The sequence below is a fragment of the Pholcus phalangioides genome, unplaced genomic scaffold (assembly GCF_987345545.1).
Source record: "Pholcus phalangioides strain wild (caught in Gottingen) unplaced genomic scaffold, Ppha-v1.0 ptg000003l_1, whole genome shotgun sequence".
Taxonomy (NCBI): Eukaryota; Metazoa; Arthropoda; class Arachnida; order Araneae; family Pholcidae; genus Pholcus; species Pholcus phalangioides.
This window is the reverse complement of record NW_028301596.1, coordinates 492,370-617,851: the sequence shown is the minus strand read 5'-3', so window position 1 is coordinate 617,851 and position 125,482 is coordinate 492,370. Positions and strand designations below refer to the sequence as shown.

At 37.7% G+C, this 125,482-nt stretch overlaps 4 protein-coding genes across 8 annotated transcripts; 2 read left to right on the top strand and 2 right to left on the bottom strand.

Annotated features, from left to right (window-relative positions):
* Positions 1–14,444: 14,444 nt before the first annotated feature.
* Positions 14,445–30,917, top strand: LOC149087864 (uncharacterized). Its single transcript, XM_089242139.1, has 4 exons — positions 14,445–14,702; positions 21,916–22,388; positions 25,322–25,387; positions 30,481–30,917. The coding sequence occupies exons 1-4, from the start codon at positions 14,588–14,590 to the stop codon at positions 30,664–30,666; spliced, it is 840 nt and encodes a 279-aa protein (XP_089098265.1). The 5' UTR covers positions 14,445–14,587; the 3' UTR covers positions 30,667–30,917.
* Positions 30,918–34,737: 3,820 nt separating this feature from the next.
* On the top strand, positions 34,738–36,924 carry LOC149087863 (uncharacterized). Its single transcript, XM_089242131.1, has 2 exons — positions 34,738–35,016; positions 36,059–36,924. The coding sequence occupies exons 1-2, from the start codon at positions 34,864–34,866 to the stop codon at positions 36,905–36,907; spliced, it is 1,002 nt and encodes a 333-aa protein (XP_089098257.1). The 5' UTR covers positions 34,738–34,863; the 3' UTR covers positions 36,908–36,924.
* A 4,549-nt stretch (positions 36,925–41,473) lies between these two features.
* Positions 41,474–55,757, bottom strand: LOC149087862 (uncharacterized). The gene is made up of 10 exons (XM_089244303.1): positions 55,619–55,757; positions 54,223–54,425; positions 50,996–51,238; positions 49,688–49,942; positions 49,077–49,126; positions 47,725–47,868; positions 47,233–47,346; positions 45,836–45,958; positions 45,626–45,748; positions 41,474–41,732 (listed from the first exon to the last, which is right to left on the bottom strand). Exons 1-10 carry the CDS (start codon positions 55,641–55,643, stop codon positions 41,687–41,689), a joined length of 1,326 nt encoding a protein of 441 aa, XP_089100429.1. The 5' UTR covers positions 55,644–55,757; the 3' UTR covers positions 41,474–41,686.
* Positions 55,758–72,001: 16,244 nt separating this feature from the next.
* On the bottom strand, positions 72,002–93,793 carry LOC149087861 (uncharacterized). Of its 5 annotated transcripts, none has more exons than XM_089242122.1 (12): positions 93,654–93,793; positions 93,450–93,561; positions 82,940–83,115; positions 81,817–81,888; positions 78,903–78,917; positions 78,185–78,416; positions 78,011–78,022; positions 77,116–77,244; positions 76,154–76,213; positions 75,650–75,765; positions 75,286–75,404; positions 72,002–74,911 (listed from the first exon to the last, which is right to left on the bottom strand). In XM_089242122.1, the coding sequence occupies exons 2-12, from the start codon at positions 93,459–93,461 to the stop codon at positions 74,868–74,870; spliced, it is 987 nt and encodes a 328-aa protein (XP_089098248.1). In that variant the 5' UTR covers positions 93,462–93,561; positions 93,654–93,793; the 3' UTR covers positions 72,002–74,867. The 5 variants fall into 5 exon arrangements, with proteins under 5 accessions (XP_089098248.1, XP_089098251.1, XP_089098249.1 ...); XM_089242125.1 differs by having other exon boundaries at positions 72,002–74,906; XM_089242123.1 differs by lacking the exon at positions 78,011–78,022 and having other exon boundaries at positions 72,003–74,911.
* Positions 93,794–125,482: the final 31,689 nt, after the last annotated feature.

Sequence of the window (125,482 nt, the reverse complement as noted above, 5' to 3'; positions counted from 1 at the left end):
GTTTTTTGTAGAAAATTTTGATTTGGGAATCAATTTTATGGGAGTTCTTGGATCCATTCTACAAATTTTCATGCATGTTCAAGTACCCATAGCACCTAGACTTTGACGCCACTATGCAGTCTATAGCACTTTTTTTGCGACAAAAAACGATTACAAAAAAATGGCTTTGACATCTGAAAAAAATAAAAACTGATAAACATGTTGCTGACAATGGATGTTGATGGTTTGTCAGGACTTGACAAATCCCAGGTCGTCATGGCAACTAGGAAATTGGCATCAGCATTCTAAAATTTCTCATGTTTTGTTACTGAATTGGGGGTCTGAGAACGGAAAACTTTTTTTGAAAATTGCGTTAATATATCTATTATATCTACCAAGAGATAATCCTGAACAAGTAGGAAAATAAAACCCCATTATTTTTTACAGTTTTTCTTGAAAAAAAAAATTGTTTGGCTCCTAAGAAATTTGAGTGATGCCTGAATTTTTATTTATTTATTTTTAAATTTGTCAAGCCCTGGTTCATTTTGTGTCATCAAGCGTTCCGTGTCCAATAAAGCTTTTTACTGCAAATGGATGATTTTTTCCTCCTTTCAGAAAATGTGTCATTCACATGCTTCGCAAGAATGAAGAATTTATTGTAAATTCTCAATCTTTAATATAACTATCTTATATTCACATCTTGTAGTTTATTGGTATTTCCACCACCTATCTGCAATTTTTGTAATTTTTTTCCTGTCGAAAACCGTTCAAAGTGTTGAAAATACCAACTCTGTACTTCGATATGATAATTTCTCCATTTTAAATTTTCACGGACTTTCTGCCCATCCTGTACTTGATGCAGTACTTCTGAGCGACGAAACTTCAGAAGTTATCAGTGCAGCTCGGATTTGATTCTATGTTATTATGTGAGAAAGTAAAATAAAATGAATGAATGAATGTTCAGATGATAAATTGGCGAAGCATGCTTTTTTTAAAATTTCATCTTGTTAGTTCTTGTAATTGTCCCGTTGTTTCTATGGATTTATTTAGCAGTTTCTGATACATACAATGTCTGTTTCAAAAGTAATAAGAATGGTTTTTTAAAAATTATATATACTTTTTCATTGAATATATACCACATAATTACAATTTATTGCTTTCATGATAGGTTACTTGTCATTGAATACAGCTAATTCCAATGCTTCTTTAACTCTTTATAGCAGTGGAAGAAGTCTGTTGAAAAGTCTCACCACAGAGAGTAATAGGCCTACAATGTTACGGATCTTCAGTCGGTACACTTCACTCGTAGTTCAAAAAATAGATGGTCGCACAATAACAAGCATTACACAGAAACAAACTCTTAAGTTAGGTTCAAAATATGAACACACATTCCAACATGTGCTAATTGGTTAGAAGTTTTGCAGAGGAATATGTGTGGACAAGGTACGTGTATGGTTTAGTAGTAGTAGAAAAAGTTGTCTATTGATATGTTTGATTTGGCTGTTGAACATGGTTTTCTATGATTCCCACCTTTTAGGCGTGAATACAAATCAATCTCTCTATTAAAAAGTCTTGCCACAGAAAGCAACAGACCTACAATGGTACAAATATTCAATCACAATTTGAAATGTATATATGACAGCACTGAAAAAATCAGACACAACACTAGATATGCATTTGGACTGTTGGGTACACACACTTTGTTCCCGACTCTGCCATGTAGCTGGACTGAAAAAGATCTCGGCAACAGGATAAGCCCAGTGGCAGAGTCCTGGCATGCATTCATTCAGTACAAATATTCAATCATCATATTCACTCACAGTTTGAAAAACAGGTGGCAGTACTAAAAAATTTACATACACCACTAGATGCACACTCAGACTGTTAGGTACACATGCACATTTCTGGCACAACTCTATGTAAATTACCCCCATGCTGATGGACTGTAGTTGTGCTCGGTTGAAAGAAAGAAAAAGCCCGGTTTGGCCCATGTCAGGGCCTGGTACCAACTTGTGGCCTAGCAGTTATGAAACATTGTTCCAGGCCGAGATCTTTTGTGGGTTTCAGGCTAGAATTTATTATGGGCCTCCCTCCAAAATAAATTTATTGTGGAAAATAATAGGATTCATCTCTCAGGATAGGAGCATTCAGTCCTCCCTAAGTAAGGGAGAGTGGGCCATGTGTGTGAGACATTCTCAATGATTGAGTGGGTATGAAACCCATTCATACCCACTGTACTCAATTGTGGGCAATTTTTTTTCTAAAACAAAAGTACTCCCGTGGGAACAAATGGGTTAATCTAAAAAATTACCCTGTAGCTAATGTCGGGAATTGCTGCATCATCATAATGAATGATTCGCATGTTTCCGATTTTAAGGTCGGCCATCACATCTCTTTTCCCACTAATCAATTAAAATGTTTTGTCCCACGAAACCACCCACCCATATGCCTATCCTGTTGAAAAATCCGGTGAACAACTAACTTAAACTAACAGTCAAAAAGTTGTGAGAGTCTGCGGTGAAATCGCAAACATATTAATCCTTCATTATGATGATGCCCCAACTCACACATTAGCTCAGAGGAAATTTTTCAACTTAAAAACCACAGTATTTTTCTTCTAAGCCCCAATTTGTGCTTTTTGGTATCTTTTCATTCCCTGAGTTCAATGCCTACCACAAAAGATCATCGTTTCGGGACGATTTAAAATATCCCTCGGCAACAAAGGATTTTGAACAATACCTCAAAAGAATGCTTGATTCATTGTTAAGAAGAGTTGCATCGATATTGCAATCGCTGTATTTGATGATGGGAACCTGTTTTGGAAGTGAGAAATTGTGGTTTCGTGCTCTTGTGTAATGCATGGTACTGAAAACTATAATCATTGCTTGTATATTTATTTTTTCATGAAATTTTTTTAAATATCGCTATATATTTTTCAACTGACTTTTTTCTTACGTATTGTGTATTTCAATTCTACTGTCAGACCTCGGTATAACATCACCCTGTATAAAACAAATAAAAATGACTTCATTAGTGATTTAATAATAAGTTGGCCTAATCTTCTATTTGTGCTGGCAGGGATGTTCAAAAACTGACATTATATAGGCGGAATAATGTTGCAAAGAGGTCTTACTGTAGTATGAAATAATTTATTGAGAAGATATTGTGTGCAAGGACAAAATTTTAAAGTTGGATGGATTTTTGAATATATCTATGCATGTTACAATAAGGATGTAAAACCTCCAGGCCAAATGTAGCCCAAAAAAAGTAGGCTAAAAACACTGCAAGTCCCGCTCCAATTAGTTCTTGTGAATATAAGATGGTTATATCGCAACAAAAATGAATTTTTTAAAGATTTTTTCAATTGAATTACTGTAAATAGAAATACGGTGGAACCTCTTGATATAACAGACACCCTTGGAACAGAAATTTTTGTCCGTTTAAAAGAGTGTTCGTTAATAGGTAGTAAAACACATTAAAGCCCATTAACCTAATTAAAAAAAGGCATCCATTAACAGCAGGTGTCCGGTAACGGGGAAAGTCCATTGTAGAAGTTTCTCTACTACATTTCAGTTTTAAAATATCATAAACAAAAGTATGTCTTTGTTATGATATGGATTCAGATTGAGTTTTGCCAGTGTGACTTGGCAATGTTTTGAGAATCTGTTTGTGTTCCTTAGAAATGAAATTAGAATAAGTTTTACAAATTTTTGTACCAAATACAAAGAAACCTTTCTTTTGCGGATACCAGTGGGACAAAAAAATTTGTCTGTAATAGATGGGCTTGAAAAGCATACTTTTATTATACATAGGGAAATTATTATTTGGCCACAAAAAACGGTTGGCTGTATCTGAGGGGGATGTCCATAAAGAGGGGTTTTACTGTATATTTCAAATTCATATTTTGGTGATAAAAGGAATGTTTTCACAATTGTGGAAAATTCAATGTCATACTTCAAAGTGTCGTGGCTGCGACTTGTGTTTGTTTAATTTCATACCTGTTACACAACCAAAGCAATAACGTGTCAAGGGAAAAAAAAAACCTTTTCTTTACTCTGTTGTACCATCTTGCCTTGCTATTCAGTTGTGGAGTCACTAGCTGATCTAAATTTTTTTCTCCCGAACTGTTGTGAATTTATATAGTTGTTGAGAAATTATGCCCCTATCCTTGTTGCTTTGGTGTATGCCTGTCTTTCCAGTTATTTTGCATGCTTTTGCATTTAGAAATGATTAATATGTAATAATTAATTTTTTTGCACTTTTTATGCATTTGTAGTATTTTTTAATGATTAATTAGTGTTTTGTATAATCAAAATTAATTGCCAGAAAATATTCTACACTTGGCACTTATGGGCAAGATAAAGGTAGGTTTTGTGCAAGATAATTAGGAAAAGGTTTGTTTAAGCTGGGCTACACTCGTACCTAGTCTGGCCTAATATGTTCCAAGGTTGGTCGTAGACGAGAAGTGTTTCCACTCCACCATTGGCAATGATCATCAAATGTTGGAGGTTGGAAAGTATTCGAAGGCTGGTCGAAGAGAATGACCAGGACCCTCCAGCTTGAGTCAAAGGAGCCGCCTTCCTTCCCAATCTTCCAATCCTTCTGCCAGACATTGGTCGAAGAACACCAACAGTCACAGTACAGAGAGTGTTCTGGAAGCAAATATTTGCCAAGGAACATTAAGCCAGACTAGGCCAATGTGTAGCCAACCTATGCTGCTGATGCTTTGTTGCAGCAGAGAGTGGCAAATATATTTGTGAATGACTATTGGACCAGGCTGGACTCAAGTGGGGCTCTAGCTTAAGGCTGTCGACATAAGGTCTGTGACACTCATAGGAGCGGGTCTCCTTTTTTTCCTACTAAATTGATTTTGTAGTAAATTTATTGATTTCTTGTTGCCCATGTTGAAGTGTGTGACTGATTTTATTGTATGTCAGTTTAGAGGAAGTGACTTCTCTGTGCAGAATGTAAAAAGAAAAAGCCATCCAGAATCGGCTCTTAACTATATATCCTGATAATATTAGCTCTGGTAAACATCGTAAGACTTGAAAGTTTATGTTAGGGGTGTATGATAACGTTGATACTTATATACACACATACAGGGTGATTCAGAACTCATGAGCAAGACTTTGAAAGAGTGATAAAACACATCTAAAGAAGCAGTTTTTATCATACAATGTATGGTCGCAACTCAAGCGGCGGACTGCTAAACGGCGCTGTCATTTAACATAGAAAGCGCTGTTTTTGGCATGTATCAGGGAATGAAAGAATGGCTGGTTTCATAAACCAGAACAATACAGACATGTATTTTATGTAAAGCACTGTGACCAGGAATGCTCTAGAAGCTCAAAGACTGCACTGGAGGTGTTTTCATGAAAAGACACTCACCAGATTGAAAAACTTTTGAGTGATTACACTGGTGTCTGTACAAAACCTGCTTCTTGTGGCATTCTTCAAATCTTGGGACGCCCTGTATCCCTCATGATGTCAATTAGGGATCCCATTTGGCACAGTCACTAGTGCAATAATTCAAAGGTTTTTCCATCTGGCATGCATCTTGTGAAACATTCCGGGTGCAGTCCTTCAATCTTCCAGAGCATTCCCATTCACAGTTCCATACATTTCATGTATGGCCAATCTCTGTCAAGGACATCTCAATGAGTTGGTGTATTGATGTGTGCTCGTTCAGAGTTTTGGACAGTTCTTTTCTAGACTATTCTAGGGAGCCACAGATAAATAATGATGTGTCCAAAAAGGAGCTGCAGTTGGCAAAAGTTAGTAGCAGATTATTAGCTGAGGATGACCTAGATCAGAGCTGCTTTACCTTTTTGAAGAATGCTGGTTGCATAGCAACTAAACTGATCATAACTCGTCTTTTGCCACAATGAATTGAATTAACGAATGTTTCCAAATGTAAGAATAGTATCTCTGTGACGTGAGGCCATCTTGGACAATAACATAACTTTCAATCTACCGCCTGTTGCCAAAATTTTTTAAGAATCATAAAAATGAAAGAAATTTTGAAAACAATGGAATAAATTGATGTCACAATGTAGCATTTAGAAAATCTAATTGTTAATAAGTTTTTGAGTTCTTGTTAGTTCTTGGAGTTTTTGCAGAAATGAGTTTTTGGAGTTTTGCTTGGAGTTTTACCAAAACTGTCCACTGCCGCCGTATAAATGGAAATGAACGGGGGGGGGGGGGGATATAAGTCCCTCTTAGGCTTAACCCAGGCTGAGGGGAGTTGCTCTCATTAACCCTGCACTGGACCAGAGTCCCTCTGGCACCAACGGCAAATCGTAAAGAAGGGCTTATCTTTGTCTCCTAATTAATTTCAGAAGAAAATCAAAGTTTTAATTTCTTGCAGTATATCATCTATTCACGAGAATGGTGGAGTCCAAGCACAAAAGGTTGCACTTAAGACAAAAGAACCCTGAACTCTCAAACAGTGATAAACGTACAGTCAGAATGAAACTTCTCTACAAGAGAAAAATTTTCCTTTCTCCCTTGTATCACAAATCATCAATAAGCAATTCCACAACCTGATGAGCTCATCAATCATGAATTCGCAATAGGATTAGTTTGGGGGTTAAGATTGGTTCGATAAACCAGAATCTTATCAGTTAGTGAAAATGGAAATGCTGATTTAGTATTTTAAAATGCTTTTGCATTCAACAGTGACCAGCTTAGATCTTTGGACAATTGTGATAGTGTAAGTCTGTTGGATTTGAGTTGTGACCGAAAACTTCATTTCATCGGTGAGTGATATTCATTCTATCAAATAATATTAGGTTTTTTTAAACAGAGGACTCCTCGCAATCAAAAGAGGTTCTCCAAAGATGTTTAGAATCATCATTTAATGTAACTCCCATTGACTTATCCCAGTAATTCGTGATATCGGTCAGTAAATGTATCTTTTTTTTTATGTATGTATAATTTCTTTCTGTAAGATATGTATTTTAAGGTTGCAGCGAGACAGGTCAGTTATCGTTGTTTTCCTTACCGATGTACTGGTCTGGGTTCATTTAATAGTGTTTTTAGTTTAGAATGTACAACGCACGTTATATTTTATTTAACCATATTTGTTCACGCAATGAATTTTTTTTAACGCACCCCAAATTTTATTTTTTAACTTATCATAACTTTTAAATGTCACGTAAAAAAATTATAAATTTTTTTTCGGTGTCATAAAGTTTTAAAAAGAGCTTTTTTCGTAATTATTTTTTACAAATCGGTTATCGAATGCATGTGTATATGTGCCTTTGTGCATCGTGAGTTCGTTCGACTGTTACCAAACAGGTTTTGTGTACATACTATATATCTATTCATTGTTCAGCAATCTGTATAAAAAAAAAGAAGAAAACGCTAGTTCAAATATTTGTCTGGACGATAATATTGTTTTTTTTTTAAACCCGAGCTCATCTGTCTGCTAGTGTTGACATAAAAAGAAAACAAAAAGATATGGCGGAATTTAAAAAAAAAGTAGATGAAGGAAGAGAAAACTGTACAAAGAGAGTTTTATGGTGAAATAAAAATACAATTGGTGCGATTTTTCTGTTAGTCACATAATAGCTTTTTTCACTTTATTTGTTCCATGTGTGTATTACTTTGTAGTGTTTCTGTATTTTGACTGGATTATAGAGGCAGGGAGGGAGGGGGAGACGATACACTGGAAGGTTACAGAATGGGAATATGTGAGCAATGCTTATCTGGAGGAAAATAAGAGAAAACATTTGTCTTTCATGCACATTGATTACGTTTATACTATGAGGCTTCCTTTATTATTTACAGTTTCTCATTTTTTCGCTAAGTCCAGATAAGAGGAAAATTTTCATTGACTTCAGACATACTTTCATGCTTTCATCATTTTAAGCATTTGTGTATACTCGGGGCACCCACTTGTCCTATTGTTCCTACTTTTACTTATATATGTAAAATGTCCTACTTTCCAGGTTTTGTCACACTTTCCCACCAAATCCTGGAAAAAAGATTAACATAACTTTTTGTAAATGAGAAGGAATCTTCTAAATATCACCCTAATGCAAATATAAATAGATTGCAATTAATTTTTCTCCCAAAGCGGAAATTGTGTTGTTTTTTGCAGGTTATAAGGGCTGTATGTGAACCGTTGTGTTTGGTTTATTAATTTTCCTTTTCTCAATTTGAGAGTTTGGAAACTCATTTTGTATCAATGTTTCATATAGAATGAGTAGGCCATTCTGTCTGGATGGAACTAAGGTTCTATATTTACTATCTCATGCTTTTTAAAGTAGCTTTTTGACTTCCTGTAACTAACATTCAAAATTGTGTATATTTTTCATATAGGTGAAACAAAACAGTTTGGATAACAAAGCAGTTTAGATACGTAGGCACCTATTCTCAGTTCTGGGACTCTGGTGTTACCTGTTCATATGAGTTGTCAGTTTTTTACACTATAAATTCATTGTAGAGGAGGCCCCACTGAAGATCTCAGTCTAGGAGGCCTGGCTCCAAGATGACGAGCGGAGGGAGTTGCGTGATGAGCACAGAAATGCTCATGGGGAATGGAAAAATTTTATTCCCATATGAAATGTGCCCTCCAACTTTGTTTTCTTCCAGATGGGACATATAGTCCTTTATTTCTCCTGATCTGTTTCTCTGTGCAGAATCTCAATAATATGCTACCTTATGCAATATAGGGAATTTTCTTCTGCGACTCAATTGTCAGACTATAAACATCCATATATATATATTTTGTAAACTTATTAATCATGAAAAGATAATGCCATTCTTAGTTACTTTTTTCCATAACCAACAAATGGGTAAAACTTAAATTTTATCAGAAATGTGCCTTTCAGAAAATAACCATATAGTACAGGATGTATGACATCCAGAAACAACACTGGAACCCCTTCTGCCACCTATTAAATAAACTAAACTGTTATTGTGTTATTACGATTGGAATTGGGCGACTGGTTTTTGCTTAATGTGTCCCACGAAAAAAAAACAATATGCTATGATATTAGTTGATATTTTGTAATCAATAATATTAATTAAATTGATAAGTGTGTTTTAAAGTTTTAACAGTAGATATTTGTGTGCAGTAAAATAACTTCAACATTATTCGTAAAGTGTGACCTCATAGGCTTCTTATGATTATAAATGAAGAACATTTAAAACACACTTAGCATGTGTTACAAATGTTATTTTACTGTACATAAACATCAACTGTTAAAGTTTTGCAGTAAACTTCATAATTAAATTTATATTATTGTTCAAAAAGTATTAATATATTATATTGTTTTTCATTACGCACATTATTCTTTACCAATTTTATTTGAAGGATCATTAACAGTGGTGTTTTTTATTTGATAGGTGGCAGAAGGGGGTTCCAGTTAAATGATGTTTCTAAATACAATACATAAACTGTATAGTTATTTTCTAAAAGGGATAATATGTTGACTGATAAAATTTTCTTTTACCCATTTGTTGGTTGTGGACAAAAGTAACTAAGAAAGACACCATTTTTTCATGGTTAATAAGTTTGCAAAATATGGACGTTTAGAGTCTGGAAATGACTAAGAATGAGAGTACTTCCGTGTACATAGTTTCCGCTGCGCAGAAAAAAAATTCCCTATATTGTATATGAGGCAGTATGATATATTTTTCATTCCGCACAGATAGCGAAATTCTGTGCGCCACATATGATTTCCACATTCTCTAGGTTAGTCATCCAAGTGGTCTGGATTTTTTAAACGCGATCCTATCCCGTTAAAATTCAAAACAAAGAGCAGGTCTGCCAATATCGGCAACAAGAAAGTTTTCTTCTTTGAAAGCTTTCCGGGATCCTTGATTTTCGAGGGTTCCGTGGCGTTTGATCATGCGGAATCCCAAAGAAACTGTCACGGAACATTAGTTGGAAACCCGTGATCTAGAGTAAAGGGACTTTTTTTCGCCATCGGCGTATGACAGATGGAACTTCAGCACACCCCTCAGAAAAAGAATCTAATTTATTGTGGGGGAAAGATAGCAAAGAAATTTACACTGTGGTTGCGCTAGAGTATGTCATCTTGGCCCAAAATAGTTTTTTTGCCCAAATCATTTGTCAGGTCCTCAATATTTTTCTGCCTTGGCTCTACGAGTCAATCTTACTGACACTGAAATGGTGGCAATTGAACTTCGGTTTACGAGCAATTCGCATTACGAGCAAAAAATTTGCGTTTTTTTTTTTCATTTATTTTCGCGTTATTACAACTGAGCTGATGGTTTTTTGCTTTCTCTCACACACGTGTTATTGCATTTTGGGTAATATTTTTCCCTACGGTCTCCGGTAAGCGTTCCTCAGTCGGAAATTTAATACGTGCGAGTATGAATATTTACCATACGAAACTAGATGCAGCATAGCAGCGATGCGTATGTGCAGTTGAAGTTTTTTAAATCCTACTTGGAAAAAAAACTGGATTGCATTTTTGAACGTGATTTTGAGGGGGGGGGGGCTAGCTCATGAACAGCCACTACTCGTCGAAGAGATTTTGTGTTTGGGAAGACTATGGACTAGAGGCTCATGAGGATCGCATTCAAAAACTAGTGGTGAAAAATGTCAAGAAGTGTTGACGGTAGATGAAGTGATGGATCTCTTTTGCACGCACCAGCAAGAGTTTATGCATCTCGTATGAGGAAAAAAGAAGTAAGTTGGAGTACACCTCACATAAAATGAGATTAGAGATATGTGGGAATCTCTGTGCAAAACTCTGTAGAAAAGAACCACTCAAGTAAAGCTGTAGCCATGTGCAAGCAATGAATCTTTCCAGAGAGAGAACACTGCAATTTACCATTTCCCAGAAATCCTAAAAAAAGAGGCAAATGCAAGTGCCATTGGATAAGGTTCTTTTTGAAAGTCATGCAAAACGATTAAGTTTACAAACAATAGTGAGGCTGTAAATCCTCCTATAAACGATATAATCCTTCTCTCTCTCGTCGTTTAGAGTAAGTTAATTTGTAAACATCACATCGTATTGTATGCTAATTTATGGCGTTATTTATAATGGTTATTGTGTTTAATTATTGATTGAAAGCCGTTTTTATTAGTCATTTTTTAGGGGAATGAATAATTGTGGAACGAATTATCCGAGTTTCCATTATTTCCTATGGGGAAGTTTTGGTTCGAATAAACGAGCACGTTGGAGGAACGAATTGAGCTCGTTAACACCGAAGTTCCACTGTATAGTGAAGTAGTGCTGTGAATACATCAGAGGAAGATTTGATGCACAGTCATCAGCTGATAATTAAGACCCTACCGTATTTTAACGTGCATAAGGGAACCCCACTGATTTGAACCCCCTCAAGGAGCAGATATGGTATTTTCCGTTGCCGTCTTTTGCGCTATTTAAGCGAGTTTCCTCTCCTTGGAAAATGAATCCTCTCTTCGTGCGTCAAGTTCAGAGGCCAACTGAGTATGGGCATACAATACGTAATCACCGTTGAATACGATAAATACTTGAACCATGAACAAAAATTAATAAAGTGGAGTTTGAAAAAAAATAAATAAATTAGTTTTCCTGATTAGGGGCCATTCAAGTATTACGCAAGCAGATTTTCAGCCATTTTTGACCTTGAAGTTGCCGGTGATCCCTGGCAAAAGTCCGAAACAAACGACATGATTTGGGATTATCAAGTTTGCGTATTTTTTGCGTGATAATTATGTCCACTTCAGTTGTTATGGTCAGGGCCGCAACTAGATGCTTTGTCACCCGGGGCAAATGTGCATTTTGGCGCTCTTGTAATGTTGAAGGAGAGGTTTGAGAATAAAATTTGCGCCCCGCTGGGGTCCGGGGCACGAGACCCACCTGCTCCCCCCTAGTTGCGGCCCTGCTTGTGGCAACAAATCAAACCACTGTTACGATGCGGTAATCATTTTTTTTCTTCAAAATTTGGCAGATAATGTTTATATAATCATTTTTTATAGTTTTCTCTCTCGTCACATGGATCCAATCCAATACAGCTGCTATATATAGACATATATCACACGTTGGCGATTAAAAAAATGCATTTGATCCCTACCCGGTCATCTTACATCAGCACATCGAGCTTTTGCTAGGCATCTCCGGCCACTTCACTAAATGGCCGGACAAAGTCCGAATCATTTGTGCAATTCGGACTTTGGCCAATTCGCAAAGTGGCCCTCCCCGTCGCGAATTGGCCGCACTTCCGGCTTTGGCAGTAACATATATAGTACAACCTATTTCAGAAGTTTTTTTCTCCTCATCACGGATATGAAAAGAACATTTTTATAGGGTTGCAACAAAGTTTTGTGGTGATGAGGAGAGAGGAAAGAAAACAAATTTGTTTGAATTTGTTCCACTGGCGTTTGGACGCAATATTACGCCCTTGATCGTAAAGTGGTTAAAGCCCCTATTCTACGGGACCGGGGATCAGAAAAGGTCCGTTAGGGGAAGGTTCTTCTGGTTTTCAACACGGTTCGCGAAGTGCATGGGGTTAGGGTTTTTCCCAAACTGCAAACGTAGCGAGTGGACCAATTTCCTGGTTATTCGTTTATAATGAAAATATATTCAACTAGCAAACATCTTTTTTCGATGTGGGAATAATTGGCGAAAAATTTGTATTTTCTCTGAATGCTATACGTATATTGGCAACACTTCGAGTGGCTTACTATTGCACCGATATGGAAATGTTCTGGTAGCGGTCTTTTTCTTTCACTTGAGTGAAGGATGGAAAAAATATATATATATTCCGAATTCTTGAATCATCACAAGCGAACTGATCCTGTAAATTTTTTTAAAACTTGGGAATTAAAAACATCGATAAGTGGAGTGTGCAGCGGCCTACAAAAAAATTTCTAGTTATGGTTAGTTCGACTTATCAAAAATTTTGATTTCAGAGTGAGAAAAATAATTTTTTTTTTTTTTATAAAATAGCAGCACTGTATTTAAAAAATTAATTTGCGCTGTATGAAAAATACACCACAGAGAGCAACAAAGGCCTATAACACTTCACTCATAGTTAGAAAAATTGATGGCAGATGGAAGCACTACACACAACCAGCATTACATAGAAACAAACTTCATGTTAGGTTTCACTACACATACACACACATTCCAACATGTACCAATTCGTTAGAAGTTCCTCAGAGAAATATGGACGAAGTGCATATGCGTGGTTCGGAAGTAGTAGTATGCAAAATACATTTAAATATCGTATTGTTAAAACATGTCACTACTGGAGATGAAGAAATTCGAAAAGACAAGTTGTTCTAATTTAACATGTTTTTAATTATTGAATGAGAAATATTTAGAAATAAACTACACGCACATATGCACTATTATAGAAACGGATGCACATGCATGATACTGGTATAAATGAAATGTATACAGAAGATTTTCTGTCAAAAAAAATTCAATGATTTTTGTATTTCGTGAAAAAGTTATTCAATTTAGATAAATGAATCCGATAAAATATGTTGAATTCTGCTGCTAAATTCTGTTGCTTATAACTCTATTGCAAAATGTTTAATTCTTTGCTGAATTCTATTGCAAAATGGTGAATTCTGTTACTAAATTATATTGCTGAATTCTATTGTACAAACTGCTAAATTTTATCGTTAAATGCTGTATTTAATTGCTATTGCTAAATATTAAATTCTATGGCTAAATGTTAAATTGTGTAGCTAATTTCTATCGTTAAATGCTCTCAACTTTAAAATTCTCTCATTTTGGAAAATTTCTCAGTTTAAAGGAAGAAATCTTCTTGTTTTTTAAGGGCAAACTTTAACACTAAAATACAGAAAAGTTCTGCTACTGAATCAAAACTTGGACTTAAACAGATATTCAAGTTATCAGAGTGTGACTAATCGGGAATTGACTATTTTAAAAAGGTTTGTGCCATAATTGCCAATTTCGCCGTAATTTTTAGACTTTTTGGCGACAATTGGCAAGGTCCTTTTGTATTTATGAAACAAATCTCCCATATTTTTAATCCACGAAATACAATTATCGTCAGTTTGGCTCAAATGCTGCATTTCGCGTGCTCTATTTGTACATGCCTGTACAGAAGCGAATTAAAACTCAAAATAATCTTTATAATACGCATGCGCTCGGAGAATAAACACATATTGCTACTTTATGACTAGCCGCTAGTGATACTACCACCATTGAAACAGTGTATATATATATATCACTAGATGACAGCAGTAACATTCGAATTCAGAAGACCAAGTAGGAAACAAGTCTTTCATGTGTAAAATGATCATCAGAAGTTATTAAGTCTATTATCATAAATGTCAACATCAACAATGGCTGATCATTGAGCTTATATAAGCTCCATTCCATGTATAAGCTCGATGATATGGCTGATTCAAAATTTCTTACATTCCTGTATAGAAGCAAAGTACAGCTAGGAACAATCTTCACAACACGCATGCGCGCTCGAATTGGACACGTCTCGATCTTCAGTGGATAGCCGCTAATGATAACCACTAGAACAGTGTACATTCACGACGCTAGATAGCAATAGCAGCATTCCGATACTGACGAGTATCCGGGAAGGAGCCTCTTCGATGTGTAATGCGATCCTCATCAGAAATTTATCAGTCAATTGAAAATAAATATCAACAATGGCCGAAGCTGACGAAATTACGAGTCGTAAACGGGAATTGAGGAGGCGGAAAATTCTCGAAAATGCCGAGAGTAGACTCAAGAAAATCGCTGGAGCGGGGGGCGACTCTTCGGGTGAGCAACAATGGTTTCTATTAAATGAGACTTTTCACGTTATTATGAGACTTCCCCCCCCCCTTAAAAATAGACTCCCACTTACCTTATTGATCACCAATTTATTATTGTCATGTACTAAATTTATGATTTATTGCATCAATGAATTTGGTATTGAAGGTTATAGGAAAAAAGCTTGTCTATGATAAGTTGAAGTTTCAATGAATGATTCCATTTATATTGTAAAATATTCTAATTAGTAGGAGGAAGTCATTGAAATGTGTGCTAATTATTTTCAATTATCTCTCCGTAGAGTAATCATTAATAATAATATATATATATTTTTAATAATGTGATTATCACTTATTCCCAAGGGATCAGCATGATCCGTCCAGGGAATTTGTTAGTGTTAGTAAACATCCATGCCCGAACTGGGATTCGAACCCAGACCTGCACAGTGAGAGGCTAGCTCCTTAACCACTCGACTGCCAGGTGGCAAATGTGTGAAAATTAATGTGTTACATTTATTGGAGATTGAGCATGTTGTAAAACTTCTTGAATTAACGAGATTTTATTCACAGCTATGTGGACAGAAGCTTTTTCGAAAGAAATATTTGATTTTAATATATCTATTGATTTTTTCACAAAATCCAAATTAAAAATACTCACAGAATAGCCGTGCGAGTTGTGTGTTTTCCTAATTAATATCATTCTCGCCATTCCACATTTGGCGATATGGGGTCATTCAAGTATTACGTAAGCAGATTTTCAGTCGTTTTTGACCCCCTGCTCCCCCTTGTCAGCAAAACACTGAACCCTCCCCCCCATCCCGTCAGCAAAATTTTGTCAGCAGCTTAGAATATTTCATATCTTCAAAAAGGAGTGGTTGATGACGTAAGCAACCTTCAAACTCCCCTCCCCCCTTGTTATCAAAAGTCAGCAAATCTGAAACCCCCTCCTCGATGCTGACGTATTACTTGAATGACCCCTATGCAGTAAAACTCTTCTTTTATGGATACCTACGGGACAAAAAAATTCTTCCATAAATGAGGTTTTACCCTTGTAAATGCATACTTTCAAGTTAATACGAAATTTTCGGTTGTGCCAAAACAGTGATACGTAGTCAATATAATCCTCCCAAGTTTTGAAAAGTAGGTAGCATCCCTTAACCTGCTTTTCTCTACCAGCTTATTGTTTCCATTTTGTTTTGCTTATTCTGTGCCGTTTATGCTCTAGTGCTTAAGCTGCTTTTTCGGTACTGGTTTCTCTCCATTATGGTTGATCGCATTGATGTCATATTTCTACACTGTCTATAATTGAAAGGCAGAGCAGCGTGATCGAGTTCTGTATAAAGATGGCCTATTTCCAACAACTATGAATGTTCCACCTGTCATTCGCCTATGAAGTTGGTGGCGAGAAAAGATGTGATGGCTTCTGTTGGTCCTGTAAGTTAAAGGTTCCCCCATACAATGTGAAGGTCTATCTGTGGTGGCACATGTGATTTGAAGGGAGCTGGCTCACGATTATCAACATTTTGAAAGTTACATATTTGTGGGTGAAGAGCGAAAAACAAATGCTTGGATTGCTGACGAACTGAAAATGTAGTAATGAGTCACCTAGCAACCCTAGCGAATAGCACCAAAATGGGTTTGGCAATAAAAAAAAGTCACCAAATCACGGTATACCGTATATTGGGAATCAACTTCCTTTCATTATCTGAAGGAAATCATTATTTGGCCATAGGAGAGAGAGAGAGGTGACTGCGAGAGGGTTTTACCGTACTTAATAAACACTATTCTTAACAACCCCAATAACTACACGTACAAACAATTTCTCATTAATAGGTGTTGACTATACAGAAACGAAACTAACTAACTACAGTTGAATCCCACTTTAACAAATACTGTTATAGCGAAAATCTTGTTTTAATGAACACTTTTTTTCTAATCCCCCAAATAAGTTGACATTGAAAAAATGCATATACCTGAAATTCCTTTATAACAAAATTTTGTTATAATGCAGTGATTTTTCTGATCTCTTTGAGTTCATTATAATGGGATTCAATTGTATATAAACATGTTAGAACAATAGACAGTGAAACTTCTCAATAGGGGGGGGCACCAATTGGACCAGAGGTTTGTCCCTTTAAAAGAGGTGTTCATTATTGAGAGCGTTCCTGAAATAGAGGTTCTGGGACATGCCAGTAACACATTTGTAATACAGCTCTCACTGTTCTGATTTCTGTATGGGCTTCATGTGTTGAAACAGCCTTGCTAACAACTGGCACTACAGTAGCGGTTGGCTGAACTTGGTTTTCTGTGATTCCCAACTTTGAGCCGTGAATGTGAAGCAATCTTTCCGTTAAAGAGTCTTGTCACAGAAAGCAACAGGCCCACAACAGTACAAATATTCAGTCATAACACTTCACTCATAGTTTGAAAAATAGATGGGAAGCACTATAATAAGCATTACATGTGAAAAATAACTTCGTGATAGGTTCACAACATGCATGTATATTCCAACATGTAGGCCTAATTTGTTAGAATTTCTGTGCAGAGGAATACAGACAAGGTGCATGTGTGGTTTAGTAGTAGCCCTGCTGACAATGGCTTGTTTAATACTCTTACAATTACACAAATCTTGAGCTAGGCAGTAATTCCTGTGGTGAAGTTGGTTTTCCTCGGTTTTACAACTTCAAGGCAGGGAGGCGAGCTGGTCTCCCATTCACAAAAGAAAGTCTCTCCACAGATAGCAGGCAGACTTACAACAAGATACTTTCATAACATGAAAATTAAAGTATTTACCATTTCTGTTTCAAAATATGGAAGATGGTGGTGGCAGCACTAGCAGAACATGAAACACACATATGTTAGGGACACTCATGTATGCATGCACAACACATTTGTGTACATACCAGCTCGTTAGAAATTTGAACGTTCTTATACACGACAGGAATGTGCATTTGAGGTGCATGTGTGGTTATTAGTGCAGTTGAAATTTGTTATAATAACACCCTCTCCAACATTGTCTTATGCAAAACTCATGTTAGGAGGTCTTTATATCAAAGGTATGGAAAAACAATTAACTTAAAAGAACTTCTATTTCGGCTGAAAAAAAAAGAATATATGTAATTCATTTTGTTATAAGCAGTTTCTATGAAAATGCATCAGATTAGAAATTGCAATAATTAATTACATGCACGCATGTATGTACCGAAATCTCCAGTATCAAAGGTCAATGTAAAACAAAAAAACAACAAAAATTGGCAAACAAAAACACTGATTTTGTTCAATTCTTTGTAAAAAAAGAGGGCAGAGCTGAATTCGGACATGGTATTGTTTTCAATTGTCTTTTTAGGTCATTATATTGGATGAAAACTAACAAAGGATTAATGGGAGAAAAATTGGAATTTATTACACCAGTCGTTATAATGGAATGGTCGCAATAACGCATGGTGTTGTTATAATGAGTGTCGGCTCTAGTAGTCGTTAAAATTCAATACATTCATTGAATGTAGTGAGGGATGTTAAAATGTATCCATCTAGCTAGTGATTTTAAGTAGCACTTATTTTTGGGTTAGGGTATTGAAAATATAATATATACAACCTCTGACAATAAAGTTTGGTCAATGAAGTCAGAATGGCCGATATGGCAACACTGGCGAAGCAAAATACTGCACATGCGTAGCGGCAGGTGTTGACCATCTGCCGCCGCCATTGTTTAGTTGAGCGTCGTTTGTGTTCCGTGAAAGACTTGTTTTACAAAGTGCTTGTTCAGTGCATTGGTTCTTAACTGAGAACAGGAAAATAAACGAACAAAAGATCAATTTAAAGTTTTGTTTTAAGCTTGGCAAGAAACTCACGCGATGCTGGTACGTGTTTATGAAGATCAAGCACGGTCCATGAAGTGTGTGTACGAGTGGTTCGCCCGTTTTAGAGAAGGCCGGGAAAGTGTTTCTGAAAGTCTATCCACAAAGAATTTCTACCTGAGGGAACGACGATGAATGCTGCAAGGTACATTGAAATTTTGACCCGTTTCATGAAATGTCTACGCAGAGTACGACCTCAGTACGCACAACAAGGTTCATGGTTTCTTGTTCACGACAATGCTCACCCTCACACAGCCAATATCGTCAAACAGTTCCTGGCAAAAAAGGCGGTGGTGCAAATTGAACATCCACCATACTCGCCAGATCTTAGTCCTCCAGACTTCTTCCTATTCCCACGACTCAAACTCGCTTTGAAAGGAAAGAGATTTGACGATATTCCTGACATCCAACGAAACGTGCCGCGGCTTTTGAGCTCCATCCCAAAAAGAAGACTTCTTGCAAAGTTTCCAGGACATGTATAGGAGATCTCAGTGGTGCATAGTAATGGGAGGTGACTATTTCGAAGAACAGTAAGGTAACTTTCGTTAACATTTCACCTACGTTAATGTTACAGGACTAGTCACTGAACTTTATTGTCAGAAATTGTATTAGGATCATCCTGAAAAATCATGCGAGAACTTATTTTTTGGTTAGGTCTTATTTTGGGGGAAACATGGTAGTTCAGAGTTTCGGACCATCAAAAGAAAATAATTTTAGCTGATGCTGGAAGTGGTTTTTCATGTGTGTGTGCATGATAAAAGTTGAAATGTTTTGGCTGGCAGTCGCTCTGCACTGATTCATATGAATCAGAAGATATTATTGAAGGATGAATAGGTTTTTTTAAATAAAAATTGATCAAAAGGAAATCTCCAGAGGGATTCATTAGCAAGTGTATATTGTGCCTTACTTGTATTTATTTTAGATTTATATACAAGGTGTATAATTAACACCCCTTTCGAAAAATTTGATGTTTCTAAGTGCAATATTCGCTGAAATATTTGAATTGAAAAGTTAGGGGGGGGGGAAACAGCATAAATGAGAGGGGAAAAGCATTTTCCGTTAGTTTATGCTGGTTTTTTCCTTCAACTTTTCTTCAATTTTTGAATTCAAATCTCTCATTTGCACTTAGAATGCACTCTATTGCACTTAGTTCCACTCTTTTGCAACTTGAACAAGGAACTTGTTATTAAAAACATGCCAAGTTACACTTAGAAATGTGGAATTTTCTTTGTTGGCCTCAAAAGAGACAAAGGTTGCCGGCTCACAGTTTGAGAACCCTTGGTGTATTAATTTTGTTGACCCACATCTTCTATTTTAAATACTAGAGCTAATAATTTGACGATATGGTAATATTCTGTTTCCCTTATAGTCATAGAAATGTGAATAACCTCATTTAAATGCATTTGCAAAGATTTTTTTCAAGAAAATTTGTTGAATGGCGTTCTGCTTCTGATGATCTTAGTTGCTATACTATCCCACCTTTCTGGAATCAGCATCACTGTAGAGTTTATGGACCATGCTATTAACCTTGTTTACAGACTGATACAGTTACTTATAATCAGTTTTGAAACTGTTTCCCTAATTATGTCAATCATCTGTATGTTAATTGGAAAATCTATTTTCATTAGAATTTGTTCAGAAGAAATCTGTTGGTTTCCACACAGGTTGAACAACACAATTCATATCAAGTGGTGTTCAATTTCGATGCATTCTGGTCGAACAATGCTAAAACAGGCATTAAATTATAAAAAAATAGAACTCTAAAAATTTTTGAATTAGCATTTTAAATTCTTTCTACACTGACAGTCGTCACATTGCTGAAATTCCTCACTAGTCATTCAAATACTTTTGGCTGATTAATTCAGCTTAGATATAATCTTTTTATAAATTTAGATCTTGTGGTTTTGATGGTTTCCAATCACCAAAACCCGTAATTATTTTTCATACTGACTGGCTAAACAATAAATCTAATGCAAAAGGCAAATACAATTTAGACATACAAAGAGTGCCGCTTTCAAAGGAAAACATGTTTTTATTTAATGTCTTATTACAAGTGCTCATAAAACATGGGGTTATCTATAGGACTGACTCTACGGTTCCTTAATACTTTGCTCAGCGAACAGAATGTTAGCGCATGGCTGTTTCAGCCAAAAGTTAAGGTCTGGAGGAAAAAAAAATTCACCAGCGCTATGAGGCAAAATTCAGATACGTCAGAATATTTTTTAACTTTTATTTTTGAAGAATTACTTTTTAACAAATTGGTCAGCAGCCACTAATAACCTTGGAAAATAAAGATAAAAAAAAATGGCCAGAGGAAAACAACGTCTGAATGCTCGTGGATTTCCTCCAACCAGTCTGTGTTTTCTTATACAAAAGTAATGATAATTTTTGTTCTCTACCTTCAAATTATCCAAAATATTAAAAAAAAAAAAACTTTAAATTAAACTTGACATTTTAACATTAAATTATATAAAAAAACGTTAGGGGAATTTGTAAAAGTTTGAATTAAGCAAGCTCCACTGTATTCGCCACCCCTCTAAACCTGCTGCCAAAATTTTCTGACTTCATGACAGTGCATCTGCCAACGTGGGAAGGAGGTTCTTGAATCCTGGAATAGATGATAAAACTTTTATTTGAACTGTTTTTTGAGGGGGGGGGGAAACCCATATGTATTTCTAAAACGGGGGTGTACAGGTAAAAACATTTTAGACTACGGTGCAGAGTAATGCTGACGCTCGCATGCCAGGAACGTGTACTTATAGGTTAACCATGTGACACATATTTTAAGGGATATTTCTCATAATTTTTGTCGTCTGACATTCTATAATATGTCATGTTTTTTTCTCTATTTTCAGCAAAGCCTAGTTTGATTTTTGAAATCAAGAATTGAGATTATTCACATGACTTATAAATTAATTCCTTTGACATATTTTTGGCTTTGATTGGCAACTTTACTTAGCTTTGGAAATTTTTGTAGCTATAACTGGTAACTTGCATTTGACAAGTTTTTTTTGCAATATTTAGCAATATCCTATATGGATCCCATATTTTTATGAACAAAATATGGTCAGCCTAGGCTTTTATTGTGTTTTGTGTATAGATACTTTTCTACTATGGAACATCTTTAGCAGGCCGGATGAAACTTTTTGATGGGCCATATTTGGCCCTCAGGCTGGAGTTTGTGCACCTTTCTCCTAAAACATTTGGCTTGCACCTAAATTGTTTTTCGATTTATCATGCCCTCCATGGTCTTAAAAAGTAGTAAAGGTTTCTGGAATGGAAAAATGTTACTGCTGACTTTAATTAATTTATCAAACTGTTTTGACTAAACATTATTAATCAATAGGTGTCTTTTTGTACCCCTAGGTAACATTTCAACCAACCTCTCTGATGATGCGGAAAAGAACCATTCTGATGCTGAGATCTCTGCTACCGGTGTCGAGGATCGTGTAACTAGTGCCAAAGTATCGCCGCCACCGCAGAGAGGTACCAGCATGTGTCAGGGTTCCATCTTGCTGAATTCCAATTACTCCTCGGGAGAGTCCTTCGATCAGGATACGGGAGATAGCAGCAGCCCGGCTTCTGTCAATGGCGTCTTCAGTCGTTCTACTTTCGATGACTCATACATATTTCCTAAGAAGGTTTCAGATGCCGAAAACAGGTCATTCGGAAGAGGGAGGGCAGACAGCAGGCGTAATAGCAGCTGCACACAGATCATGATGGAGAGACTACATTATTCTTACTTCAGGTTGAGCGTCCTGAGGCCATGGATTATCATACTTGCAGCTTTACTGACAAAGACATGTTTCGGCATGGGTTATTTAAACTCGCTCTTGAAGGTAAGTTTTTCAAGTTAATAAAGCTTGATGGATATAACATATTTTTATGAATTAGTTTGACTCTGACTAATATGTCCCATACTTACTCAACTATTCATTCCACCTTTACACGAGGAATCAAATACAGTGGTGAAGAAATTGGAAGCAGTAGGCACAGCATCAGATTAAACAAAAAGAAAAAAATTATTGATGGTAGCCCAATGTTTCTATTCGTTCTTGTTGCTCAACTCTATAAAATTCAAAATGCCGAAGACGACCAAGGTAGGGAGTATGGGTATGTTTTGGATTTGTGAAGGGTGAGGAAGAAAATGAAATATTATATCTTGTCAGACATGGAAACCTGAAAAACAAGTCTAAGTCTCATTGAAGGGTGAGGAGAAAAAGATGCAATGTACCGCATAATGACCAAGGTTCTGGTCTGGAGAATTCGATGCAATTGGTACACAATGAGAGAGAGAGACAGATAAATCTACACAGAAATCCTATGTTTAACCAGAAAATTAGTTTAATAAATTTTAAACAACTTACTCAAACAATTAAACAGATCAACATAAAATAACTTCAAGATCTCATACCAGTTCGCATACAAGTCCAATGTATTATCACAGTCCAAGGAGGCAGTAAAAACCTGTTGACTGTGTTTCAACCATACGTTGATGACCTTGAATGGCATGAGCGAGGTAGCTATCCGACAACATGGATCCATGCAACAGGAGGGCGTGGTGAAACAGGAAGCTACTAAGCCTGACTGGAAGAGTTTGGGTGATGATTGGCAACAAACGAGTTGACGTCTGATCAAGGCAGAGTGTGGCGATTTTCATCGGGTGAGAGAGTGGACAACCGATAGTGCAATCAGCAACAGGCAAGGCGACGGCTGAGTATAACCAAGACTCTGTATGACAGTTTACATTGGACAGGAAAGCAGATGACTAGTACCACTGCATGATGATCTTGATGAGTTGAAACCAGCCGGTCGCGAGCACTTCACTATTGAACTTGTTACTATGAAGTCAGCATACTGCTGGAAGGAAGGATGAACGACTCATCAAGAGCCGACTATTTAAGACTTTAGCTTAGATGAGAGACAAAAGAGTGTGACTTGATCGTCAGGATGCCAGGTACGACCCAACTCCAGAGACTGACCATCTCAGAGAAAGTTTATCAGAACATGACCAATAAAGAAATAGTATAAAAAATTTTCATAAACAATGACATTGAATTTTGAAGAAAGCTTTAGTTACATTACCAAAGTGGCAAGAGTAACAAACAAAATAGCGACTTGATCAATATCAGACATTTTTTTTCTTTTCAGTTTATGAATAAAGAAAATATCAGATTTTTATCTAACCGTGCATAAAAGTAAAACCATTCAACAATTTATATATAAAATGACTAGATTAGGACTCTTTCCACCAAGGGTCTATAGGTAATGCTGCAAAGAGTAAAAGAAGGAAAAAAGATGAGTCAAAACATAGAAACGTCTATTTAGGAAAAAAACCGGTTGTAAAAGAGCTTAGTGATGACCCTTTTTCACTATCAAAATGCTTCTCCGTGTAAGGCTTGTGTGGTATTTTCGCTAATTGGCACCCATCCTGTAAACTGGCTAGCATAAAAAAATTTTGTAAATTAAAACAAAGTAATAACATACAAGGTGTTTCCAAAACGAATCATGCTATAATTTTTTGTGCGTGAACCAGTGAATCTATTGAGGCATGGTTTGGTGCATGTGTGGTGGCAATTGTAATGCATATGCTTGAATTTTTCCCTGTCCGCAGAAGTTTCTGGCAGATCGCCGATGAGTGAGGAAGTGTGAGTGGCACTTGATTTTGGTTTTTGACAAAATGGCAGTAAAACTTAAACAACGCTACTGTATTAAATTTTGTGTAAAGTCTGGTGAAACTGAGTGGAAACAATCTGCAAGATTCAACAGTTCTTCAAGATTAAAGCAATTGGCACTACACAGATAAAGTAGTAAGTAGTGCAACCGCTTCAAAGAGGGCAGCACATTGGTGGAGAGACCACAGTTGTGCTGACTGTCGTTTTTGACACCAGTGACGTGATTCATCACAAGTATGCACCACACGGCACAACCATCACGAAAGACCAGTTCCAAGAGGTTCAGAGATGCAAAAAGCAGGACTTGTGGGTAATTGGCAACTCTATCATGATAACGCACCCACCTATTCTTCATATCTGGTCCATTTCCTGGCTAAACACAACAAGACTGTGCTTCTTCAGGTTCCCTGCTCTCTCGACATGGCTCTGTGTGTCTTCTGGCTCTTCCCCCCCCCCCCAAGCTTAAAATGCCCCTGAAAGGGTCCAGATTCCAGTCAGCGAGCTATCTCAACTTCTTAAAACCATAGGCAATACAGAGCTCAGGTAGCTGTGTACAGAAAGAGAGCTTTGCCCGATAACATGTTTACTTCTTCCCCCCCCCTCCTGTCAATCAACTGCCAGTGGGCAGAGTCAGCTTCTGTTCAAAGTTTGATAACAAGGGGAGAGAAAGGATGGTTTTCCTTTCCCTTCGAGTTAATGTACAATTATGCTGACAGCATAAATAACAGAAAACTGTATTTTTTCTCTTCCTTGTTTTGTATTATAATAATAATTATTTTGTGTTGGGGGGGGGGGAGCATTTATCAGCGTATACAATCGAAAAAAATATTCCTTCTTGAAAATAGGTGGTGTTTTCCACTACTGCACTTATGATGCAGATCAGGAAAATTTTGATAATTGCTTAAAGGGTTGAGGAATTAGCTATTGAACAATGATAAGCCCTTAATATTATTATAAAATTATAAAATATTATTGTGTAGCTGCCTTCTCAAAATGCATAATTCGTTGTGGCACTCAAACTGCGAAAATATTGTATACATATTATTCATTTTCTGTGCATCAAAAATTTGTAATATTTGTTCCTTGTTTTCTTTCAGAGCATATTTCTTCCATTCCTTATACTTGAGCTGGCGTTTCAAGTATGGGCCAAGTTAGAATTACAGGTAATATATTTTTCATCGATATCATACGTCATTGTATAATAATAACACATTCCTAATGCCACACATCATATGCAGTGAAACTTTGCTATAATGTTATTTGGTACATATATAAAAAAAACGATGAATCTCTTTACAACAATATTTTTTACAAACCTTGTTTGGAATGACTTTTAATCTGATGTTAAATTGCTCTTGATCAGTGCCATCTTAATGCATTAGCTCACACAGGCCCTCACAAAAGGGAGATATAGTTGAAATTTTTTCAAGAAGTATGCATGTAAAATTGCCTAGTAAAATTGCCTTAGGAAAATCACTGAGCCCCATGTTATTCTTAAGATGGCCCTGCTCTTGATACAACTATATTCTTTACTACTGTAAATCTCTCTGTAATGTCTTGCTCAAAATAGCCTTGAATGTATATTTGAACACCTCACTAGTTTTTTTTTCTCCTGAGGAAATCTTGTGAAATCTGTATTTTGCATCATCTGACCTTTGAAAGATGTAACAAAGTTTCCATTGTTGCTACTTTTTGTGCAAAGCACAAAAGTGTAATGCGTGAACTCCTTTACGGTGGGGAAACATGTATAGAGTCAAATCCCAATCTAATGAATAGAGAAGACTTGACAATGCAGCTTGTTAAATTGAGGAAAATCATTTTAACAGTTTTGATGTTAACACAAATATACTCACAGAGACTTGAAAAAGAAATTGTTAAATTGGTGTTTGCTATATGGGGGGGGGGGGGGGCAACTGTACATTCTAATTAACTAATTAATTATACACATGGTTCGTACTCTTCCAACGAAAAAAAATTCAAGGACTATTCAAGCACTTTTCAAGGTAAAACTTAAAAATTCAAGGACTTTTTTTACAAAAGCATATTTTTAACATGAATAGGCGCATATTTAATTTTGATTAAAACTTTCAGAGATTACATTTCTACCTACTTTATTTCACATCATCTGTAATGAATAAAGGAGGCCACATACACATATATATCATACAAAACATATGACACATTGAATAACACACTTCGTGCCTGTCCATTTCCTCATTGAAACGTAGTTTAGTCTCTAAATATTGCAATTAATTTCCTTTTAAAGACTAAAAAAAAGAACTCTTCTAAAGATAAAAAAAAGATTAAATTATTTCTTTCATTAATTCTGAATTTATTTATTTCATTAATGCTGGAATAATTTCTTTCATTAATTCTGGAATTTTTTCATCAATTCTGGAATAATTTTTCATAACTTTTGGAATAATTGCTTTCATCAATTCTGGATTTGTTTCTTTCGCTAATGCTGAATTCTTTTATTGATTCTAAAATTATTTCATTAATTCTGGAATTATATTTCATTAATTCTGGAATTATATTTCATTAATTTTGGAATTATATTTCATTAATTCTGGAATTATATTTCATTAATTTTGGAATTATATTTCATTAATTCTGTAATTCTTTCTTTCATTAATTCTGTAATCATATCATCGATACTGAAATTATTTCTTTCATTTATTGTTTTAAACTCCTTTAAACAACTATGGATGCCATTAGAAAATAACGGAGATGCGCCGACATCCAACGCGTCACGTGATCTTCCAAGTAATTATGTAGACCACTGACGTCATACCAGCACCTGTACTAGAACGCGGGAGGGGGGGGGGTAACTGCCCCGGGTGGCAATTTTTAGGTGAACACCGTTATAAAATTATCGAATTCCGAATTGGTGGGGGCGGCAAGACAATACAAAAATCCTAGTTATGGCCCTGCGTCATACTCCCTCCAGTAATATAAGCTCAATGGATTTCAGCGCCGATTCACCCATTGAAGTACAGCTTGCATTTGGCGACATTTTTGTCTGGCACACTCAGCAACCAATCTTGATAGAAGGGATTTTTCAGCCACACAAGTAATTAAAAGTACACACACTTGTTACTCATTTTTTGTTTTCTTTCTTTAAAGAACCTTATACAACCTTAGACAGCATGAGCGGAGATACGGGGGGGGGATGTGAAGTTGACTGATCTAATGTATATATGCATATATGAATTGACATCATCATCGTGTCCCCCCCCCCCCCCAGACTTCCAAGTCAATTTCCGCCTATAGTTGACAGTAATCAGAGGAAGCTTCACTCACTTACGGACCGAAAGGCTGAAATTATTTCGGCAAAAATTATGACACTTTTTTATTAAGATATTGATTTCTCAAGTCCTCCAGAAAAAATACCTTGTACAAAAGTTTAATGACTTCCAACGACTCCAAATACGTCTACATACGATCACAGGATACATGCTACCATAAAGCCGGGTTTTCCTAGAAGTGGGTTGTTGCAATACCTTCTAGAACAGAAGGACTTCTACTCTAGAAATAGGTATTGGTTGGTTGTTGGGGGTCAGAGTGTGCCGACTGAGCTGAAGAAAAAAAACAACGATCGGAAGTTCATTTTGAACTCTAGCTTTTATTCCATAAAAGTTGCAAGGAAAAAAAACAAGATCATTTACGATCATAAAAGAAATAAATAAATAAAACGGCCGACAAATAACAACCGGCAATCTCAGGGAGAAAAAAAACAATCCCGACATAGACGCGGAAAAAAAACCAGCCTACAGTACAAAGCCGAGCTCCCGTGAGGGTGAGAGCATGCCGTCAGCGATTTACATATTGCGTCGGGCCGAGCGGTTCCACGTGCACAGAGAATAAAAAGGGAAAAAACATTCCAACATAGGTTTTTGGCGCCGCATGAACCGAACTGTATCATTTCGCGTCGACAGAAACGTTTTACATAATCACACTACGTGTTTGTGTATTCCTACCGTGGCGCATCAGCTCACGGCCCTGCTATCAGCTACTCTGTCATCTGCATGCTCCGGTTTGAAGGGAAGCATCGAGCTCGATGAAGGGAAGTGAAAGAAAACAAAAATGAAGAGAAGATCGGTAAAACGAGTGGCGCACAACGCATTTGACTCCTCCAGAAACAGTCGACCAATCACGCCCGACGTAAAACACTGCCGTGTGAGGCTTGTTGCGCTCTCTAGGAAAACAGTCGAACTTGTTTTCTTATTATTGGTGAGTGGACAGCGTGTCACGCTGGGCGATTCACTTTGCACGCAGCACAAAAAACCTGCTCCTACGAAAACCCGGCTTTATAATAATGGGGAAAAACGTGCTTTAAATCCAATTATCCAGGGTTATTGGCTACTAAGGCTTTTTCCCTGTGCTTTGTACTTTTTTAAGGACGTCACTTACGAAGTAAAAAAAAAAAAGTGGCGAAAACTATTTCGGAAAACACAAATTTTTCAAGGACTCTCACAGAATTCTTAAAAAAAAATTCTTTTTCAAGGACTCTCACAGAATTCTTAAAAAAAAATTCTTTTTCAAGGACTCTCACAGAATTCTTAAAAAAAATTCTTTTTCAAGGACTCTCACAGAATTCTTAAAAAAAAATTCTTTTTCAAGGACTCTTATTTATTTTCAAGGACTTTCAAGGCCTTGAAAATGAACTTTTTTTTTTCAAGGACTTTTCAAGGTTCGTACGAACCATGATACAGTAGAAGACGGATGTAGTAAGTACAGCTTATGACAGGACTTGTTAAATTGAAAAAAATGTTTAGCCGCCAGCCTGATTTCGTAGGATCCAAGCGTGGTATTTTGCTCAGGAAAAACTGTCTTAAATTATGTTTTTTTTACTTTTCCTGTGTTAAAATATGTTGTGTAATGGAATCAAAAAATCTTGTGTCATCCCTTTGACTCCAATTAAAAAAATTACTCCAATTTAACAACCACATTTAAAAAATTTTAGGCACCAACACAGATTCTCTAGATGCCATGGCAACTTAGTGCCTGGGATTTATCCAGTCCTAGCTTATAATAAGAATCTCGCTATTATGAGTGGTTGTCAAAGAGCTAGCTTTGAAGAAACTTGCTGCTTATAATGACAAGTCTGTTATAACGACTATTATTATTTTTGTAATTGTTAGCTGTTGTTATAACCGACTTCTTTGGTAAATTAGCCTGTGGGGGCATTCTCTGCTGGTTCTACCAACACAGATTTAAAAGAGATGTTTGGACTGTGGTGACATTAGATATTTTTTTATGGGGGGGGGGGGGGGTGTTAAAACTCAATTGAATACATTAAGTAATATGGATATGACTCCCCTAACTAATGTGCCACTTAACTTTTGGGCACTGTCAAAACATCTCAAGATTGAGCAAGGGTGCTGCAGTGAGACCCTAGAATAGGCTTATCCTAGCTAATATGGACCGGACCTAGGATAATACGAACCTTATGGAATTTTGGAAGTTCAAGATATTTGTAGGGTACAGTCTTCCAAACTCATTTTTTTCATTGACGCCCCATCTTAAAAAAAAAATAAATTACTAAAGCCTTCGAACTAGTCCAAGCCATAAGATTCCATGTTGTACCAGTAGCTTCTACTGCCCTCTTGGCCCATTCTCCAAAGGGGCAAAGTCTCTACCTTCACAACCTATAAAGCTGTCATTACACACTAGAGCATTATGTGAACTAGTTTGTTATGACACAAAACATTTTACTGCTCTTAATTTTAAAATCATGTTATAAAAAGTGCCTCGGACAGCCCAATACTCAGCTAATCAAAGCTCGGATAATCGGGGCCCTCTACTATGTTTAGAATTCCAATGTCATTCTCAACAGTGCAGTGAAAATAAAAACTTTGGGAATCCCTCGATCAGGCAGGTTGAATTCTTTTGCTGTTACGATAGTGCAAAACAAATAATAAATTTCCGACTGTCTGATTGTGTAATAAACGTGGCAATATTAATTACTGAGCCTTTTTATTGTTTTTATAACAAACAGTTTTTAATTTATTCGCATAAAGAATTCATGCATCGAGAAATAGTGTAAATATTTTATTTCATTATTATCATTGATATTGATCATTTCAGTAAAATTCTGCCGATTTTCAGAATTTGATGGGGGGAAAAATTGACGATCATTTTTTTGTTTCTATTCCTTTAAATCAGAGTCTACTGCAATTGGGTATGAAAGTTTTGTTTGTGTGTGTATCAAGTTCTATTCCATGTTTATGATTTACTTTGTTCATTTCTGCAGGTTATCTCTCGCCAGTCTTCACCTTCGGTCCTGATGGGAGTCCTCATGCTTTCAGGCATTGCCCCTTGTGTAATTAATAAAATGAGTAACACTTTGAAGTTAGTGCAGAATTTACTGCAAGACTTAGCTGTATACGTTTTCACTTTTGTAATTTCTCATTACGTTTGCGAAAATTACATTTCATGAGATGCATGCGAGAAATTGTATCTTGGGAACAGTATGTGTTCACACTATGTCGTCTTTTTTGTTGTTTTTTTTTTGTATAAAATATTTATCGTATTGAATGTAAATTATGTATTTATGTTGTTATTTTTTGTGTTAATGAGGTTGTATTTCATTTATTTGAGCATCGTTCTCCTCCTCCTCTTGTATTGTGATCGCAGAAATAAATGTATATTAAAATTTAAATTAAGACAACGCCTTATGTTGTTACTCAGTATTTGTGATATCACTATCTCTAGTTTTCTTGTACAGGCCTAAGTTTTTAATTACATGATATGAATGTGAATGGTATCACGTCCATCAGGAAAGTCTGGTCTTAATTTTATTGGCACAAGGGGTGAAGGTGAGAAGGGGAAACAAAATACCAGTTGCGAAAAAAAATTTCTGGCCATGAATTTAGGTCTTTTAAATTTAATATAGATTTTGACGAGTTCCAAAACCATAGAGTACCAAAATATGACTGTATAGCAGTTCTCAAAGCATTCACAGTGGCTCTTTGGGGGAGGGGGAGCATCGTCAAACATTGTTAAGAGCTTAGGTGCATAGATGAAATGGCTAGGCCTGAGGTTCTTAACTTTTTTTTAGTAGCGATGCAAAATCAACAATATAATAAATTTTGCATGCTGTGGATTTGTTCGATTTTTGATAATGAAATCAATGGTGCAGTAAGTGCATTTATAACAGGACTTTATTTTATTTGTAACACTCATCTCGGAAGCCCTTGTGACCAAAGTTTGGGTCACGACCCATGGGTTAAGAACCCCTGGACTAGAGAGAGAGGCTAAGGGGTCAAAGTCTAGTCCTCTTAGAGCAAGGGACTCTTGGGCTTATGAAAGAAATAGGATATGAGACATTTAATTTTAGGGTGCCATACTTAAATGGAGGGGTGGGGGGGGGGAATAGAGTGAGGGTAACTGTAGATAAATGAGTCTCAGGTAAACGGATAGTATAAGAGGGGAACCAACGTAAATGATAAAAATTAAAATCTTAACTTTGATGATAAATGCTCAAAGAATTTAATATATTTTGCAGCCAGCAACGAAATTATCCTCAATTTTAATATGGCAATAGATATTGAAGGACCAGACACACCCCGCTTCACATCTCGGAGAGATTTCAAAGCGTTTTCCCGAAGGATGGGTGTATCAAGAAACTATTAAAAGTAAACAAGAGCAATATATAGCAACAAAAAGAAAATTATCAACATATAAAAAAATCGGCCATCAATCTGGATTCTCAAGATCTGTTCAATAATAGAGAATAATAAAAATGAGTTCATTTTCGGAAATTAAGTCTTGAGTCAGTATCGTCGATACAGAATCTTAGTATGATCACCAGGTTAAATCGTTAATTTGCTATTATCAAGGCCCGCCCTTATCAGATGCGGGGGCCCGGTGTGAGAATAATTTCGTTTCTCAGCCCTGATTTTATATATTTTGGGGCTGGGGAGAATTGGGCATCCAAGGATTCATGCATTATCATAGAATATACAGGAATGCTGAGCAATATCTGTCATCAATGAAAATTCAGAATTAAATCCTAGAACTGATAAAAAGTAATGAGAGAGAAAAGAAAATCCAGAATCGATAAAAACTCAGAACTAATGAGGAAAAAAAAATCATAGGATTGATGGAAATTCAGAGTTAATGAGAGAAAAAATCAATATCAAAATATTGATGATAATTCAAAACTAAGGACAGAAAAGAAAACCACAGAATTGATGAGAGAAAAAATTTCGGGATTGATGAAAAAAAATTCAGAATTTATTACAATATTGATTGAAATTCAGAATTGTGATAATTTCAGAATCAAATCAGTTGAATCTCAGACACCTTGTTTACTACGAAAACTAAATGTGCATATTTTCTCCCTACTTTTACCGTAAATGCAGAGCCAACAAACCCCCAAACATCACTTTTAATACAAATATAAAGAAGATATAACAAGAGTGATCAGAAGCGGTTGAGAAAGAGAATAATAATCTAAATCTCTAACACAAATCTATAATCTAAATAATTAGGGGAGACAATTATAGGGAGGTAAGCTCCTATTATTGGAGGTAAGCTCCCCCATTGTCACACACATTCTCAAGTAGAGAGCCATGTGAGACTGGTAACACTAGCATAAAATTGGCAATATGCGGTGCAGAAGCTAGGGATGGATACATTCTCTCGCAGTGGAATCAAGTCCCTGAACGAACTTCTGAAGTTTGATAACAAGATTAATTCTGTTGGATCTCGTGTGAAATCTGAGAATGACGAAATTTAAAGTGAATTTTTTTTTTCCTGTTCTCTATTTTTTTAGTCAGGGAACAAAATTATTTCAAAAAAATAAAATGAATTGGTATTTTTTTTTTTTTGCTGTTAGTTTGACGTTAAAAGCAGTGCCGTCTTAACGCATGGGCCCACCCGGGCCACGACCACCTAGATAACTAGGTCATATAGGAGGTCGTGGCACGGCCGGGGAACTCATAAAAATGAGATCTGAAATTTTTTTTTCTAGAATCTATCAGGAAGGACATCAGAAAAACCACTTGGCCCGGGGGCTCCATGATGCTCTTGAGACGGCCCTGGTTAAGAGATGACTGAAAGAACGTTGTGAGCACATGTTGTTATACAGTATATTGTACATTATGTTTACCCAGAGAAGCGCCGAGATATTTGACATTGACGTTCGCCGCCGCAGTTCGATAGATCAAGTGAGCGCTTCTTTTAACCTTTAATCTATAAGGAAATCGCGTAAAGCAGTTATACAGGCTTCATCCCTCAAAATACAGTAGACGCTCGTTGCAACGACCCCACGTTATAACGAAAATTCCATTACAACGACCGGTAGGAAAAGTCCCAAATGTTTTCATAGAACGACTATCGTATGTATGTTTTACTTTCGATATAACGACCCTTCCAATATAACGCCCATTTTCGACGGGATTGGGGGGGGGGGCGTTATATTGAGTGTCGACTGTATTAACATCCAACAACTCATGTGAGAGATGTTACGGGGGTTAAAAAGTTGGTAGTAATTTAAAGTAACGTCAATAGATAAAGATTCAAGCCAGCATTTCTCAACCTATGGTCCGCGGACCAGCGGTGGTCAACGACGATGGCGTAGGTGGTCCGCAGGTAGACTTAATGATTCAGTTCTAACTGCATGGAAAATTATTTAATTTGCTGTAATTGATATTATAGTAATATCATATGGATTCACAAATAAAAATTGTATCTTCATACTTAGGTTCATTATACATCGTCAAGGAAAATGCGGGAAATTGCGATCCTAAATACGGAGCGCACTAATTAGCAGCCCAAAAATGCAACTTTCCAGAAATTTGCGAATTACTGCAAAAAGGGGGTGAAGGGTGGGAAAAATAAAAAGTTTTCTACAAATTGCAGTAAAATACGGGGACGTCACCAATTGTCCTTTAAAACGTTGCCATACGTCAAACAAAATCCTGAATTGTTAAAATTGCTGAAAAATCGAGGAAAAACAATTTAACATGACAAAATGTGAGATGAATATTTGTATTTATACTTAAAATTATCATAAGTTATAAAAACTAAAAGTTTAACCCAGCTGTCTTTGAAAATAAGGTGAAAAACGGGACAATTTATAAAAAAAAAGTTGGGACAGTCAAAATGACAGGAATGTCCCGTAAAATGGAGGTCATATGGCCACCCTTTATCTACAAGTTTCTGACCCGCGAGCGGCAGAAATACCGCAAATCTGGCCTGCGGACTGAAAAGGTTATGCATTCATTCCTACATTAGAAATGTTTTTTATAGCTTTTTGTTCTCAATTATATTGCCAAATATTGTTCAAGTCAGGGGTGCACTGCCAACACCCACTAGAAAACAAGGCCTGTACACGGTAACCCAAAAGTAGTTGTGACGTAGCATAGTTAGGCCGAAGAATTAAATGGAATGGTTGCCATCAGCCTACGATAAGCCATTAGTTATTCGAAAAAACGCGCCAAGTGATAAAAAGCTATTTTTCTTCAACGTATGTAGGCACGCTGTTTTCTCGCCAACAAAGCACGTTGCTTGGCTTCTACCTTGTATCTTCCACGTTGTTATTGTCAGACATGTGCGAAAACGAAGCTCTTAAAATCGTTCTTTTTTATTCGTTTCTGTGAATTTGAACACCTAAAAAAATTTAACAATCATGCCATATAAATGTTGTGTACCTTATTGTCGGGGAAACTATGTTAAAGGTCCCAAAGTATCAGTATTTTCATTCCCGGAGAATGCCATGTTGAGGAAGCGTTGGCTTTCAGCCATTCCAAGAAAAGACTTCGTTCCGACAGAGAATCACAAGGTAAGTGCATAACTAAAATTATTTTTGAATATTGGAATTACGTAATTGCCAGATTTTAGAAACAAATAATACATATTGCATATTGTAGAATTTTCTTTTTTATTCCCGAAATTTGATACAAGTAACTGAAGCTAAAAATACTGATTTGAATAATCAATTTGCTAATGAACATTTGCTAACGAAAAATTTCTGATTTAAATCAGACCTAATGTTTGAAGCAATTTTGAATATAATTTTTTTTTTAACATGTGTGATGTAATACCAGTAAAGTGAAGATTGGTTCATATTATTTACACATTAATATTTAAACAAATGTGATGGAGTTTTTTTTTTTGGGGGGGGGGCGCGAGATAAACAATTGGTAGAATTTGATGTCGTTGGTATGCCAAATGAGATTTTTAGTATGTTTTAAAGACAGATCTTGAGAGCTTAATAATATTGCCTATAATTTAAAAACTGAGAACTATAACTGTTATGAAAAATATTTGATACCCCCTATTACAAATACCACAACAGACAAAATGTCCAATGAGGTGGCTGACAAAAGCTGCCCTTAAAAAATATGGATGTTAAATATATATCACAAATACAGCAACCCAATAAGAGCAATTAAACACCAATAATTATGATAAAACATAAATATACTGCCCATAAAAAATTATGGTTGTCTCATTTTTTATTACGTATAGTTTCTTGATTAATACCCATATGTTTATCACATTTCTTTTTAATATGTGACAGTTGTATTAGAATTCATTACCCCCGAAGGAAAGTTATTCTATTTATTCACAACACAGAGGAAAACGCCCTGCAAAGTTGAAATTTTCGATTCGACTCGAAATTTAGGAAAAATAAAATATTGAATTTTTTTTTTAAAATTTGGTTTTTTTGGAGCAAACAATTTTTGTCAAAGCTGACTATAGTGCTTCATTATCTTATCATGATCCTCATCAGGCATATTTATCGTATGATTTAATTGATATTTTAATGAATCCTTGTAAATCAGTAGATTGCCAAGTAAAATTCTCTTTTTCTTACACAGGTGTGTGAATTACATTTCAGTGAAAATGACATTAGAAGAGTCGCTCAACATTATGATCCAGCCTCTGGCAAGAAACTGGTCGTCAAGCTCTCACAACCTCGACCTTGTGAAGGAGCCGTACCATCAATATTTCCAGGATGCCCAAAGTATTTGTCATCGAACAAAAGCTGTCGAGAAGATCCTGATGCAAGAAGAACGAGGCTCGAAAATGATCATCTTCAAGAAGGCATAGCTCAAAGTGTCATTTCTGAAAATGACTATAAAAACAAAAACCACTTCAAATCTGTGGAAGACCTTCAAAAGCTATTGGAAAAGGTAAATGTTCCACAGGAATATGATGTTATTTTCAAAAACGATATGGCTTTGTTTGTACATCTGAGTGTATTTCCATGCCCTGCAGTTTCTTATTGTGTGACTATCGACCAAAATTCGAGTGTATCAGTGCATCATAATAACTTGGTACTCAATGATGTGAATGGCAAACAGTTTCCTCGAAAAATGGAAAATATTTTTGAAATAATTTCTCTTTTAAAAGAAGTTACCAAACTCATAGTTTGCCCGAAAGAGAGTTGTAAGTTTGATTCCATAATTAAGTTGGCAAAAAATGTTGTTGAAAATTTGAAGGGGTTGAAAGAAGAAAATGACTATGTTGTTGATTTCTTATTAGAACAGTTGTCATTAATCAATTCATCTTGCTCAACTCAACGACGTTATTCATCTTCATTGTTAATTTTTTGTTCATTGGTTTTTTCAATATCACCACATGCTTATCGCTTCATTAGAAATAGTGGATATTTTGTACTGTTAATACTGTTATTAAGAACCATTTTATTAGCTTTTGAATATTAAAATTCTTGCTTGTGTGTAATGAAAAACATTTGAAGGAAATTTTTAAATTATTGCTTAAATTGTTTGAGAAGACAATGTTTAAGCAGATAGTGTTTTCCCAATTCGTAAAATATATTTGAAAATATTAATTTAAAAAAAACTTCCACTTTCTGTTGATTTTTTTTTTCTCTGTAGGTGTGTGATGTGAAACTTGATTGAGAAAAAAAATATTCATATTTAAGTTATAAATTTATTTTCCTAAAACCCATTTTCAAGGAGGAAAAGGATAATTTCAATGGTTCTGTGAACCTAGACAAGTACAGGGAATTTTTTGTATTTTTGTCTGAACTGAAAAATGGGGAGGGGGGGGGGGGGTGATTAAAATAAAAAAATATAAATATATATAACCTAAATTCATCTAGTAAAACGTTAAGGCAGAAATATTTCATAGCACCAATTTTACTCGCGGAATAATAAATGAGTACGGTACATATATCAAGTCGATTCCACAGTGCGTAGCGCAAGCAGTCGCCTAAGTTTAGTGACGTCACGAGCTCGTGTTGCGGCCTTATTCTCTAGTGGGTGTTGGCACTGCACAACCTTTTTTCAGTCCGCGGGCCAAATTTGCGGTATTTCTGCCTCTCGGGCGCCAGAAACTTGTGTATAAATTGTGGCCATATGACCCGTATTTTACGGGACATTCCCGCAATTTTGGCCTCCCAACTTTTTTTTTTTCATGAGTCATGAATTAATTATATTATGGCAATGATGACTACAATTATCATATAATTAATTCTAGTCAAATATATCCATCTCTCACATATACATTTTTATTTTGTGGCATACATTTTGTCTTAGGGGCCATTCAAGTATTACGTAAGCAGATTTTCAGTCATTTTTGACCCCTCCCTTTGTCAGCAAAACACTGACCCCCCGCCCCCCCCCCCCCCCCGTCAGCAAAATTTCGTCAGCAGCTTAGAATATTTCATATCTTCAAAAAGGGGTGGTTGATGACGTAAGCAACACCCCCTCCTCCCCTTGTCATCAAAAGTCAGCAAATCCGAAACCCCCTCTCCCCCTCGATGCTGACGTAATACTTGAATGACCCCTTACAGTACCCATCAATATCAGCGATTAGCGATTTTTCAGCAATTTTAGCGATATTTCGCACCTTGATACAAATACAAAGCCACAACAGGCAAAATGCCTAATGTGGCTGAGAAATAGATGCCCGTACAAATGTACTTGCCTTTGACAATTGTTTTGGATGTTACTAGCAACTTTACTTGCCCCTGACAAGTTTTTTGGCTGTAACTGGAATCTTTAAATACAAGTACACAAATGCAAGGGCCACAACTAGCAAGTTGCCCAAGATACTCGCCTTTGACAATTTTTTTGACTGTTATTAGCAACTTTACTTACCTTTGACAATTTTTTTTTTTTGGCAACATCCCAAATTTTTATGAAGGTAATATGGTCAGCCCAAGTCTTCATCGTGTTGTCTTTTTTTTTTGATAATTTTCTATCGGAACAACTTCAAATTTTTTTTGGGACTTGCAATACCCCTCATTTTCCAAAGATTGGCGAATTTCCTCAGCATTTTTAGCGACAGTTAGCAATTTCACTTGCGTTTGACAATTTTTTTTCTTCGACTATAATCAGTAACTTTTCTTAACCTCGACAACATTTTTGACGATGCCCCGCATTTTGTTTATGAAAGAAATATGGTCAGTCAAGAGATTTATCGCGATGTGTTTATTGACACTTTTCTACCAGGAACAACTTTCGAGGGCCGAATGAAACCCTTGGCGTGACGCACCGCACTTGGCCCACGGGCCAAAGGTTGTGCACCCCCCCCCCCCCCCCGATATGAGCCATGAGTCAAACAAGCAGAACAAGAGATTAATTTTCCAATCATTCCGTAATTTTAGAGAAACAACTCAAAGAGTCTATTATGTGTGTCTCACGTATATTTTTTATTTACCTCGTACAGAAAATCATATCAATATGCAAAAAACTAATAGCGTTACATTTCGGACATTGAAATTTGATGAACGTACTTATACTGCGCGTTTCGTTCTATTTGATTTTTTTTTTCACTATGATGATAAGAAGATTTTTTTACTTCGAAATGGTTCCCAATGATGGCATCAATCCCATTTCTTCTTCAATTTCTACAGAGAATTAGCTCTTCGTCGAAATTGTTCTTGGGCCTGCAAAAAAAAAAAAATGTCGGTAAGGGGCCGTTCAAGTATTACGTCAGAATCAAGGAGGCTCGTTGCAACGACCCCACGTTATAACGAAAATTCCATTACAACGACCGGTAGGAAAAGTCCCAAATGTTTTCATAGAACGACTATCGTATGTATGTTTTACTTTCGATATAACGACCCTTCCAATATAACGCCCATTTTCGACGGGATTGGGGGGGGGCGTTATATTGAGTGTCGACTGTATTAACATCCAACAACTCATGTGAGAGATGTTACGGGGGTTAAAAAGTTGGTAGTAATTTAAAGTAACGTCAATAGATAAAGATTCAAGCCAGCATTTCTCAACCTATGGTCCGCGGACCAGCGGTGGTCAACGACGATGGCGTAGGTGGTCCGCAGGTAGACTTAATGATTCAGTTCTAACTGCATGGAAAATTATTTAATTTGCTGTAATTGATATTATAGTAATATCATATGGATTCACAAATAAAAATTGTATCCTCATACTTAGGTTCATTATACATCGTCAAGGAAAATGCGGGAAATTGCGATCCTAAATACGGAGCGCACTAATTAGCAGCCCAAAAATGCAACTTTCCAGAAATTTGCGAATTACTGCAAAAAGGGGGTGAAGGGTGGGAAAAATAAAAAGGTTTCTACAAATTGCAGTAAAATACGGGACGTCACCAATTGTCCTTTAAAACGTTGCCATACGTCAAACAAAATCCTGAATTGTTAAAATTGCTGAAAAATCGAGGAAAAACAATTTAACATGACAAAATGTGAGATGAATATTTGTATTTATACTTAAAATTATCATAAGTTATAAAAACTAAAAGTTTAACCCAGCTGTCTTTGAAAATAAGGTGAAAAACGGGACAATTTATAAAAAAAAAGTTGGGACAGTCAAAATGACAGGAATGTCCCGTAAAATGGAGGTCATATGGCCACCCTTTATCTACAAGTTTCTGACCCGCGAGCGGCAGAAATACCGCAAATCTGGCCTGCGGACTGAAAAGGTTATGCATTCATTCCTACATTAGAAATGTTTTTTATAGCTTTTTGTTCTCAATTATATTGCCAAATATTGTTCAAGTCAGGGGTGCACTGCACAACCTTTTTTCAGTCCGCGGGCCAAATTTGCGGTATTTCTGCCTCTCGGGCGCCAGAAACTTGTGTATAAATTGTGGCCATATGACCCGTATTTTACGGGACATTCCCGCAATTTTGGCCTCCCAACTTTTTTTTTTTTCATGAGTCATGAATTAATTATATTATGGCAATGATGACTATAATTATCATATAATTAATTCTAGTCAAATATATCCATCTCTCACATATACATTTTTATTTTGTGGCATACATTTTGTCTTAGGGGCCATTCAAGTATTACGTAAGCAGATTTTCAGTCATTTTTGACCCCTCCCTTTGTCAGCAAAACACTGACCCCCCGCCCCCCCCCCCCGTCAGCAAAATTTCGTCAGCAGCTTAGAATATTTCATATCTTCAAAAAGGGGTGGTTGATGACGTAAGCAACACCCCCTCCTCCCCTTGTCATCAAAAGTCAGCAAATCCGAAACCCCCTCTCCCCCTCGATGCTGACGTAATACTTGAATGACCCCTTACAGTACCCATCAATATCAGCGATTAGCGATTTTTCAGCAATTTTAGCGATATTTCGCACCTTGATACAAATACAAAGCCACAACAGGCAAAATGCCTAATGTGGCTGAGAAATAGATGCCCGTACAAATGTACTTGCCTTTGACAATTGTTTTGGATGTTACTAGCAACTTTACTTGCCCCTGACAAGTTTTTTGGCTGTCATTAGCAACTTTACTTACCTTTGACAATTTTTTTTTTTGGCAACATCCCAAATTTTTATGAAGGTAATATGGTCAGCCCAAGTCTTTATCGTGTTGTCTTTTTTTTTGATAATTTTCTATCGGAACAACTTCACATTTTTTTTTGGGACTTGCAATACCCCTCATTTTCCAAAGATTGGCGAATTTCCTCAGCATTTTTAGCGACAGTTAGCAATTTCACTTGCGTTTGACAATTTTTTTTCTTCGACTATAATCAGTAACTTTTCTTAACCTCGACAACATTTTTGACGATGCCCCGCATTTTGTTTATGAAAGAAATATGGTCAGTCAAGAGATTTATCGCGATGTGTTTATTGACACTTTTCTACCAGGAACAACTTTCGAGGGCCGAATGAAACCCTTGGCGTGACGCACCGCACTTGGCCCACGGGCCAAAGGTTGTGCACCCCCCCCCCCGGTATGAGCCATGAGTCAAACAAGCAGAACAAGAGATTAATTTTCCAATCATTCCGTAATTTTAGAGAAACAACTCAAAGAGTCTATTATGTGTGTCTCACGTATATTTTTTATTTACCTCGTACAGAAAATCATATCAATATGCAAAAAACTAATAGCGTTACATTTCGGACATTGAAATTTGATGAACGTACTTATACTGCGCGTTTCGTTCTATTTGATTTTTTTTTTTTCACTATGATGATAAGAAGATTTTTTTTACTTCGAAATGGTTCCCAATGATGGCATCAATCCCATTTCTTGCTTCAATTTCTACAGAGAATTAGCTCTTCGTCGAAATTGTTCTTGGGCCTGCAAAAAAAAAAAAAATGTCGGTAAGGGGCCGTTCAAGTATTACGTCAGAATCAAGGAGGGGGGAGGGGGTTTCGGATTTGCTGACTTTTGATGACAAGGGGGAGGGGGGAGGTTGGATAATGCTTACGTCATCAACCACGATTTATTAAAATATGAGTTAGGATTCAGAGGGGCAGAGCTGATGACGAAATTTTGCTGACAAGGGGGGGAGGGTCAAAAATGGCTAAAAATTTGCTTACGTAATACTTGAACGGCCCCTAAGTTGTGAGTATAGGGCTAAGATTTCTATGACTTTGCATATATTTCGCTATTTATACGCAATAGGGGCACATTTTTTTTCATGATATTCAGTAATTTTTTAGGGGCATTTTTTTTTTATGAATTAAAGGCATTGTTTTTTTCATGTTTTGGAGCATTATTTTGCATATTTCAGCATAAAAATGAAGTGAAACTTCTGCTGGGACATAGGAGTGAAATTTTGTGAGGGAAAGAAAACGCATCACAGAAAGTGAAAACGCTTCCTTTCTCCTCAAAACCGGTTCCGTAGAATGACTTGATGAAGTTCCGAGAAGGAAATGGATCGTGGTGGCGGGACGTCAATAGAGATTGGACCGTGTAAGAAAATGAAGTTGTTGTTTTGGTTAGGACGCTTTGTATCTGGTAAAGACAGTTTATTACGTTCCCCCTCTTAGTGACGCCGCTGGAATCGTAGAACGTCCGATTTAGAGATTGTTAGATGGGCGATGCACACAGTTTGGAAGAAAAGAAAATTGGGTTAAGGTGGAATGTACGTTCCCACACACACTCTTCCTGCAGCCTAGGGGTTAAACAACCTGGAAGTTTCACTTCTATCGCGCGAGGTTCTGAAGCAGTTTTTTCCCCGGAGCTCTCTTTTCCCTAGCTTCATTTCCCGCAGTTGGCGATTTTAGCCAGGGCCGTCTTAAGAGCATCAAGGGCCCCCCGGACCAAGTGGTTTTTCCGAGGCCCTACCTGGTAAATTCTAGAAAATTTCAAACAGATCTCACTTTTGTGAGGTCCCCCGGCCGTGCCCGGGTGGGCCCATGTGTAAAGACGGCACTGATTTTAGCAGTAAGGGGTCATTCAAGTATTACGTCAGCATCGAGGGGGGGGGGGGTTTCGGATTTGTTAACTTTTGATGACAAGAGGGAGTGGGGTTTGAAGGTTGCTTACTACGTCATCAACCACCCCTTTTTGAAGATATGAAATATTCTAAGCTGCTGAGGAAATTTTGCTGACGGGTGGGGGGGGGGGGGTCCAGTTAAGGGCGTAGCGAGGGGGGGGGGACTTGGAGGTCTGGTTCCCCCCCCCCCCCGAAATGTGAGAAAATGACCGAAAAAAGGGAAAAAGATGGCCAAATCCATTGTTCTGTCACTTTGGTCCCCCCTCCGAACGAAATTTCTGGCTACACCCCTGGGTCCAGTGTTTTGCTGACAATGGGGGGAGGGGGTCAAAAATGGCTGAAAATCTGCTTACATAATACTTGAATGGCCCCTAACTGACAATTTTACTTACCTTTGACAGTAATAGTTGCCAAGGACGATATCTTAATTGGCAACTATTGGCAATTTTATTTGTGTACCTTTGGCATCATTTTTGGCAATGATTGACGATTTCCTGCAATTTTCCGTATATTCCTCGAGGAAATACGGGCAGCCTAATTATAAAAGAATATTTTTTCGGTTTTTATGGCATATTTTTAGTTTTTTAGGGAAATGCAGTCAGTATATATATACTGACACTTAGTATCTACCACATATTTTTTGAGGCAGCACTATAACAAGCATTACACAGAAACAAGCTTCACATCAGATTTCACTACACGCACATTCCCGCTTGTACCGTTAGGTTCATAACACAGACATGTATTGGCATATCCCAACATGTACCAATTCGTTAGAAATTCCGCAGAGGAATATGGACGAGGTACATGTGTGGTTTAGTAGTAGTAGTAGTAGTAGTATACTGACACAGCTCAGACCTCTGTTGCGTTCGTTCTCGTGGATGCATTCCATTGAAACTTGGTATATACGCTTTATGGACCATGGAAAAAAAAAAGAAGGAAAATGCAATTAAAAGCACCACTTTTTCACCTGGTGGTCAAAAACTGAACTATTTTTTTTACTGCATAAATCTCTCCTCCATGGTCTCATTAAGATATCTTAAGAAAATTTGGATGTATTCGGATTTTTTATAATCATATATTATAATCATTAAGATTTATATAATCATATATTATAATCATTAAGATTTATATAATCATATATTATAATCATTAAGATTTATATAATCATATATTATAATCATTAAGATTTATATAATCATATATTATAATCATTAAGATTTATATAATCATATATTATAATCATTAAGATTTATATAATCATATATTATAATCATTAAGATTTATATAATCATATATTATAATCATTAAGATTTATATAATCATATATTATAATCATTAAGATTTATATAATCATATATTATAATCATTAAGATTTATATAATCATATATTATAATCATTAAGATTTATATAATCATATATTATAATCATTAAGATTTATATTTTTTTACAAAATAAAAGTCGGGATGGTCCAAAATATATACGGAAATGGCCCGCAAAATACGTGTCCGGAAAACTCGCAGCCAGCAATTTCCACCGACCAACAATTCACCGAATGGAAAATTCCTCGCTGGGAAAATTCACCGACATCAGTTCGACATGAGTGAATGAATGATCGAATGAGCAAGTGAACGAGTGAGTGAATGAATGAGCGAAATCGGTTTGTTACTAGAGCTAGTTCGCTCTCGCCCACTCATTCACCAGGTCACTCAGTCAGTCACTAGGTAGCTAATTCTATCAATCACTCTCCGTGTTGCTCCCTCTGTCATTCACTGACTAGGTGACTCACTTACTCCCTAGATCGCTCACTTACTTCATAGGTCACTCACTTTGTCATTCACTCACTAGGCCACTCATTCTATCATCAACTCACTAGGTTGCTCACTCTGTTATACATTCAATCACCTGGTAGCTCACTCTGTTATACATTCAATCACCTGGTAGCTCACTCTGTTACACATTCAATCACCTGGTAGCTCACTCTGTTACACATTCAATCACCTGGTAGCTCACTCGCTCACTCACTAACTAGGTTGCTCAGTCTCACTCGCTTACTCACTCACTAGGTCGCTCACTCATTAACTTGGTTGCTCAGTCTCACTCACTTACTTCCTAGGTCGCTCATTGTGTCACACGCACTCAACACCAGATCACTCAGTCTACCACTTCGTCGCTCACCATGATGCTAACTCACTAGGTCACTTTCTCAATCTCCAGATCACTGACTGTGTCACTCGCTCACTCAGGCCCGTAGCCAGAAATTTCGTTCGGGGGGGGGGGGGACCACAATGATAGAACAGTAGATTTGGCCATTTTTTTTTCAGCCATTTCCTCACATTTCGGGGGGGGGGGGGAAACCAGACCTCCAAATGTGACCAGACTTCCCCTCGCTACGGCCTTACGCTCATTCACCAACACCCATAATCACTCTGTCATTCACACACTAACTGTTGCAAAGGGCCGTAGCGTATCTTCTCGGGGCAGACTCTTTCTTGGGGCTTCTTGAAAGGGTTATTATTTCGTAAAATAAGTGTATATTTTTCTGAGGGACCCTATTCAGCTCGGGGGCCCAGCCTAGTTACGGCTCAGCTGCTGCATCATTTACTGACTCACTCATTCGGTCATTCCTCGCTCACTTATTGGCTCACTGACACGTGTCGAACTGTTGTCGGTGAATTTTCCATGAACCCGTAAAATATGGGACATATGGTCACTTAAATTTATTTAAAAAAATAAACAGACACTCACTTCTTGCTTGTAAGGTCTTGATAGTCTTTTCCCTTGGTCTTGTTGTAAGACTGAAAATCAGAGCGTATAGACTGCACCGCATTCATGAAACACCACTGCTTGGCTTGGACGAATCGATACACGCTATACACAGGAGAAAAACCAATGTGGGTATCGGTGACGAAATTACCATAAAAACCGTAATCAGATTTTTGATGAGACTGAACTCACTCTTTTCCGGGTGTAGTTGACCATGTTGCATGACCAGCCATTTTGGAGGCGGAATGATACCTGTGAATGCTTTTCTTTAGAATCCTCTCGTTGTCACCAGCCTTCTGGTTTTCTTCTTGTCCTCTGAGATGTAGAGTATTAACCAAATTATAATGTGTGCAGAATCAATGTCGAATGCGTTTTAAGTACAGTCAAACCCGGTTATAACGACACTTTAGCTACAAAGTCAATAATTGGCGGTATCGGCCGATTCCGATAGAGAACAATGATAATGTGATGAACCTTGCGCTTATAACGTCGATGAAAACGCGTCGACCTCGGATATAACGACACATTTTTTTCATCCGGTTTTTATGCCTAGAACTGAAAATGAGATTTTCACGTGTGTCGAACGCGTGTCAGTGTTGTAATGTCGTAAGTTCAGTTTTGCTTATTGTCATTCCCGTATTTTCGCTTAAAGTTATCCCCGCCCACCATGTTCTGCCATACGAAAGGGTGTGATAGAAGACCCCGAGTGGAACATGAAACACCCCACCAACCCTGTCCTGTCTCGAAAAGTTTTCGAGTTGTTGTGAATAATCGACTATGGGGAAAAACTTCATAAATGCGGGTTTTTTCAAACTACACGCATTTTTTTTCCATAATCGGTTATCCACCATAACTCGAAAACGGTTCTATTTAGGACAGGGTTGGTAGGCAGAGCCGTCTTAAGAGTATCATGGGCCCCCGGGCCAAGTAGTTTTTCGGAGGTCCAACCTGGTAAATCCTAGAAAATTTCAACCGGATCTCATTTTTGTGAGGCTTCTCTTCTCTTGAGGCCCCCGGGCCATGCCCGGGTGGGCCCATGCGTTAAGACGGCACTGTCGGTAGGGTGTTTCATGATCAACTTGGGCTCGTCTGTCACCCTCCTTCCGTTTGGCAGAACTTGTCACGTTCACGCTGTATATCGTGTTACAATGAATATGACTAAGTATAAATATTCATATCACATATCATTATAAATATGCTGTAGCACTCTATTTGTCACCAAGGGTCCTCTATGAGAAATATTTAGCAATCTTGCAGAGAATTGGCAACATTTTTGGCCAGAGTCGGCGATGATGTACCATATTTATTACCCCGATTTCTCGTTCAAATATGGAGTGTCATGCAATAACAACTTTATCAGTATCACGCGCAGCATTTTATTGCACATCTGCTTATATTTTTCGCCAAACAGGTCGTGAAAACGTCAAACTGGGTTGTAACGAAACCTCGGTTATTATGAAGACAAAATTTCGCGTAATCTTCAATGTCGTTGTAAGCGAGTTTGACTAAATACGTAGAGATATTTTTTCGACCTCACACATGCAAGGTAAAAATTTCTAATTCTCACAAATGTAAGGAAAATAACTCACGTTCGCAGCGAAATGTCTCTCCGTGGTCGCTCTGAAGAACTGTAGAAACTTGGAAGTTGAGCTTGGACGGCATCCAGCCGTTGCCAGAAATTGGACTTCCCGAGATCATGAGCGCTGATTGAAGAAAAGAAACAGTACAATATGAATGGGGGGAAAAGCAGTGAATGCATCACCCGTTACTCATGTTTACTTTGCTTTTATGAACCAGATAAAAGTCAGGCAGTAATAATGGAAGTGATTTAGTTTAAACAATTCCGATCATTAAAGCGAAGTACAGTGAAACCTGACTAAGACGGACACTGTATGAGACGGAAACTTGTCTTAAATGGAATCAAAATATAGTCCGTTCGATGGTTAGTGCTTTGATTTTCACCTCTATAAAACGGAAATCTGTCGAAAACGGAACATTATTTCAGTCCCTTGACGTTCCGTCTCCTACAGGTTTCACTGTATATATAGCACCAATATTACAAACTAATACACTGAGCTTACGGTTCTTCGAGCTGCTCTGCCATCTTCGCAATGCTGTGCATTTTTCTCGCAGCGTAGTCCAATCGATCGCTCAAATTCGAAGCAGCCTTCGATGATTTCGCAACTCTCAGGTTCTTCTTGGAACTAACATTTCTCTCCGTGTCCCTGCATCAAAATCCAATAAACAAAATGTAACCATATATGTACATACAGGGTGATTATATTCAAAGTTGGGATTTTCCAAAACCCTGTAAAATATGAACCAATAGTCAGAATGATTTGAAAATTTGCACGAATACTCCTAAAGCAATGGAATTTTGTTCAGCAAAAAAAAAAAAAAACCTTTAACCTTGCAGTGCAGACTGTGGCCAATTGGTTTTTTTTTACGTTGAAAAGTTTGCAACCCGAGTTTTTTTTCTTTCTACAGTTTGAATCGCAAAGAAGGTATATAGTCACACATTAGAAAAGTGCAATTATATCTTACTACATTTATTTTATATACAATTTTATGTTCTCTGTACGTGCTCTTTCTATTGCGAAATTCTATCGCGTTACAGCAATATTCATGTAAATTTTCAAGTCATTCTGACCAGTGGTTCTTATTTCACAGTGCATTGAAATAGCAACTTTAATTATAATCACCCTGTATATATATATGAATGTACATTTTAAAATTCACGCGCGTACATCCACAAAAAGAAATAACGCACAAAATATTCTCTTATTTATAAATGAAGATTTCTGCGAAACCCACAAAAAGTTTCACTTGATTTGAATAATGTTAATTTATATTAATATAATAATAATGTGTATGATTAGATAATCAGAATAATGTGTAATATTAGATGCACAAAAATTATATTTCACACACTTTAAATAACCAAATCTAATTCTTAAAACTTGATTACCGGGGTGTTAATGCCAAAATTTCGCGAATTTCTAAATTCATGGGCGAAAATCGTTTGCCCTTTAATTCAAGTTTTCAACAGGACAAGTTTTCGTTTTCAGTAAGAGAGCAACAGGTCTACAAACGGTACAAATATTCAATCATTGCACTTTACTCACGTGACTTCTGAAATAACCACGACAGCAATGAAATATCAAACACTCAGACTCTTAGGTACACACACTTAAACTTCCAGCACAACTCACTAGGTAGTAAATTGCCCATGGCCATTGACGTACGCAAAGGCGGTTTTGGGGTTCTAACCCCCCCCCCCCAAGCCGAGATTATACTTTCTTTGAAAAGGAAGGACATAAACACTCTCATCTTTTTATCTCTTTATCTTTATATTTTCGTCTTTTTAACACTTTATCTCCTTCATGTAAAATTCATATGCATGTAAGCACATAAGAAAATAGTCTTAACTTGCCTTTTTACTTTGAATTTCTCCGTGATCAATTGCTTTTTCTTCTCAGAAATCTGAAAAAGATCATTTTACTCAAGATTAGTTAATAAAGTTAGATTAATTGGTGGCGTAAAACAAATGATTCATGAGAAAACTGCCTACGTGGGGAATCGAACCCACGACCTCTCACTTGTCGGGTGAACGCCCTAGACCACTAGACTACACAGACAACGCGCATCTCGATATTTCCTTGGAGCTCGTGTGCCCTGAACGGGAACTGTCGAACCTAATTCATGCTAAAGCTCACAATTGCTGACTGCCACCAGATGGCGACTTATCCGAGGCGGAAAGTGACATCATCCTCGGATAACAACATGTCTGCCTGCTCCGTGTGGAGTTAAATCTGATCTGACAACAATGAATTAGTTAGGCATGCACTCCCTGATCGTTTTATATCCGGTAAAAACCAAATTTACAAATCGATGATTGAAATTGTATTTTAGTAGTTTCGATTTATATCAGATGCTGATGGTTAATGAAGTCATAGATACCAATATTACAGTATATTACAGATCCGATAAGGCCAACTAACTCGAGTACACAAGTACAGTATTATGTAATTATTTGTGTTTAACCTCGGACTCCCGTTTCTTCAGTTCCTGCATCAACGTCTTCAGAAATTCTTGGATGCTTTCGCAGGTCTTTGACGAGGGCATTTCGCTATCCAAGTCCGTATACTTGCTGTTCTTGCCTTCGCACTTCTTTTTCAACTTGTTGAGTTTCGCAAGCAAAGATGGTAGCCTGTCGGCTTTGCTGTCTGTGTGCCTTCCGTTCTCGCTCGACCGATTGAAGTTTTCGAACGAAGAATCGATCCAGTCATTGCCAATCTCCTGGGGCAGCGAAAACGTTAAAATATAACTATTTCATGTTGGAAGAAAAATGAATTCAATTATTTTTTGCGACCAGAAAAATAATTTTTACATGGGAATTCTATAAGCTGCATAAATTAGGCGCACGGCACATTCACTACTACTACTACTACTAAACCACACATGTACCTCGTCCATATTCCTTTGCGGAACTTCTAACGAATTTGTACATGTTGGGATGTGCGTGCCCGTGTCGTGTTGTGAACCTAACGTGAAGCCTGTTTATGTGTAATGCTTGTATAGTGCTGCCATCTGCCAAGTATTTTACGAACTATGAGTGAAGGGTAACGTTTGAAGATTTTACCGTTGTAGGCCTGTTGCTCTCTGCGGCGAGACTTTTTTTAATGGGGAGATCGGCTTGCATTTGCATCTCGAAGTTGGGAACCAGGTCATTCATACTGTCACTTACTTAATCACTCATATGATCACTAACTCGATCAATCGCTCACTCACTCGATCACTCCCTTATTCACTGGTTTACTCACAAAGTCACTCAATCACTCACTTATCCACTTACTTGGTCACTCATACGGTTACTCAGTTGGTGACTCACCCACTCACTCGATCACTAATGCGGTTACTCACTCGCTCACTCACTCGGTCTCATTCATACGGTCACTTACTCACTCGCTCACTCACTCGGTCTCAATCATACGGTCACTTACTCGCTCACTCACTCGGTCTCATTCATACGGTCACTTACTCGCTCACTCACTCGGTCTCATTCATACGGTCACTTACTCACTCGCTCACTCACTCGGTCTCATTCATACGGTCACTTACTCACTCATTAGCTTATTCGCTAGCTCATTCACTTACTTGCTCAATCACTCGGTCACTCACTCACTGGTGACGAATTGTCGTCAGTGATTTTTCGGAAATCATGGCATTCAAATCTCAATTCAAAAACCGATATATATATATACAGAGAGATGTCAGAATAATTTTTGCTTGAAGAACTGTCAAAAAAAGGGTAAAATAGGAAAATGAGAAGAACAAAGGAAACAGACTCACACGATCGATAAGATCATCATCATCGTTCGTGTCGTCTCTGGCCAGCTTACGGATATCTTGTCTCAGCAACCGCATCTTGGATATCAATTCGTTGCTGAGCGTTCTCAGGCGTCGCAATTTATCCCTCACGTCGCAGGAATCATCACCTTCATGTTGGGTCTCCAAGGTTCCTTTTCCATGGCTTTTTGCCCGCGGGCTCGATTTATTTTCATAACATTCACCGCCCTTTGGCTTACTATCGACCTAAAGAGGCAGGAATCCATTAACCATTCACGTATCTGTCCTTCATACTTTCACACAAAGACAAAGACATTTCGATGTATATGAGAAATATTCTAGAAAGACTCTAAGTTATACAGAAAATACCGAAATTTTGAAGAATATGGTCTCTAAACTTCAAGAACAAACACGAGACAATGTCGAAATAAGCATTTACGGCAGGGAAAAGTAAAAAAAAAAATGTTTGAAAATACGCACAAAATTTATGGCATTTTGCCTGAACTTCCGGGCTCTAGTGATGAACAAGTTACGTTGATTCGATAAATGAAATTACTCTCTTAACCCTTACAGCGGCAACGACGAGATATCTCGCCTAACTTGATGCGTTGTGTTTTCGCAATTCCGGGATATCACGCTTCCTCAAAACTTTCTTATTTGGGCAATGCCGAGCTTATGTCAATCATATATTGCTGTCCCGCCCCTAGAGGCATACAGCGGGCAATGCCGAGCTTAGATACCGTTGTAAGTTTTCTTCTCCTGATATAAAATATGGTTTCTATTTCTCTCTCCCCCCCCCCCACCCGACAGATTAACTATCAGTGGGCGGATTCAGCTTTTGCTTAAAGTTTGTAACAGCAGGAGAGAGATAGAGAGAGAGAGAGACGGGGTGTTTTTTTTCCTTTTCCCTTCGAAAAAGTATAGGAAAATGCGTACCGTATAAATAATAGGAAAAGGTCGAGCGGTTCTCTTTCTTGTTTTTCAATTATTATTCTCGCTTTTGGGAAGGTGAGAGGGAACAGCATCTCCTAAAGATAGAAGACCTTCGTACTCTGCTTGTGACGTCAGTAAGCAGTCCATTTTCCCTCAGAATATTCAGGGAAAAAAAGTTCCCTGCTCGTGCAACGCTGTGAGGAAAAGAAATGATCGGGCTCAGAATTGGCGATTTCTATACCCCACATCCAATCACTATGCGGTATTTGTGAGCCAATCAAAAAGATTCTACGCCAAAATAAGAAGAAACAAAATAGGATGCTGTGTTTCAAAATGTGACAAACTTGCTAGGTAGTCTGAATGACGTTTATGGCAAACAGTGCAGAGGCCTTCTATCTCTAGGAGGTGCTGGCGGGAAGCACTTTGATTTTGATCTCATTATCACAGGAGCTGAAGTGATCTTCTAATAAGTATGGGATATTCGTATCTTCCCCTTCCAGGCGAGGGTAGATCAAAACTGTGTGCACCGTATTGCGCAGCATAGTTTCAGCATAAAGTCCGAAAAAACATTCTTCCAGAGAAAAGGTGTCATTTTTTGCAGAGACTTTAGTGGATTTCCACTGTGGCAGTAATAATGTGTATCAGGGAAATTTCAACCCTTAAAACGGTTTTTAAAATTTTTCTGATCCGCATTATAACTGTCACAGTGGAAACCCCTAAACCTTCTAGAAATTGCCACCTATTTTCAAGAAGAATGATTTTTTTTCTCGATTGCGCGTGAGCTGATAAATGCTCCCCCCCCCAACAAAATAAAATAATAATAAAAGGGAAGATAAAAGAAACTATATCGTTTTCCCTAATTTATTCCGTACGCTTAATCGTATACCACCTCGTAGGTGAAGGCAAAGATCCTTTCTCTCCCCTTATGTTATCAGACTTTGAACAAAAGCTGACTCCACCCATTGGCAGTTGATTGACAGGGCGAGGGGCATGTATTATCAGGAGAAGAAAACTTCACAACGGTATCTGGGCTCGTCAATGCCGGAGTGAGAGGGCTTTAAGAACCCGAGATATTTCGGGATTGTCAAAATAAAGTGGATCAAGTTAGACGACATATCTACGATTGCCGCTGTAAGGGTTAAACACCACTGAAAGGGTTAAAAAGGCATCATTCCCCCAGTCGAGATTTAAACAGAGGGATCTCAGTAAACGGATGCTTGTCCTCATTGTCACTTTGGCGCGATTACTATTAGTCACGATACTATTACTTGAGTGACCGAAGAACTATGATTGGATGGATTTATTTCAGTTGCAAGAGAGGTATTCCCGTAACTATCGGACCACTTAATGGATGGATCAGTGATTGTGTCATGGAGATGTTGACAATAATTTTTGCCGCTCCTCCGTTTGTTAAATGAGAAAAATACTGAATCAAATTCGGATATCATTGAAGTTATGTGAAATGTGTCTTGAGAGACATCACTGTTGGATAATCAATAAATTCTGAGAAGATTTTTCAGAGAAAATGGAGAGATCAGCTGGTTTTTTACGTAACTATAACGGATTAGGTATTTCGAACAAATAGGCGGATACGGGGGGGGGGAAATCACGCCCCCGTATCCGCTCAGTGAAATTTTTTTTATTATTGGCATACGGGAAGACATTCGCTCCCCTCCCGTTCGAGGATCCTGTAACTACTATGTTTTGAATCGCCCGCTGTTATTAAGTGTTTATCAGTGCGATCAGTTTTTTCTCACCCATGGCCCCCTCTGGATTATGTTATAGTAGGGCCCAGATTGAGACCATGCGTAAAGATCACCCTGATTATGGGCAGTTTTGCGGAAAATTCTAAAAGTACATAGACATACTTTTCCCCACCGCATTTCATTTAGAAGCTTTTTTTATTTCTTCACGTCAGAATTTTTTTTTTCACAGCTCTCTGCTCCGGTCCCCTTTCAACAATCTGTCGTAGCTCCCCTTTCACTTGATTGGATTAGGAATATTCCAGGGCCAACAAGGGGTTCATCTGATCCCGGGTTGAGAACCACTGATTGAGATGATAAACGTTTAGCCAGTGGCGTCGGCGGTGCTAAAGCACCCACGGTAATTTGTGACATGGATCCGAGCACCCCCAGAATTGATCCAGAAATGAAAATTTCAGTTATAAAACTAAAGACGAGCACCCACAGTTTCGAAACACTTCCGAAGCCCCTGCGTTTAGCAGCAGCACGAAAGAACTGAAATTCAGAGATATATTTCCCTCTTATTCAATAAAAATACTCTCCATGTGTGCTTACTTTCATTCTCAGACGATGCTTCAGTTTCAGTGCAGCATCAAACCAATCAGCCGTCTCGTGGATCGTTGGTTTCGCCCAAGAGGAGGCGCTGCCGTAACTATCGAAGCTGCTCCGTGACGTCAACGTTCCAGAATCTTCGTCTTCTTGGGAACTAATATTGCTTGGTCTGAAGAATGTTTCCCCTTGGCGAATTCTGCATTTCCCTTTGAACACATGAAGATAATCGAGAAATCAAAAGTGAATTTGGTTTTTCGTTCTCAAATTTAGCTCACTTTTATTATTGTGAATTGGACGTTGGAAGTGTTTAAGACTCGTGGGTGAAATTCCAATTTGTTAATTAATTGTGGGAGTTTTCGAGCACCAGACTCCGGCGCCACTATTTTATTATGTTATACTGACTATCTCTCGAGTTTGTATAAAGCTGTAGTTTATAAATGCTCGATCTCTGGCTCGCGGGCCAAATGTGGCCCTCGGGGTCATCTGGTGTGCCCCGCGTCATCAAACATAGTTTTGCATAAATTAACACATGATCGGCGCATTTCCAGACCTATTAAGTGACCCGTGGTGCAGTTCCGCACTACTTTAGTGGCGCGTGACATATTCTAAGATCACTTGAGCGGCGCGCAGCTCATTCCTAGATCATTTAAGTGACCCGTGGTGCAATTCCACATCACTTGAGTGGTCCGCGGCACATTTGGCCAGATCACTTGAGTGCCCCACGACACGTTTTCAAATGAATGAAGGGGCTCGCGCACTCTCTTAAAAGTTGAACTAGCCCATAGAACCCAATGTTATAACCATAGCTTCTATCGCCCGCCAGGGGGCGAGCCGCTGTGGTAGTCGAGTGGTTATAAGTGACGGACTCGCGATGCGTGGATCCGGGTTCGAACCCCACTGTGGTGGTCGGCTGAAGTTGGTTTTCTGTGGTTCCCAACTTCAAGGCGCAAATGCGAGCCGATCTCCCCGTTAAAAAGTCTCGCCACAGGGAGCAACAGTCCTACAACGATAAATCATTCAATCATAACACTTGACTCATAGTTAGAAAAACTGGTGGCAGATGGCAGCAGTACACATAACAAGCATTACAGAGAAACACAAATAACTTCACGTCAGGTTTCACTACACGTACACTCCCGCATGTACCGATTCGTTGGGGGTTCCACGGGGGGGGGGGTGTGGGGGGATGCATGTGTGGTGTAGCAGTAGTAGGTAGGGCCTCCAAAAAATGGCTCGGGGATCCATGATGTTCTTAAGTCAGCCACCTCGTTGGGCAATTTGCCTGTTGTGGCGTTGTATTTGTATTATCCGCTTTGGGAAACGCTGCTCTAGTTTTTGATGAAAAATGAGCTCGAGATATTTTTAGTGTTGATAATTTCCTTCATAACATCACACTCACCTGTCGTTTGCTTTCTGTCGGACATCTTATTTGAGTGGAATTTTTCCAACGATGTGGTGAGAATTCCTAGAGAGAGACGATACGCAAATTTATTTTAAGAAAATACTAGAGCACTTCCAACTTGTAATATCCGATTACGTAGTTAACTTATGAATAAACCACACCCAAGTTGCTTGTTGGTGCAAATCAGGGCCGCAACTAGGGATAGCAGGCGGGCCTCGTGTCCCGGGCGCAAATTTCATTCTGAAACCTCCCCTTCAACATTACAAGAGGGCGTCAAAATGCGCGCTTGCCCCGGGTGACCAAGCATCTATTTGCGGCCCTGGTGCAAATGATAGTAATTTATTGTGTGTGTGTGCCATGTAATATTTCTCTATACCTTGATTATATTATGCTATAAATTTAATGGTGTATTAGTTATTGTAAATGTCCATATCTGGACACTTTACGCACACGTTGGCAGAGGTGGATTTACGGCTTTGTCGCTTGCGGGCTATACACGAAATTTACGTGCCCCTTCTCTCACATTCTAGTCTATTTTTCTTCAGGGTTATGCAGGGTGCATAGAAAACAGGACGTATGTATGACATTTTACTGGCGAACCGTTAATCCTAGAAGCATACTGCTAACTAGAGAAAGTATCCGAACAGCGTGTAGTACTTCGATATGCCATTCATGTTGCGAGGGGGTTGTATAGTTATTTAAAATGCTAACTTTCTATTCAGACACCCTGTGCTGAAGAACCCAATCACAAAGTTGTTGCCTTGTCTCTCCTGATGCTAACAAAAAAAGAAATTAAGAGTTTCAACGTGCAATATTCACTGAGATATTCGAATTCGAAAAACAAAGGAAAAAGTTGGGGAAAAACAGCGTTAAATACGGGTAAACCGTTTTATTTAATGCTGTTTTTTCCCCTAAGTTTCGAATTCTAATACCTCAGTGAATATTGCACTTTGAAACTTTTCAAGGTTTCAGAAATATCCGCTGTGCAAACAATTTGGGACACCCTGTATATACCAGTGGTTCTCAACCTTTAGAAGCCCGCTGCCCAGTAAATTTCTTTTGTGTGAGTGAAAGGCCCGGTCATACACACAACTAACGAGAAATGAATGGGAAAAATGAAACTGCGAATCACTCACGGCACTGGGCCGCGGCCCTGCGGTTGAGAAATACTGCTGTATACCAACCGTGATTGAATTCTAAAGTTGCTGTATAAATGTTTAGGCGAGGGGGGGGGGGGGAAGTAGAGATAAAATTAGGAACCATGAAAAAAAAGACGACATACGGTATACAGGGTGTCCTATAAAAGCGCTAATGCAGCATTTATCTCATCAACCGTTTCTCGTAGAGGTATGGTTTCAATCAGGGCCATAATGTGTCTTCTCGGGGCCCCGGGGTAAATTTTTTCCTTAGCACCCCCTTTTGAAAGGGTTATTTTATGCAAAACAAGTGTAAACTTTTGTGGGGGAGGGGGGGGGGGGCTCGTTCGGCTCGAGACCCAAGTTACGGCCCTGGTTTCAATATAGAAAATGCTCAAATTGTGTTCAAAAGTTACCCTGTACCAGTTTTGAGAGTGAAAATACAGTGTATGTCACAAAATAAAAATAAAAAAATTTTATGCGGTCCGTCCCCTTGTCATCTAACTTCTAATTAGGAAGCTGTTGTTCTATCTTTTCTGAGTGCAACAAGAGAGATCCTATGGATTTTAACTGCAATATTCACTGAGATACTCGAATTCAAAAATGGGAGAAAAGTTGGGAAAGGACAGCATAAATAAGGGAAAGGAGCATTGTCCGGTACTCTTTTTGCTGTCCTTTCTCAACTTTTCTATGGTTTTTGGAATTCATTTTATATCTCTCTTATTGAATATTGCACTTAGAAACATAGAATTTTTTTTCTGTTTTCCTAAGAGCAACAACTTTCTAATCGGAAGTTAGAGGAGAAGGGGGACAGTATAAAAATGTAGATTTTTTTTATTTTGTGACACACTGTATTTTGACTCTCAAAACTGGTACAGGGCGATTTTTGAACGTCTTTTGAATGTTTTTTAAACTGGAAAAATACCTTTACGACGAGCGGTTGGTGAGATAAAGACAGCATTAGCACTTACAGGACACCCTGTACCATGACGGGGTAATTCATAAGAGCAATATTCATAAAATATCAAAATGTTTGATTAGTACTTACCGTTCATGACATTTGTTTAAGAGAATGAATGTCCGTATACGTGTAACGCACACTCCTAAAATTGATCAGTGAACGAATTGTAATGCCTTATTAATGGCTGATTTTCCCCCTCTTTCAATGATTTAAAAAAATGATACTCATAAAATTTTTCCGCGCAAATGATACGATGGCATTTCTATCCTGAACAAATAAGTACGAACAGCGCTTTTTTTCCTTCCAACCGCATAGTGTATTACCAACACCTCCTATAACTACAGATGCTACAGATGGCATTGGTATTACTCCCTACAGCAGCGTTTCTCAAAGTGTACGTCATGGCTAGTAGTGGTGGCGGCGACCTGGGGGGGGAAGTGACATCACCACCCCTGAGTGGTCACATTGACGGACTCGCATCGTGATGACCCGGGCTCTAATCCCCCCCCCCCGGCGCCACATTGATGATCGGCTGATGTTTGGTTTTTCTGGTTGATTTCCCATAAGGCGCCGTTCAAGTATTACGCCAGCAAAGTTTTAGCCATTTTTGACTCCCTCACCGCCTTTTTGTCATCAAAACTCTGACCCCTCTCCCCTTGTCAGCAAAATTTCGTCAGAACTGCCCCGTGGCGACAGACCTACAAACAGTACAAATGTAATTCAATCATAACACATCACTCACTTCTGAAATATAGATGGCGGCACTGAAAAATCAAACACAACACTACATACGCACTCAGACTGTTAGGTGTCTACACAGTTACACTTCCGGAACAACTCACTAGGTGGTAAATCGCCCATAGATGGTAATAAACCTGAGTTGTGCTCGGTTTGGAAAAAAAAAACCTCCTAACGCATGCTGGTGGGATCAGAAACGTACGCGGGAAGGAGGGGCCAACCTTCGCCGGGGGGGGGGGGGGGACATCGCAATGAGCTGTCCATATTGAAGAGTGCCCAGAGGTGGATTCATCGCTTCGCCATTTGCGGGCTATTCAAATTTTTCTGTCCTTCTTTCTTTCGTAATTAATATTCTTGACCACCAATTACTCAACATAGCCGTCCCTTCTAACCCCTTTCGCCCTGGGTTACAGCCCGCTTAGTCCTCACCCCCCCCCCCATATATACGTCTCTGAGCGTGCCTAGTAATTAGTACATTAAAGTGGTTCTTTTCTAGACTATTCTGGGGAGTCGCCAGAGGCGTATTTAAGGGAGGTGGTAAGGCAGGTTATATATAGCCCAAGGCAAGTTCAGAGGAATGGAAGCTCAAGAAAATTATTGAATGGAACAAGGGGTTGGTGAAACAGTAAATCCATCTCTGCCTAGAGATCGGAGGACTACGTCAGTGAGCAACCACAAGAATGATCTACGCGGTGCACAAGCATATGAGCAGCTAAAAGAAAGACCAAGGGACTAGGTCGATGAGTGACCTAGAAAGTGTGCAAGCATGTGAGTAGTCACAAATGACCTATAGAGTGAGGGACCAAAAAAAATGATCTAAAGAGTGTGTAAGCTTATGAGTGACCAAAACAATATGCAATCATAAGAGAGACCAAAAACAGTGTGCAATTATGTGAATGACAAAAAAAAGTGACGTATAGAGTGTGCGAGCCTGGGATTGACTAAAAAAATTTTATACTGTAGAACCATTCAATAACGGACACTCTCAGAACCGAAGATTTTGTCCGCTCAAGAAGGGTGTCTGTTAACGGATTGTAAAATACATTGAGGCCCGTCGACGTAACGCAAAAAGTGCCCGTTAACGGAAGATGCCCACTAACGGGGATTGTCCGTTAACTGAGGCTCCACTCTATACAGAGTGTGTGTGAGCATGGGAGTGCCCAAAAGATTCAGTGACTCAGAGAGTGGTGGATGAAAAGAGTCACCTAGAGAGGGTGTGAAAGCATGTTAGCGGCCAAAAGAATGATTTGGAAACAGAGGCATATTTACGGGGAGGCGTTGGCAGAGATAGACTGTAAAGGCTGGGGGCTAAGCCCAAATCGGCAAATTTGAAGAATTAGTGGTCAAGAAAATTAGACCAAAATGAGGGATGGGCGCCATAATTTAACAACATAAATCCGCCTCTGGGTGTAACGGATAAAACGATGATTAAGGCGGAGGGGGTCATGGGTGGCAACAGTTTGAGAACCACTGGCTTACAATGTGAACATTTAATCTTTTAACCCCTTCGCTTACAAGCGAATTGGCAAGAAATTCGGATGCTATTTGACGAATCGGCAATAAATATAGTAGCCTTGTGTCCTAACCTAACCGCACGTCAGAAAAAGGGAAAAAAATGAAAGAGTAAGACAATATAAAAGATAAGGTAATAAAAGAATATGTAGGGGTATATATATATTAAGGTTTCTTTTTCACACCCTCACCCTACCTGTTCTCTTTCACTCTTATAAGAAAGATACAGAGTATCATATGTGAGGAAAAAAATCACTATCAGGGTATACAAAAAATCAAAAGTAAAAGCATCAAGCTTCGGGATGATCAGGAGAGAGGAAAGAAAACAGAGTGAACTCTTGTTTTAATTCATTCCACTGGAATTTGGACGCAATATTACGTCCTTTGATCGTAAAGTGGTTAACGCTCATGAGCTGCAGATAACCTATTAGTCACACGCATTTTATTAGATCGATGAATTCTTATTCGAACAAAATCTCATCAAACTAGGTTTACCAGTTTCGAAAACTGAGAATGAAGGACGCCGGCGCGAATCCTTTTTAACGTCACCTTTTCCGATTTCCGCAACAGATGGCGCCACTAGAAATCAGCATTGAGCGTTGTTTGCATCCTGTTTCCTTTATTTTTGAATAGAAGTGGTAGCATCCCCCTCCCTCTAATACGCCAGGATTGTACTATAAAAGCTCTATAACACCACCAATAAGCGTATTAATTACGTCCGAGTGAATATAACCAAGAGGGCGATTTTTTTTTCTCCCAAGTTTTGCAAAAGATCTTTCATCAAACTTTTCTAGTGTAATCCTTAGGGGAGAAATATATATTTTTATTATAAAATATCTTACATTTCTTCTCAATGGTTATCACGCTGCACTCCTAGGAAAACTCGGCTTTAGCATATCAAGAGGAATTTTACGGACGCATCAGCGTTTCACATTTTTCGATTTCGCCAAAATCCGTTTTAGAAACGATTAAAACCATTTTAAACATATCTTCATGTCTTATTTCGTTTAACAATATTACATACAGCGCCATTCCCCACTGGTGGTCAGTTTTCGAACCTTTTTTTGCGGAAAATCGAATCCCGTGACCTGCTGTAAACTATACCAAGTTCAAGGGCGTCGGAAGTGTTTCGAAACTGTGGGCAGTGGCGGATCCAGGGGGGGGGGCGATCGCCCCCCCCAAGAGCCTTTAAACAATAGGTGAAGGGGCGATCGCCCCTCCCAAGAGCCTTCAAGCAAACATAACTCCAGTTACCTCACTTTTTTTCTTTATTAATCCTTAATTTTTTTAATTAATTTCCTTTTTTTCTCAAAGTTCCTTTCCCTAAAATTTGTTTTCCAAGTTTCACCTTGATATTTCTTCTGCTGGTAAGGTCGAAAAAATAAAGAAGTCATAGCCGGAGGAGGGTCAATTGTATTCCCACCAAGGTTCTACAGGGATTCCATACGATTCGGCTGTCACGCTGCCTTTTCGCTTTCCCCCTAGCGCCTAAGGGCTCGTGTAGAGAGGCAAAAAAATGTACACCCTTCAGTTTTCTTGGTAACGCGCAGTAAAGCACAAGCCATCCAATAAGATGAATCATCGTTTTCTAGCCTTTGTTATCTCTTTTTTTTTAAATTCAGTCCTGAAACCCGCAAGCTTGACGTGGATCAAAAAATGACCATGTCTTCGAAAAAAACTGTTTTCAGTAAGCAAAAATTTTTAAATTTTAAAATAAATGGATATTAAGAAAATTAATTCTATTACTTTTTGTAGCACATCTGGTTTTTTCCCAGAGAATGAAGCTGCATTCGCTTACGGATTCACTGATAATGACATTAACGGGGGGTTCCCCCACAGGGTGAGGCTAACAGGGCTCAGGACGATTCTTATCATTTTTTGATTTTCACTCTACAAATTCACTATAGTGGGGCCTAAAAGTATGAAAAATCTCAGCAAAGCCCCCCCCCTCCTCGAAAACGTAGCTCAAAAGACCTGCGCCAGAAGGTGAGCATTTGAACACACATAGCTTCTCTATAATATCTATGAAAATATAGGCCTCTGCCCCATCTAATAAATAAAGCCTTTGTAATTTGAAATAAGTACCTGGATTAAACATTATAAGTGGATCGCGCGTATAATGCTTTTCCAAAAACCGCCATAAAATCGTTTTAAGCGGAAAAACGCTTTAAACGGGAAATATTAATATTTCCCGTTTAAAGCGTCTCTATGGTCTGAGCATTAGTTGAAGATGGAACCACGAAAATGAATCGCACTAAGCGGGAAAAGGTTCTAAGAGCAGTGCCGCAACCAGATGCTTGGTCAGCATCTTGGTGTCCCTTGTAATGTTAAAGGGCAGGTAAAATGTTGAAATTCACGCCCCCCCCCTCCGGTCCAGCGCCCGGGGCACCAAACCTACCTCCTCTTCCCATGTTTCGGCCTTGAGGAACGTTATAAGTGGAATCCACTATATAAAATTGATTGTGTGGAGTCGGATGTTCTGCGGGAATTAAATTTAACTACCATCTTTTCAGACAAAAAATCTGAAAATTAATATTGTGCACTTGATAATCATAATTAAATAATAATGAAAATCATTTCAATTTGCATGAAAGTAAGCTTTTGCTATTTAACGTATCTGTGGCGAAAAACTGTTTTTGAATAGGTTTTTGACAACCATATAGTCTGCACAAAATTGAATAAGAAATTTATTATTTTAAATCACGCAATATTAGAATTTCATTAGGAAGTTTTTTTACTCTTAAATTTTTCTTAATTATGCAGACAAATTAGTACCCACATATTTTATTGAAATATGCGTCAATTATTTCTTGTTATCGAAAACAGTCTATACTTGTTTCAATAACTTTTCAATGCTATATTTTCATATTTAAAAACATTTTCATATTTTATCTTGACGTCCTATTCGAATAAGCAAGATTTACCATTTAGTATTTCGTGTATTTGTGTTTCCAAGATTTTATATTTCCTGATTAGTAGTTCTCTGAAACTCCTGCTAAGGTGGTTCCAAATTAAAGTTTTCATCCTTTATGAGTTGTTTATTTGAAACCGAACCAGAGATTCAGGTTAGGAGATTGAGAGTAATTTTGATGTTCAGTCAGAAGCGCATTTACGGTTTTGCCGATTTGAAGGCTATTCAAATTTCACCGCCCTACCACTCTACTCTAATTTTCTCGACTACTCTATCCACGAATTTTCCATCCCATGTTATAGCCCTTCCCCCACTCGTGTATTAAAGTCACTCTTTTAAAGGTCCGTCCCACGAGAGTTTGCTAGGTGACGCTGGATAAGATAATTAAAGTTAAAGATAATAAAAGTCTTTGTCAGGATCCGCGGTCGTCTCGGGCCTCGGGGAAGCAATAATTTTTAAGGCTTTCAATACAAAGGCAGAGGAACGAGCGTCTTCCTTTGTGAATGACCGAACAAGCAACGGTTTACTTCACGCCGGCTGTTATTTTTGCGGTTTATGTCCGACAAAGACTTTTATTAACTTTAATTATCTTACCCAGCGTCCCCTAGCAAACTCTCGTGGGACGGACCTTTTAGTCATTTACATGTTTGCACCCTGTTTGGTCACACACGTGTTTGACGCTGGTTTTGGTAATTGTTTCGTTACTTACACGCGCTCTAGACAATACCGTCTTAACGCATTCCCCGCGGGCGGGGGCCTCAAATGCAGAGGGCCCTCTGGTTTAAAATTTTAAAAGTAAACGTGTCTCGCCAACTAGGGAGCTCAGAAAAATTACTTTTTCTGAGGGCCCAGTATACGCTTCTGACGGCTGACTCTAGGGCACTCACTGAACTGGTCCCTCACTCTTTATGTCACTCATTTGATCATTCATTACTCCCGCTCTAAGTCACGCTTTTGCTCATTCACGTGCTTGCAAACTCTCTAGGTCACTCACTGACACGGTCACTTGCTGTCTGGGAAGAGGTGGGTTTATTTGACGGTTATAAAAATTTCACCGCCCTTCTCCCATTTTGCTAATTTTCTTGGCCACTCAATCCTCAAATTTGCCGACCTTCTGAACTTGCCGCCCTGGGCTATAGCCCATTTAGTTCTGTAAATAGGACATTGTCTTCAGTAACGGGGCATGAGGATGGTTAAAATCAGTGTTGCAAAAAAAAAAAAAATTGAGGGGAAAAACTGAAAAATTACCAGCAAAAAAAAAAAAAGGCTGATGGAATTCAATTTTTCTAGAACTAATAGAGATATGAATTATTAGTACAGTAGACTCTCGCTAATCTGGCACATATCACACCAGGGTGTACTGGGTTAACGAAATCGCCGAATTACTGCAGATTGATTGAAAAAGTCCATTTAAATAACAAACTTCTGCTCGTAAACATGTGCGCACTATGTTTTCCTCTTCTATGCTCGGAGAAAACCGGCCTAAAAACACCGGATTACTGAAAGTCTGACTCTATACGTAGTAGGATGGGAAACTTTATTTGAAGACAAAAATGGGTTTCAAACGCAAAATATTTTCATAAATCGGGTGTACAAAGCTGGAAATTTGTAATTTTTTAAATTTTATCGTCTCGTTTGAAAATTACAAGTGATAAATGAGGAAGTTAAAGGTATTATTTGTAAATACAGACATGTCATAAATGGGTGTTTTATTGTGTGTAGTACTTATTTTCATTTTAAGAAAGGATACAAGTTTGGTGTGCTATAAAATTGTTCACAGAAAGAAAAATTAACTGTTTAGAACGTAACTGAAAGAAGACTGCTTAATGTTCTTTACATCAATCGCCAAGTCCTCGAAGCGTATACGTGAACACGAAAAGTTACTGGAGTGAGTGTAGCTCGGCTTTGGATGCTTGAGTTTCCAGCAGCGGTTCCGAACCTTTTCAATGCATACGCCAAGCAGATCATGAGTAAATACTAAACAAGGTATTGAGCGAAACAAGAGGGACCACCTTAGGGACCCCATGGATGGAAACAAAGTCCCTTTGGTCGGGTCCAGTGCCGAGTGGGGAGTACTGAGCTGGTATGAATTAGTACGAGATAAGCAGAGCCAGTTGAGGGCCCCACATGGATCTGCCGGCAAATAGATAGAATTCTCTATCGAACGAGACAGACCACAGAGGGCTCACCTGGAATCACTGATGTAAACAAAGCTCATTTGGCCGATCCCATCACCGGCATTCAAAATCTGAACAGGGAAAACATCTACCCTGTGCTGTACTGAAACCGAAACTGCCTTATCACGGACCCTACATATGAGAGGACAAAAGCTGCGCCGCATAGGTTCAGCTTTTTATCTGAAGCCATGAAGTCATTTAAAGTTTGAGCGGTCACAAGAATTTTTCGCAAGCTCAGTGCGACTCGTTACGGGTAAGGGTGCTGTCGGTGTGCGCGTAATAGCCTACCTATTTATTTGATAACTACTTTGTTGTTGTGCGTAAAGTTCATGCTCCCAAGGGTGGAGCTGACAGGGCCGGGGACGATTCTCATCATTTTTTTTGTTTTTTTAAGCTATAAATTAACTATAAAAGGGCCCGTGAAAAGTCTGGTCTGGGGGCCCACTAGAGGCTTTAGCCTAGGGGCCCGCTCTAGGATGTGGAGGCCATGGTCAGGACTTTAGATAATTTTTTTTTCCTTCAAATGTTCAAGGATCGTCTCTCTTAAACGAGGTTTCTTGTATCCGAGTTAGCTTAGAATTCATTTCCTCTGGTTGACCGAGATCCTTATTTTATTCATATTAATTTGCCTAATTGTTATCATAACGTCACAAAGAGAAACGTTTAATACTTTCACAGTGATCAAAAAAATTAAATTTAAACGGAAAGTATCTCTCTACTTTGACTTGAAAAGCTGGAAAAAAGCATTTATCGAATACATTCGGATGAATTTTTATTTGTGCGCATTGTTTTGTCCGGTTAACAGTGAGCCTTAATTTTTATCAAGCGAAGGAGGAAGAAATAGTATTCTAGGAACATTTTAAAATACCAATTCTTCATACGCTTTTGATATTCTGCTCTCTTTTCATCTGCAAAGTTTTTATTTATTTGTACAATTGCTCATGATACTGTTAATAAAAAAACATTTTTAACTGGTAATGTGCATCAGAATTCCTTACAATGTTTATAAATATAACACACATTATTCAGTCTGCACCTCAAACTTTTTTTTCGTACGGTATATTTTTTGCGAGGGTAGCCGGCACAAACGTTCAAATTTATTATCAAAAACAGCTTATTCATTAATTGTAACACCAGTTGCTGCAAGCAAGTTTTAAATAAGTATGCTGCATATTGAAAAAATATAATTTTTATAAATATAAATTTTAATTTAGATTTAATTTTTAACTGCCTTCAATTTTTAATTAATTTTTTAAATGAAAATTAATTGAAAGTTTTAAATAATTTTAATTCTTAATTAATTTTTTATTAGTTTTTTTATTTTAAGTACGTTTGGCACCTGCGGACACTAGTTTGGGTCTCACCGATCGACATCTTCATTGTGAAAAATCGCCCCCCCCCCAACACATCACCCTGGATCCGCGCCTGACTGTGGGTGCTCATCTTTAGTTCTATATCGGAAATCTTCATTTCTGAATCAATTCTGGGGGTGCTCGGATCCATGCCACAAATTACCGTGGGTGCTTGAGCACCCACAGCACCCCCGGCTCCGACGCCACTGACCAAGTTTGATAACATTTTGTCCAGTTTTCCTTTTATGGGTATTTCAAAGTGGAACTTTAATTATGAAGACCCTGTGCATATATATATTACTGCCGAAGTGCAGCCAATTCGTGAAGTGGCCAGTGATCCCAAATACATTTCTTTTAATCGCTAACGTGTGATACGTCTTTATTGGATTAGCTTCATGTGACGAGGAAAAACTATAATTATATAAACATAATTTTTCTGCCAAATTTGAGGGAAAATGATTACCGCATCGTGACTACGGTTTGCCATAACTAACGGGGACATAATTATCACGAAAAAATACGCCAACTTCGCGATAATCCAGAACCATGTCTTTTGTTATCGGACTTCGGCCAGGGATCGCCTGCCACTTCCCGAACAGGCTGGGTCCATATTTAACCAAATTGGCCAGTTTCAAACTTAGGCAGTAACACAGTTCATTCATGCACATCGCCGTAAAAATAGATGTTCGAAAAATGACAGCGGTAAATAAATCACTATTCATAATCGGGAATAGATTTTGATAATTCTCATATACTTTGAACAGCTTGATAGATGATGGGAACCATTATTGGTTCCGAGGTGTTACACATCGTGGTTGCTCTGTGTTGTCGTCCCAATTATGCTGCCATTTATTCAATAGATCCTTCCAAATTATTGCTTTGGAAATAAGCAGCGTGGAAGTAGCAAAATCAACGCTGACACAGTTCAGCGGGTATCTACCTCTGCTTGCTGGAGGTCATAGTTTTGCTCTTCCGAGAGTGACTCCCTTAACGAGGTTTGGGCGTATTAACAATATCACCTGTTGAGATTTATCTTTACTAGTTCAACGGCTAATAATCTAAATTTGTTGCCGAAATCCTGTACGCAAAAGAGGTTAAATTCGTTTTCATCCACTGCAGAGTTGTAGCCATCGATTTGGCGACATCTGAATTATGATAGAGTTGCAGCACTTCATATCGATTGGCAGAGAAGGATGTTTTTCTGCCTGTGGGTTACACGAATTTCGCCGCTCCTCGAATTCACCTCATGCGCAAAAAACTCCGTTACCACACCTGTATCTCTAACAGCCGTATTCACCGACAGAGTTTAACTGCAATCGCAGGTTAAAGGATTTTAGATCGACACGGATGGTTAACCAATCCGTACGGTGAATACGACTCCCCCCACCTACATCCTGGAGCTTCTAGGTTGGGAGTTTAGGTAGCCCTTTTACTGTGAATTTATAGGGGGGGGGGGAACCCCGAAAATGGCGGTAATTGTCCCGGGGATGAAGCCGTTAGCCCCACCCGGGGAAACTAGATGTGCATATTGTATTGTGGAAACGGACGAATAAATGATGTTCGTAAAAATAGGGGGGGGGGGGAAAGGCATGCATACTTGCTTGATATTTTGGGCTCTCGTATGGCCCCCACCAGAGTGGGTCTGACAGGACCCCAGCAGGTCCGGGATATTTCCATCATTTTTTTTTCATGCTATAAATATGCATTCTTCAACCAGGTGCTCCAGTGCTCTATGCCAGTGTCCGTAAATTAAACGCAAAAAAATGTAATTTGCACAAAGGAATAAAATCCAGAATCATCCTAATTTTTCAAGAATTCGAATGTCATACTTGCCGTAAGGGTGCTCCTTTTTTTTATGGTGGGTACAAGCAGTGCTCGCGACTAAACCAGGTTGAATACCTCTGGTATAAATTCACTACAGAAGGGCCAGTGCAAAGTCTGATTTCGGGACCCGCCGAAGATTTTAGTAGCAATTTCATTAATACATATTAGACGTACCTCGTAATTAGCCTTGCTGAAACGATTAAACTGTACACTAGTCATTTTCAACTCTTATCTAACAATCAATTTCGGTGGCATTAGAATGTCATGCGTGGCGGAATCAGCTGATTTCTACAGATCTGACTCGTAAAGCAATTCGTTTTAAAAGGGTGGCTTCTTGGATGGAATGTGAAAACAAAATATACACATCATTTCCTACAACTATACCCATGGTTTTACAAAAGGGGAATCGCGACAGCAGGACCGTAACCAGAAATTTCGGAGGATTGCAAGTTGACATCGCAACAGACCACATGATTCCACAAAAACTTCTAACATAGGGAGGAGAGATGTCTATATTAGTTACATACAGGGTCTCCAGTAAAATCACTGCTTGGTATCTCTCATTTCCTACATTTTATACGAGTTTTTCAAGTTCGCTTTTTTACGAAACATAATTTCCCGACTGAGATTCTGAGAGAACTAATGACAGACCTATTAATCCGAAAAAAAATCTGGTTTAAAATCACGATTTTTGGTGTTTTTAAAACAGATTCTAGCAGTTAATTTTTGTGCTGTTGGGAACAGTAACCGCATCGCCCACTCTTGCTTAACCATCCCACAGGATCCCATGTTATATCTGTAGTTCCTACAGCACTCCTGGGGGTGTACCACCTTCTGATTCTTAATAACCAATCATCCATACGTAAGAATCGGTTCGTAAGAATCACGTTAAGAATCGAGCTCCGAATGCAACCACGATGTGATTGTTAAAAGTTATTCTTAAGGTCACGTGACGATGGACAGGCCGATAAATTTCCCTTTTGGGGAATTTCTCCATTGGCCAATCAGAGCCCAGCTAAAAATTAACAACAGCTTGTTGTTGACAAGATAAGGAGGAAAAGAAATTTTAGAGCGACGCTAGCCTGAAAAAATGGCGGAGATTATTTCAGCAAATGTGAATACGCTTTTGAAGAAATGATAAATACATAATATTTTTTTAACATGTTACAGTAAAAAACAAACATATCCATACTTAATCATCCGATATGATTCGAATCAAAGATTCATCCCACGTTCACTGGGATGGATCGGCTGGATGGATCCCTGCCACCCTCCATGAAGAGGGGCTATGCTATATATGTTATGGTGAAAGTGATAAAGAGCTGCGGTTATTATATAAATAATCACCGGCCATTTCGGTAAGTTTGATAAATTTTGCTCATATACCGTGAATCTATCACATTTGTAGGTCATTATGCATAATTGTCAAACCATGGTTAATGCGATAAATGAATCATCGTTGTGTTTACATTATGTATGTAAGTGAAGCTAACATTACAAGACTAACAATAATTTTTATAATATGCTTCATGTTTCTTTAAATTAATTGTCATGGCGAAATGAACGTGGTACTGTACATGTATTGCATAGCTGCTTCGTGGCCAAATAAAAATAATATATACTGATCAGATAATACACCAATATTAAAAATGGTAATCGCTTCTGTAATGTTGGCTTTTTCACGTACACCGAAGTATGTGAAAAAAACAGACGCAGCAGCAGGTTAATAATGATTTTTAATTTATGTACAATTATATTTCGGCCGATTAAAGCTTTATCTCACATATTTTGTGGGCGAAATTCAATTTTCTCTCAAGTTTTAAACTAATAAAAAATTTCAAATCATATATGATTTGAATTTAATAATTCGATAATATGAGTTATATTAAGTTCCCATAATATGAAAAAAATTGTGTTTACGACTCATCGATCATGATATTTATAGATTGAAAATTTATGCATAATCACTGGTAAATGTGATAAATGTAGCAAAATTTATCAAACTTTATTAAAATAATCCAATATTTTATCACTATTATCAACATATATGTGCTGTATATAGACACTGTTTTCAACTCTCCCACACAACCTTCAGATAACTTTTCGATAACTTAAAAAGTCTGACGAATTCCTTATTTTGAAATAAAAATGCATTGTTAATTTTTTTTTTCCATTTTTTAAAATATGAATCATAGAAAACTTCTATTAAAGAAAGAATTTAAGTTATCTCGCAGAGAAGAAAAAAAATGTTTACTAAGAATCAAGTTAAGAAGTGGGTAGCCTTGGTTCTTAACTCGATTCTTAACTATGGAACAAAAACGATTCTTAGTTAAGAATGTGGTAGCAAAGTTCTCTCTCGATTCTTAACTAAAGATCAAATCCATAGTTAAGAAGCGTATTCTTATTAAGAATCAGAAGGTGGTACATCCCCTGGTCTGTTCTATAGAAGGAACAATACCACAGAAGAATTGCATACGGTTTCAGGTTGTTAGGCTATAGTCTGAAGCAGCAGTCCCACGAGAGTGGGCTGGGGCACTCTTGGTAAGATAATTAAAGTTAATAAAAGTATTTGTTGAAAATAAACCGCAAAAACCACAGCCGGCGTGAAGTATCCCTACTTGTCCGGTCATTTCCAAAGGAAGACGCTCGTTCCGCTGCCTTTGTATTGAAAGCCATAAAAATTATTGCTTCCCAGAGGCAACCGAGAATCCTGACAAAGACTTTCATTATCTTTAACTTTAATTATCTTACCAAGGGTCCCCTAGTCCACTCTCGTGGGACTGCCGCGTATGAAACTCCATTTCTAATGTTTAACCCACATTTGTGGAAGACATCTTCAGAGATTTATACATGCTTAGGTCTCTGTAGCAAGCAAGAAAGACGTTGCGCTCCTGTTGAGTTGTTCTTTTATAGACTAATGAGGTTTGATCAGCCACAGAAGAGTTGCATTGCCTGGCTTCACTGGCAGTGTCAAGCTCTGGACGGAGTCGGTCATTTTTTCTCTGGTTCTCACCGGAGACACATCTTGGCTCTCTGCACTTTCACTGTCTCTTCCTTTCGATTAATGATTTGTTCAAAAATTTCAATTCTCTTTCTGTGAAGGCGAGCATGGTGGTGTACAGATATTACTTCCGTATTGAATTTTCTATCCAGTTTATAACACATTTTCACAATGGCCAAACTTTCACATTTTCCCAGGCGGCAGCTTCTCTGGTGTTATAACAAATATCACTACTCCCAAAACACCAGTCAACAGCAAATCTTTTAAATTTATTTTCTCATAATCCATCTTTTAAGAATTTGATTTTTTGCTAAGCAAACCAATAGTTTATACTCACTTTGCATCATCAATAGATAAGCTTTCAACTAAGTCCACTTGAACGTTTTTTCCTCTTATATCGTCCCCCACACGTCAAAAGCATGAATGTGCAAATTTTTTTTTTTTTAATCAACAAGTTTTTTATTTCAACTTAATCAGCAAGTTGGATACTTTATTTTGCTATCTCAGTTGAGTCTGAAACGCAAATGTGTATTCCTATTGAAACAAGTTAAAAAACATCATAGGAAAATTTCTATAGAGTAAGGACATTGTACTTCGTGCTCCTGGCATTAAGGGGGACGATATACAAAATGACTGAGTTATGAGGACTTGAACAGTGATTAATTGAACATTTCCTAAATACGCACGCAAACTTTCAAACTGGTGAATGATGAATTTCATAAAAAAAGGAAGCAAACATATAACATAAAATGGCTTCTCTCACTGAAATATGACACACTGTTTTGGAATTCCTGATTTTATTTTGTTCATGCTTCCATTACAAGAGATTATCCGTCTTCATACTTACCAATCATTAACCTTGACATCAGCAAGACACTAACTGAAAGGATAAAATCATGATTATATTAAGTAAAATCGGTGAGGACATTTCACCTACTTTGTAAGTGGAGCAAGTGTGTGACAAGAGATGACTGGACAAGAAAGGTATAGTCAAACCTGGTTATGACATCTCATATACAATGTTATAATTCTCATAATTATAATGGACTTTACTTTTAATGCCCCAGCTACCTGAGATATAACTTTGTTTTTCCTCCTCCAATATCTTTGGTCACTTCTGTAGTGCCCCACAAGAAAATCTTAGAATTCAAGTTCGACACATTGATAAAATGTCAAGCTGCTTTGCTACTGATAACGATGACAATAAAAACATGATTTACTGCGATAATGAATGAGTTCACAAAAACCCTAGGATGGGTTCCTTTATCCATTGGAAACTACTAAACCATACATGCACATTCCTCTGCGGAATTTCTAAAAAATCAGTTGTGTTGGGTATGTATATGAGTGACCCTTACATACTTATGTTGAAAGAATTAAGCTTGTTTTGTGTTCTTGCTCGTGCCGCCACCTGTGTTCCAAATTTTGAAGTCAAAATGACAAATGCTTGAATTTTCACATAAGCAGGAGTTCCAAATCTAAATTTAAAAGGTGAAAAAAGCTTTGTCAACCAAAACAAAACCCATGAGCAGGGATGTCAAATTAAGACTTGTATAGGCAAAGATTTTTTTCTTGTGTCATCTCTGTATGTAAGCCTGATAGACTTTTAAATAACTACCAAACCGCATATGCACCCTGTAAACTGGGGAATTTCTCAAAAACTGGTGTACACCAGGGCTGGACAAGTCGGGGGAAAAATCAAGGTGAAAGAAAAAATTTCTACCAAAAGGGGGAAAAAAGTCAAAAATAATGCTTTTGATTTTTTTTCAGGGCATAGTAATCCTCTTTCATGTTCGCAGATATGCTATTACAAATTTTAAAATTTTTGTGCTGCTCTCAAGCTGCAATTATCTATGCGAAGGAAATTTCAGGTGCCAATACCAATTTTTTAGTCGCCATGGCACCTGGGATTGTTCTAGCCCTGGTGTACACTTCTGAAAAGTGTTCTGTGAGTGAATATTCAAGATGGCAGAGTTCTGCATGTTTGAAAACAGCTGTCTATATTCCTTCCATATTGGAAGCAAACTACAAGTATTGTGTCAGGGATCTGATCCTCAACTACATTAAATCTACACATTACCTACATCAGAGTTTGTTGGAATGGACTTCTCAAATTCACTTTATAACCAACTTTTATTCATATGCAAATCCAGAAGTGGGGGAAGGGAGATCGTCCCTCCTAACAGCTGAATAATATGGGAATAATTTTTTTTCCCAAATTTGACAAACAATACAACGAACCTACACAATAAATTGCCCCTCCTGACACTGCTCAGTATCTGCACTTGCTTTAATTATATGCCAGGTTCTTCAAAATACTAGTCAATTTTATCAATTCATATTCCAAAGGTATCTTCCACATTGATCTAACTCTAGGCTCCTTCATTATAACCAAGTTTGACTATTTGGATTTCAAATATCATGGAAACCAAACTTATACAAAAGAACATTTTCTTTAGTTCTTTGAATGGAGAAGTGCAGCAGAGTAGTGTTCTATGAAAAATCACTACTTAGATGACCAAGATGTAAAATTGTAAGCAATGTGAATTCAGAGAGATAAAGGTTATTTAAAATTGAGCAAGAGCAATCAAATGGACAACTTCGACTCCTATATCTTTCACATGATAAAATGAAGCACCACCTTTACGGGTGAGAGGACAAATTTCATTGGAATGGCAAATGCAGATCACTTTGATTCAGTTTACATGGTTCAAGCCATCTCCCCATATTTTGGATGTCGAAGGGCCAAATCGACACTGACTGGCTGGTGAACTTTTGCTTAACCCTCCCCTGAAAACGAATTTTCTGAGATTTTATGCAATGTCGACAATTTGCTTGTGACATCATTTCGGGAATAAAAACTTTAAGCCAGTCTTTTTTCCCCCCAGGTAAAAATTTCAAGAATTCCCCCTGAAAAGTAGACTTTTAAACTATTAGTCAAAATTTGAAAGTCCGAGAGATGGAATTAAAATTCTGGAGCCTCCCGGAAAATTTGGGAGATACGGTAACCATGGAATTTAAATGGAAACATTTCAATTTCGAATGAGAAATGCAATTGCAAAATATAACTATGATTAAAAATATTATCTGCCATATAAATATTTTCTTCAAAACTCACTATTCCGATATTTTTTTTCGCTCTCTCTAAACGAGACAAAATTGACTCTCAACGTTCCTTTCTAATGACACCTAGTTAGAGTATCAAATCAAATTTTGAGATCTCTGATCCACAGAGAGTAACGAGATACACCCAGAATTTTCATGTTAACAAGCTTCAGAGAATAATAAAGAGATCTGATTACGATTTTTCTAAAGATTAAATAAAATAATTGATGTTTGGTTGCAAAAAAGAAAAGAAAATAATTCAAGCAAACATCAAACTTAATATAGTGGAAGACAACCTTTTTCGGTCTTCAATCTCGAAGAAAAAATTTCTTCATTTTTCTCATATCTTCGGATTTTTTTCATTCTTCAAACTCTCCCCCTTCTTCCAATTTCCCTGCACTAATTTTGCCTTCATGCTTTACAAACTCTTCACAATTTTCTTCAACGAACGTTTTCTATTTTCTTTTTCCGAATTTTCAGATTTCGCTTCATGAGACTCTTTATTTTCTTATATTCGCTTTTAATTTTCTCAGCTTGATTTGATTACTCTTCTTAATTCTTCATCCATCTGCCCTTAGGAAATTTAAACGAAAAAAAAAGAGTGAGTTCAAAAACAATAATATTTTATTACATCAACATAAAATGTAGCATCAGTATACATAATATGACTGACATACGATGTCAAAGTTATACATGAAATTCATTCCTTTTCATCACCTACGATTCAATGTCAAGTGGGAGAGAAAAAAAAGAAAAGTGAATGCTCAAGTGCATTAATGGTACAACAAACATGCTACAAAGGGAAATTACATATGAGCTTGAAAAGATAAACATCTCCATTCAAGTATTCATCCCCTTTAAAACACGAAAATACATGAACAAAGGTTGAATACATAGAGAAAACAAGTAAATATCAGATGCAGTCACTCAGTAGTACCCGTACTTACGGGGTGAATAAGAGCGTGATCGTGATCTAGAATAACGATGGCGGCTGTAGTAAGGCGACGGTGAATGACGCTCACGATAATACTCTCTGTCTTCACCACCTCGTCCACCATACCGGGGGCTAAATAGAGAGAAAAAACCTTGAGAAATAAGATTAATAAAATTCACAATTTCTATGGTTTGTCGATACAGAGTGAAACTCATTTAATGATGATCTATAACAGGACTGATGGATAATTATCTTTAAATCAAGCATGCTGTTAAAAAATGGTTAAAAATGTTGTCAGTACTCTAATTTATGCAATTTAAAAGGAAATATTACGTACAAATGGGTAATAGATACCATACCAACAAGTTTGAACTTACTATGTGGGTTTTCCCATGTAAATTCCAGGAGTTGGAGTATGAGCCCGTTTTGTGATGGAATAGTCCACTCGAATTTTTCGCCCATCAATTTCTTGGCCATTGCATCTCTCTTTTGCCTTAAATAAATAGAAAAATGACTTCAGTATAGTCTTTATACCACAACCCCCCCCCCCAACATATGAGCACTTCCTCTGAAAGACCAAATTGGTATAAAAATGTAAGTTTGAAACATCACTGTCAATGTTTAACAAATTATTGTTCACGAGTTGAACAATCAAGGTATTGTCTCGCTCACAAGAGACAAAAACTACTCAGACGTGATCATGTGACATCAGTGCTGCTGTGAATTCTGATTCATGGGAATGTCATTCCCACAAATCAGAATTCACCAAGTGTAGCAGCCATTACGCACACATGCATCACGACACAATGTAACCATGAATGTCTGCCATCACCAACTATACATAATTATGTAGTAGGAATCGAAAAGGTATTGTAACTTACTGATTTTGAATCATCCACATCTTCAAAATAAACAAAAGCAAATCCCCGAGATCGGCCACTCTGTGGAAAATAAATTTATTTTAATCATGAATAAGTATGAAATATAAAGATAAAATTTGAAAAAATCTGATTATGAAACTGAAGTTAAAAAAAAACACCACTGGTAACGATCCAAAATTAAAAAGACAAAAACAATAAAAATGTAAAAGATTCAAATTCAAAAATACAAGCGATCAGTTCTAAAAGCACCGTCGGGAACATCAATCCACATGATTTTTGTTGATTTTTTGAAAATCTAAGCCATTTTTAATATATATTGGCGTACTTTCATTGTTCAGAAAAATTTCAACCACCAATGACGAAACATTACCTTACTAAAAGGTCAAGATATAATATTATATATCTATAAAAGTTTGGTAAAAGTTTTTACAAAAGAAAAGAAAAAAATAAACACCCAATAAATGCATGTTATATTCGACACAACCAATAGGCTTAGTGGTTGTTTTTATTTTATATTTTGTCATACTTTTAATAGCATAATCCCAGTTCAGTTCATAGTTTTTGAAATTGCCATAAGAATTTGTTTAATACAAGATCATGGTTGATATTTGGGCTCAAAATTTGATATTTCTCAACCTTATTGATGTGAACAAAAATTAACAAGTGTTTTTGATAGATGCATGCTTACAAGTTTTGCCTAGATTTCAGATACTGACCACTTCATAAAGACATTAGACTTCTGATCCATGGACACATACAGAGTTTACTCATTGCACTTTCAACTATATACAAAAGTTGACACAAAATTAACTGCGTACAAAAGTTTTGTCAGACTAATGCTGCTTTGTGAGTATTATATCCTGAACTTGACACAAAACTCTGAGTGTGTGTGTGGAACCAGACTTTTTCCTTTATCATATACAGGCTCTTTCCCTGACAAATATAAATTACATAGATTTTACCTGAGCATCATAGACAACTTGAACATCTTCAATCGGACCATATTTTCCAAAAACTTCTCTTAATTCTCGTTCTTGAGTGTAAAGGCTGAGACCAAAAACACCTAAGCAACGGCTAGGTTCAGGATTATCCTATAAAACAAAGAACTCACTTGGTTTTTCATATTTTCGTACAAAAACTAGAGGACAAATCTTTTTTTCAAAAAAATTCACATAATATTTTATGATATAAATCAGAAAATTAAAGCAATTTATAGTTAACGCTTGATTTTACAGACTCTATCAAGTAGCCTATTGAATATAAAGTAGTGTTTCCTTAAGAGTAGGTTTTATGCACTGTAAACAGCGTGAGGTTATGAATTGGGCAAAAAACTTGAACTACAGGAATTTAACAAATCAACAACTGCATGCTGCAAGCGAAGCAAAAATTCCGCAGTTTGAAAAAAAACAAACCTTGAAGTTTGTAAATGGGAAAGATTTCCAAAGAAATGGTGTACTGTTTGACCACAAAAAGAAACCTCATTAAACAATATGTGAAACATTCAGTTAATGATGGGGAAATCAACATAGTTTCATTCTTCAGGGATAATTCTTCGTTGGCATCCGATGTGTTAGGCAGCGTTTTTAAACATTTCCATCAAAGACCATTTTAGTTTGAAAAAATTTAATCTATCGAAAAAGAATGAAACCCCTAATGTTTTGAAACAATCAAAAAGATAATTTTCAGTAGTTCTTTTACTATATCATTGGTTTTCATTTTCATATTCGCTGTAACAATGTTTTTTTTCTGGTTTTTACACGAAAACTAGTTCGTAAAATATGTTGGTTCATAAAACAGAGCAACAACTGTATATAATAAATTAAAAAGTCAGATCTTATTTGGCTTTTCAAACATTACCAATGAATGGTGCTTGAATTTCGGAATATGGCAACCATCAGTATCAGAAAATATCATGAAAAAAACAAAAACAAAAAAACCACTCTCATGAAACCTATGAGATTAAGCCTCACAGTAAAATGAAAAAGTGTGAAATAAATATACAAACAAAATAAAAAACGAGATAACACATACCCTATTTCCAACATGACGTCTGCGACTTGACATAGGTGAGCGAGCATATCGCCCCCCTCCTCCTCCTCCTCCCCCAGCACCAGAGTAGTTACTTCTTCCTCCTCCTCCTCCTCCACCACCACCACCATATCTTCCGCCGCCTCCACTACCTGAGTAACCTTTCTCATCATAGTACGAGGAGCGCTTTGGACTATACCGAGGGCTGTATGAACGTCTCGGTGTATATGAGCGACTATAGTACAAAACAGACAGAAGAAAATCAGTGATAAAAACAGCTATACAACGTAACTTACACTAAAGCGGTGTCATTCTGCTGATTTAAATATCAGATAACCGATACACAAACAGTACAGTATAGCGATTATGAATCACAAAAATTTAATTCTACAATCACACTATTTCTTTAAAACAGTAAACCAACCAAGCATTGAAGTGAAAACAAATGAGTTGGGTCATCAACTGGAGGGTAAATGTGAACAGTGCAGCAGGGTTACAAACAGACCCATAATCAATAATTTTCATTGGCAAAAATAATTATCCAAACATACCAAAGTTACTCAAAACACATTTAAGCGTATAAGAAATACAGTACGATAGACTGGATATACAAAGCAGGAATGAAGATGAATATATGATATACAAGTTACACGAGCAACTTAAGCAGACTTCAGATAGTAACAAAAGCGTTTCAAATTATAACAACAAATAATTTACTCACCTCCTGCTTTTTGAGCTGAAAATGAAACAAAGAAAAAAAAATTAGTACAAATCCCTTTCATTCGAACAAACAGCACTTTCAACAAAATAACACAATATGAAAAAACAAGGTTCATACTCTGAAAGTAAAAAAAAATAATACATTCGAAGACTATTCAAGCACTTTTCCAGGCAAAAATTTAAATGTCAAGGACATTCATATCACGGTTAATAACAATCGTGTTTTTTCAAAAAAAAAAAAAAATCTATTCATATTTTTAAAATTTATATCCATCATTTACAGTCAAACCTCGTTAGTGCCTCACCCGGTTAACACGTCACTCCGCTTACCGGGTCAATTTTTGAAGCCCCAATTGTCCTCAGACAGGAATTGGCACAGCTATAGCTAACTCCGTTTAATGAGTCACTCCTCTTACTAAGTCATATTTTTGCTCTCCCAAGAGGGACTCATTAACGAGGTTTGACTGTACTCATTTTTAATTTTGAGTTTGAGAAATGCTAATTTATTAAAGATACACAATTTTTTAAAACAATTATAATTCTCATTTCAATTTGTAGACAATGTCAAGTTTACTTTGAAAAAAAGCGATTGTAGTTTAGTATGCACAAATGGCATTTATGCGTACAAGAATATTGAAATTTGCCTTCGGTAAAAAAAAATTAGAAAGCATGTAATCATATATTTGGGGTGACTATACTTACCCGTATTTCCTGGCACATTCCCATATTTTCATGTAATTTTGGCCATCCCAACTTTATCAATTTTAACAATAATTTGCAACTGATTACCTTTGGCATCATTTTTGGTGACAATTGACAACTTTACTGTGTTTTTATAGAGGAAATATCAGTCCACATATACAACTGACATTCATTAATTTAATAGTTTAAAATATTTTGAAGCAATATCTTAAGTCAAGTGTTTTGCTGCAAGAGTTTAGGCAACATCTTTTTAAGCATAGAAATACCTCAGCTATGCATGACCATATGTCTTGTTTTTAACACTGTCTCATAATCATTGTTGCAGGGGGTCACCAGGGTTTCCCAACGTAAAACTTCTCGCAGACCCCTCCACACTTTTAAGGCGGTTAGATATTGCACTAACACGCTGAGTTGACCTCTGGCTACATCATGAAATGTTATGATGGGTGATTCTATTTATCTTCTTTCGGTAAAAAGTCACAGGGAAAAGGAGCAGGTTGGTATTTTTCGTTGGTGTCTTTTGCGCTATTTTAACGAGTTTTCCCCCTTCCTTCTCTTTGGAAAATGAACTCTCTCTCCATGCGTCAAGGTCGGAGGCCAACTGAGTATGGGCATACAATAGTTACAGGGTTGTTTTGCAGAACTCAAACAAATATTTATCAAAAAATAGTGTCCCTACCGCTGGCTCAACAGTTTCATAGCTCTAGGGCAAAAAATGAAAGAGGGCTCAGGCACCCCTCGGTGAATTTACATATTTATTGTCAAAGTGCCAGATGTTATGATGGAAGCCTTTATGTAAATGAGGTCCCCATATGGGTCTGGACAGGACTCATGTGTTAAGGTGGCCTGGGTGTCCCCTAAAGTACACGTAAATTCTGCAATTCAAGAATTCTCCCCACCATTTTTTCCTGATGAAATGGAAAATCACATTTATAAATTTCTAGAGCTTCTGGTTCTTAAATTTGATTTGAACAAATGGAATGTTATCCTTTCTAAGTTGTTCAGTCATTCACGTGTTAATTCAATGACACCATCTGGTTAAAATTCAGAATAAAAAACAGCTGTGCAAGTATTAGTGACAAGAAAGTTCCCGCTTTGAAAGCTTCCAGAGTTCCATGATTTTTTTAGGGTTCAGTTTAGGATCATGCGGAACCTCAAAGCAGCGGTCACAGAACCCTTGGAGCTCTGTGTGCACTACCCAGGGGCTTCGTGGCCACTTGAGAAAAAAAGTGAAACTGGAAAAGAATTATATTTTTTTAAATAAAAATAAATCAGTAACTTCGATAAAAAAAAAGACCTACAGGACTCCACCATAGAAATTAGGGACACAAAAGGGCTGCTCTACACCAGTTTCTCAAACTTGGTGACACTGCCCCCCCCCATTTCTTCATAAAACTTTTCTCATCGACCCCCTCAACTAAAGCCGTAACCCCCCCCCCCCCCCGATTGGAACCCTATACTAAATCCAAAGCTTCTACCAGCCCCCAGATCCTTCCATTGCCCACTTTGGGACTGCTCTACACATTTTTGACACAGTGTTGTAATGTGGTTTAGAGGGAGATTGAGTTGAAGGAAGGACAAAAATTTATGGAAGTTGACTTAAACTTTTTTCCCCAAAGACTGCAATGATTTTTCAAGGACTTGAACGTGAACTTTTTTCCCAAGGATTTTCAAGGACTGTATGAACCCTGTTAAAGGATGGCAAATGCAACACCACATGATAAAACTTGCCCAGTATTATCTTTTTTTTTATTAAAGCAAACATATAGATCAAACAAGGAATAATCTTGAATGTACAGTTCAAAATACTGATGTTGTTTGCAGGGGCGTCGGAAGTGGTATCTAACTTATGGGTGCTTGTCTTGAGCTTCATGAATGAAATTTATCTCTGAATCGATTCTAAAAACGTAATTTTACTTTTTAAGAACTTTTATTTTCAAATATTACTTCAAAGGCTTTAGATGTGAAATAAGACCCCTCCTCCTTTCCCACAAACTTTGGATGAGACCACATAAAAAACAATATTCTACAGATATACGAAAATTTCCTACAACCCTGTCATTTCATAATTCTGCATAATGAGCTATATGCAACAGCGACAATACAGTGCAAATGAGATTTGTGGATGTTAGATAACTTTAGCAACATATTTTCAAGTTTAAGACGCACATATTTTTGAATCTCGCACTCAAAATACAATGAAAAGCACTCACTATCTATGCTTTGGTGAACGAGATCGTGATCTGCTACCATAACGGTGACCACGCCTTCCACGAGAACGGCTCCTTAAAAATAAAATAAAAAATAATTCAACAAGCCATTCCCTCAAATTTCAATTCTTCTAGTAGCTTTTGCATGTATATTCATTTGTGCATAATGATTTTACATAGATTAAAAAGTGGAACCTCTTTATAACATAGTCATCGGTCATACAGTCTAGCCACTTAATGTGATAACATCGGAACTTGGGATTTCTGATAACAATAACCATAAAAAAAAGTGACATTAGTAAGTACAGCTGCAATACATTCCATTTGGTCGAATGGGGTGCATAGCAAATGAGTATTGGTAAAACGGGAGAATTGATAAACCTTTGCCAGACCATGCAGTTTGAGGACTCGATCAAATGTATATCACAAATCATTTAATTAATTTTTTTAATGGAAAATGTTTCGCAGATTCCTTGAGGGAAAAGAAATTTGAATCAGGTCAACTGAAAGAACCCCCCCCCCCCACATATTTGCCTTCACTGAAAGAATACCATTGCTTCTAAATTCTACACAAATATAAATGAGGCAAATGCTGGGGGGGGGGGGGGGGGGGTTGCTTCTGAAGATAATTGCTGAATAAAAAATTTCTGAAAACAACGTAGGGATATTTCCCTTTTGCAAAAACATGACATCGTGCAAGCTACCACGGCTAATTAGCACCAAGGCGACAATCATTACTAACCAGTAGGTTAAATTACTTGTCATTACTACTCTCAAATCAAAGCAAAGAAATCAGCATCTGCTGAAAACGGGACATATAGTTAAGTCATCTCACCAATTTCAGATGTTAAAAGGCTGAATTGACAAACTTTGGCCTTCCCAAGAAAATGAAATATTCTATACTGATTTGAGGCAACGGTCAAAATTTACATTTGTGACGTCATTTCAGGGATAAAAATGAAAGCAACAGACCTTTTCCGGGTAAATTTTGCCTTCTAGAAATAGGGATTTTTTTACAATCGCGGTAGAATTCGGGAGATATAAGCTTTCAGGAGTACGGGGAGATGGAGCAAAAATTCAGGAGACTTGACAGCTATAGTAAAATATTTAAACCAAATGACCATACCTTGATCGGGAATATGAACGCCTGCGATGAGAAAACGATCTGGACCTTGATCTGCTCCTGGAACGAGAATGAGAGCGTCTCTCTTGTTCACCATTGCCAGTAGCGGAACGCTCACGAGAGATGGATTTGTGAGTCGAATGCCTGTCAGATGCCTGATCTAGGGCATCAGGACTATCCTGGTTTATAAAAGGTAGAAAACACGTGTCAGTTTACAACTAGTTATTTTCATACGCTTACTACAATTGAATAATTGAAATTCTTTCATATAGAAACAATTTCTTACTACTATTCATAGGTTTGGCGATATACGGCGATTTCTTACTACTGCTCATAGGTCTGCTGTTTTGCTATATTGGGTTTGAATAGTCGAATCTACAGGGTTCCAAACAAACTGCTGAAGAAACAAACATAATTCGAAACCTTGCAATTTGCCTTGGGTTACAGTTTTATACCCTCCACACAAAATATTTTCTATCATTTAAAAATATTCTGCATTCCCCAGGGTCGCAATTGGGGGGAGGGGAGCAGGTGAGCCTGCACAGGGTGGCGATGAAGTAAGATCTCACCCGGGGTGGGGGGAAGAGGAGGAGGAAGGGGGGTGTGGTGGTGTTTATACACTGACCGCTTGATCCCACATATCTGTGAGATCAGCAATTAGCATGCTCCTTGGGAAGATCTTTGTGTTTATAGTGTTACAAGCACTATTTCAATGTTTTGTGACTGCGCAGATCATTTGCAATGCATAAAATGGAGTGTTGCCATTGGAATTTTTCAAAATTTTGTTACTGTAATCATGACTGGGAGAGATCAGGTTTCATCTTATTCTGAAGTACATACTCTAAAAAACATGCATCTCAAAATTTCGAGCATTAGATGATTTTTGCGGCAGCCAATGAACCCTGACAGTGCGCTGGTGGCACTGTTTGCAAGCGAGGAGCAGGATAAATCCCAAACCTCTCGGAGAAATTAGGCTGACTGTATTGAACTGCCCGAGCGCAATGGGATGCTCTGCCTTTCTGTCATACAATCCTTGATCAATCAAATTTCTGATTAAGCCTTTTGCGATACAATTTTATACAACTTTGTAACAAATCTATTTTTCCAGTATGGAAATTTTTACTAACTCTGTGGTCTTTATACCACATAATATGCTTTGTTTGTTTATACGTTGTTAAAAGAAGGTGAGAAGAGAAAATCTATCTTCCAAGAGAAGAGAACGTGAGTTGGAATGTGGCTTCCGTTCTGTAAGGTTGTCTGTTTTGAGTGTGCTTCGAAATAAAGGCTTCTTCGTTAAGTTCAGTAATTTCATGTATAAATTGGACCCCCTCCAATATCAAGTGTTAAGGGATATTCCGCCATCTCCCGGAAAAGAGACGCACCTCTGACATGACGTCTCCTTAAAAAAGAGGTGCCCCACGTCGTGGCTCGAACTCAAGGCAGTACGAAACGGACATTCGATCTCAACTGTGAGGTTCCTGATAATACCTAGAAGAAATGACTTACCTGGCCAAAGGTAAGAAACATGATTTGATCCTACTCGCTCTAGAATTAGGAGAGGAAGTTCCGAATGATTCGCATGTAGGTAGTAGATCTCAAGCATATAATAACAAAGTCCTCCGGTTATGAGGAAAAATTCGTGAAAGCCCTGCTGGCTACTATTATCGGAGAAAGAGAGGGGGAAAGAAGAACGATCTAGAATCAACGAAGAAAAAGAACGATCTAGAATGGCCAAAGAAAAGGAACAATCTAGGATCGCCGGAGAAAAGGAACGAGAACGTTCGTTTGAACTTGAAAAGATGTGGTTGCAGCTTGAGTTTCAACGACACTCGCAACCGGCAGAAGAGCCACCCGTCTCTCTCATCGATTAGCCCAAGTTCGACATGAAGAGGTTGATCCCGAATTTCAATCCGAGTGAAGATATGTCGCTATTCCTAAAGTTGTTTGAAAGACAGCTAAAATTCTTGAAAGTGGAGAAGGTGAACTGGGTTGCGTATCTGCTGGGAGTTTTGCCGAATGAAGTTGCTAAACTCATTGCTTGAGAACCTGAAGATAAGGCCCATGTTTACGACCACATCCGGTCGTCGTAAGAGAGGTTCTCTTACGTCGTTTGAAGCTGAGTGTGGAAAGGTTCCGGCAGCTCTTCTCTACTCACAAAAAAAATCACCTGGAAGTACTATCACTTTGAGATCCAAAGTTATTTCGAAGGCTGGCTGTCCGAACTGAACATTAGAAACTTTGACGAGCTGAAAGATCTGATTTCGGATCAGATGAAAAAGAGGATTCCACCTGAAGTTAAAGAACATTTTCTGGATGTTTGGAGTGAGTGGACTACCCCTGAAGAGATAGTGGAGAAGCTTGATGCTTATGATAACCTTCGAAACAAAAAGAGCGAGATCCAATGTGAGAGGAAGAAGTGGCAGTCTAACCAACATGAACCCCTAGGTCCTCAGTGCGACAAAGAAACTTTCATTCTAATCAACGTGAAAATCCAGAATCGGAAGAAGCAGGATGTCATCCTGTCTTAAGATGTTATGGTTGCGGGGAGCCTGGTGTTATCAAGTCCTGATGCCGAACGTGTAATCCTCCAACGGATAGACCAGGACCCAGTGTCAACGCTTTGGATTTATACAGTTTATCATCCTGTCCTAATACGGAATCGAAAGATGTCAGTAGCAGTCATATCCTAAGATGTTACGGGTGCGGAGAACCTGGTGTCGTCAAGTCCCAATGTCGAACTTGCAATCCTACCACAAACACCCCAGAAGTTAGTGTCAACACCTTGGACTTTTACAGTTTCTCAACTGAGAAACGGCAAAGGAATGCTATCGAAGTGATGATTTGTAACAGGCGTGGATCAGTGTGTGCTGACATGGGCGCCACACATTCAGTGGCAGGGAAGAAGCTATACCATCTCCTACAAGAACATGGCTTGCCCTTTTCCTGCAAGACTATCGTTATGAGACTAGCCGATGGATATGCTCGTAGAGCCGAAGTCCTAACTACGACTGTGGACATTAACGTCCAAGGTAAAGTGATTCCCACCGTGATGATGGTGCTACCACAGGCCAGAGAAAACCGAGCCCTTCTCAGTGATGCTGGTATCGTCCTGGATGTTCAGCAAGGAAAGTGGTACTTCTCTGAAGCTCCTGAGAAGCGACATCAGTTCGTCGAAAGCCCATCTGAAAGCAGTGCCCTCTGGCACTACCTGCTCAGTAACCCTCGTGAAGATAAAGGTACCCACCTTACTTCTCAGCAACGAGAACTTGATTCATTCCCGCTGGAGTTCAAGTGATGCTTCAAGCCGGGGGGGGGGGGGATACCTTTAATCGAGCAGCGAGAACTTTACTCCTTCTCAGAAGAATCCCATAGATGTTCCAAGTTAGCGGGAGGAAGACCTTTCCTCAAGCACCAGATCAACAAGAGTGGTGATGACAGGGTATACCGCTGTGAAGGTGGCCCTCGACCTCGCGAAGAAGGCATGCTTGCCATAACTGCGGTCGACGTGGACATGTTGCCCGAAGATGTTGGGATCCGATAGTGTGTTATCAGTGTAAAAATCGTAGTCATATTGCCCGTAACTGTCCAGGCAGCCACGCTGATAAGCTATCCAGCCCAATTGGTAAAGGAGCCAAGCAGTGTGAGCTGTTGAACTTCATTGTAGTGGAGAAGAGTTCACGGACTCTCCGCGAGTCCCAAAGTGGGAATGATGTTTTGGATAAGATCAGTGAAAACGTTGAATCTACTCAGGAAGCTGAAGATTTCCTGAACGGGAGGAAACAAGAACTCGTCTTGAATCCCGTAAAGCAGTACCGATTCCAAAGGGAGTTGACTCCATTACGAGATGCTGAGACCACAACCGTGGTTACCCGGACCCGAAGAGAGTGGCGTTCTTCAAAAGTGCATCCAAACTCTAGTCGACGTCCCCAGAACCGGTGTGACTCGAGAACTGAACTTCGACCCGAGGCAAGAGTGTCAGCAGTTGCCCGGAGCTTCCCTTTCTGTTCGTCAGGAACTACTCCCAAAGGAAAGATGGCTGTTACTGGCTCCTCGCTGAGACGTCGTCGCAGCCAGAGGGGGAGATTGTAACGAATCTATTTTTCCAGTATGGAAATTTTTACTAACTCTGTGGCCTTTATACCACATAATATGCTTTGTTTGTTTATACGTTGTTAAAAGAAGGTGAGAAGAGAAAATCTATCTTCCAAGAGAAGAGAACGTGAGTTGGAATGTGGCTTCCGTTCTGTAAGGTTGTCTGTTTTGAGTGTGCTTCGAAATAAAGGCTTCTTCGTTAAGTTCAGTAATTTCATGTATAAATTGGACCCCCTCCAATATCAAGTGTTAAGGGATATTCCGCCATCTCCCGGAAAAGAGACGCACCTCTGACATGACGTCTCCTTAAAAAAGAGGTGCCCCCACGTCGTGGCTCGAACTCAAGGCAGTACGAAACGGACATTCGATCTCAACTGTGAGGTTCCTGATAATACCTAGAAGAAATGACTTACCTGGCCAAAGGTAAGAAACATGATTTGATCCTACTCGCTCTAGAATTAGGAGAGGAAGTTCCGAATGATTCGCATGTAGGTAGTAGATCTCAAGCATATAATAACAAAGTCCTCCGGTTATGAGGAAAAATTCGTGAAAGCCCTGCTGGCTACTATTATCGGAGAAAGAGAGGGGGAAAGAAGAACGATCTAGAATCAACGAAGAAAAAGAACGATCTAGAATGGCCAAAGAAAAGGAACAATCTAGGATCGCCGGAGAAAAGGAACGAGAACGTTCGTTTGAACTTGAAAAGATGTGGTTGCAGCTTGAGTTTCAACGACACTCGCAACCGGCAGAAGAGCCACCCGTCTCTCTCATCGATTAGCCCAAGTTCGACATGAAGAGGTTGATCCCGAATTTCAATCCGAGTGAAGATATGTCGCTATTCCTAAAGTTGTTTGAAAGACAGCTAAAATTCTTGAAAGTGGAGAAGGTGAACTGGGTTGCGTATCTGCTGGGAGTTTTGCCGAATGAAGTTGCTAAACTCATTGCTTGAGAACCTGAAGATAAGGCCCATGTTTACGACCACATCCGGTCGTCGTAAGAGAGGTTCTCTTACGTCGTTTGAAGCTGAGTGTGGAAAGGTTCCGGCAGCTCTTCTCTACTCACAAAAAAAATCACCTGGAAGTACTATCACTTTGAGATCCAAAGTTATTTCGAAGGCTGGCTGTCCGAACTGAACATTAGAAACTTTGACGAGCTGAAAGATCTGATTTCGGATCAGATGAAAAAGAGGATTCCACCTGAAGTTAAAGAACATTTTCTGGATGTTTGGAGTGAGTGGACTACCCCTGAAGAGATAGTGGAGAAGCTTGATGCTTATGATAACCTTCGAAACAAAAAGAGCGAGATCCAATGTGAGAGGAAGAAGTGGCAGTCTAACCAACATGAACCCCTAGGTCCTCAGTGCGACAAAGAAACTTTCATTCTAATCAACGTGAAAATCCAGAATCGGAAGAAGCAGGATGTCATCCTGTCTTAAGATGTTATGGTTGCGGGGAGCCTGGTGTTATCAAGTCCTGATGCCGAACGTGTAATCCTCCAACGGATAGACCAGGACCCAGTGTCAACGCTTTGGATTTATACAGTTTATCATCCTGTCCTAATACGGAATCGAAAGATGTCAGTAGCAGTCATATCCTAAGATGTTACGGGTGCGGAGAACCTGGTGTCGTCAAGTCCCAATGTCGAACTTGCAATCCTACCACAAACACCCCAGAAGTTAGTGTCAACACCTTGGACTTTTACAGTTTCTCAACTGAGAAACGGCAAAGGAATGCTATCGAAGTGATGATTTGTAACAGGCGTGGATCAGTGTGTGCTGACATGGGCGCCACACATTCAGTGGCAGGGAAGAAGCTATACCATCTCCTACAAGAACATGGCTTGCCCTTTTCCTGCAAGACTATCGTTATGAGACTAGCCGATGGATATGCTCGTAGAGCCGAAGTCCTAACTACGACTGTGGACATTAACGTCCAAGGTAAAGTGATTCCCACCGTGATGATGGTGCTACCACAGGCCAGAGAAAACCGAGCCCTTCTCAGTGATGCTGGTATCGTCCTGGATGTTCAGCAAGGAAAGTGGTACTTCTCTGAAGCTCCTGAGAAGCGACATCAGTTCGTCGAAAGCCCATCTGAAAGCAGTGCCCTCTGGCACTACCTGCTCAGTAACCCTCGTGAAGATAAAGGTACCCACCTTACTTCTCAGCAACGAGAACTTGATTCATTCCCGCTGGAGTTCAAGTGATGCTTCAAGCCGGGGGGGGGGGGGGGGGATACCTTTAATCGAGCAGCGAGAACTTTACTCCTTCTCAGAAGAATCCCATAGATGTTCCAAGTTAGCGGGAGGAAGACCTTTCCTCAAGCACCAGATCAACAAGAGTGGTGATGACAGGGTATACCGCTGTGAAGGTGGCCCTCGACCTCGCGAAGAAGGCATGCTTGCCATAACTGCGGTCGACGTGGACATGTTGCCCGAAGATGTTGGGATCCGATAGTGTGTTATCAGTGTAAAAATCGTAGTCATATTGCCCGTAACTGTCCAGGCAGCCACGCTGATAAGCTATCCAGCCCAATTGGTAAAGGAGCCAAGCAGTGTGAGCTGTTGAACTTCATTGTAGTGGAGAAGAGTTCACGGACTCTCCGCGAGTCCCAAAGTGGGAATGATGTTTTGGATAAGATCAGTGAAAACGTTGAATCTACTCAGGAAGCTGAAGATTTCCTGAACGGGAGGAAACAAGAACTCGTCTTGAATCCCGTAAAGCAGTACCGATTCCAAAGGGAGTTGACTCCATTACGAGATGCTGAGACCACAACCGTGGTTACCCGGACCCGAAGAGAGTGGCGTTCTTCAAAAGTGCATCCAAACTCTAGTCGACGTCCCCAGAACCGGTGTGACTCGAGAACTGAACTTCGACCCGAGGCAAGAGTGTCAGCAGTTGCCCGGAGCTTCCCTTTCTGTTCGTCAGGAACTACTCCCAAAGGAAAGATGGCTGTTACTGGCTCCTCGCTGAGACGTCGTCGCAGCCAGAGGGGGAGATTGTAACGAATCTATTTTTCCAGTATGGAAATTTTTACTAACTCTGTGGCCTTTATACAACATAATATGCTTTGTTTGTTTATACGTTGTTAAAAGAAGGTGAGAAGAGAAAATCTATCTTCCAAGAGAAGAGAACGTGAGTTGGAATGTGGCTTCCGTTCTGTAAGGTTGTCTGTTTTGAGTGTGCTTCGAAATAAAGGCTTCTTCGTTAAGTTCAGTAATTTCGTGTATAAATTGGACACCCCTCCAATATCAAGCGTTAAGGGATATTCCGCCACCTCCTGGAAAAAAGACGCATCTCCTAGCCGACGTCCCCTTATAACTTTATTATTTCTATGATTATTTATTATCCGTGCCCGTTGCACTTTGACTTGATTTACATAATTTTTGATTTCCTTGCACTATATGTAATCTTTGACGTATCAATAAATTTTGGTTTTACTGGAGATGCCCTGTTCCCGGGGAGGAGGAGAAAGAGTGCTTACGTTGCTTCTTGCGACAGAGCCTGGGTGTCTCGCGGTTTCTCCAGTTCTCCAGCCAAAGAACTCTAGTATAGCTGCAGTTACTTTATGATGACCATGTACAGGGATCTTCAAGCCGTCTTTTTAACAGAGAGAGATGCACATTATTAAATGAAGACTATCCTTACGGCAACTTTGACATGCATATGCCTGAAATCATTTGAGTCGCAGGTCATTTTCTGCACACGAGAGCTGCACCCCGGGACCTACAGTTTATTGCCGATTCCAAATGGCAGGCTTTGTTTTTTATACTCATTGAGAGGTTGGTGTGCTAACCCCTCGATGGGGAACTCCCTGCAGTAGCAATTTTTTTGCTGCGGTTAAGTCGCAGTTCCAGGAAAGTTTTCTGAGAAGGACGAACCAGGTATCAAACTTGCGACACCTCTAAACATCCTTTGGTACTTCAGGCGAGTATCTTATTGACCAGGCTACCGCTCCAACGTATGCCCAAAATCTGCATTTAACTGTAATCATTGGATGAAATTTTAACAGGATATTCAATTGAATTGCTGATCAAGTGCTTATGAGCAACAGGTTGAAGATGGCTGCTGTATACTACCTTTACTCTTATTATTTTCTGAACAGCTACAACTGATCCAGAGATCACCCTCCCCCCTCCTGATCTGTATGAAGGCAGTTTGGAACAACTATAATATAATTTCCATTTTTTCCTTCATGGGCATGTTTCGGTGATTTCTATTCTAGCATGTTGGTGCTTTTCTTAGTCTGTGATGATCAGCCAAAATCGGCAAACCCTGATAGTAGATCCATGCTTGCTAGTTTCGGCAACTCTTGATCAACCGCATGTTTTTGTTAATTAAATTTTTTTTGTGTATAATTTATCCAAAGTTTTCCGACATGTCACACATATTTTGACTAACACATATTCAATTAATTCATGTAATAAATTTTAATTTTTGTGACTTATGCCTGCCATCATGAACTGACCGCCACAAGAGAGATGATTTGTTGGCACAGAAAAAGTTACTGTGCTGGTGGTGGCCATGCTTATGGAAAATTAACCCAGCCATTTTCTTATGAGTGCATGTTTTTTGTCTGCTATTATTATATCCTATGCTAGGTTGCCATTCCTTTTTCTACTGTTGGCTATCTTCTGAATGTGATGTCAACTTGTGGAAGTCACTAGTAACAATAGGCTTTGAACAGAGTGCAAAATCTGAATCCAATTCGTAAGCATAAGCAAACTTTAGAGCTCATTTTTTTCGTCCTTTATACATTTTCCCACGGGAAAACGATGTGTATGATACATCCAGTTCTTGGAATTTGTTTACCGGACTGCATTTGGATTCTCTTAGGTTGTACATTCAATGTTCCGATTTCAATTCATTTTTTGCACACTGGCTGTAATAATTTTGATCCTGCAATCGTGTTTTTATTGAACCCAGAGACTGTTTTTCGAACGAAAACCCAGAGCCATTCTTGACCTGACCACTGACTTATTTAAAAGAAAAAGTCCTGGGTTTTTCAGTTTTTTTTTTAATCCTGTATTTGGTCTAAGAATACTAATTTTTTTTTTTTCCATTTTAACAGCCATAATATTATCTCTTTTCGGGCAATTTTTTTCTCTGGCAGGACAGCATGATTGTTTCACTCTTGGGGACATATTATGCTTTTGGATGTTTTTCCCTGCCAAAGGAAAAAAAATAATCTCCGAACAGACGCAGTATAATCCCGATCACCAAAGCAGTGCAATCTAGTTGCCAAGGCTGGTATAGTGGTGCAAGGTTTTTGCTCACTTTTCTCTCACTTCTAGAATCATCCATTTCGGTGGTGCTAATATCGCGAGCAATTCAAATAACATACTTTTGTCAAGTTGTATTTTTCCGATGTATCCCATTTTTTTGTCACGTCTTCCATTTTTAGTCTCGTAAATATCATTATTTTAGTTCATTATTCAGCTCGGCGCCAAAGCAGTGCTAAGAAGGGTGCTTATACTGCTTTTTCACCCCGAAATCATTATTATTCCTCCCTTCTGTAGCTCTAGTTATTTGGATTATCTATTGCTCAGGTTGTATCATACCATTTTATTATTTCATTGTATTAATTAGTTATTCATCCATTGCCATGCCTTCTGTTTTATTATTTAAAATGAACCTACAGAATTTTTCATGCCCGGATCCGTTTATTTAAAAAAAAGGGTCCGGGTTTTAGTTTTAATACATAATTATTACGCATTTTAATACATAGATTATTTATGCCCGGAATTCCTTATGCCCCGATCTTTTAAATGTTAAAAAAATGGGCCAGGTGTAATTTTTTTTAACTGATATTTTTTTCTATTTTTATGCTTGGTGGTTTCCAATATGTTTTGCACGCTGTTTTTTTTTCGGCGTCCGTAGTGTCTGACGGCCTTGGCGACTCTTCATCGGGCCATCAGACATGTGTGGCGCCAAATAATTGCCAAGTGGCGGACCATAGGACAGCTGTTCCATACAGGTGATTATTATTAGGAGGGTTTCCTGGTATAGAATTTTCACTGCAATTTCAAATGTGGGGGAGGGTGGGACCATGGCTGAGCTCACTACAAGTTTACGGAGTTCTCGTGGATGGGCAAAATTCCAGCATTGGTTTCAACACAGAAAAATCACCAATACAAAAAGACCTATATCACCCTGCATATGACCAAGCTTATCTGAGAGCCCAGGATCACATTTCATACCATTATTATCATTCATATGAGTAAATTATTCAATAAACCAATCAGAAAAGACCACAAATTGTCCTTGATAATTAAATAAACAAGGTTTTCCTCCCACTTATAAAATTACAATCCATAGATATTATACAATTCATAATTACCCAATCATAGGGGGGGGGGGGGGTTAATTGCATACTCAGAGATAAAATATATAAATATTGAAAAAAAACCTTTTTCTCATACTCACTCTATCACTCATTTTTTTGTTGGGCGATTCTTTCCCGTTATCCCGACTTCGATTAATACAGACGCAGTTGTTTCAGGCTAAACGCACAGCAAGCAAAATGGCGCCAGCTAACCTTGAAACATAACAAAGAAATCTGATAAAAAAAAACGTTGTGGTTATGAAGCAGCAACGTCGTTTAAACGCTGGAAAAGAAAAAAGTCTTACCAGGCTCGGCTGTATTAATTTGATAACGTTGAAAATTAACGAAACAGCAAAAAACACAGAGAAAAATTACAACCACATTCACAGCAGATAATGGTGTGTACTTCCCCGAGTAGTACGATACCGATACGATAACAACAGGGAAAAATCCCAGCAAAAACACTACTTACGATTTTTTTTCCACAGTGAAAGATAAGAGAAAAATAAAATAAGTATCAAATGACCATATAACCCATCAGAAAAAGTCCCGTATTTTCTTTTATTGATTTTCTTTTTTTTTTTTTAAATGAAATTTGCAGTTTCTTCTAATTTTTTGGTCTAAAATTACTTAAATTTAGAATTTTTACTGAGTTTATAGATGAGGACGTCTGTCACAACTTATTAACTATAGTAATACAGTTGTGACCGGAAATTTTTAGTCACATATTTATAGTGCTGCTGCTGTGAAATACATTTTAATTCACTGTAAACTTTATGTAGCACCGTATTTCTCATTCAATACGATTTTTAAGAAAATATTTTTTCAAATGCCAATTTCCCGTGAAAAATCATCTGCTCCTTTTGCGACAGATTGGTGATGTCCTGTTTTTGTCTGTAAACAATATGGTCAATTTTTTATCAAATCTCAGAAACAAAAGCTGCTTGAGTTTAAGACCACTACTGCCATCTATTAGGATTTCATATGTGGTTTTTTTTAAATCGTGTAGATGGCAGGAAGAGTTCCACTACAAAGTCATTTTTAAAAATAACACACAAATGACTGAATACCGAAACCTTATTAGGGTTACTGGCATAGGCGACAGAACTTAGGGGCCCAGCCTCAGAGACTTTGAGTCCCCCTCCCAAATAAAATTTATGTACATTGCATTGTATTGTTGCAATAATTAATATGCAATTAATTGCAATGCAATGTTCCAGTTCCCCTCTTCATAAGGGCTTGAGACGGAACAACTGGCAACTTTCAGCCTCCCCCTCAATGTTTTCTTCATGTTGGAGCAGGCTCGTCATTTGGGGAGGGGTGGGGGGAATTCGGGGTTGTACTTTTTAAAGCCGGAGGGTCACTCCCTCGGCTTTAAAAATACAATAGCAATGGACAAAAACAAGGAGAACTATACAGGGCCGTCATTTCAACTTTTTCCGGGGGGGGGGGGGGGGGCAAAGAGCATGTACTAAAGGTACGCATATATGTATATTTGTATATATATATACCATTTGTAGTGTATTTTCAAAAGCCGGGGGGCGGGCCTGGAACTATACATATATTGAGAGAGTATATATTTTATGTTCTTTGCCCCCATCCCCCGGATAATGTTGAAATGACGGGAAGTGTTGGCGCCTCTATTTACTAGATTCCGGAACTTAGAAATGAGGGCACATGCGTGCATACCTTTGGCACTTTCACTTGTAAATTTTTACGAAAGATAGCGCCATTTTCCCAATGAAGAACAACAATTTTTCTTCCCAACCAAAACAGAACCACCTTTAATCTTTGAATGCATTTTTTTCGAAAGGTTGCTTTTTCAACGTAAGCGTGGGTATTCATTAAACGAATAAGACATTGAGTGTTGTCTCACTCATTTTGTTCAATTCTGAATGGAAGAATCAAGAGGTAACCTCCATGGCGTCTTAGGCCCCACATCTTGCAGCAGGAACCCAAGGCTGGGATCTTTGGCGGGCCTCAGTATAGTGAACTTATGCTCTTCACACCTGACACAAAACTGACTGTTAAAATTTGTTTTTTCAATTGATTTGTGTTTATTGTATGTCGAAATTGCCCTTTAAATTAAAAAAAAAATCAATTAACTAATTTAGGGGCCGATGACTTTATAACCATTTACGTATACATGAGGTCTCAATTTGAAAAAAAAAAAAGAACCAATAAAAACCATTTAAAATGAGGTACGAAGGTTTTTAACAGTTACGATGAACTTTAGAAAAGATGTACAATTAAACCGTCCTCTCTTGCGAGGAATCGAATTCATATATATCCTTTTACTTGCCGGGTGAGCGCCCTAGACCACAGGACCACAAAGGCAACGAATACCTCAACCTTCCCGTAGAGCTCGCGTGCCCTGAATGGAGGGTCGGACCTAACTCAGGCCAAGCTCACAAATGCTGACACTGGGACGAGATGGCTATTTAAAAACCTTCGTATGGAAAGAGGAGAGTGACATCATCCTCGGATAAGTCGCAGACAGTGTCGGCATTTGCGAGCTTGGCCTGAGTTTGGTCCGACTGTCCATGTACGGTCCCATTCAGTGCATACGAGCTCTGAGGGAAGATTGAGATTCGTTGCCTTTTGTAATCTAGTGGTCTAGGGCGGTGATTCTCAACATTTTTTAGCCCATGGCCCACGTCGAACCATATTTTTTTGAAACCCACATGGGTTTCACTTGAAAACTTTATTTTCTCACACCTCTCAGTTTTGTGTTTGGCTCCATTGGAATATCCCAGAGCCAGATGGCCCCCAGGTTGAGAACCACTGGTCTAGGGTGCTCACCTGGCAAATGAGAGGATGTGGGTTCGATTTCCCGCAAAGGGCAGTTGAATTTTCTACATTTCCTAAAATTCATCTTCGCATCAACTAGCTGTTAAAAGCCTTCGTGTGGAAAGTGAAGAGTGACGTCATCCTTGGAAAAATGAGGCGCTCTATCAGGGCCAGAGCGTGCCTTTTCGGAGCAGACTTTTTCTTGGCACTCCCCCCTTGAAAGGGTTATTATTGTGCAAAATAAGTGTACATTTTTTGTGAGGCACCCCCCCCCCCTCATTCGGCTCGGGGCAGTGCCCCGGTTGCCCCAGCATAGTTATGGGCCTGTACACTACCTCTGGAGCGAAGACCCCAACAACGACATAGTACAATATCTGCACCATATCGTTATCTATCGGAATGTCCGAGGAATATCAGATGCTGTAGCTACGACATAGGATGATTTCGTCCTATATAATGCAAAATATTTATGCATCTTCTGCCTAGTCTTTCTACTTGCCGGCCGATCCGCGTGGGGCACCTCAGGTGGCTCTGCTTGGCTTGTACTCTATTCATATCAGCTCAGCACTTGCCAGCCGGCCTTAGATTTGATCAAACGGACTTTGTTTCCCATCCATGAAACACCCTCAGGTGGGACCTTTGTTTCGCTCAATACTTCGTTTAGTCTATATGCCCTTGATTTGCTTGGCTCTGTTGGCGTATGCACTAAAACGGGAACTGCCCATAGTATGCTCAGATTAAGGGCTTATCCTGTACGTGTACAACAGGAAGAGTGCTGAGTTTACTGCGAATTACATGGAGAAGAGCGCCAAAATGGTTACACGGCCTCGGGCGACAGTTTGAATTTCCGATGCTAGTGACGGCCATGGATATGGTTAAGTAAATTACAGTCGAACCCGCTTATAACGAACACGGATATTACGAATTTTCACATATAACGAAGTTTTTCCATATCCGGTGAATTTCGTATTGCTTGTCTGTGTTATATTGATTGCATATAACGATCACCGATTTCAGCAAAGTACGCCTATAACAAAATGTCACCCAGTTTTCACACAGGAATTGTCAAAAATTTCTTTGAAATCTCATCTAAATCTTTGGAATTTCCAAGTGCAAATTGTCTCCATTTTCTTTCAAAATTGAAGTCATACAGTTGGTATAAAACCGAGCCGCTGTGCAGTCGGGGTGGGCTCTCGTCCTGAAGATCCAGGTTCGAACCTCGTTGACAGCACAGTGGTGGCCGGCTGGAGTTGGTTTTCTGCGGTTTTCCAGCTTTGAGGCATGAACGTTAGCCGGTCTCCCATTTGAAAAAGTCTCTCCGCAGAGAGAGCAGGCAGTCCTGCAATACGATACTGACAAAACATGAAAATTCAAGCATTTCAATCTGTCTTTACTTCAGAAAATGAACGCCAGATGGCAGCACGAACACGAAACAAGCGCAATTCGACATCATAAATACGTTAGGGCCATGCATACACTCAGAACATACATTCCGGCATGTGCCGATTCGTTAGAAATTCCGTACAGGAATGTGTACGCGGTGAGTGTTCAGTTAAGTAAATAGTTCAGTAGTAAATAGTTGGTTTGAAACCAAAAACGGACATTAAAGAGATTCGGAGTTCGTTATCCCCGATTTTGCGGAGCAAAAAGGTATCGAAGAAATATTCCAATGCGGATAAAACAAAAATCCGATGGTGATCTGTAAACTAAGAAGAGATTCAGAAAAGGAGCTCATGGTAAAACGAAGGTAACTCTTCTCAAATTGTTCGAAAAAAAGTGAGAAGAAAACACGTATGTCTCACTGACCGGGACCTGGCTAAAAGAAAAGACTTCATATTTTTAGCATGTTTATAAGACAGAAATGATTTTAACACTAAACCTTCAACGCCCCCTATCTTCATATCAAGAAACGAAAGAAAAGGAAAAAAAAAACTAGCAAGATTAACACATTTTTGTTCACGTATTCAATTACGTAAAATTTCAAATTTGCAATTTTTCTTCTAAATAATAGTATTAATTTATTATGATAATCTATTTATTCTTAAAATGCTTACACTATTGCAAAATGCGTATGTTCTTGTAAATTATGCAACCTGCTTTTGCTTGAACGCATCATTTTCCAAGCCGTCACGGATGTAACGAAGTTCGCGTATAACGAACAAATTCGCCGTTTTTTTTTCGACTTCTCTATAAGTGGGTCCGACTGTATCTATAGATTACTAGATCAAGTTAGTTTCATTGGAAATACGGGACAAAACGGAACTTCCATAAAATGTGTAAAACAATTGAAAATCTTCTGAAACGTATGGGCATTGATTGGCTATAAATAAGCGTAAAACTTGCAATTTAAATTAAATGAAAAGAATAAATTCTAATAAATGGTACAAAAGCTTTCACATCAGGCCCGTCATTTAGGAGGGGGGCTGGCTTTTGAAAATACACTACAAATGGTATATATATATATATATATATATACGGGGTGATTATAAAAAAACTATCCCGACATATGGGCCCCTAACTATCATACCATTCACAGAAACTGAATGAAATTTTGGCATAAGGTATTTGGAGGTATGCGCTCAAGAATGATATGGAAAACAACAGTGTCACTCTAACAGTTACGGTTACAGTGAGAAAATTTCGAAAATATCAAATGGCAACGCCAAGTTTTTTGTATTGGAATGCGATCTCCATACTGAAAAACACTAAATAGCGTTGGAATGGCACCTGTAGCATGAAAATTCCCGGAGCTAGGCAAGGAAAAAGTAAAAAGGACTTTCACCAGAGCATTAATGTTCGTTTCATTCGTCACACCGTTTCTTCGGCTGAGATCCCAGTCTGATTAGTCCTCCACAAGGTCATGTGGAAAATTTGTGAAACACAATAAAATGCTTTATTTTATGCTGCTTCTCTGTCCTTATTGGTTGTCCTCACTTTTAGCCTATCTACCGCCGGTGATTTTCATGCTACAGTTGCCGTTCGAACGCTATTTAGGGTTTTTCACAATGGAGATCACATTCCAATACAAAAAACTTGGTGTTGCCATTTGATATTTTCGAAATTTTCTCACTGTAACCGTAACTGTTAGAGTGACACTGTTGTTTTCTATATCATTCTTGAGCGCATACATCAAAATACCTTATGCCAAAATTTCATTCAGTTTCTGTGAATGGTATGATAGTTAGGGGCCCATATGTCGGGATAGTTTTTTTATAATCACCCTGTATATATATATGCGTACCTTTAGTACATGCTCTTTGCCCCCCCCCCCCCCCGGAAAAAGTTGAAATGACGGCCCTGTTTCACATGCATAATATTTTGAACATATATTGACCATATTTTTCAAGCTCACAAATCTTTCAAAATTTCATCACGTCTAAAAACTTATTACTTATTATGCACACATGGTTTGACCTTATCTTGTTTTGATTTCTACCCTCGAGGGCCGTTTTTTCTTTCATATCGAATTCCTACGAAACAAAAGAATACAATATCATCAGCAAACAGTCATCAAGATTTTTTTTTTTTGATTAGTACCGTTACGAAATTTCTTTCCCCCATTTTCATTATTACATGTATTTATTATTATTCTTTGAACATGACCCAACCCACCTCCATTTGGACGGCAACGACGAGTAATAACGTAACGTGATAGGCTCGATGAACTCTTTCGATGGACGACGACGCATCGTCCACATACACGTGAGTGAGTATAAGAAGAGTTCATCGTTTTTTTTTTCCTTTGGGGTCCCTTTATGGTCACGGGGTCAATCACGGGCAGTTGTAGGCCAAGGCGAGATGGGTCAAGGATGATTTTTCACCCAGATGACTCCCGAATTGTATCTTCTTCAAATATCATAATCTTCTTAATAGTAGGGTTTTTTTTTCTCTAAATTAATAGTGACTGTCACTTGCTTTAGACCCTGACCCAATATATATGGCTTTATTTTTTTTTCAAATTTAGTTTCTAAATTCCCTTGAGGATGAAATGAAATGGAAAAAGAATGCGTGGGCCTCATTTTAAACGGAAAATGCAATTGCGATTCATAAGTCCGTGTGAGGCGCACATATCTTCACGTTATATCGTAAAGCATTGTTTCTAATTTAATACGTGACGATGTTTTGAAGGTTTTTAATGGAATTTCGTAAGATGCAATTTTTCAAGAATCATGTTCCCGTGATAAATTTCTACTATGGTATTTGGTAATGCTCAGAAAAGATGAATTTCTTTGAAAACAGCACGATGTGTAGGTCTATCAAGAGGTGATCGATCGGCATACATGTTTTGAAATGCTTTCAGGGGATGAAGAGCATTGTTCACTTGAAAAATTGCTTGTGATTTTGTTTTTGAAACTATCTACGCAAATGCAATTGTTTAGAAGCATCAATATATAGACATATTTAATTTTTTTTCTTAAACTTTCGTTGCGAAAATTGATTTCATTCTGCAATTGTTTGAAAACTAAAGCCTCCTGGTTGATGTCATAGTAGTTTCTGGTTACAAAATGCGATGCATTTAAAATTTTTAATGCACTCCCCTCCCGTGAAACATACTTTAAAATCATCTTCATGGCAGGGCCGTCTTAAGAGTATCATGGGCTCCCGGGCCAAGGGGTTTTTCCGAGGCCCTACCTGGTAAATCCTAGAAAATTTCAACCGGATCTCATTTTTGTGAGGCCCCTCTTCTCCTGAGGCCCCTGGGACGTACCCGGGTGGGTCTATGCGTTAAGACGGCACTGCCTCATGGTTAAAGCCATTCCTCTGAAATGTTCTTTAAAAATTGTTGTTTTCTTAAAATTTGCTAAAAATCCTCGGAATATTGTTTGGAAATTACTAAAATATTTCTTTTTTTTAAATCCCTCGGAAGTTGTTCAAAAATACGTAGAAATTTATTTGAAGATCTCTAGAATATTCTTTAAATTATCTTTGAAACATTCTTTAAATTATCTTTGAAATATTCTTTAAATTATCTTTGAAATATTCTTTAAATTATCTTTGAAATATTCTTTAAATTATCTTTGAAATATTCTTTAAATTATCTTTGAAATATTCTTTAAATTATCTTTGAAATATTCTTTAAATTATCTTTGAAATATTCTTTAAATTATCTTTGAAATATTCTTTAAATTATCTTTGAAATATTCTTTAAATTATCTTTGAAATATTCTTCATTTATCCATGGAATAGTCTTATACCAATGGAATAGTCTTATACCAATGGAATAGTCTTATACCAATGGAATAGTCTTACACCAATGGAATAGTCTTATACCAATGGAATAGTCTTGTAGTCTTATACCTATTGAATAGTCTTATAGTCTTATACCAATGGAATAGTCTCATAGTAGGACTCAATAAGAGTAGGACTCTTATTGAGTCCTACTCTTATATCCATGGAATACTTTTATATCTATGAACTATTAATATCCATGAAATAGCCTTATTCCAAGAACATGGAAAATTCTTTGAAATTTACCTAGAATATATTCTTTACATATCGCTCGAAAAATAGATAAAAATCCCTGAAACACAAAAGCGAAGTCCATATTAAATTGTGAGGAAAAAATTCCCGTGACGTTGTTCGAAAGTGCTTTGAGTATTCTTAGAAAATCGTTAAAATATCCGTGGGGCATTGTGCGGAAAATTCATTCACCGTTGTTTAAAAAATTCTTGTGACGTTGTTTGAAAAACATTAAAAATTGTTCGAAAAATTTTCGAGAAATTTATAAAAACTCTCGAAAAACTGTTTAAAATTTATTCTGACTAAATAATTAATAAGATAACCCAAATTTATAAATCAGGTTCCCTTTCACATCCCATTAATATCAGACCAGTCGCTATCACCTCTACATGCTGCAAGCTTTTTGAACACATGGTTGTCAAGCAAATCCGCTCACACCTTGATTCAATAAACTTCTTTTTTCCTAATCTACACGGTTTTCGATCATCTTTATCAATAACTACCTAATTAGCTATTTTCATAAATTATTTATCAAGCAGTATCGACAAGAACGTCCAAAAACTGGTATAATTTTCTTCGATTTTTCTTAAGCTTTTGACAAGGTGCCCCATAATAAACTTCTACTTAAGCTCCAAAGTCTTGGCCTATGTGTTCAACTGCTTAAATGGGTAGAAGCTCATTTGATCATTTGATCATTTTTGTCACACCACGGTCATTTTCTGCACACGAGGGCTAATTAGACCGGGACCTACAATTTATTGCCGATTCCGAACGGCAGGCTTGTTTTTTATACTCGTCGAGGGGTTGGTGCGCTAACCCCTCGATGGGGGACTCCCTGCGGTAGCAATTTTTGCTGCGGTCAAGTCGCCGTTTTTTGTTGTACCCCTGTGTCAGGAAAGTTTTCTGACAAGGACGAACTGGGTATCGAACTCGCGACACCTCTAAACATCCTTTGGTACTTTAGGCGAGCATCTTATCGACCGGGCTACCGCGCCCATGGGTAGAAGCCTTCCTCACCAACTGCATTCAGTTTGCCTCCTTCAAGGGCCAAAGAACTTCCCATTTCTCTAAGTCTTGCGCTAGGGCTCGGTCCTCTCGCCTTTATTATTTTTGATTTATATAAACGATCTTAATGATTCCATCAATTTCCATATCAGACTCTTTGCAGACAATTGCGTCATCTACCAAACAGTGCACAACGAATCCGACCAAGCATCTCTCCAAAACAACCTTATCATTATATCGGAATGGTGTTCTCGTCCTGGCAATTACACCTAAACTCTTCAAAAACAGTTTTTATAAAACTTGCAAAAGATTGATTTTTCTTACTCTATCAATAACTCTTGGATCACTGAGGTTTCTTATAAATATCTGGGTGTAATTATTTCAGCCGACAAATCCATTGGAACCTCCCATAGAATTTGCCCCATAGGAAAGCATGGGGGAAACCAAGTTCGCGCACCAGTCCCCTAAATTTGAAATAAATCAATGGATAAATATAACTTTTAATAATATTTCTACATAAAGTTTTTGTACCATTTTGAAAGAAAGTAGAACCTCTTTATGTCAGGGTTAAAAAAAAAACCGAGGCTAAAAAAAATAATATCCTACATCGAGAAAAAGCAACCTGCGCATTTGTGCACGTAGGGTCTGAAAGGGACAGATGCATTTCGATTTCTGTAGATTATAATTGAATAAAAAATAACAGAAAAAATGTCGTTTGACCCAACCCATAAGAAACAAAAAATTACTCAAGTCTTTTTCCGTTATGCAATGAGATGTGAGGTTACTGATTATGAAGTCTTAACCCTTTCATAACCTTCTCAGGTTACGTTAGCATTTGAATAGACCTCATAGCGCTTAGTTCGTTATTTGTTCGTTTATCGCTGATGTAAATAAACACTTTGCAACGAGAATTAATCATTCATCAGATTTATTTATTTATTTATTTATTTTTTCATTCATTTATTTGTATTCCTTTTTTTTGCACCATTTACTTCTAAGTGCGTTATTTTGATGGACATCAAGAAAAGGTCCAATGTTTGAGTGCGAAGGGAATTGTGGGTCAAGGCATCAAAATTACAAACGAATGTCTTTGTTATATTATTATTATTACTATATTTATAAATATTTTTCTCCCCAAAAATAAACAAATAAGTTTCCAAACCAGTTTATGTGTGTTATCAAACAAATTACAGATTAAATAGATTTTTTAAATCTGTTTTTTCGTAATACGGTCAAATTTTCTTTCGGACATTACGTACTTAGCGTTTGAGAAATATTTCAGTTGTATTCGGACTGTAATTATAGTAATATTACTATAATTTCTACTTAAACATTATATATATATATATTTTTTTTTTAAACGTTGATAACTATAAGTTTTTATAAAGTAATTTTAAAATGGTTAATGGCTTTAAAATCATTTAAAAGAAATGTCTTTTCATAACATTTTAAAATATTCTTTTGAGAATTTTGATAACTATAAGAATTATTATTTAGCAGTATGAGAATTATTATTTTTCGAGTGCGTGTGTTCTGATTTTTCGACCTTTTCAAAACTTTAATGTTGTGATTATTGTTCACATTAAAACTATTTAGGTGATCTACTCTTGTGAAATATTTTATTGCCTATGAGTCATTTAATAACTTTTGTCGCATCATGACCATTTTATGATCATGAAGATAAATTAGAGAACACTTAGATTTTAGAATCGATTATCGACTATCTTTTATTTTCCGTCTCTCACTGAGATGAGCTATAGTTGCCGCCATCTATCTTCTACATTTCATTTTCATTTCATTCCGTGCACCGCCCAGGCTCTATCGACCATTGTCAATTTTAGCCATTGCCATCTATCTTCTACAAGTGAAAGTTGCAGTATCTCCTGATCTGCCGCTGTGAGGTTATGTGGGCATCGTGCTGGACTCTCATCGTGAGGAGACAGTGGTGGCTATCCGAAATTGGTTTTCTGCGGTTTTTCCAACTTCATGGCATGAATGCGAGCCGGTCTCCCATTTGAAAGAGTCTCTTCACAGAACTTAAATTGATACTTACATAACACGAAACTTCAAGCACTTGCGATCTTCAAAATATGGAAGACAGATGACAGCACTAGCGAGGACACGAAACAAGATAAGTACGTTAGGGCCACGCATGTACATACACCAGGCGTACCGACGTATAACCGATTCGTTAGAAATTCCACGAAGGAATGTGTTCGAGGTGCATGTACATTGTACGGTTGAGTCGTAAATTACCATTCACACTTACTTTATGGTTTACCAATCAGGGGAAGTGATTATGTAACCAATATTGCTCGCGTTATTTCTTCACAGAAAAAAGTTATTAGAATTAATTAATTAATTAGAATAAAAAAAATCAATTATCTTCAGCTCTGAACTCGCCAAGAGCATCCAATAGGCAAAATTTTATATACTCGATGCCTTTAGTTCATAAAAAACTATTCTCAAAAAAACCTTTTAACTTTCTCATACAGTCTCCCACATTTTCAATTTGCAGCAACTATATATAAAAAATGAGTCTTACGGGGGCTCCACCATAGAAATTATACAGGGTGTCCTGCAAGTGTTAATGCAACCTTAATCTCATCAACCGTCCGTCGTAGAGGCATGATTCCGAATTAAAAACTGCTTAAAAGGCGTTCAAAAATTACCTTTCGCCAGCGCCAGTTTTGAATGAAAAAATACAGTGCGTCACGAAATTAAAAAAAAAAAAAAAAAAAAAAAAATCAAAATTTTTATACGGTCCCCTTGTCATCTAACTCCCAATTAGAAAGTTGTTGCCCTGTATCTCCCGAGGCCAACAGAGAGAATCCAATGTTTCTAAGTGCAATATTCGCTAAGATATTTTTGAATTAAAAAATCGGAGAAAAGTTATGAAAGAACTAACGGACACACAACGCTCCTTTCTCTCATTTATGCTGTCCTTTCCTAACCTTTTCCCGCTTTTTGAAACATCTATGCGACTGACCCATAGTCATCTTTCTTATTGGTGATTACATTGCCTTTGTCGGTGCTCATCCTGTGGGCATTATGAAAACTTCATCGAATCGTCATTCATAAGCACTGTACATTTCCACCCTTGATCTGCGCCCAACTCCCTTAGCTGTGAGAAATAGAAATCCCAACAAAAGCGGGAAGTGCGGCTTATACGGTGAAAATTAAATATTAATTTAATTGAATTATTAATTAATTAAATATTTCAGGTTCTTAAGCAGATACTGCAATGGTAATACTGTAATGGGGCAGATAGAAATTTACCGTTAAAGATAGATGTTTCGTGTAATTTGGGGAATATCATACAAACCGAAATTTTTCCACATGATATTGAAATTTTGTCATAGCAAAAATCAATTATTTAACATTTCAAATTTTTATAACCGAATTTTAAAATATAATTAAACTTTTATATGCGGTTAAATTTCTAAATGTAATTAATATTGTAATTTTAATTTCGATGGCCTTCCCGCATTGACACAAAATAATTATTTTCAGTTAACTGCGTGTACATTTTTTATTAATGTTTTTATTTCACGTGTAAGACAAAAACCTACATACAAGCTCGCGTGGAACATGTACAGTGAAGAACCGGCGGTTCGACGAATTGATTCTGGGCTGTAATATTTAAATGACGTCACGACGAATTGACACGGCGGCAAACTTGTACAGCTACGGATTGGAGCTGCGACGAATTTGTACCGCGACGAATTGACACTGCGACGAATTGAGGCGCGACAAATTGAGGCGCGACGAGTTGAGCGCGACAAGTTGAGTGCGACGAATTGACCGGCTACGCTTCTGTTCATGTCGTGAGAGCTATCTCTTCTTTAGAACAGTGATTCTTAGCCAGGGGGTTCCAAGAGGTCCGTTGGAAAAATTTCAAGGGGATCCGTCAGTCTGGATGAAAAAACAAACAAACAATCAACTCATTTATTTACAAATATAAATATAAGACCACAACACAGGCAAAACACCCAACGAAGTGGCTGATAAAAAAAAAAAGATGGCCACAACAAATTAATATGTCACACATTTCCAAAATGCAGCAACTCAATCAAAAGTGCAATTATAAAAACTAAAAACTGTATATACATGATAAAATATAATGCACTGCCCACATAAATATATTTGTGCTACCTATCCTTCGCTATGCGTATAGTTTCTTATCTGCGGCTAAAGCCCCTGCTGAAGTTTCCAAATTGCAAGTTGGACACCTTAAATTCCATTAAAATTTGCTCAAGTCAGGTGCCCACGATATATAGACATTGTGGACATTCTGTGTAATGAGACTATGGTCTTACCGCTTATATGTGCTGTAGGTGTGCATCCATATTTGTTATGGGCATCTTTTTCTCAGCCACCTCGTTGGGCATTTTGCCTGTTGTGGCGTTGTATTTGTGTGTAGGAGATTTTGCTTTCACATGCGAAACTATCTAATATAGGGAGTTGTCCGGGATACAGAAGGTGCCGAAGTTCATAGGTTCTACTGTTTATATGGCACAATCTGGTTGGCTGAGTCAATTGTACTCTTAGATCCTTCCTCACTTCCCGAAATATCAGTTGTCCCTCCTCTGAATTCCACCGGCGCATCAATGTCTCACTCTGTCGCGTTATCAAATATTTTCGAAACCATGTGATCACCTCTGGCCAATAGTGACATCTTCGAATGAAATACGAGTTGAGATATAGATTCTGATAGCGTCAGTCTGTGGTAGGTTGTCAACGTGTTCAAATTAGACCATAACAAACTGCCCGCTGGCGATAACTCACGCCATTGGTCTATCTTTCGAGGTTAGTCTTATTGGGTTCCAAAGAAAACAATTTTGAAAGAAATTTTTATTGCTCGATGTGGCTTAATTTTCACTGAAGCAACAAACATTTAAGAATGTTTATTGTTATTTGCACAATAATAAATTTCTATTTGAATAATTTTCATGTGAGAAAATATAAACTTTAATAACCTGAGTTGAGAAATTATATGGAATTATTTTTTTATAATTGCTGTATTATAATGCATTGAAGAGAATTCATTTTGCAACAAAACACTTCATAAGTGAGATTTCATCGCTCTGACATACGTAATTTATTTTTCCTCTCCGTCAATACAGTTACGTAATAAGAATTTATTTTCATTTATATTTCAATCAACCGTGTTACGTCCTCGTTTTGAATCATTGGGTCATTATTTCTATCCTCATGTATGACCCCGTACACTCCTATGCGCTATTTTCGTGCAGAAACCTTGACTCGGAATTCTTTCCTCCCACCTATCCTTTAGTTTAGAAGTTTTTATTTATATGTATGAAATCATTCGAATAGCCACCATACCTCTTTTTTTTTTTTTCAGAAAAAATTACAAAACAAATGTCACTAGTGAGAGGAGAACGCACGTCAGTCCGAATACAAAATAAAACTAGTAACTTTCGTAATGACCGGTGAGGCATACAAGCAAACATTTTCTTTTCTATCGCCGATTATAATTTTAAGTGTTTCAAAATCCAACAACTTTTGCTCGGATTCATATGAAAAGATGACTCTACCGGTCATTTCTAGGCGGAGAGAAATTTTTTCATTTCTTTTTACCTCTCTCTCGATTGTGTGTGTGAAATAAATAAGTGGCGGCTATCTCAAGGTTTTCCCAACACTAAACTCATCACTCTTGTTTCCTTTTTTTACTTGAAGATTTTATTTTAGAAGCATCGTTTTGGGATATTTAGCAAGTAGGGCAGACGTTGAAGGCCATACGTAGACCGATGAATTGCTCATCAGACCAGGTGCCGACCAGAAAATGGCAACGGAGCAAGCTCGAGTTGACCTCTGGTCTCAAACGGGTCGAGACCTGATGCCCCACACGGTATTGACCCGTTTACTTATTTGAATGCATCAGCGGGTCTTTAAACTGACTTTGTCCGACGTTCCTGCCCGTCTTTACTGGCATAGAGAGTGAAAGTCATGATTCTTTTTTTTTTTTGATGTAGTTCATGACCGGGTTGGATTTTTCCCCCCCCCCCCGCTCTGTGTATCCAACAATTATTTTCCACTATTATTTACTATCATTTGAATTCATTATTTCAAGAGAATAAATAGAAAAACGTTGTAATCGTTTACGTAATAGAAAATAGTTACACCTAGAGCGTAAAATTATTATTATTTTCATTATTTTTGACCATATGCGTATTCAGTGATGAAAGCGTATTCATGTGTCAGGTTTAAGCTTGTTGGTTAACTTCAAAAAGTTGGTAATAATAAGCTTTTGAAATTCCATAAGGGTGAGGTAGTCCCCCGGATGATACTTTACTTCACAAAACACCAACTCTGGCCATATCGCTATTTACTGCCATTAGTGAGATGGGTTGGAAATGAAAGCGTTGTCTATTGGTGGTCGCCTCAAAATCGTTAGGGAAATTATTTTATCTATATTCTCCCTCGAGTCCGAACCCGGGACAGCAACCTTCACGGTGGTAGACGAGCATCTTACCACCACGCCACTCAGACGCTCCCCGGCTGATACTGGTTCAGATAATTTTTTGATACAGAAGTACAACAGAAACTGCACCAAGACCGACCACAAAAGGTTGTGGTCACATCTGCTATCGTAGGAAGTTTGCATATCGAGCGGCTATCGCACCAATCTCTTAGCAAGAGGTACGAAAGGAGAAAAAAGTTGAAATTTGCCATTTGAAATTGATTATAGTTAGATCCCGGTGTAGCTAATAAAATTAAGTGGTTTTTTTTTCATCCTATACCGAAAGAAACTTGTCATTTGAAGAAAAATTTACCGAGGTACCCATGATTAAAATTTTATTTTTTGCAATACTTTTATGTGTCGAACGTGAAAAATGACGCAAATGTTCAAGTCTCAAAGGAAATATTCTAATACAAATGCAAACACAAAGGCCACAACAGGCTAATTGCCCAACGAGGTGGCTGAGAAAAAGATGGCCATAAAAAATATGGAAGTCAAATATAGCCAAATTACAGCAACCCAACATAAAAGCATGTGTCTGAAAATTATTAGCCTAATAATACACTGCCCATAAAAAATATTAGGATTGTCTTATTACAAATATGCAAATACAAATACAACGCCACAACAGGCAAAATGCCCAACGAGGTTTCTGAGAAAAAGATGCCCATAACAAATATGGATGCCATATATTTCAAAAATACAGCAACCCAATTAAAAACTAGAATTATAAACAATACATACACATGATAAAATACAATGCCCATAATGTATTTATGGTTGTCTTATTCTCTAAGTATGGATATTTTCTCGATTTATCCCACTATATTTATCGTGCTCATTTTTAAACTTGTTAATTGTGTTAGAATTCACGACCTGTAGGAGGGTATGGAGGTAAGCTATTCCATTTATTAACAACCGTTTTAGAGAAATATTCTTTGCGACACCACAACCTCGAATTGTCCCCTTTTTAAACGATACTGGCATCTCCTTGTTGAAGTAGTCGATTGACGGTGACCTTACGGTCTATTCTATTCACCCCGTTGAAAGTTTTAAACACTTCGATCGCATCATCCCACTCCGAAGACATTTGGGTTCTTCCAATGTAAATATATTCAAAAAATCAAGTATTTCTTTATAGCTCAAGCCTTGTGTGCCAACAAGAGCACGCGTATCTCTTCTCTGCACCCCTATACAGTAGAGCAGAGGTTCTCAACCGGTGCTCCGAGGAGTCCTTGGGGCTGGCTCCTTGCGCACTCTCCAGGGGCTCCGTGTCCACGAGAAAAATGAAAAAAAACCAGTAAAACTAAAAAAAAATAATTGTAAATATTTTTAAATAGTAAAAATAAATCAGTAACTTTGATGAATAATTAAAAAATTGGCCTACGGGGCCTCCGCCATAGAATTTTTTCACTCAAAGGGGGCTCCGCGAGTCAAAAAAAGTTGAGAACCGCTGCAGTAGAGGCTTTTAAACATTTCCTTTTGAGGTGAACCTTAAAGACAATTCTTCAGGTCATCTTCATAATCACTAGGTTGAAAATGATTGCTGCAAATATGAGCGTACTTACAGTTTACTCGATCAAACCTCTTACATTTGGACACCCGTATTTTGAAATTCTCTTGCGGTCTTTACGAAAATTATGATAAGTAACTTGAATCCCAAGTTCTTTGTCCTCTGAGTATATTCCTGCACGCTGCGGTCGCACAAGAACTCATATTTGTTTTTTCATTTTTACAAGAGAATCACAAAAAAAAAATTACAAAAACGCCATAATCGCAACTAAAACAACACCATAAACGAGAGATCACTCAATTCAAACAGTAAAAAATAAGCAACTAAAATTTAAAGTAATCTAAAATAATCCTCTTCAATAAAAGTAGGCTACGACTCTTTATTCTTCGCTTGCTTGCAGTCTGCTACAAAGTGCTTGATCAATGACGTCACGCAGTAGCTCCGAGAGCCGTTGTGGTGGTCGAGTGGTCATAGTGACGGACTCGCATCGTCACCGCAGTGGTGGTCAACTGAAGTTGGTTTTCTGCGGTTCCCAACTTCATGGCGCGAATGCGAGCCGATCTCCACGTTAAAAAGTCTCACCGCAGCAGAGCAACAGGCTTACAACGTTACAATTATTCATTCACTATACTTCATTCACTATGAGTTGAGAGAGGAAAAACCTCATAGTTTAAAAAATTGATTGCCGCGCCAGATATGGCAGCACGGCACTTAACAGGCAGTACACAGAAACAAACTTCACGGAAGGTTCACTATACTTACACACACATTCCAACATGTACCAATTCGTTAGAAGTTCCGCAGAGGAATATGGACGAGGTGCATGTGTGGTTTAGTAAAGTAAGTAGCTCCGAGACTACGCCCACCTGAGCCTGGGCGGCGTTTACAAAGAGATGGAAAAGCCCTTACTATATAGTCATGGATAAAGTTGTTTTTCCTCAGCTGAAGCTTCATAAACGTTTCGGACACAGAAGAGATAGAAGAGGGGTTCAGTTCCAATTACTCCTGTTGTTTTCTTGCAGTGCCATCTATTAACAAAATTTGATTTTTTTTTGTACCAAAGAAAAAAAAAAGAAGAGAAATCCTCCTTACTCATAATAACTTTTTTTCACTAATCACATTCAAATATACCAATTCCTCCAATTTTTACGAATTTTTAAACTATTCACCAATTTACGAGACACCCTGTACATGTAAAAACACATTAGGAAATAAATAATTTAGCATAACAAGATTTATATCGGTATAGTACCAAAACAGTAATTATGAATCATTATTTTACTCCATTAATCCATTGAATCTTTACGTAATATTAAAAGCAAGAGTTATAAAAACCGAAAAAAAAACCATAATTATTTAAATAAATTTCACAACCGAAGTCTTACTGATGCAGATCTCAATTACGTCATGTGAAAATTCGTCCATTTCTGTAGATAATATTATGATTTATGATTCGTAGACTAGAAATTAGCGAAAAAACACGGGGCATTATTTTGACTTTATTTCTTTTTTTTGTACAAAAAAAAAAAATAAAGAGGTCATTTTTCGAAAAGCCTCACCGAAAATCCGTTTTTATAACCATTTTGCATGACTATCTCCCAGTTTTTCTGTTCAATTCGTGTTCTTATTAAGGAAAGTAACGCATGCGCAACATTAAGGGCGTCTGGAACACTCACTCGTTAATATCATTTCTTAATTTTCAAATAACTATGTTTTTTTTTTGTTATTTCTATGACCCGAATCAGCAATAATTTACCTGTAAATCACGATCGCGAAGAATTTTTCTCTCTCTCTTCTCTATATTATTATTATTATTATTATTATTAAAAAAAGAGAACTTTTGATCGCAGATGCATCGATGACCCTTCATATCCTTGACCCACTGGATGGTTCAGACCTTGGCCAAGTGGTATGTGCGTGAGTAGATAGATTCAAAAGAAAGTGAGGAACAATACCCGTCTTTTCCACTTTCACTTGTTGGGTCCACTCCTTCCGTTTCAGTTGAAAAAAGATGAAGAGGAAAAAAAAAAACCATCAAGGCAAACTCGTGTGTAGTTCGTATATCTTGGGTATTTGGGTGAATATTGAATTTGTTGTGGTCAGCCAAAGAGGTGATGCTTTTCTGTTATTCTATGTTGGTTTATAGCAGGGTAGCTTCAACGCATGGCCCGCGGGTCAAATGTGGGCTTCGAAGCTCTTCACCGTGGGCCACTGACTGTTTTTAGGAAATAGGTGAAAAACACTGAAAGAGAAGAACACAGGGCCGTCATTTCAACTTTTTCCAGGGGAGAGGGGGCAAAGCACATGTACTCAATGTATGTATATATATATATTTGTATATAAATATATACCATTTTTAGTGTATTTTCAAAAGCTGGGGCCCCTAAATGACCCCCCCTAATGACGGGCCTGAAGAAGAACATAATTTACAGAAACGCTTTGAGAAGTCCGCTAATTAAAAAAAAACAAATGATTTCAGAATTTTTGGAAAATAAATAATTTTAGAAACAGTGACAGTAATACTAGTTTCAGAATCAGTGACAGTAATACTAGTTTCAGAATCAGTGACAGGAATAATTTTAGAAACAGTGACAGTAATACTAGTTTCAGAATCAGTGACAGGAATAATTTTAGAATTAGTGACAGGAATAATTTTAGAATTAGTGACAGGAATAATTTTGGAATTAGTGACAGGATTAATTTTAGAATTAGTGACAGGATTAATTTTAGAATTAGTGACAGGATTAATTTTAGAATTAGTGACAGGATTAATTTTAGAATTAGTGACAGGAATAATTTCAGAATAATTGAGAAAAAAATTACTTTCAGAACTACTTAAAGAATAGTTTCAGAATGAGCGACAGAAGTTACTAAATTAATAAAAATAATCTCAAAATTAGTGAAGAATAACTTCAAAATAATTGAAAAAAAAATGCTTTCGGAATCAGTCCCAGGAACAATTTCAGAATAATTGAAAAAAATACATTCAGAATCGGTGACAGGAATAATTGTAGAACTACTGAAAGAATAAAATTATGAATAAGAGAAATTAATAAATTAATAAAAATAATTTGAAAATCAGTGACAGGAATAATTGCAGAGTTAGCGAAAGAATGAATTTCAGAATGAGTGATAGTAGTTAATAAATTAATAAAAATAATTTAAAAATTAATAAAAAATAATTTAAAAATTAATAAAAAATAATTTAAAAATTAATAAAAAATAATTTAAAAATTAATAAAAAATAATTTAAAAATTAATAAAAAATAATTTAAAAATTAATAAAAAATAATTTAAAAATTAATAAAGAATAACTTAAAAAAAATTGAAAAAAAATGCTTTTTTCACTAATAGTTTTCGTCTTTCATCAAGTTTCAATTGATATATACACAACACATATCTAAATTAAAATTTAATTTACATGTATATTAAAATATTTGTACATTTTTTAAAAAATTCAATCCGTATTAAAAATTGGATAGTTTCAAAAAACCCGAAAACGTTTAAGCTAAATTCTAAGTTTTTCAATTTTCTTCCAATATTTTTGAAGGGTTATTTCAAAAAATTTGATTCTTTTCTTTTTTTAACACATTTTAATTTTTTTTAATCAGAATTTTAGTGTATATTATCGCTCAGTAACTCTCTTTTGAGTGTATTTGTTACCAGATTTTTCTGTTCAGTTATCAGCCTGTAGAGCAAACTTGATATACAAATCGAGTGTGTAGAGAATGAATTTTTTTCCTATTAAAATTTTTTTTTCTCAAAAAAAATTATACTCGCATCAAAAATTAAATTCTTAAAAAACTACACTTTCAAAATTTTCGTAATATAATTATCGAAATAGATAAATTCATCTTTTCATTAGATAAATTCATCTTTTCATTAGATAAATTCATCTTTTCATTAGATAAATTCATCTTTTCATTAGATAAATTCATCTTTTCATTAGATAAATTCATCTTTTCATTAGATAAATTCATCTCCTATTTCATTGGATATATTCATCTTTTTATTTCGGTAAATTCGTTTTATTTTCATTGGATAAATTAATCTTTTCATTGAAAAGAAATATTGAAATATTGAAAGAAATAATTCCAGAATTGATGAAAATTCAGAATTATTGAAAGAAATAGTTCAAGAATTCTTGGGACAAATAATTTCAGAATTAGTGAAAAAAAATACTTTCAGAAATAAGTCAGATGAATTTGTTTTTCAAAAACTTCTTGATAAATAAATCAATGAGAAAAATAATTTCGTAATTTGTGATATAAAAAATTATTTCATAATTAATAAAAGAACAATTTCATAATTATACTGAAAGAAATTATCTCAAGATATATTGAGAGCGAATTTAGTTTAGAATAACCGTGATAAATTTTTTTCAGAATCATTTAAAGTGCTTCGGAACAAAATTAATTAGAATCAATTCGAAAGTTTTCAGAATCAGTAAAAAAACGATTTCATTATCTGTGATCATAGCTAATCAAAATTTATTGATCATAGCTAATCAAAATTTATTGATCATAGCTAATCAAAATTTAAAATTAATAATTTCAGAATAAATAAGTCTTCAATTATTTTTGCTCAGTTAAATTCGGGATTCTATTGACCCCTTCTACCAAGATGTCACTCCAAATTACACGAGTAAGCCCTTGTAAATCTGTGTGTGAGTGGTTCTTCTTACAATTAATATCTCAGAATGATAGTTAAATGGTGGCCTACGGGCTTTGCGAACAATTTGAATTTAGCCATGATGTCCGGAAGGTTGAAAACGCGCCTGGTATAAGGGCAGGGCTATTTTAAGAGCATCATGGGCCTCCGGGCCAAATGATTTTTCTGAGACCCAGCTGGCATATTTTCGAAAAATTCCACCACTTCTCATTTTTCTGAGGCCCATATTAACTTGAGGCTCCCGGGCCGTGCCCGGGTGGGCCCATGCGTTAAGACGGCACTGTAAGGGTCATATAAATAAGCAAGTCGGAAGAGCGACAAATATATATATCTTTTTTTTCAACATTAAACATTAATGTTCTAATTGATTCCAAATGATGTGAATTCACAGTGCAATCGACGTTATAAGCAAGTTTCATTAACCACTAATTATTGGTGCTATAACCGAGGTGTCGTTACAACCGAGTTCGACAGTACTAACGCAGTGATTTATTTATCCTTATAAGAAGTGTCTTCCATCGATCTAAGAATTATGTAAGACAGTTGCATTTACTTGAAGAGGAGGCATCGACAATCCGAGAAATAATCGAAAAATAATCGAATTACGTAATTATTCTCGTTCGTTGAGTGATTACATTTACCGTTCGAATGTAATAGTTTCTCATTGTCGCAATTTCATTCTTCTCAATAATTTGTAGAGGTTATGGTAATTGATGGAGAAGATATCAGAGGCATTGAACAAAATTCTAGATATAACCTAACCTTGACACGGTATCAGAAAACGAGAAAGTTGCAAACAACGAACGTTTCTTTATTTTTATTTATTTGAATTTTTTATTTATATACACATTTTACATAACGTTCCGAGGGGAATGTCACGTTTTGCAGTTTTCACAGCGATAAAAATCACCCACATTCATTTTCTAAACTTCGTTACCGGAGTTGCAGCAACACCCGTTTCGGGAACGGGTTATACCTTGTCTCGAGAGAAAGGGTGAAAAGTGATCTGCATCTCGTGTTCTTGAAGGTCTATTATTATCACTATTATCATTATTATTATTACTGCTATCATTATTATTGCATTCTATTTTTTTTTCTTTCTCCCGTTTTATGCAACTTGTCGTGTTACACACGTGGAAAGTGGTTTATTGTTACGGGTTTCGGAACTTTTGTAATCAGAGACATCGTGTTTAACCTTAAAAGCCCAATCTATGTTGGTGGAAAAAGAAAAGACGATAAAAAAAATTATTTTATATCTCGTGCCAAATATAGTTCCGATTTCTAAATGTGATATTTATCTATTGTAAAACATGTCATACCTCAAACTTTTCTGAAGTCCCTAAATAAAACAGGGGTTTCAACCTTACGGAAATTGCGGGCCAAATCAAAATTTTTGAAGAAACCCGACTAAGTTATACATTAAATTAAGACACTAAGTTATACTGCAATGTTCGAAATTGTGAAATATCATCCAGTGCGCAGTGGCGTCTTAATTAGCTCCCCGAGTCAAACAGAAGCCGCAGGTTATTGAAGACTTTTATTTATTCTGAGGTTCAGAATAATTAATATTTCATTAAATATGAATTTTATTTTCTGGAAAATCATTTCTTTCATTAACAATGAATATTTTTGGATCACCCTAGCATTATTTCTTTAGCAAGTTCTGAAAAAATAAATTAAGTAGTTCTATTAATTTCTGAAATTAGTTTTGATAATTCTGAAATTAGTTCAAAACTGCAATCATTTTGCACAAAAAAAGTAGCATTTACCCATGCGCATCTCAGTAAATCCACGTAGACCAAATTGTATTACTCTCTCTATACCGCATTCACACAGATATTTGACACAAACATTTTATTTTCCTCGCGCCCAGGTTTTCAATTCAATTCTGAAATTAGTTTCAACATGTCTAAAATTCCTTTTAATGATCCTGAAATTAGTTTCCATCAACTTAAAATAATTTCTTTCATTATTTCTTGTACTTATTCCAGCATTTCTGTATTTATATGCATGCCTTTTTTATATACGCAAACTTTACCTCTCCCAAAAAATATGAAATCATGGGACGGGGGCTCAAAAAAATTTTTTTTTGGTATATGACCCCCTTGAACTTGTTAAGACGGCTCCAATTACTCTCACTTTCTAATGTGCAGCGGTATTGGTTGATCTGAAAAGCATGTGTAAGTTTTGAAATATAGTGTTGCTCTCAGTGTTCTCTGCTGGCCGTATTTTTTTATATCGTCTTTCGATGTTCAGTATGTGTCGACGATTTTTTCAAAATGATTGGTGGGCCACGGCAGGAAGCGACGAAGGCCAGTTGCTGCCCTCGGGCCATGCATTGAAGACATCTGCCCTAAAAGAACTAAAAACGTCTATATGAAGTCAAATACTTGAAGAGATATAGATTTTTGGATTTTTTTGAAATAATTTAGACTGTACAAATACAGGGCGGTTAATATAAATATGATATTCCGATGGAGGTATTTTGATGAAACTTGTTACATAGGATATATCGACCATGGAGGAAAAAGATACAATAAATATCGTACTGACCGATATTCGTACTATCTTTCGATAAGATATAGAACCATAGGTATTAGATGATGCTATAGCACAAAAAATCTAATCTAAAATTCAGATAAGTAAGCTGCTGTCGAAATCATTACGCTAAATCTACATCTCAATGGGTAGGATTAGCTCATTTACGCATAGAGCTACAAACTTTTGACCACCAGGTGAAACAGTGGCGCTTTTTATATCGCAGTTATCTTTCTTTTCCCATGGACTAATTAACGTATATAACCAAGTTTCAATGAAATACGTCCACCACAACGGGTTCTATATAGCTCGAAGTAATGCCAGTATAATTAAACTGACAATACTCAGCTTAATTATATAAGCCCCCCCCCCCACTTCCCGAAAAAGGCCTATACGCCTATATCCCTTGCTACGAATCAGGCTTTTCAGGCGTTTGCTAAGTAAGAAGGATAGGAAAATGTGTGACATTAAGAAATCAGTTTTCCAAAATATCTATAACTATTGCTGAAATGAAATTCTTTCAGGAAAGCAAAATGCAGTCGAATCCCGTTTTAACGAATACCGTTATAACGAAAATCTCGTTTTAACGAAGATTTTTCTAATCCGCTAGGTTAGTTTACATAGGAACAATGCTAAAACCTGGAATTCCTTTATAACGAAATTTCGTGAAGTGATTTCTTCGGTCTCTTGTCGTTCCTTAAAACGGGATTCGCCTGTATCTCGTTAATGCTGGCGAGACGGTTAAGGCTCATTCTCAAGAAATGTCATTTATTTACATTATTTCCATGATAATAGCGGAAAGAAAATTTATTGAATATAAGTAAATAAATTTCAAATTATAGAGATAATCCAAAATAGCACAAAAACTCCATTTCATCCGCATTAAAAATAATTTAACGGGGAAAAAAATGAAAGAACTGTACGAATCCTGAATTTATTGAAACATATTTCCAAAGTAAGTCAGTAAAATACGAACAAATCTGACTTATTTATTGAAATTTAATTTCCTTCTTTTTTCCTCACATACACATAAAATGGGATTCGCATCCTTGAAAGAATCAGTTTCAAGGTCCGGAAAATGATTTAGTGATGGACATGATCTTGTCGTCGCCAGTGATCAAAGATGAATGGAACATTTTATTAGCCCTGCAAGGCTCCTTTAGTTGGACATTGAAACACTAACACTGCAAAAAAAAGAATTATAATCCACCTTAGTTTCGATGAGGGTAGTTAGCCTACATATTTTTTAAAAGCAGACTTATGTACATATCCTTGGCCTACTGTCCATAACAGGCCCAACATATCTACAGAGTGGAATATCATGTTACAAATTCTTTACCAGTTTGATCTTTTTAGTGCTTCATACAAATTACTTCCAAGTTTATGAAGTAATTTTTCTTCTTTCTTGGTATTAAGTATTGTAAAAGGGGAGAAAGTAACCCATAAGGTGTGTGTTTTTTGTTTCGTAAAAGACAATCTTGTCTCCGATATTGATTGTTGTTTTCTGAAAAAGCTCTTATTTCTTCCCACTGTCTGAAGGGTGAAAGCTATTGTTAGTAGTTGTTGTGTCTTGGTGTTTCACAACCGGTTCATTGTTTTCTCATTTGGTCAGGCCCGATCTCTCCATCACTTTCTACATTGTTTTTATTGGATTTTTTTTACGGTTCATTATATTATCATTTGGAGTGTTTCGATATCGTGTCGTGAGTAACCAGAATTGATGGCATCATGGAAGTTGTTAATTTTAAATTTTGCGGAAAGAGAAACGCATGTTTTCGGAATCTGTGAATGGCAATAAAGAGTCATTATGACGTGAGAGCTTATTCTTAGAAGGATTTTTAACTGCATGTGTGAAATCAGCTTTTCTCAACCTTTACAAATCCAAGGACCAGAAAAATGTCTGAAGCAATTAGACCATAGCTTCTCAAACTATTTATTCTATCGGCCCTTTCTTCAGAAACATATTCTATCATCACCCCCTCCCCGACTAAAAAGGTTTACGGAAAATTCACCGACAACAATTCACTGCCATACAATTCACCGCTGGAATATTCACAGCCGGAATATTCACCGCTGGAATATTCACAGCCGGAATATTCACCGCTGGAATATTCACAGCCGGAATATTCACCGCTAGGAAAATTCACCGACAACAGTTCGATGCGAGCTAGTTAGCGAGGGAGTGAGCGATTGAGTTACTGAGTCAAGTGTGTGAGTGAGTGAATGATTGAGTAAGCAAGCGAGCTACTGAGTCCGTGAGTGACTAGGTCACTCGCTCAATCACTTACTCACTGGGTCACTCGCTCAATCACTTACTCACTGGGTCACTCGCTCAATCACTTACTCACTGGGTCACTCGCTCAATCACTTACTCACTGGGTCACTCACTCACTCGCTGGACCCAGTATAGCTCTCTCACTCAGTCGCTGGACCCAGTGCAGCTCTCTCACTCACTCGCTGGACCCAGTATAGCTCTCTCACTCAGTCGCTGGACCCAGTGCAGCTCTCTCACTCACTCGCTGGACCCAGTATAGCTCTCTCACTCAGTCGCTGGACCCAGTGCAGCTCTCTCACTCACTCGCTGGACCCAGTATAGCTCTCTCACTCAGTCGCTGGACCCAGTGCAGCTCTCTCACTCACTCGCTGGACCCAGTGCAGCTCTCTCACTCACTCGCTGGACCCAGTGCAGCTCTCTCACTCACTCGCTGGACTCATTAGCTTTCTCGTTCACGGACTGACATACTCGCTTATAGATTCAGTAACTCACTCATCCCTCTCTCACTGACACAGTAACTCAATCGCTCACTCCCTCGCTACCTGCCTCGCATCGAACTGTTGTCGGTGAATTTTATGACACGGACTCAAACCACTAAGTTATACTCGTAGCTTCTATCGGTCCCCTCCGGACCATGCTATCGTCCACTAGGGGACGATATTGCCCACTTTGGGAAACACTGAATTAGACGGACCACTTGTGCCCGTAATACGGGACATTTCCTGCATTTTTCGTTGATCCAAAATTTTTTTTTATACATTCGTTCCGTTCTTTCAACGATGCCTATTGGAATTTGTAACATTTACTCAAATAGTGAGTATATATATATATATATATACAGGGCGTCTATAATTAAAAGACCCCATTTTAAAGTAGCCTACAGACGATACCAGTCATCAGAAAAGTGTGAAACGTTGTGGAGGACGTCATGAAGTGATGGGAATGTGTTTCGGGGGAAAAATTAGTTGCACATGTGACCACCAGAGGGCATTTCGCTTTGAATACCTGTAGTAAAAATGTAAATTTATGTGATGTCATGCAGCAGCTGTTATAAAACATAGAAACAGTCGCGGAGATCTTGTTTCTCAATGTGTTTGCTGCTCACAATGACGATAAGTTTACGAGATCGCGCTTTTTTGGTCAAATTGTTTTACCAAAACAACAATATTCCGCAGTAAGTGCTCTACGGAAATATCGGACTCGGAAGAAGATTCATAAAGGTCCAATGAATGTTAAAACATTCGGAGTATGATAACGAAATTTGAAACCACAGGATCGTTGACTGTTCGTCATGGAACAGGAAGAAAACCCGTTTCTATACACGCAGTACAGGAGGTTTCACTTCAGGTGGAGGAGGACAGACCTCCAAATTCTCGTGGTAGCACTAGTGTCAGGCGTTGGATAGACCACGCTCAACTGTCCATAAGATCATGCGGAATATCCTCCGATATTATCCGTACAAACTTTCAGTTGCTTCCACATTGATTATGACGCTCGACTCCGGTTCTCGTTGCAGTTTCTAGCTCGCGTTGAGGTCGATTCAGAACAGTCTTGGAATATCCTCTGGCCAGACGAAGCGCAATTTCACTTGGATGGTGCAGTCAATACTCACAACTGCCGAATTTGTGAACCAGAAAATTCGCACGCTATCTTGGGGGTACCGCTGCATTCACCAAATGTGACGGTATGGTGTGGATTTACTGCATCATTTATTATCGGTCCTTACTTCTACGATGAATTACGTTCTACAGGTCCAGTGACATGTTCGATCACCGGGAAGCGATATGCATTGCTGTTACAGAACGAAATTATTCAGGCTCTGCAAGCACATCACTGCCTTGCAGACACAATATTTATGCAAGACGGAGCTCCTCCACACTTTGCAGTGTGTGTTAAGAATGTTCTCAAAACACATTTTACAGAAGAACGTGTCATCAGCCGACACTTCCCTAATCTATGGCTTAAACGCTCCCCGGACCTTAATCAATGCGATTTTTGGCTTTAGGGGCATTTGAAACGTCTGGTAAGTCGTGACAATCCAAGAACTTTACCTGACCTTAAAGGCAGCATTTCACGCCACGTGCTGAACATTTCCCCGCACACACTTCGGTCAGTTGTGGAACATGCCATCTTGCGATTTCACATGGTATCGGAAAATGATGGTCATCACGTGGTACATGTTTTGTTTCAGCAACAATTGTTAAAATAGTAAACGTTTGCCCTAAATGTGTCATTTCTTACTGAAAGTCCCTCTGGTGGCGATATGTGCAACTATATTTTTTTCCCCTGAAACAAATTCCCATCACTTAATGAAGTCCTTCACAAAATTTTACAATTTTCCGATGACTGGTTTCGCCTGTAGGCTACTTTAAAACGGTTTTTAATTATGGACGCCCTGTATATATATACTGTATAAGCAACGTTTACACATAACTTTTAAATTTTTTTATGATGATTATAGCTATAAATACAAATTTTCATCCCACACACATTTATCAGTTTAAACTTCTTTTTTCATCAATTTTAGCTACAATTAGTGATTTCGCTGACTTATGGCAACGTTTTTCATGACAACTAGCAATATATCTAGTATTTTACAGTATTTAAGGTCCCAGAGTTTCCCGTATTTTTCATCTATGAAACATGTCCACCAAATAATTTGAATGACTTTTTTTATTACTGCGATTTGATGAGCCCATTATTGCCTCTACTCTTCAGCAATTTTAGCTCTAACTAGCAAATTCATTGCAAATTGCATTTTTGGCTACAATCATTCATGTTCCGTATTTAGGGGAATCGCAATTTCTTCGATAGGGTATGGTGAAGTATGTGAAGGTACAATATCAGTTACAACAAAATACAGTAAAATCCCTCTTCTGTGGACACCGACGGGACAAAAACATTCGTCCCCAAGAAAAGGGCTTACCTTTAATCATGGGCGTGAAATGCATACCATAAAATGGTGTGAGTAGAAACACTTTTTAAAGTTGCATTGCAAATTTCCCTAATTAAACCTAGCTCTGTAGTGCCCTTAACAATTTATTATATTATTTATTTTAATTAAATAATAATAACAGTGTTTCTACTCACCCCGCACAGAGGGGTGAGTAAACCGGGCGCGGTAGCCCGGTCGATAAGATGCTCGCCTAAAGTACCAAAGGATGTTTAGAGGTGTCGCGAGTTCGATACCCAGTCCGTCCTTGTCAGAAGACTTTCCTGACACAGGGGTACAACAAAAAATGGCGACTTGACCGCAGCAAAAATTGCTCCCGCAGGGAGTCCCCCCTCGAGGGGTTAGCGCACCAACCTCTCGATGAGTATGAAAAACAAGCCTGCCGTTCGGAATCGGCAATAAATTGTAGGTCCCGGTCTAATTAGCCCTCGTGTGCAGAAAATGACCGTGGTGCGACAAAAATGATCAAAGATCAAATGAAACACCTACCTACAGTCCCTCCTCTTCATTTATTTATTGCTGATATACAAATTATTTTTACTGTTTATGTATTTTTTTGTGAGTCCGCGAAATTATTGCTCCTATTTATTTATTAAACCGGTCCGCAAATTATTCCTGCTGTTTATGCATTTTTTTCCAGCGAAATTATTTGCTCCACTTATATTTATTTTTTATCGCTCCGCATACCATTTCTCCCCATTCAGCCGGTCCGGGAAAATTTGCAATTTTTTACAACTTTTAACCGGTCTGCGGTTGTAAAAAAGGTTAGGAAAACATTGGGCTAAAATCAGTGTATTTTTCTATTTAATTTGTAAATATATTATATGTATCAACGCTTAAACAGAGCCGTTTAATTGATTTTTGTTAATGTTCTAAGAAAACTAATTAAATTAAAATTTAAATGCAGGACACAACGAAGGTATCTGTTTCTCAATGCCTCTGTTCTATCTGGTGCTTATTATATTCTGAGCCGGCAGAATCGTGATAATCATGAAACGCACGATATCTGCAGATAAAAGGGGGAACTGGTTATAGAATTTAATTCTGTAAAAAGGATACTCGCTACAATGATAATCTTCTGTATAACGATATTAATCTCTGGTCCCGATTCACTTTTTATTGCGTTAATATATTCCGTCTATAACGATACGTTTCCCTGGCATTTTCAGTACCGTTGTACAGGAATTTTACTGTAATACAACTTCAAAACAAATCAGACACCGAATAGCTTTTGGCGAGATCTTTAGTTAATTCACACAACTCTAACAAAATTTTTTATTTCACCCTTTAATTTGCCTAAGGGATCGTAGTAATGTCGGAAAATTATAAAAAAAAACCAGAAGAATCACATTTACAACAGTAATTAAACGATCCTAAAAACCATATGTTACGAGGCAAAACGTTTCGCACCCAGCCAAGGTTGTAGCAGTGCCACATTTCTTAAATAGCAAATTAGAATGAAGGTAACAGCCCCAACGTTATGCGCATATGCATATAATCTAGGCTGAGAGATTCTTTAATATCATTTATATATTTGAATACATATACATATATATATTTCAACTTTACGATTTTGAATTCTTGCATAACAATTAATTTGAATAATTTAACTTAACGCTATCAGTAGACAGAGTTGTTGCATTTCGCTGTTTTTATCTCTGTGTCCTTCATTTTTGGGTTAAAAGAGACGAAAAAAAACGGACATTTGATGCATTTCAATTCGCCTAAATGAGCATTTATAGAATTTAATGAGAATTTTTCGTTTTTTTCTCACGCCGGACAGTTGTTTTGTCGTAAAGCGTTGTATGATATTTCCATGCATTGGTCGATATTAACTGGGTTTGTTTGTTATCTTGACTCCCTTTTTTTATATTCAACAGGAAGGTCATGGTGAAGTTTCATGATGTGAATGCCAAATTTGATATCTTTAAATTAACCACGCTCACCTCACTTGTGTCATAAAAGGCATGTAGGATCTGTCTAGACCAGCAGTTCTCAAACTTTTTTGACGTACGGAGGACTTTTTAGTATATAATTTATATGGCGGAGCTCCGTAAGCTTCTATTTTTTTATATACAGTTCAACTCGATTTTAATGACTTCGTTTGTAACGACAACTCGGTTATAACATCATTAATTGGTAGTTCTGACTGATTATCATTGAGAATGATGTTTACGGACCTAGCTTATAACATCAATTAAAACGCAACGACCTCGGATATAACGACACATTTTTTTGTCGTTATTCTGTTTCTATCATAATTAGTGTGATAAAGACACGCATACGGAAACTTTCGTAATTTTGCTCTTCTTGAATATTTTCCTATTATAAAAAGCCCTTTCTTTTAAAAGTTCTTATTAAAAAGATCAATAAAGCTTACTTTAGTTCATAACCCTTACTAAAATAGGAATGAATGCGTTTGCGTGTGTGGTGCTTATGCGACTA

Bases quoted from the DNA above. Each gene is read 5' to 3' on its own strand.
- LOC149087863 (XM_089242131.1), top strand. From the start codon at position 34,864: ATGCCATATAAATGTTGTGTACCTTATTGTCGGGGAAACTATGTTAAA. The intron at 35,017-36,058 runs GTAAGTGCATAA...TTTCTTACACAG, and splicing joins TTCCGACAGAGAATCACAAG to GTGTGTGAATTACATTTCAG.
- LOC149087864 (XM_089242139.1), top strand. From the start codon at position 14,588: ATGGCCGAAGCTGACGAAATTACGAGTCGTAAACGGGAATTGAGGAGG. The intron at 14,703-21,915 runs GTGAGCAACAAT...TTGTACCCCTAG, and splicing joins AGCGGGGGGCGACTCTTCGG to GTAACATTTCAACCAACCTC. The intron at 22,389-25,321 runs GTAAGTTTTTCA...GTTTTCTTTCAG, and splicing joins ATTTAAACTCGCTCTTGAAG to AGCATATTTCTTCCATTCCT.
- LOC149087862 (XM_089244303.1), bottom strand. From the start codon at position 55,643: ATGTCCGACAGAAAGCAAACGACAG. The intron at 45,749-45,835 runs GTGAGTTCAGTC...TCCTGTGTATAG, and splicing joins TCAACTACACCCGGAAAAGA to CGTGTATCGATTCGTCCAAG. The intron at 41,733-45,625 runs GTGAGTGTCTGT...TTTTTTTTGCAG, and splicing joins CAAGACCTTACAAGCAAGAA to GCCCAAGAACAATTTCGACG.
- LOC149087861 (XM_089242122.1), bottom strand. The intron at 81,889-82,939 runs GTATGGTCATTT...TTTATTTTTAAG, and splicing joins CGTTCATATTCCCGATCAAG to GAGCCGTTCTCGTGGAAGGC. The intron at 75,766-76,153 runs GTAAGTTACAAT...TATTTATTTAAG, and splicing joins ATGTGGATGATTCAAAATCA to GCAAAAGAGAGATGCAATGG.